This window comes from Corythoichthys intestinalis, chromosome 7, assembly GCF_030265065.1.
Source record: "Corythoichthys intestinalis isolate RoL2023-P3 chromosome 7, ASM3026506v1, whole genome shotgun sequence".
Lineage (NCBI taxonomy): Eukaryota > Metazoa > Chordata > Actinopteri > Syngnathiformes > Syngnathidae > Corythoichthys > Corythoichthys intestinalis.
The window spans coordinates 8,973,801-9,117,979 of record NC_080401.1 but is presented as its reverse complement, the minus strand read 5'-3'; the positions used below and the strand labels follow the sequence as shown (position 1 = coordinate 9,117,979).

Here is a 144,179-nt window from a genome sequence, read left to right as displayed (position 1 = left end):
TTATACCTCCCCACCTGAATGAAACATTGTACAATTACAAACTACCTTCAAAAAAATTCTGATAGAAAGGGCTTGTAGCACTTATAGTCTGTATTTTTACTTTTAAGATTCTAAAAAAAAAAAAAAAAGACTCCTATGATGCATGGACGTCACCAGATATATTTCATTGGGGCACATGCCCCAGTATTGATCTGCAGTGCCCCAGTTAAATTTAACCAGTCAGAAAAGCAAACAAACAAATAAACAAACAGAAAAACTTCAGCGTTTTAAATCTTCATAGCGTAATCAGAAAGTGCCTATTTAATATGGTCATATTACTCTTAATACTGTAGTTCACTCCACATACACAATCTGCCAATGGCTCCTTAATATGGTAATTTATGCGCATAACTTTCGCTGTGGTAGGCATATGAGTTGTTACTTCCGCAAAGCAAAATGGGGAGATATGCTGCGTTCATGTGTGTCGGGAGATCTGATTTCCCACGTTGGAAAATTTTTCTGATGTGTTGTAAAGTCGTAATGTGGGATTAAAAACATGGTTGCGCCAAAGAGAGTACCCTTTTTGGCGCTCCAATGATACAACTTTACTCTTTACGTATCAGGCAGTTAACTGCGGTAAGTTACTCTGGTCACATGTATAATTTCCCCAGTATTGGATTAGGTCTAGTGACGCCCCTGCTATGACGAGATGGCAAATGGAAAAGAAATTGCTACCGTAATTTTCGGTCTATAAAGCGCACTTGACTATAAGCCGTCACCCACCAAATTTGACACAGATGTCCTCACTGTATTAAAGGATATTAACACCAAAAGATATTAACAGGTAACTGTTGACAGCGGCATCATAAGACTGTCATAAGACAAAATGAACCACCATAAAGCTTTGAACCAATTGGTTGCAAAACTTCGTTGCTTCAAGAAGCCTTATTTGGCCATCACTGCTCCTTTGGGGGAGACAGTCAATCTTTGCTGCCACCTGCTGTCAACACTGTTTTTTGTCCAACATGCCTCCTAGAATGCATTGCAACGCTACAGATGTAAATAACAATCAAAATTCATGTTCTGTGCTCATTATTTCTTTTCTCAGGTACTGTTCCAGTTGTTTCATTAATTGCCAGTTATGGTATTTTGGTAACACATTTAACAGCAGCACCATAAGACTGTCACAAGATGACCATAATTATAGCATGACACTGCCATGAGCATTAATGAATGCATATGACAGACGTAATTTTGTGTCATCCGGCAAATTATCTCACTTTTGAATGGATATAAGCGATCTAAGATGGACATAAATGGAGTTAGTGACATAATTTGCCGGATGACACTTAATGACATCTGTTATAAGCATTCATTAATGCCCATGATAGTATAATTATTACGGTCTTATGGCAGTCTTGTGATGGCATTGTCATATAAAGTGTTACCTATTAACCCAAATAAATCAACAAATAAACTGCAGTGGACTATAAGCCGCAAGATTCAAAATAAGGGGAAAAAGTAGCGGCTTATAGTCCGAAAATTACGGTATTTAATACCTCTCAAACGCTGCTGTTCTGTCAAAGAAACCTGTTGTAAGAGTGCGTTATCAAATCTGACACTGGTCACATGACAGTTGTTGTGAAAAAGATGCTGATCTGGCCATAGCTGTCTATGACGAGAGTTTGGCGAAATCCCAGGATAGGCGTCATCTTGTTACCCAATTACAGAATGGTGGCAAAAACAGTTTTTTTCTGTTTTTGTGTTTTGCTGATTGTTTGAACTTGAAAGCGTACCACAACAAGAATGCTTGTAAAGTTAATTTCATATGAAGGTAGTAAAATACAATGAACGATCAACAGATTTGTAAAAATTGGAAGAAATAAGATTAAATGAGCTGCTGGATTAAAATCGGGAGATTCATGTCATCCATTCAAACACCACTTCTAGTCAATTCAAGTGAATAATGGTCAGATCTCAGTGAATGACTTGATGAATTCAATTCATAAAAAGACTCAATAATTCCATCACAACGCTTAAACATAGAACATGCAACAATTGCATCATAACACTTCAAGCAGAATGTTTTTGGGGCAATTTTTGGGCTTGTGAGGGAAAACATTTGGTATTGCATTCTTCCTCAGCTGTCGGCTGTTTTTGCCAGCGATGTATTTTCATGTGATTTTTGTTGAAGTGTTTCTTCAAGTTTAGAAAGCAATGGTATAAATAAGCAAAATGCAAAATCTCAAAGCAACAAGACAGTGTGGCGGCTGTCTGGATCCTTTAATATACTACTGCTTACGCAGCAGGGTCCAGAAAATAAAAGGTACTCAGGCTGGCCCACCACAAAATAACTGATAAATCCTTGGAGGTGTGATGAGTGAGTAATCAATTATTTGCATATATCCATTTTCTCACAAGAACATGTCCACTGTGTCAGGAATCCCTCTGTTTGTGTTTTCTTTCTGGGTTTTTAATGCAACATGAATACGCCATTGTGTCTCTGTGGATGCATTTGATTAACCGTTCTGGGGTGGCTGCCTTGGCGCCTCGATGGGTAAAACGCAGAGGTCAGCTATCACTTTGAGGCATGCTGGTCCTTATCTCCGTCACAAAGCCTAATAGAGTAATGAATCAACGGAAACACTGGTTTTCTCCAGAATGGACTGTTGCCTTCCTCACAAACAACGACACATTCCTTCAACTACACTTAATGCCTCCATAAGCATCTTTTGCTGCCCTCTGCCATTTCTTTAAAAGGTGGTTATTAGACACACCTGAGTTGTGACCAGTGTCAGTGGTACATTTTCACTCGAGCAGTGGCGAATATTTAAAAAAACGTTTATAGGTCCCTATAGATACGAGTACACACATATGTATATATATATATATATATATATATATATATATACACAGTGCCTTGCAAAAGTATTCGGCCCCCTTGAACCTTGCAACCTTTTGCCACATTTCAGGCTTCAAACATAAAGATATAAAATTTCAATTTTTTGTCAAGAATCAACAACAAGTGGGACACAATCGTGAAGTGGAATAAAATTTATTGGATAATTTAAACTTTTTTAACAAATAAAAAACTGAAAAGTGGGGCGTGCAATATTATTCGGCCCCCTTGCGTTAATACTTTGTAGCGCCACCTTTTGCTCCAATTACAGCTGCAAGTCGCTTGGGGTATGTTTCTATCAGTTTTGCACATCGAGAGACTGACATTCTTGCCCATTCTTCCTTGCAAAACAGCTCGAGCTCAGTGAGGTTGGATGGAGAGTGTTTGTGAACAGCAGTCTTCAGTTCTTTCCACAGATTCTCGATTGGATTCAGGTCTGAACTTTGACTTGGCCATTCTAACACCTGGATACGTGTATTTTTGAACCATTCCATTGTAGATTTGGCTTTATGTTTTGGATCATTGTCCTGTTGGAAGATAAATCTCTGTCCCAGTCTCAGGTCTTGTGCAGATACCAACAGGTTTTCTTCCAGAATGTTCCTGTATTTGGCTGCATCCATCTTCCCGTCAATTTTAACCATCTTCCCTGTCCCTGCTGAAGAAAAGCAGGCCCAAACCATGATGCTGCCACCACCATGTTTGACAGTGGGGATGGTGTGTTCAGGGTGATGAGCTGTGTTGCTTTTACGCCAAACATATCGTTTTGCATTGTGGCCAAAAAGTTCAATTTTGGTTTCATCTGACCAGAGCACCTTCTTCCACATGTTTGGTGTGTCTCCCAGGTGGCTTGTGGCAAACTTTAAACGAGACTTTTTATGGATATCTTTGAGAAATGGCTTTCTTCTTGCCTCTCTTCCATAAAGGCCAGATTTGTGCAGTGTACGACTGATTGTTGTCCTATGGACAGAATCTCCCACCTCAGCTGTAGATCTCTGCAGTTCATCCAGAGTGATCATGGGCCTCTTGGCTGCATCTCTGATCAGTTTTCTCCTTGTTTGAGAAGAAAGTTTGGAAGGACGGCCGGGTCTTGGTAGATTTGCAGTGGTCTGATGCTCCTTCCATTTCAATATGATGGCTTGCACAGTGCTCCTTGAGATGTTTAAAGCTTGGGAAATCTTTTTGTATCCAAATGCGGCTTTAAACTTCTCCACAACAGTATCTCGGACCTGCCTGGTGTGTTCCTTGGTTTTCATAATGCTCGCTGCACTTTAAACAGAACCCTGAGACTATCACAGAGCAGGTGCATTTATACGGAGACTTGATTACACACAGGTGGATTTTATTTATCATCATCGGTCATTTAGGACAACATTGGATCATTCAGAGATCCTCACTGAACTTCTGGAGTGAGTTTGCTGCACTGAAAGTAAAGGGGCCGAATAATATTGCACGCCCCACTTTTCAGTTTTTTATTTTTTAAAAAAGTTTAAATTATCCAATAAATGTCGTTCCACTTCACGATTGTGTCCCACTTGTTGTTGATTCTTGACAAAAAAATTAAATTTAATATCTTTATGTTTGAAGCCTGAAATGTGGCGAAAGGTTGCAAGATTCAAGGAGGCCGAATACTTTTGCAAGGCACTGTATATACATACATACATACATACATACATACATATACATATATATATACAGGGTGACCCAAAAAAACGTTTACACTGCCATAATCAACTTAAATGCCATGTTTATTCAGCTTAGAATTAAAATTTAATCACAAATTATATATTATTGTAAAGAACATGTACAGTTCACTCTATTTTTCAATGTGTCCTCCCTTAAGTGTCACAACAGCCTTCAGGCGCCTGCGGAACGCTTGACAGGTCTTCTTTATGTAGGATGCTGTCATCTTTTCCCAAGATCTAACAACGGACCTCTCCAAGGCTGCCACAGAAGTTTGTGGCTTCTTACAGGCACTGTCCTCCACAGTTGCCCATATGCTATAATCCAGGGGATTGAGATCTGGACTCTGGGGTAGCCACATATCACCTTGTCAATCAACTTTTTGGTCCGCACAGATCGGCACTTCAAGACCCAGGTTTTCGTGAGGCTGTTCCAGTATCTTTCAGCTTCTTTTTAACTTTGTAGACTGCACATCTGGATATTCTCAGATTTGCTGCAATCTCAGTAGGTGTGTCAGACCGGCACGCAGCAATTCAGGTACAGCTAAAGTTTTCTTCATTTTCAGCAGAAGCACAGGAATTGTAGAAACGAGAGATTACCAGCTGCATTGAGTGACCTTAATGAATCACTTAAGCATGACAACCTATTTAGATATGTTTCAATGGCTTTTAAACAAGCAGTCAACTGAGTGTAAACTTTTTTTGGGTCACCCTGTACACACACACACACACACACACACACACACACACACACACACACACATATATATATATATATATATATATATATATATATATATATACCGTATTGGCCCGAATATAAGACGGTGTTTTTTGCATTGAAATCAGATTGAAAAAGCACTGTCGTCTTTTATTCGCGGTCTAGACGTTATACCCATTCACGACGCTAGATGGCGCCAGATATCAATAAAGCGATGTTCTGTCATGATCTCAGCGGTCTAGACATTATACCCATTCACGACACTAGATGACGCCAGATATCATTGAAGCGATTTTCTGTCATGACATCTCAAATATCTCAAGTTTAACCAGTTGGCATTACTTCATTGCAATGTTTTTCCTTATTCAGATTTGTTTCAAGACTACAATTACAGTTAGACTTCACTTTGATGGTAAATGCAGTTATTGCAATTTTGTTGTTTTATCACAATAGATTTGTTTATTTACATTTCAAAAACCAGAAGTCATTCATTTACAAATGTGATTCCACACAAGTTTACATATTTAAATGTTCAGATATAAAGTTTTGAATGAGGCAAAATAACATGCTTTTTCTCTCAAATATATTGTTATAATCATTTGTTTCGGATGTACTGTAATTATTTTCTGTATAAAAAATAATTTGGTGTTCAAAAAGTCTTTTTTCAAACTTGAGTCTTGAAAAAGAGGGGGTCGTCTTATAATCAGGGTCGTCTTATATTCGGGCCAATACGGTATATATATATATATATATATATATATATATATACACACACACATATACACACATATATATATATATATATATATATATATATATACATACATACATACATACATACATACATACATACATACATACATACATACATACATACATACATACACACACACACACATATATATATTAGGGCTGTCAAAATTAACGCGTTAACGGGCGTTAATTAATTTTTTTAATTAATCACGTTAAAATATTTGACGCAATTAATGCAGATGTCCCGCTCAGACAGATTTAAATGACAGTACAGTGAAACGCTCCCTTGTTGTTATGGAGTTTTGCCGCTCTCTGCTGGCGCTTGGGTAAATGACCATCTCCCATATTGCCTCAAAAAGATTACAATGAGGCCGTTATGGACATTAAGAGTGAAGAGAATGCCACCGGCCGCTTGGGGGCAGCGCCGTTCCATACTCATGTTATTTCTTCTCAACGTGGGAGAATTAGTAGTTGTGAGACGTTTATGCTGTATTCACAATGCAATACAAATTGCTATTTGTGCTCCACACATATTTCGGTAAGTTTTCTTTCTTTTAGCGACAATTATGTGTCTCTTGTTGTATTTTGGGTAAGATATGTACAGATATATGTTATACAGTAAAGGCGAGTGGACACAGGCGTTTTTTGGACCGTGCAGTTTATTGGCAACTCCTTCACAACAAACATACAGTGGGGAGAAGAAGTATTTGATACACTGCCAATGGGAAAACCCATTGGCAGTGTATCAAATACTTGTTCTCCTCACTGTAAGTATCGTTTAGTGAAAGCACAACAAAAATAATATGCCTATTTCTCCAAAAAAAAAATAATGTTCACAAAAAGAGAAGCACTTCAGTCTATAGTAATGAGGCCCTATTCTGACATAGTTTAACAACAACGCAAAATGAACTGGCATTCCATATCAAAATAGCTATGCAAAATACACGTAAAACTTAGACTTTGGTCACTCTATTTTTATTATTGTTATTTTTATTCTTCTTATTATTATATTAACTCTACTTTTGATTGAAAATTTTACAAATTTTATTAAAACGAAAACATGAAGAGGGGTTTTAATATAAAATTACTATAACTTGTAACTATAACATTTATCGTTTAAGAACTACAAGTCTTTCTATCCGTGGATCACTTTAACAGAAAGAATGTTAATGCCATTTGTGGATTTATTGTTACAATAAACAAATACAGTACTTATGTACAGTATGTTGTATGTATATATCCGTCGTGTGTCTTTCCATTCCAACAATAATTTACAGAAAAATATGGCATATTTTAGAGATGGTTTGAATTGCGATTAATTGCGATTAATTACGATTAATTAATTTTTAAGCTGTAATTAACTCGATTAAAAATTTTAATCGTTTGACAGCCCTAATATATATATATATATATATACACACATATATACATACATATATACACATATATACATAGTGTATATGTACATAAGTATAGTCGGACTCTCCTCCAAACACAGCTTGGGTTCTGGTACCAATCCTCTCGAGACGGTTTGGACTCTCTTACACTCTGGAGTTGCCCACTGTGAGAGGCGCCGAGCAGGTGTGGGCATTCTTATTGCCCCCCAGCTTGGCGCCTGTACGTTGGGGTTCACCCCGGTAGACGAGAAGGTAGCTTCCCTTCGCCTTCGGGTGGGGGGACGGGTTCTGACTGTTGTTTGTGCTTATGCACCGAACAGCAGTTCAGAGTTCCCACCCAAGGACCTACCCAGTCCTTGGAGGGTGTGCTGGAGGGCGCCCCCACTGGGGACTCCCTCGTTCTCCTGGGGGACGTCAACGCTCACGTGCGCAATGACAGTAAGACCTGGAGGGGCGTGATTGGGAGGAAAGCCCCCACCCCCCTCCCCCCCTCCCGTTGTTGGTGCCTGTCGTGGCGGCAATCCCCGAACACCAGTGGTAAGGGATGCCGTCAAGCTGAAGAAGGAGGCCTATCGGGCCTTTCTGGCCTGTGGGACTCCGGAGGCAGCTGACAGGTACTGGCTGGCCAAGCGGACTGCAGCTACGACGGTCGGCAAGGCAAAAACTTGGACATGTGAGGGATTTCGGCGAGGCCATGGAAAACGACTTCCGGCCGGCTTCGAAGAAATTCTGGTCAACCATCCGGCGTCTGAGGAGAGGAAAGCAATGCACCATTAACACTGTGTATAGTGAAGATGGGGTACTGCTGACCTCAACTCGGGACGTCGTGAGTCGGTGGGGAGAATACTTTGAAGCCCTCCTCAATTCCACCGACACGCCTTCCTTTGAGGAAGCAAAGTCTGGGGACTCCTAGGTGGGCTTTCCGATTTCTGGGGTTGAAGTCACTGAGGTGGTTGGAAAGCTCCTCGGTGGCAAGGCCCCGGGGGTCAATGAGATCCGCCCGGAGTTCCTAAAGGCTCTGGATGTTGTGGGGCTGTCATGGCTGACACGCCTCTACAACATCGCGTGGACATCGGGGACAGTGCCTCTGGATTGGCAGACCGGGGTGGTGGTTCCCCTTTCTAAGAAGGGGGACCGGAGGGTGTGTTCCAATTATAGGGTGATCACACTCTTCAGCCTCCCTGGTAAAGTCTATTCAGGGGTGCTGGAGAGGAGGGTCCGTCGGGAAGTCGAATCTCGGATTCAGGAGGAGCAGTGTGGTTTTCATCCCAGCCGTGGAATAGCGGGCCAGCTCTTGACCCTCTGCAGGGTCCTCGAGAGTGCATGTGAGTTCGCCTAACCAGTCTACATTTGTTTTGTGGATATGGAGAAGGCATTCGACCGTGTGCCTCGTGAGTCCTGTGGGGGGTGCCCCAGGAGTACGGGGTACCGAGCCCCTTGGTACGGGCTGTTTAGTCCTTGTACGACTGGTGTCAGAGTTTGGTCCGCATTGCCGGCAGTAAGTCAAATTCGTTCCTAGTTAGGGTTGGACTCAGCCAAGGCTGCCCTTTGTCACCGATTCTGTTCATAACGTTTATGGACAGAATTTCTAGCCGCAGCCGAAGCGTTGAGGGTGTCTGGTTTGATGACCTCAGCATTGAATCTCTGCTCTTTGCAGATGATGTGGTGCTGTTGGCTTCATCAAGCCGTGACCTCCAACCCTCACTAGAACGGTTTGCAGCTGAGTGTGAAGCGGTCGGGATGAAGATTAGCACCTCCAAATCCGAGACCATGGTCCTCAGTCGGAAAAGGGTGGAGTGCCCTCTCCAGGTCGGGGATGAGATCCTGCCCCAAGTGGAGGAGTTGAAGTATCTTTGGGTCTTGTTCACGAGTGAGGGTAGGAGGGAGCGAGAGATCGACAGGCGGAAAGGTGCAGCGTCTGCAGTGATGCGGACGCTGCAACGGTCCGTAGTGGTGAAGAAGGAGCTGAGCCGAAAGGCAAAGCTCTCGATTTACCAGTCAATCTACGTTCCTACTCTCACCTATGGTCACGAGCTGTGGGTCGTGACCAAAAGAACAAGATCCCGGACACAAGCGGCCGAGATGAGTTTCCTTCGCAGGGTGTCCGGGTTCTCTCTTAGAGATAGGGTGAGAAGCTCGGTCATTCGGGAGGGACTCGGCGTTGAGCCGCTACTCCTCCGCATTTCCTCTTCCGTGTACCTCCTCAATTTGTCGGTGGTACACACCATGCAGGGGCTTGTCCTTCCATGATATCTCCACTGGGTCCTCCTCCTTACAGAGCTTCTGTTGCCTGAGGCATTCACCGAGCAGTAGTGATGTGCCCTACTGTGCCGAGGCGCCGAGGCGTGTGCCGAGTAAACCGGAAAAAAATCTGCAAAGCGCGCATCGAGGCATGTGTTGATTACGCTTGTGGCTACGCCCGAAGCCTCGGAAGGCACGTTGCTACGTACGAAGCCTCACGAGAGGGGCTTCCTATACGTCATCGCCAACACATAGTTTCGCCGGTGATTCGAAATGAAATGGCACACCGAGACGACAATGAGCTGACTGGTGACACTGACACACCCAACTCACATCTTCAAACCTAAATTCAATCGGATTCGTTTCGCAATGGACACACTGTCCAACATCGAAAAAGAAGAGAACATCCCCTGTCTGGGATCATTTTGAGCAGTTCTCTCCTAAAAAGGTACAAATGAATAACCGGTGTGAATATATAATTGTAAATTATTGTGACAACACAGTGTATCCCTCGTTTTAATGTCTTTCTACTTGCTGATTTTTCAAAAGGTGACGTGCAAACTTTGTTCTAAAGAACTTGGGTACCAAGAGAACACTTCATCTATGTTGAGGCATTGTACCCCGGCCTCATCCGTCCCTTGCGAAAGACTATTTTCAAAAGCAGGAGAAATTCTATCTAAAAAAAAAAAAAAAAGAAAAAAAAAAAAAAGAAACCGTTTCAAGCCATAAACTTTGGAAATTAGGAAAGTTTTCCTCAATAAAAATGAATGAAAGGTGTGCCTTGTTCCTTGTTTATGTGTCAGTGTCTAATATAAAGCAATCATTCTTTCAAATAGAGCCTAGATCTTGAGCTCAAGTCGGGCCCAAAATGTCCATTTACGTTCGGGTCTGGTCGGGTCAGGCCGGACTTCTTCTCTCGCTAACTTTTTTCTTTTTAGAATAAATGTATATTTGTATATGGATGTTAAACTAAGGAATACTTGTTATAAAATAAATAAATTGGATAAAACAGAGAAAGGGCGCTGTGGTAATCCAAAACATGAGCCGCATGCAGAGCCAGTCTATTGTTTGCGCACATGAAGGCTCTGCATGGGGCTCTCCGCGAGTCTGCAACTCTGCATTCTGATATTTCCTTTTCGAATTTCGAATTTCGATATGGATATGATATTAGTTAAACATCTTTATTATCATTTGTTTCGAGAAGCAGGACTTCGTGGTGTTCTTTAAAATGTTCTTATTTTGTTTCAGTGCTCCTTAAGGCAGGTTGTTCTTTTGTTTGTTCTGATGCGAGTCATTAAAATGAAGAATGTTATTTAAAAGTATTTTAGTTTATTTTTGTATATGCTGCTGTTCCTCTCCTTGTCAGAGTGGTGCGTCCATGAGAGCACAATATCCCACACAGAAATATATTTAACAAACCTATCCAGCGTTATTTCGTTGTGTACATGCATTTATTATTATCATAAAAATATGTAGACTATTTAAACATTAAGAAAAATTGCGTTCTTTTCTGCCAACTTGAAGAAATTAAAATAAATGTCTGTTGCTGCATTTTACCAAGGAAATGACGCATGAACTATCCACCTGATAGAGCAGACACACAAATATGAAAGATATAAATGTTTATTGAATATGGATTTTACAGTCTTGCTCAACTGGGAGAATTTGTTATAAAAGACAGGCTTTAATTTGTTATCATTATGCACATAGATGTTGTCACAAATGTGATCACACAAAATGCAACCATTTTCCAAGCAGTGCTCCGCCCTTTTGACCCCATCAAATCCATAGTATCATTGTAATCACTCTGTCTGTCATGACATTTATTTTCCACATGAAGGCGCAATAGAACAAATGAAGCCTCATGATGCTTTGGCCCAGGAGCGAACCAGTTTGATGGAAAGCCTCATTGCTTCATGATGCTTCAGTTTGCCATCACTACCGAGCAGGTCATCACTGGGGGCCATTTTCATGATGTACTCTTGGTGGGATGTAGTTTCCTTCTGGATAGTGGCTCTGATGCTCACTAGTCCTCGGCCTCCCTCTCTCAGTTTTGTGTAGAGCCTCAGGATGCTGGACTTAGGGTGAAATCCTCCGTGCATTGTAAGGAGCTTCCTTGTCTTGATGTCGGTAGCCTGCATCTCTTCCAGCGGCCAGGATACAATGCCGGTAGGGTATCTGACTAATGGTAGGGCATAGCTGTTAATGGCCTGGATCTTATTCTTGCCAATTCATCTGACTCTTGAGGACCTGCCTCACCCTCTGTAAGTATTTGGTTGTGGCAGATCTCCTAGTTGCTTCCTCATGGTTCCCATTTGCCTGTGGGATCCCCAGGTATTTGTAGCTGTCCTGCACATCTGTTATGTTGCCTTCAGGTAGTTCAGCCCCTTCAGTTGTGATCATCTTCCCTTCTGGATACCATTCGCCCACACTTATCTAGTCTGAATGACATCCCGATGTCATTGCTATATATTCTCGTGAGGTGAATCAGGGAGTCGATGTCACGCTCGTTCTTGGCATACAGCTTGATATCATCCGTGTAGAGGAGGTGACTGATGGTTGTTCCACTTCGAAACTGGTACCCGAAACCACTCTTGGTGATGATCTGGCTGAGGGGGTTTAGGCCTATGCAGAACAGCAGGGGTGACAGAGCATCTCCTTGGTAGATACCGCATTTGATGCTCACATGTGCAACTGGCTTTGAGTTGGCTTCTAGAGTTGTCTTCCACAGCCCCATTGAGTTCTGGAGGAAGGTCCTTAATGTCCTGTTGATGTTATACAGCTTCAAGCATTCCAGTTCCGTGTGTGGCATTGAGTCATAGGCTTTCTTGTAGTCGATCCAGGCAGTGCACAGGTTGGTGCTTCTGGCCTTGCAGTCTCTGGCGACTTCCCTGTCCACCAGTAGCTGGTGCTTGGCTCCCCTGGTGTTATTGCCAATCCCTTTCTGTGCCCTGTACATGTATTGCTCCATGTGCCTGCTCATTTTAGCCACGATGATGCCTGATAGGAGCTTCCATGTGGTGATGAGGCAGGTGATAGGCCGGTAGTTGGATGGTACTGTTCCCTTCTGGGGGTCCTTCATGATGCGGACTGTCCGACCGTGGGTTAGCCACTCTGGGTGGGTCCCCAACTTCAGCAGGCGGTTCATTTGTCTTGCTGGGCATTCATGGAGTGCAGTTAGCTTCTTAAGCCAGTAAGCTTGAGAATGATAAACCGATAAGACTGGATATCCGGTTTTACAGGTGAGAGATACAGCTGTATCGGTAGTAAAGTTACCATTCGACAGTAATTACACATGAAATATTCAATGAACCGATAGTAGAGATAGAATTCGACTATCGCGAGCACAAGAATCGGCGTCTAATGCCTAGTTCAATGCATTGCTTAATGGGATAATAATTTAGCTTTTACTTCACATGCTACGCTTGTGTCATTCACCACACAGCGCACTTAGATTGAGCCCGCACACATGATGTAATATGGACAAGCACAACTCACGGTCGTGGTTGCCTCAGAAGAACCGCTACTAGTCGCGGTCATTTTCTGATCGTCACGGGCGTGTCATAACAACGTGAGAGCAAACAAAACCACTGTAACGCACGCTCCGTAGCGTTTTCTTCAAAGCCCAAAACAAAACTATTAGTGGCAACGAAGCAACATGCTAAAACAATGGACAGTTTAAGCACCGACGCCAGCAACGTGCAGCGATTGATTTTCAACGCACCCAGGAAAACAAAAGTCAGACTTTGAAGTGAGGAAGGCAGCCAGATCTGTTCGCGTGGGACAGAGGTAGTGTGAAGTGTGGATCAGTACAGAGATCGTGAGTTTTTAAACCTGAAAAATAACCCACTACAATGATGGAAAGGTCAGCACGACCCTCTGGAGATTTTTTTCCCCCACGAAACGCAGTCTTCTTAAACATGAACATGTGGATTAGTTGATTTTCCTCAAGAAAAAATCTTCCCTTCAAAAAAGATGGACAGTGATGAGAAGTAAAAAATATGGAAACACAGGCATAAGTGAAAGACTTTGCTGTGTATAAGGTTAAAGTAATGATTATCTACCTGTCTGTCTAAAATGCCATATTTTTATTCCCCCAATTATACCAGTGGTAAAGGATAATTTATTATTTATTTATGATAACATTGCAGGTTTAATTCTTTTTTTCTAGAGCTGCTGCATATAATTAATATTTTTTGTTTGTAAGATGTTTACGTTCAAAGTTTGCACTTAAATTACTGACCTCTTGTATTCAGAACAGGAGGAAATACAGTTATTGAATTACAGCACTTTATTGTTGTCTGTCACTGGAGTTTTATTATCAATCCCATCCGACAAAATTATGGTCATATAGTAAGCTTTATTTATTTTTTTTTCATAAAAAAATAAAGCATAACATTGGTATGAAATTTTGTTGTTTAATTTTGCTATTAGAAATGTGGTCTTTTTTATAGGTTTAAAATACTGTACCAACACGCACAACACATGTTTACTATAGTATCGTCTTCACTCTGTATCGAACCGTATCGTTCTTAAACTGTATCGAATCGCTCGGCCATAAAAATGTATCGTTTTTTAATCGAATCGTAACCTGTGTATCTAGATACATATCGAATCGGCTTCATGCCAGAGATTCCCAACCCTATAAGCCAGTAGGCATGAATCTTGTCGGGCCCTGGAGCTGTCCAGGTCTTCATTTTGGACAGTCTCGTCTGGATGTCTGCTGTTGTGATGACTAAAGGGTCTTGTTCTGGGATGTTGCAGTGTTCTGACTGCAGGTCTGCCAGCCATTGGGCGTTAGTGGTGCGAGAAGCCTCGTTTTTCCAGATACTCTTCCAGTATCGTTCAGTATCAGCCCTGGGTGGATCTGCTGTGGTCTTGCTACCCTGCCACTGAGAGTAGACCTTAGCTGGATTATTGGAGAACATAGTGTTTATTCTCCTGGCCTCTACTTCTCCTGTGTACCTCTTTAGGCGGCTAGCTAGGACTGTGAGCCTTTGCGTAGCAGTCTCCAGTGCCTCAGCTGTGGACAGCTTGCTATATTTCTTGGGCAGTTCCTTCTTGGGTTTCACACCTTTGCTCAGCTCTGTTAGAAGGCTAACTTCTCTCTGTGTTGCCGTGATTTTTGCCTCTAGCCTTCGTTTCCATGGAGGCTCCTTCCGGCTACTGGCGCTGTTTATCTTGTAGCCAAGTGACTCTCGGATGACTGATGCTGCAGCATATATCAGCTGATTGGTCTCAGTGATGTTTAAGGTGGGATGTTCAGCAGTGCAGTATTTACATCCTCCACTATAGATTCTGATGGTACTTTGTTCGTTAGCCTTGGCAGGCAGGAGGTAGTTGAGTTCCCCCAGGACTTCATGATCTTCTCTCTCAGGTCCGCTGCTCTCTCATTCTATTATATCTGAGTCATATAAATAAATATATATATATATATATATATATATATATATATATATATATATATATATATATATATATATATATATATATACATATATATATATATATACATATATATATATATATATACTCACCGGCCACTTTATTAGGTACACCATGCTAGTAACTGGTTGGACCCCCTTTTTGCCTTCAGAACTGCCTCAATTCTTCATGGCATAGATTCAACAAGGTGCTGGAAGCATTCCTCAGTGTTTGGTCCATATTGACATGATGGCATCACACAGTTGGTGCAGATTTGTCGGCTGCACATCCATGATGTGAATCTCCCATTCCACCACATCCCAAAGATGCTCTATTGGATTGAGATCTGGTGACTGTGGAGGCCATTTGAGTACAGTGAACTCATTGTCATGTTCAAGAAACCAGTCTGAGATGATTCCAGCTTTATGACATGGCACATTATCCCGCTGAAAGTAGCCATCAGAAGTTGGGTACATTGTGGTCATAAAGGGATGGACATGGTCAGCAACAATACTCTGGTAGGCTGTGGCGTTCCAACGATGCTCAACTGGTACCAAGAGGCCCAAAGAGTGCCAAGAAAATATTCCCCACACCATTACACCACCACCACCAGCCTGAACCGTTGATACAAGGCAGGATGGATCCATGCTTTCATGTTGTTGACGCCAAATTCTGACCCTACCATCCGAATGTCGCAGCAGAAATCGAGACTCATCAGACCAGGCAACGTTTTTCCAATCTTCTATTGTCCAATTTCGATGAGCTTGTGCAAATTGTAGCCTCAGTTTCCTGTTCTTAGGAACAAGAAGAAGTCCATCTTGCCAGATGAGACGGGGGTGGCAACGAGGACGTCCCTCCAGCCAGGGGTCCGGATAGTCAGGAGGCTGCAGCTGAAAAATAGCCCCTCCCCAGAGGGGAGGGGGCGAAAGGGGACACCGGGTGATTTTTGATGAAGAGACTAATTAACTAGATATTAACATTGGAAAATAGAAATAAAGTAAGACAAGTGGTAGGTAGAGTGAGAAAAAGGAGATAGAACTCAGTGGCTGTTCTTCCCACAGCATGATAGCTTCTAGTGCAGCTTAGACTGAACTGTGAGTCTAATCCGACTTCAACTAGCCTGACCATAAGCTTTGTCGAATAGGAACGTTTTGAATCTAATCTTAAATGTGCAGACTGTCTCGCTTCTTTAATATTAGCTGGAAGCTGATTCCATAAAACGGGCTTGGTGGCTAAAGGCTCTAGCTCCGACAGTACTTTTAGAAACCCTGAGAACTACCAGTAGATCTGCATTCTGAGAGCGGAGTGTTCTGTTGGGGCGGTATAGAACCAGAGCATCGGTGAGATAAGATGGCCCCAACCCATTAATGGTCTTAAATGTAAGAAGGAGGATTTTAAATTTAATTCTAAACTCGACTGGAAGCCAGTAAAGGGCCTGGAGCACAGAAGCGATGTGTTCTCTTCTATTAGTTCCTGTTAAAAGTCTTGCTGCTGCGTTTTGGACTAGCTGAAGACCTTTTAGAGAACTTTTAGGACAAGCTGCAAGTAGAGAGTTACAGTAATCCAATCTAGATGTAGTAAAGGTGTGAATTAATTTTTCTGCAACGTTTTTAGATAAAATATTTCTAATTTTGGCTATGTTGCGCCGGTGAAAAAAGGCCGTTCTGCAGGTTTGTTTAATATGAGCTTTAAACGATAAGTCTGGGTCAAATAGAACTCCTAGGTTTTTAACTGTGGTGCTGGAGGCTACACTTACATTGTCCAGAGTAACTATCTGGGCAGTTAAAGAGTCTCTCACACTTTTCTGTCTTTTCAGGGTTAAGTAGAAGATAGTTCGTGCTCATCCAGGTATTTATATCTCGAACGCAGGTGCTTAGTTTATCCACTTGCCTGATCTGCTCAGGTTTAATTGATAAATACAGTTGTGTGTCGTTAGCGTAACAATGAAAGTTAATGCTATGTTTTCTGATGATATTACCTAGAGGAAGCATATACAGCGTAAACAAGATGGGCCCGAGGACCGATCCTTGCGGCACACCATAACTGACTCTAGAGTGTGGTGATGATTGCTGGTTTACGTTGACAAACTCGTATCTATTAGATAAATATGATTTAAACCAGCAGAGGGCTGCTCCTCTAATGGCTATGTCACATTCTAGTTTCTGCAATAAGATATTATGGTGGATTGTGTCAAAGGCTGCACTCAGGTCCAACAGAACCAGGATCGAGACTAATCCAACGTCAGCGGCTAGTAACAAGTCGTTAGTTACTTTGGCTAATGCAGTTTCAGTGCTATGATGAGCTCGAAAGCCAGACTTGAAATGTTCAAATAAACTATTGTCCTGTAGGTGCTGACAGAGTTGTTTAATCCAAATAAATCTGTATTGAGTTATACTTTCATGTGTATCGGTTCAGGTAATACACCATTCGATTCAAAACCTTTGTTTCAAAAAGAGTACTAAAGAAACATTTTGAAAACTTCCAGAATGAATGTCTGGATTTTATTAGCAAATTAAAATTGCAATATTTGAATATAACCTTAATTATATTAATATACAATCCGGGATTGCAAAAAAAAAAAAAAAAAAAAAGGCAATCTTGTCAAGAGTCAAGAATCTGCATCGGAAAAGGTGTCAAGAGCCAAGAATGTGCATTGGACAAGGTGATGATGCTGGAACTTTGGTTTGGTTCTGTTCTGTTCCAGTGAGATTTACAAAGATGACTGCCTGAAGAAAACATCAAAATTCCCTCGGTCCTTGCTGCATGTCAGGCAAAGGCACTGGGGAGATGGCTGTGGTTAAATCTTCAATAAATGCACAAGTTTACATTACATTTTAGACCGCTTTCTTATCACTTCAATTGAAAATATGTTTGTCATTTTCCAAGATGACAATGCTTCATGCCACAGAGCTAAAACTGTTAAAGCATTCCTTGGAGAAAGACTCATCCAGTCAATGCCATGGCCTGCAAATAGCACAAATCCCAACCCTACTGAAAACCTGTGGTGGAAATTGAAAAAAAATGGTCCACAGCAAGGCTCCGACTTACAAGAATGATCTTGGCATCAAATTGATGAAGAATACTGTTTGTCACCCATCAAGTCCATGCCTCAGAGACTGCAAGCTGTCATAAAAGCCAGAGGTGGTGCTACTAAATACAAGAGATGTTTTTTTTCCTCAAAATGAAGTGATTCCATATATATTTCCCTGCACTTGCTCTATAAAATAACATTTACTGACCACCACAATGTTTTATTCATTTCTTTTAGTGCTTCTCAATGCTAAATAGTTGCACTTTTGAACTAATTCATTATTTTTTCAAGCTTTTCACCTGAGTTTGTTCTACATGATAAAATGCCTGAGTGAGTCCGAGACTGGTGATTCCATACTTTTTGCTAGGGGTTGTATAAATGTTTGGGTGGTTTTAGTGGAAGCAGACACGAGTTTTTCATCTGTGTGATTTTGATAAAGATCAGGTCACATTTGATGGTGATTTTATGCAGATACGTGCGAAATTCCAAAAGGTTCAGATACTTTTTCCTCACGCGGGCCTGTTCAATCACGTGGGGTCTTTAAATCACCGTAAATTAAGTATTTGGCATAGAACGCCGGCATGAATATGGTTCTAAAGCGTGGATTTTAACCTCTCGCCCAGTTTTTAACTGGCTCCAAATGACCTCGGAAAACTGGAGATACGATCCTTTTAATTTCATCATAGGAACTATGAAGGAACTATTTACTATTCAAACTAGAAACTATTTTCTCCACTAGAGGCACTCATGCTCGTTGGACGAATGATGCTAGAGTTCTGGAATTTTTTTCTCAATTGGTGTAATTCAATGTTTTTTTGTTGTTGTTGTTGTTGTTGTTTTTTTTTTCATTTATTTGGCTTGATCTGGTTATGTAATGGGTTATTGTACAGTATATTAATAACAGTTCATATAGAAAACCTACTGTTGAAATATGAGAAAAATACCATTGTTTTTAAAATAAACATAAACAGTTACTCACAATATTATTCATTATTGGAGTATTGTTTTCACCAAATACTTTTTTACTTGTACTTGAGTACATTTTTTGGATGACTACTTTTGCTTTTACTTGAGTAATATTATTATGAAGTAACGTTACTCTTACATGAGTAAAAATTTGCCTATTTTGCCTACTCTACCCACCACTGATGAGAGGTAACCTGATTAGGCCTACTGGAGAAAACCAGGTAGCGGAACAAAAGGTAATTTCTACACAGGAAAGCAGGAGCCCAGATTTATACCTCCGACCTCCGAGGGGGGATGTGCTCACTAGTTGCTTACCATGCTGTCCTATAAAATATATATGTTCTACTCCTTTTCCATTTGGCCACTGTCTTACTCAAAAGAAGCAGTGTGGCATTTACATGTGCTGCTCACGCTGCGTGCAGCAGACAGGGATAAATCCTTTTTTATATGCAATCCTGCCAAACTACCCTGTAGGCAGGCTTTGCGTTTGAAATGTACAATTAGTCATCCCTGTTTACTTTGAATGCAACATTTTTGAAACATCAGGCCTGAAGCCTTAAAGACAAAATGACAGCACAGGGCATATCCATATATCGTATCTGTTTTTTTCTTTCCTCTCTTCTACCAATTTCTATTATTATGTTATTGCTTTAAAAGGGTCACCTGGGTAAGGGATGAATTCTGCCTGGAGGCTTTATTTATGGGTGCAAGTGTTTTGACATGAGTATAAACATGCTCCTTTGCAACCTGGCTTAACTTGTGGAAATACATGGGCTAAACAGAGCTATTTCATTTGATAGGGTTTAGCAGCATACTGCAGCCAGCTGTCAACCAGCAGCCCAAGATAGTGATAATTTGTGTGTACTACCTGCTTTCAGCACTGACCCTTCATTTGCCTGCTTGCTACCTACTACTGCGCTTAATCTACAAAGACTCAGGCAGAAGCACAGAGCTGCTTCGCATACAGCCTGTTAGGGGAGCCTTTCTAATCTTACTAAGTGCTCTCCTGGCAAACAAAAAGCTTTTTGTGAACCTCTACTGATAGATAAATAACTCGTTCAACTTGCTGAAGTTATTTTCAAAGGACTATCATACTCTACATTTTAGCCTTGTTGTCTACAGTTTTTGATGACTTTCCATTTTTGCCCCACTCTACAGGACACAAGGGATTATGAGATTGTTTAATATTATAGCATAATAATTTTACTCTACAAGCACCCGTAATGCAAAAATGCACGCCTGCTCACCTATAAAATCACATCTGATGTTTCCCTTTGGGTATGAAATTCACCTTTAATTCACTCGTAAAACCAATGGCGCTATTGTTACTTGGCTCTTTTTTAATGCCCAATGCACACAAAAAAGGCAATGAAACCGCACATGCATTAAGTAATTGCTCTGGATTTCTGCTTTCTGCATGCATTTCCTCAGAGATACTTCATGTGTTCATGGCCTTTAATCCTGATGGAAAACAGGAGGAAGGAAATAATGCTGACTGTGGAAAAAGTTGGCTTTCTTCTTATCACTAAGCGACAATGTGCAGAATCGACGAGTGAATCCACAACAATTTCCCTAATAAAAGCAATAGGGCTTTTCAGCTCAAATTCAAGCGCGTATTACTGACTATGCAAAAGATATTTAATAAAAGGCAACCGTTCCATCTTTCCTAGGACTGCTGGGTCTTGAAAATTGATACAGCTGAGGAAAAATTGGAAGGGTAGGCTTTCCAATGTTCAGTCTAGTGTAAAGTGTTATCAAAGTTTATCATTTCACTGAAGAATTCCAATGGCAAGCAGAAAGAAAAGGCTTAAAATAAATCCAAGCATCACTGAACTCTACGATTGACAGAATCCATGAAGACTATAAATAACTATAGGCCTATATATTGCTATTCATGTATCTCTTCAGTGAAATAGAGTTTAACAGTCTTTTTTAAAGTACGTTTCCTACTTTATACTTTCTGATAAAAATGTTAGAAATACAAACTATGTAAGTAGTAGTTGTCTAATTCTAAGCAGTTCGCCGGCTACCAATCGTCTATGGAAAGGAAGTGACATCATAAACGTCCTAAATGCACAGCCTGACAATTTAAAGAAAAATCGAGCCTTACTGCTCTGTCTTTTATGCAAGAAGGTGCTTGTAAAGGTTGACACAAATGTACGAATACACCCAGGAGCGGACCGGGGGGGGTCATTGAAAGACGGGCCTACTTCATGGAAGGTGTTGGAAGCCATCCCGCCGGTAACAAAAGTACCTGTACCAGTACCTTGATGAAAAAAACAGCATTTGGTGTTGTTTTGGAAAAAAAGCATAGCGTAAACAATAACCCGAGCCCTTAATTAGCCCAGGGCGGGAGTCGGCAACCCGTGTTTTAAGAGCTGCATGTGGCTCTTTAGCGCTACCTTAGTGGCTCCCTGGAGGATTTTCAAAAATGTTTGAAAGTGGAAAATGATGGGGGAGGAAAATATATTTTTTGTTTTGATATGGTTTCTGTAGGAGTACGAGAATAACACAAACATTAGTAACGTTTTTACAATGCTTTAAAAATGTGTAGAATATAAATGTTAAATTTCAACATTTTTGTAAACGAAGATATTCGTCATAGCCAGCGACACACATTGCTGATAGTGCTTCTATCAGCAGGTGGATATGCCAGGCAGGTGGCTATTGTAAACAAACCGGCGGCTGTTTGAACGCCCTTGAATCCGAAAGGGAAAAAGAAAAATAATTAAGCAGAACAGAGGATTCAACGTTTCTTGAACCAAATCATTTGCATTCATTGCAAATGCGGAAAGTATGCCTGAATGTTCACTCTGTGGCGAGAGGTTTTCAAATAACAAAAAGAGTAACTGGAAGGTATGCGGCATTTGCAGCCGAGTACCCAGTTGGGAGTGAGAAGAACAAAAATAGATTTAAGATGTGGATTGCATCGCCAAAATCCACTACTGCTGCAAGTTTTGTTGCTCCCCAGGAGATAATAAAGCGTGGAAAACTGTTCACAAATGGTGAGTACATGAAGGAGACATTCATCAATATATCAAAACACCTATTTGAAGATAATACAGGAAATCAAAGACATGCCCAGATGAGGGCCATGTTACGCAAGTTCCATTTTGTTGTTTTCAAAACCTCAAAATAAAACTGACATCAAAAATTGTATTTCTTTATTGCATTTCTTTAATTTCATAAAGGCAATGAAGCAATTCATTAATATTGTAATGAAGTTAAACTTGAGGTGGCATCATACAACAGGGTAGTCACGTGGTGCGTTGGATGCACTGCAGGGAAAATAAACATTCAATTATGTAGGCTCATCATGTATTTTTTTGTTAGGGCCTGTGCTCCTCCCTCCTGAGTTCTCAACTGCCTCCGGTAGGTGTGCATGTTTTATCCGAATTACAGGTTGGAGGTCAGATGGGTGGAGCGGCCACAGGTGCAGGCTATCACCATCAGCAGCCTTTAAAAGCCAGTGGACGCCTCACCTTGTCGCCAGATCAACTCATCTATTTCCGCTGTCAGTTGTATCATGCCTTGCTTATATTTTGTCTTTTATCTCACGATTTTCTGCTTTTTGCCCCAGGACCAGCTTCTGCACGCCACTTGTTGGATCCCCACGCCTGGGTCTTCTCTGAGCACTGCCTGTCTCTCGTCAGTCCGAATTCCACCAGCTTTGTTCGCAAATAAACAAAACATTTGTGGATCACAGTCAGTTCTACAATTGTCTGCTCCGGGATCCCCTCTTGCTCACGCACTCCTACATTTTTAGCTAAAGTTTGCAAGTATTTTCCATAATAGAGTATTTGGAACAGCTAAGTTTCGCTGGTGATTGCTCAATTTAAATAGGTTTGCTTTTACATTTTCTTAATGAGGATAATTTATGCCAGTGTTTTTCAACTTTTTCTGAGTCCCGACACATGTTTACATTAGAAAAAAATCTCACGGCACACCACAAACCAAAAATGTTCCAAAATTACTTTCTGTACAGTATATAATTTTAAAATAATGTATACTTACTCAGTGTGAAACTTGAGCCTGTTTAGATGAACACAAGGCCGATATCCTAGCAGGAATCATCGTCAACAGCTCTCAGTCTCTCTCTGTTATTATTTTTTTTATTGCAGTTAGGCTTGAAAAGCTCAAAATTATCAGACAGGGGGACTTTACTCATTTGGCTTACAATAGCTTTGCAGACAGGTAGTATTAAGCTCTCTGCCACAGTGTGGGACTTTTTTTATTTAACAACACAGGCTAACTGGCTTTGAGGGCTTTCTCATTTACCTGTGTAGTTTTTCTCAAAAACGTTGCCTGTTTCTCTGTGTTTTCACAAAGGCAAACAAATTGTCCATCGACTAGTTTTGAAGTGACGGGTGTATCGTTTGGAGATGACGTTTAGGATAGCTGCTCGTGTCTCGTTCAAGAACTGCTCGGATTTCTAGCCGTCAGCCATTTTGCTGTCCTCGACAATGTGTTGGAATAAAACACGGGGAGGATTGACAGTCGTCCATGTGGATAAAGTGGAAAGGACACTTTCATGTATATTGACTCTTGATGAGTCTGATGTACAGTAGACGTGCTGTGGTCCACATTGTTGCGGACAGCAAGGTTGCTGAATGCTGAAGGCTACAAATCCGAGCAGTTATTGAACGCGACACGAGCAATACTGCGCTCATCTGGGCACGGTCACTCGACTGCAACTTTCTATCTAATCCTTCCTTCCTACTGCAACTCGGCCCGTCGAATTAAAAAAAAAAAACAAAAAAAAAAACGATACAGAATAATTTTTCACGGCACACCTGACGATCCCTCACAGCACACTAGTGTGCCGCGGCACACTGGGTGAAAAACACTGGTTTAAGCAACATCATTGTCATCTGTTGTTCTGATCAATACAAATTTACTAAGTACTGTAACTTATATATCTCATTTCACTGCTGTATACTTTACATACAGGTTTCAGACAAAGGGGATACACATTTTTTAAGATTTATCTTTTTCATATGAAGAGGTTTGGTTAGATAACGTTCAATTGTCCTAGTCAGCCCTTCTTCAACTTGCCCTAAAATTTGACAAATAAGAATACGAGCTCCCGTTGATGTGCTCATAAAGATCGTGTGTACCAATCTAATTTTTGACTCGGAGGTTGATTGTGTTTATTAGTGTCATACTGTAACCCATTCCAAAACCACACCTAACGTGACGTGCCGCACCCCCACACCCCCACACACAAGCTTTTCCTCACTGGTGTCTTGTCCAGGCTCCAGACTTGCCTTTTGTGAAACACATGTCAGGTGTTGCTTGGAAAGTTTTGTCTTCCTATTATGGCTAGATATGCCATGCTTTGCTGCTTTAGCTTTTAAAGGTCTGTGCTGAATGATCATCACTCACTAAATGTAACTTTTAGCGTTAGCATAGCGGTCGCATTAGCATTTAGCATGGTGAGTGCCGTCTTAAACTCTTGGAAAACTTTTTACATACATTTCATGTCATCCAGATGAGTTTAATTAATTGAAAATTATTATCATCACAAAGATGGTGATGTCCTTGTAGACTCTACAATTATGTGCTAATCTGTCAGTGTTGATTCAAAATTTTTGGAAACCTTTTATCCATTTATTTATTCATGGACTAAAATGCTTAAAGTTTACAGACGAAAACATTTTTAAATGACATAAATAGTGTATGACTAAGACTTATAGGTATTTTCGTCCATAAGACTAAGATAACATTAAAAGGGCTGCTAAAAACAACACTGCTATCTGGGGTGTCTTACAGGTTGCATAATTGTCTGTGTGGCCAGGTATGATGTTAGATCTCAAGTACACTATACTATTACAGTGGTAACTCTACTTACGAACGTCACTACATACAGAATTTTCAGGTTATGACACGCCTCACCTGGAAAATATCGCCTCTTTTTACGAAAGAAATTTAAGAATACGATAGGCAAAAATACAGTATGGGCTGCTACTGGCAGCTTCCAGAGTTTACTGAATGTAACATAATTATAGCTGCTCGGCCATTGGCTCTTGCCTAGCATCTTCCTGGTATCCAATTGGCTAAAAGAGACCTCTACTTCTATTTGTACAGTATGCGTGTAGCCCAGCGTCTTCTTCATTTGCCCATCGTTTACGAAACTACTTTCAGAACAAATAAATTTCGTGAATAGAGGTATCACTGTATCTGTTCCCGAGGTCGACGTTGCATTCACAAGCCAAGTCACAACGTGGCTAAAGACCACATACAACCCCTAGCAAAAAGTGTGGAATCACGAGTCTCGGACAAGCACTCATTCAGACATTTTATCATGTAGAACAAACTCGGATAAAAAGCCTGAAAAAATAATGAATTAGTTCAAAAGTGCAACTCCTTGGCATTCAGAAACACTAAAAGAAATGAATTAAAAACGTGACTAAATGTTATTTTTATAGAGCAAGCGCAGGGAAATAAATATAGAATTACTCCATTATGAAGAAAAAAATATGGAATCACTCCATTTTGAGTAGAAAATACAGACACACCCAGTCAATTTCCTTTCCTTAATTGGGCCCCTGCCTCAGATTAGATCTGCCAGTTAGTCAGCAGTTAGAAAGAGTGCAGTTATCACACCTTGGAGGGCTGCTGGACCAAGTGGATTCACAAGAATCATGGCTCTAACAAGAGATATGTCTCTTGAGACCAAGGAAAGGATTATCAACCTTCTTGAAGAAGGTAACACTACACGTATGGTTACCAAAGATGTGGGCTGTTCACTGTCAGCTGGACCAAGTACAAACAGCATGACAAGGTTGTTAAAGTTAAGCGTACTGGTAGACCGAGGATGACATCCAAACGTCATGACAAACAACTAAAGGCCATATGTCTTGAAAACAGAAGATGTACAACAAGACAAATGAAGAAGAAATGAGAGAAAGCTGGAGTCAAGGTATGTGACAGAACTGTGCAAAATTGCCTAAAGGAAATGGGATTTTCATGTAGGAACGCTAAAAGGAAACCATCATTGACACTTAAACAGAAAGGAACAAGGCTGCAATGGGCTAAGGAGAGGCAATCATGGACTGTGAATGACTGGATGGAGGTTATTTTGAGTGAAGACTCAAGAATCTTCATTGGACAAGGTGCTGGACCTTTTGTTAGGTGCCGTTCCAGTGAGATTTACAAAGATGACTGCCTGAAGAAAACATCAAAATTCCCTCAGTCCTTGATGATATGGGGCTGCATGTCAGGCAAAGGCACTGGGGAGATGGCTGTGATTAAATTTTCAATAAATGCACAAATTTACATTGAAACTTTAGACAGCGTTTTTATCCCTTCAATTGAAAATATGTTTGGGGAAAATGAAATCATTTTCCAAGATGACAATGCATCATGCCACAGAGCTAAAACTGTTAAAGCATTCCTTGGCGAAAGACTCATTCAGTCAATGTCATGGCCCGCAAATAGCCCAGATCTAAACCTTACTGAAAACCTGTGGTGGAAATTGAAAAAAATTGTCCACAGCTAGGCTCCGACCTGCATCGATGATTTTATAACTACAATCAAAGAGAGTTGGCACCAAATTGATGAAGAATACTGTTTGTCACTCATCAAGTGACATGCCTCAGAGACTGCAAGCTGTCATAAAAGCCAGAGGTGGTGCAACTAAATACTACAGATGTGTTATTGTTATTACTCTTTTTTTTTTTTTTAAATGATTTTTCCTCAGAATGGAGTGATTCTATATTTATTTCCCTGCACTTGCTCTATAAAAGTAACATTTACTGACCACCACAATGTTTTTATTCATTTCTTTTAGTGTTTCTGAATGCTAAAGAGTTGCACTTTTGAACTAATTGATTGTTTTTCAACCTATTTATCTGAGTTTGTTCTACATAATAAAATTTCTGAGTGAGTGCTTGTCCAAGACTGGTGATTCCATACTTTTTCCTAGGGGTTGTATTTGTGCAAAATGCTGCACCATGTGCCATACTCAAACGCATTTATCTACAAAGTAGGACTGCAATTTATATAAGTACTCTACATTCACCATTTTCCAATATTTTGCTTAGGTTACACTGTGTTTGTCCAATTTTGCAGAGATTGACCTCGTAAACAGCAATTTTTACAATGATTTAAAGCGCATTTCTGGCTTTGGTTGTAATTGGCTACAGCTAAGCCATATAAATTCAGCCTACATTAGCAGTGGTTTAAAACAATACTTAATACTGTGCGTAAGAGTGGATTAAATGGCAACATTTGTGGTCACTAAACCAGGATGCGTGCAAGAGATGAATGGAGAGCGCCAGTAAAGTCCAAACGGTTGAGTCCTTAGTGCTTAAATTCTCCCCTTTCACGTTGTCTCATCTCCATGCTTGTGTGTTGTGGGTGAACCCTTGATTAATTCTACTTCCCTTTGGTAGTCACATTTTTAACACACCACATCATATGATTAAAATGTGAGGTTGTGAAATGGAAACGCCGGTCTGCCAAGATCCCTCCAAGGGCCAGTCAGAGTTGTTTACCTATACTAAATTTAGTACAATTAGAGCCAAGAACATTTACCACCAGAATAGCTTGAAAAAGGACGAATTGGGCGTATACGATGCAAAATATCTTGCAAACCAGATAAAGACTGATGACAATTTCTTATTCAAAAATGATGGATGAGGGATCCTTGAGTGTCCTATTACCACTACACTGCAAATTTATAATGTCTTAATCAGATTATTTTTCCTAATCTAATATTTTTTTTCCATCTTGTTTTGAGTGTAAAAGACTAGTTAACAGATTAATGCGTCAGAATATTCCACTTACTTTAAGTAATTATTGCTAGATGTTTTTATTAAGTCCATAAATCTAAACGTTGGTAATTCTTGAAGGAGAAACGATATCGTCATCGCACACACCATGTAATTGTCTGCATTAGTCTAACACATATATAGTCTAACACATACATATGGTACAGGTTGGCACCGTCTAACTGTTTGCATTACTCTAACACACGTAATATAATTAATCAGGAAATAGTATCATTTTCATATTTACGGTAGGACTACACTAATATAAAATAAACAGCACACCATAGTTTAATGAGAAGAAATAGAAGAGATACACAATGCCGTCTTATCACAAGATTGACGCACCAACTCGTGTAATCAGCTCTCCCAGCAAACTCCAAGGACAAAGCGCTTTGTCCTAAAACAAGTACAACCAGCCTGGACAGCAAAGTTGATAGCGGGCGTCCCAATCCGCGCACGAACCTAAGTCGCCCAAAACCGGCCACAGCGGGGATGGTCCAAAAGCAACGCCCAGAAATGCCTTCGACAAGACCCGCGTCAGCAAAGACTTCAAAAAGACTGGACACTGAGATAAGACAGATTTCTTCTGCTCGGAAACATGTAGCCTTGTTTTGGATCCAGAATTGTCCCTCCGTCGTCTGTTTTTGCCTTGTTTTTTACCATTGTCAACTTGTTTTCGGCGAATGTTCTTCAAGCTTTTGAAACATGGAGTCAGTGTGCAAAGGGTTAACACAGGAACGCGCGGAGTTTAGCTTCCTCCTGGCCTGGCTCTTCGGGGGCGTCGAGCGGCGGAGCACATTTCCGTTCTGTTGCTGGCCTCCCCGTGCGGTTTGGGCTGGGAGGACTAAATTCCTTCATTCTCCACCTAACTCAAGAAAAGATTGCTTTCAAAAATGTTTTGAACTATATCTATTCTTGAATAAAGAACATGTCTGACAAACAAGCTTCTTTTAAAGATTACATTTCCTAATTTATTGCTTAAGTCTGTTAAGCTTATTTTCAACTTCCTATTTTAATTTCAGCAAATCGATTAAAATTTACTTTGAGCACTGGCAGATAACTTCTCTTATTTCTAGTAGATTTATACTGAAAACAAGGGATTTAACTAGTTTTAAGGAAGTGTGTTTTTGCAACGTACAATTTTCTTTTTGATGTCCACACTACCTGATGTGTCTGAATACAGTATGTGTGGTACATTGTCACTCTGTTCATTTTCACATAAAAAATCATTGAAATCAATTTATGTCTCAGTGACCTAACATGGCACGCCAGATTGATTGTTTCATATATCTACTACTCCACATATCAATCTGGGAAAGATCCAATCGAAACTTCAAAAAATATACAGCTGCTGAACGAACGATGGCTCTTCTCACGAAAACATCGTTACCCATCAAAGGAAAGCGGGTGAAAGCTGGGCCAATGTTTTTTCTGTATATCGTGGTAGCGTCCCTTTTTTTTTTACTTCTCAGACAAAACTTTTTGTATCTTTTGTTGCTCTGCCGTCTTTGCAGATTTCACGCGAAAGCATTCGCATCGACTTCTGACTTTATAATGAATGGAGATAGGGGGAAGTGACATATGCCGTACAGCAGTCAGCACATTTGTTGTTTTTTTTTTTTTTTTTGTGTGTGGCAGGATTCCTGCCACCCTCCTCACAGTTAATTAGTGCTGGTGAAAGCGATACAGACCCCCTCAAAATATAAAAGAGCTGTCATTCAACTAGTTGTCAGTCGACATATCATCTCAAATGTTATGAAAATATATTATAAAGGTTGAAAAGTTACCTAGTTTTAAAGCTTTAAAGGGTTTATTCTGACTTTTGCTGAAATTCTGGTTACGTCGCCAGCGTAAGAACGGAACGGAAAAAAGTTTTTAGGGAAGATTTGTTTTGTGTTGCTTAACTGCAAGATTCGACTGTGCAGCAAAGAAGGAACAAGCAACCAGCACTTTTGCTGCTCATGCCTCTAGACAGAGGAAGTATAATCTTTTTTCTTTGCTTTAAAGGTCATGACAATTTGGTTCTTTCAGTAGCTTGGTTTATTATATTACTTGCTGGAACTGATATTATTTATTTCAACCTCTTAAAAGATGGTAATGGTTTAAGGAAATACTGTATCTGTGATTTTATACAGATGGGGTAATAAGTATTTGATACACTGCCGATTTTGCTGGTTTTCCCACTTGCAAAGCATGTAGAGGTTTGTAATTTGTATCATAAGTTCTCTTCAACTGTGAGGGACGGAATCTAAAACAAAAAACCAGAAAATCACGTTGTATGATTTTTACATAATAAATTTGCATTTAATTGCATGAAATAAGTATTTGATACATCACAAAAATCGAACTTAATATTTGGTACAGAAACCTTTGTTAGCTATTACAGATACCAAACGTTTCCTGTAGTCCTTGACAAGGTTTGCACACACTGCAGCAGGGATTTTGGCCCACTCCTCCATGCAGATCTTCTCCAGAGCCTTCATGTTTCGGGCATGCTGCCGGGCAACACGGACTTTAAGCTCCCTCCATAGATTTTCTATCGGGTTCAGATCTGGTGACTGGCTAGGCTACTCCAGGACCTTAAGATGCTTCTTACGCGTTGTCATGCTGGAAGACCCAGCCACGACCCATCTTCAGGGCTCTAACTGAAGGAAGGAGGTTGTCAGCCAAGATCTGGCTATACATAGCCCCATCCATCCTCCCCTCAATACAGTGAAGTCGTCCTTTACCCTTGGCAGAGAAGCACCCCCAAATAAATGATGTTTCCTCCTCCATGTTTCACGGTTGGGATGGTGTTCTTGGGGTTGTACTCATCCTTCTTTTTCCTCAAAACACGACGAGCCGAGTTTAGACCAAAAAGTTCAATTTTGGTCTTATCCGACCACATGACCTTCCCCCATTGCTCCTCTGGATCATCCAGATGGTCAGTGGCAAACTTCAGACGTGTCTGGACATGCACTGGCTTCAGCAGCGGGACCTTGTGTGCGCTGTAGGATTTTAATCCATGACGGCGTGATGTGTTTCCGATGGTTTTCTTCGAGACTGTGGTTCCAGCTCTCTTCAGGTCCTGCCGTGTAGTTTTGGGCTGATCCCTCCCTCACCTTCCTCATGATCAGTGATGCCCCACGAGGTGAGATCTTGCATGGAGCCCCAGAACGAGGCAGATTGACCGTCAACTTGAACTTATTCCATTTTTTAATAATCGCTCCAACAGTTGTTACCTTCTCACCAAGCTGCTTGCTTATTTTCCTGTAGCCCATCCCAGCCTTGTGCAGGTCTATTATTTTATCCCTGATGTCCTTACACAGCTCTTTGGTCTTGGCCATTGTGGAGAGGTTGGAGTTTGTTTGTTTGAACATGTGAACAGGTGTCTTTTATACAGGTAACAAGTTCAAACAGGTGCAGTTACTTCCAGTAATGAGTGGAGAACAGAAGGGGTTCTTAAAAAATAATTAAGAGCCGAAATATTTACTAGTTGGTAATGTATCAAATACTTATTTCAAAATTATACAATGTGAATTTCTGGATTTTTGTATTAGATTCCGTCCCTCACAGTTGAAGAGAACTTATGATACAAATTAAAGACCTCTACATGGCTTGCAAGTGGGAAAACCAGCAAAATCGGCAGTGTATCAAATACTTGTTCTCCCCACAGTAAATATATCGTAAATAAATGTTACGTACTAGGAGGAGAGGTTTACCTTTCAAAGTAGTATAAAATAAAGTCAAATGTTGTCAAGCTGTAACTATTTCAAGAGTGAAACGGTATTTGTATTCAATCTGTGGCGTCATGGTACGGGTATCACGGTTCAGTGCACGCAGTCAGATGGTGAATATGTTAAGAGTAAAAAATAAACAAATAAACATGTCGTAGTTAGTCTTCCTCCAGTGCAGGGGGTGGTTGAGGTAATGCACTTAAACCAACATTACAGGAAAAGAAGACAAACCAAAACAGATGAAGAAGAAGTTACCATACTAGGAATTTAAGTTATGGTGAATGTACAGAGTGGGAACTATTAAATGCAGTATTATGTAGTATGCAGTATTACTAAAAGTTCAGGAAATGTTTATTTTTGCTCTAGCACTAAGCTGAAGACTGAGTATTTATTTTTGCACATAGAAAAAACATTTCCAGGGGAATTTTAGGGACTAAATTCCAATACTGTACCATAATATTTTTATTTTTGCAGTGGGTTTTTAAAATATTTTTTCAATTACAATTAAAGAATGTGAATGCATAACTGCTTTGACTAAGAATAAAAAGCTCCATATACACGAAGGGAACATATAGATGTGAGAACATAACACTATCTATTTATTGTATTTAGCCTTGAAGCCAACGGCCTAGGCTTTATGATTTAAGCATCTAATGCAGTGGTTGTTAACGATGCTAAAGGTACCGAACCCCTCAAGTTTCACATGTTGAGTCATTAAACCTTTCAGAATTGATAATCACAACTAAGATAGCAAGCTAATAATTTAGCAAATTCCTGTTCAAAATTCTTCTCATTTTGACAGCATGTTTTATAAATAGGTGAAAATGTGTGACCACGCTGCCCATTGTTCTGTTGTATTCCCTCATACCAAGTGCAAGTCAACCTTCCACTGAGCAAACCAGTTCCTATGAGAACCACTCCTTGACGTCTGCGATTTCTGCATCGCAACCCATGTTATATTACTGTGTTTCACCCAAAAAATCCACCAAAAATCCGACTGAGGCCATTCACATCTGTGTTTTGACACTCGATGATACATGCTACATGGAGTTTTTGGATCGAAACAAGGTAAGTACGCACCAATATCTCGTTAAAATCATGGCGTCTTTAATTATGCTCTCGTGTGCTCTCACCTCCAGTTAGGGTTTTGCTGTTTACTTTTTTTTTTTTTAAATGCCCTCCCGTTCAAAATTTTTCTTCCCCCCCAAAATTGAGATTTTAGGCTTTCCAATGATGTATCACACATGCATATGTGGCAATTTTGGAATTTGGCCAAATTGTGAGTCTCAGAGCGGAACTTCAAGTCACCTGAGTGTTTTCTGCCATTTATATATGTATCTAAATTCCTGAAAAAATATAAACGTGAATTCATGTAAGATGTCTGCTGCAGTCCAATAAAGACTTGACCCTGACTTTGTTTAGCAAGGGGCCTGAGAGTATGAGTGAAGGCAAAGATATTCACAGTGACATGTCTTTGTGTTCTTTTAGCTACGCCACATCATATTGTGGTCTGCCTTTTTAAGTGTTGCAATAACAGCTCATATTTCAGAACTGAAAAAAGCTGTAGGTAAAAGATAACAAATGTACTCCCGCCCTTCTTCCTCTATACTGGCAAAGAAGTGCATTAGCGTAAATAAATAAATAAAGCCTTAACGAATTAGTTGAAATACAATGGAAATGTATTGCCATGTCAATTTTTCTTTGTTAAAAAAGTGTTGGAAACTACTCATTGTGATTAAAAGCATACGAAAAATAATTCATTCAAATGGTAATAAATCTATGGTTGCCGAAACACACATTCATGTTGACATGACTTGTAACAAATAAAATAAACAAAAAAAAAATCATTGACTTTTGGTGGTCAGCTGAAAAAAATTACTATTTGGATTCCAGAGCAATATGTAACAGTTACAAATATCTGGTGTTCATAATTGTGTCTTGTCTGATATTAGCCAAAACTATCCCCCTGGTTAATTTTCATGGGAGCTGCTATATTAAAAACAGTCAACGTCACGCCACGTCAAGTCTTTGACTGGGTTTCCAACCAACTAAAGAGTGATATGCCAGATGGTTGTCACCAGGGGTGAAAGTTGGCGGGAACAGTCAGGAACGCAGTTCCAGTATAAGATTTAGCGCTGGAACGCAGTTCCGGTATAAGAATCAGAGCAAGAATGCAGTTCCGGTATAAGATTCAGGGCCAGAACGTTCCGGTATACGGTGCTTTGATTCTGAAAATATGACGGCAACTGTCAAAACGCTATGTAAAAAAATATATATAATAATACAAAGCTGCTACACATGCATTTCATCTCCAAGAAGAAAACAATCTACAACAATCAGATATACATACACAAGTGTTAACAACAAGCATAATAAATTGCTTGTGTAGCGTAATCCGTTTCCACCGATATTTATTATTTATTTTATTCCACGGACGGCATGGAGGTTTCCCCAGCTGCTGTAGTTATCTGAGTTTGACAATGACGAGTCACGTTAATGTGCGAATGCACGCAGCAAAGCAAAACACCTGGACTCATTTATCCGTCCATTTGGCTGACATACTGACATGTGATCACCAGAGATAGTTAGCGCTGATTGGTTCAAATGTGCATGTTTTCTGTAAAGGCTTAAAAATTAAAAAAAATAATAATAATACATTAAAAAGGGCAATGCAACAGAAAATGGATCAAATTTTAAGAGCAAGGAAAGAGTTAAGGTGGCTTATTTATCATATTTAATTTGATTTGCTCTGATGGGGAGCTTCAGAACATCTTAGCTGTCAATGTGCAGTTTGGACTTATATTTGTTCATTTATGTTAGGCTACGTATTCATTTCCTTTTAATTTAAAAAAGTCAATGTTTGCGCAATCTTCAAAATATATTCCATTTCACTCTGCATAATATAAGTCATTTGTACTTATTGTTTTAAATGTTTTTAATGTATGTTACTTACTTTTTTTTTTTTAATAATAAAGATATAAGTAATATTAAATTTTTATATTAACTTCAATTTTAATATACATCCTATATTGAGATTTGGCATTTAGTATGTGAGGAAATGAGGGAAAATAAAAATTAGGAGATGGAGGTTGGAGCTGTTTTTGTTAACTTTTATTTTGCAAACCATTGAAAAAATACAATTTAGAATGAAAATCAGTTTTTGTATGTGTTATAGAAATAACTGACCGAAAAGAGTTTTCTTTGCATTTCAGTAGTTTCTTTGACACCCCCCAAAATCAATCAATAAATAAATGAATAAAATTTCTGGCTCCGTGGCGACCTTCACATTGGGGAGTTCCGGCAAGAAATTCTAACCACTTTCACCCCTGGTTGTCACTGTCATATTTTCAACATGTTTGCATTTGACCTCTTAGCCAAACGCCGTGCTTTCATGTTGTTGTAACCACTATCTGACTGCAAGTACACTAACTTTGAAAACCCGAAGAACAGCTCTTAACGACGACTTTCCAAAAAGTAGACCGTTTAATCCTAGTCAAGAATAGTAAAAAATAACGAGAGCAACAATCAAAACTGTCAGGCAAACAGAGGGAGAAAATTAAGCCCAGTGTCCCAATCTAGCAGCACGCCTCTCGGCATCCTGAGAAGTGACGACTTCTGACGGAAATGTTCAGTCTTTTTGAAGGTGAGGAGGCAGATCGGAGGGGCTGTCGGGGCAGTGCCCAGAGGTGTCGCCAGTCATGGATTGGGAAAAAGAGTTTATGGCTACTGTTGCTGCCCGAGCACACTGTGGACCATGGTGAGCAACATCAGATGTGTACCCTTGGGCCACACATCAGTATCACGCCTGTTCAACCCTGGATCATAGCAAGCTACATGACTTATTAAAAGAATGAAACCAGAGCAGCAATTTTCATTAGTTTACTTTTAATATAATTGATTGGCCTATATAAAAAGAAAAAGACAAACATCTCGTTGTTCATGAGATGTGTACCATAATTTCCGGACTATTGAGCGCCCCTGATTACAAGCCTCACCCAGTACATTTTTAAAGGAAAAAGCATTTTGTACACACATAAGACCCTCCTGCCTATAGGCCGCGTCTGCCCACATAGTAAACTGAAATATTTATAAAGAAATACACAGTTTTCTAAGTTTTAATACCATACTTTAACGAATCGGGTTATGATATAGTGCGTGACTTAGAGGTAAGGGAGGTGTGGAAGAGCAAGAGACATGCTGTTGTTGCGGGTGTGTCTGTGTGTGTGCTTCGGCTGCTAGAGGCAGCAGTCGTGTGCTGTTCGACGAATTTCCAAAATAAAGAATTGCAACCTAACTTAGCGGGTTACTCTTTGTCATCGTTACAATACCTTAACTTTTCTTTCCAAACAGCGCCAGCAACAAGGCACTTAGCTGACTCCTCAAGCTAACTCCTGAGCGTGTGTCGTCGTCTTCATCACGTAGCAGACCGGCTTTTGGAAACCCGTTGGTGATGGTGGATTTTTTTCACGCTGCTCCACGCTGTCAGACTTTTGCAAAAGTTGCTCTTCGCATACGGCCACTTTTGTAAACGATCTGATGCCGCTGGCCATCCAAGCCTTCAATTCAACTCGGCACGTCATATCCATTTCTTCTAGCATTTTCCATGATGCGGGTATGCTAATTTTACTAATGCACAACGATGAGGGTCTGCTACTTTTATTCGTGCACAAAGCACAAAGTTAAAATACGGGTAAGAGTGCAAACTAGCGTCTTTCTCGACACATATATTCCACGTGTCTTACGCTTAAATTTTATGCTCGAGCGCTCCTGGCGGTCTTTTGAAAAATTGATAAATTGGCCGCATCATTGCATATGCCGCAGGATTCAAAATGAGGGAAAAAGTAGCGGCTTGTAACCCAGAAATTATGGTAATATGTTATATGTGAGAGTCCTGCTTTAACCATTGGAAGAATCCTGCTTTGGCCTGGATGAGGTCTAGTTGTGGCATAGATGAGTTAATAAATCAAACATAATAAAAAACAACAATGGGAGTACAGTATAACAAACTCACACATTAAAACTGTTCAGACAATAAGGACAATCAAGATTCCTATTTTCAGTGTTTGAGCAGCTACGGTGCAAAAACACACCTCCTTAAAACTAGTTAAATTCCCTTGTTTTCAGTGTAAATCTACTAGAAATACATGGTTACCAACCAATTTTTACTGACTTAGATATCCTGAAATAAACTTATTTTCACTTAGCTATTTTTCCTAACACATATTTTGACCAAAAATTTAGTATATATAATCTTAAAATAAGCTTGTTTTTCAAAAATTCAAGAGTAGATATTTTTCAAAACATTATTTGAAAGCAAACTTGGAACAAGGATGGACTTGAATGGAAAGTGAAAATGTCCTTTGGTGATAAAAGACTGAATTACAAAGGGCAACGCACTAGTAAGCCTTCGGTTGTAGAGCGTCCTGTACAAAAACTAATTCTTGTGTTGGAATGTTCAAAAGCTTACTGAATTGTGGTTATTTCATTGTTGAAAATTATTCATTTGTATGTTGTTACTAGTATGCATAATTCTGGTGGGAGTGTAAATAACCAAAGCCTAATTTCTGTCTCCCGAACGTATTTTATTTTATTTTGTAATACACCATAACTTCTTGTTATGCCTTTATTTGGGGGTATTTCCTGTTCCGTGTGTTTTGCAATGTTTGAACCTGAAGGCGGGCCAAAAGGAGTGACAGCGAACTGTGAGAGTTCTGATCTAGTCCAGCGGCCCCTCTGGAAGACGCAATACTCTTACTGTGATCCTGGTGATCCTTTTATTTCTTAAGGTGGTCAGTTGGTCTAATTACAGTAAAACCTCCGCTGACGAACGCTTAAGCTCACGAACTTTTCGCCTCAAGAACATTAAATTCGCGAGCATATAGTCTCTGCTGACGAACTAGTTTTCGGCGGACGAACCAAACCGTGCGGTCGAACAGCGCCACGAGAAGCTGACGCACGCTCAAGGCGTCCCAGTTCGTCCCCTCCCTTTCGTTGAGTGCGGACGTGGTTTGTGTTTGATAGACATTTTGGACCATATTGAGTGTACTTTTGGTATTATGGGACTGAAAAAGAGTTACCTACAGTCCTTATGGAAGGTGACTCTCCTTCCAAACAGTAACTCCCTCCCTACCTCCTCCTCCCACTCCATTCCATCAAGCCATCAACTACTATCACAAAGGTAAATAAAACGACTTTATTATACAGTACAGTTTATTTCTTTAATTACAATACAATAGCATATTTATTATACATAAAATAAGGTGTATTTTTGTGTAGTTTTAAGGCTTATTTAGTAGAAAATTATGTTTTATGGGGACCTGGGAACGGATTATTCTCATTTTAATGGTTTCTTATGGGAAATACTTTTCGCCTTACACACACTTTCTGGGAACCAATTATGTTCGTGAGCTGAGGTATCACTAACTAGATTATATCAGTTCCATAAATTAGATATTAATCAATACTGTAGCGCTTGCAAAGATTGGCAGCGGAATGTTTCTTCGGTAAATTAGCAAAGGAGTTTAGCTCTCTTTTCACCACCAATAAGAGTGTCGCGCTGACACATTACAGTGCCGCCGACAGTTGTCCGAGTCGCGTTGCCGTATCGAACGCACCAATAGGAGCGTCGGAGCGCTGACAGTAGCAGTAGTGACTCTACAATCCGTTTATATTGAATTTTATTTTGTGTGCTACATAGATTTTCTGGTGCGAAGAGCAGATTCAAGCAGTGCGCGATTGCGCACATGCGCATCATAGAGTGAACATTGTTTTCCCTCCAGACAGTAAAAAGAACATTCTCGATCAACAGGATTAGGCACGCAAGAGTGGTTCTTTTCCTTATTTTTTTGCGTGATATTGAGACGTCCATAAACTTTATGGAGGACCAAAGCTGCCAAAATTCAAAATAAAAATAAAAATAAATCAATCAATAAAAAGCAAAATAAAAACAAAAATAAATACAAAAATAAGAAATATGATACAAAAATTAAATATAAATACAAAAATAAATTTGGAAATAAGTAACTCATTAAATAAAAGTAGAAATAAAAATGAATATATATATACAAAAATAAGAAATTACATTAACAATGTAAGAATAAATACAAAAATAAATGTGGAAATAAATACAAAAATAAATATATTGATTGAAATAAATGTCAATCAATAAATAAAAACGCATTGCCATATAGTTACTTATTTCATTGTCAGTGCCAACGTTCAAGTGGAAATGTTATTCAAATGAGGGGGCGGTACTACATGTGTTGAACTATTCACCCATTGGTCGATCGACATGCTAGTTCAGTGATCCTCTCGATCGACGAAGTAATGTCTGCCTTCCTGCTGCTTGCTTGCTTCGTAAAATAATGGGACGAGACGAGAAGGTCGGAATCCAAGCGGCTACGGGATGCTGGCAGTCGGTTGGATGAGGACAAGGTACGTATTAAATTGGTAATTTGGTGTGTGTTTTTTGAAAAACTTTTTACTTAAGTCCAGTTGAGGTATGTTGAATCTATATAATCTTCCATAAGCTAATACCTTGCATTGGGTCTCAGGAAGGGGAAGCAAGGCGGGACATGGATAAAGCTGCTAACAACATTAAACTCACAAGGAATAGTTTAGCGTTAGCGCAATTTAGTGAAGCAAAATTCACACATTCAAGTTCGTGTGGTGCTCCGGAAGACTGTTTGCACCGGCTGGTGTCTCCTTTAATGCTTTCGTAGCTAATCTATTATACCATTTTGCCGTTATCATCTATTTTCTTCTAGATACTTCTGAGGAAGGTTGGGGTGTCATTCCTCAACAATAAGACATCTCTTGTCCTCACTTATCTACGTGCTTTTTTTTTTTTTACCCTAAAGCTCCCCCAAGACGCAATAAATTTACATTTCAGGGAATGCTGATGGTGAGCAGTTGGCCAGTATTAGGGGAAAAAGTTACTGACCTTAAGTGGCTCATGTTGGTGTCCAGTGGAGAATTTTTTTGATGAACGAGTTAGTTGTGCTGGAAGTCCTTTTTTGTACATCAATTGCCTGTTTATCATTTGTATTGTATTACACTGGTCATCAATATAATATTACTTTGCAGAAAAACAATCATTGCCTTTATTATTTCTTCACATTATTGAGGTAATGTCACATCAACGACAACCAACATTCTATGCTGTCATTTAAAACAAGTCCAAATATTTGACGCAGGATGGATAGTCTCGTTGTAGACATTCAATACATTAGAAAATTCTGACATCTGCTGAATTTCTTCAGGAGTCGAGGCCTGTCGCAGCTGCACTTCTGGGACTGACATCGACATGGGGGGGATGACCATGTGGACCATCACATAAAACTGCAAATGTGTAAATTAAAGTTGAACCAAATAGTCTTAAAATATAGCTAAACATGCACACATCGTATATGGCAAATTTAGTTATTGATTAGCCTCATCTGTATGTGCCTAGCCCTAGACTGTGAAAGTGTTCGCATTTATATAATTTTATTTAACTTTTTTTGGGGATATTTCATGCTTTTATTGTTTTTTTTTTAATGTTATGTTTTTGATTAGAAATGTGCACTTTACATTATCCCTTTTGAAGTTGAACTTGTTAAGCCATTTTCAAAGAGCCAACAAGCAAAAAGGGCGTGCCACACCTCATAATTTGATTTTGATGGGTAAAATTTCATCCAATCATCTCCCAGAAGTGGCAACTAAAACTATACCAACATTTATGCAATAACAGACAATGTGTTGCAGGGCCCAGAATTTTTTTTTTTTTTCGTAATTCTGAGACATAAAATTTTAGGGTTTCTTATTTTTGCAAGCCATAAACATCAACATTTAACTCATTGGCTGCCATTGACAGCGCTTGACATCCAATCAATTTTTGACTGGGAGAGGCTGGCAGCGAAAGCACTCCAAATCTAAATGAATTAGATTCCTAGCGCGTAATAAATAATAAAAGCATGAAATATTTAAACTTAATTTAAAATGGTCTATATTATACTGTATATGGGTTTATCGTTCCAAAATGGGTGAAAAAAATATGGTCTTAATTTATTTTTGTACTTCCTTCCGAGTCCCCCAATATAGAGCTTTAATTTATGACTTTATGGTTGCCATAGCTACGCCTTTGACTGTTGGGGGCTGGCACAGAATATCATCTACGCCGAACAGTTTGTAGTTGTAGTGTGCGGACAATTCCCGGTGGATCCAGACGTGGCATGGATTCTTGCACACGAAATCCTCCATGAAAAAACAGGAAAACAAGTTGCAATTTAAAAAGTTGCAATGCATAAAAGCTGAAGAAGTAATTTCTAGTGTTTAAACAGGACTTGAAATAACAAAATGGCTTAACCCTGATGGCAAAGTCATGATTCGGCTTGTTATTTTTTTTTTTTTTAACACAACTATTTCCTCTTGACACTTCATTTGAATGAATGAAACTATAGTCCAAGTCAAATTATTAATGACATTCACTTACTCTGAACCTTTGTACGTCGGAACCTGAGACGTCCTTGCATCATTCTGAACCCAGAATTTGGATGAGATCCTGGGATCCCTGTAATCACCGAGCATCCAACGTTGCGATGTCAGTGGAATTATTCAAGTCAGAGACTCTAAAAACAATGTTATGGTGAGCAGGAATATCGTTTTCTTTCATGAGAACTTAGTTGTAACTTCTGCTAAGCTACACTGGAGCAGTTACAAGTAGCTTTGATACCAGTAGCAGTCAGATTAATATAGAGAGTGCAGCATGCCATACGAAAAACCAAGTTTTCATTTTAAAATATGCCACTGTCATACAAGCTCACCTTATACCATGCTTTGACATTCGACGGTGAATAATGCATATTCTCTCACTTCTCACCAAGTAGGACTACTAAACTAGGTCGGCTGTTTCCCTGACTTTCAGACCCACGTTCCGTCATCTGTGGCAGGCATGGCTATTAGATTTCAGAAATCGAATGTCGATCAACCAATAAGCGAATACTTCAACCCATGGCACCCTTAGGAACGCCCCCTCATTTGAATTACATTTCCACTTGCAAGTTGACGCTGACAATGAAATAAGTAAATATAAGGCAAAGCGCTTTTATTTATTGATTGACATTTATTTCAATCAATATATTTATTTTTGTATTTATTTCCACATATATTTTTGTATTTATTCTTACATTTTTAATGTAATTTCTTATTTTTGTATATATATTCATTTTTATTTTTACTTTTATTTAATTAGCTATTTATTTCCATATTTATTTTTGGATTTATTTTTAGTTTTTGTATCTTAATTCTTATTTTGTATTTATAGTCGTTTATATTTTGCCTTTTATTGATTTATTTTTAATTTTGGCAGCTTTGGTCCTCCATAAAACTTTGCATTCCACCATGATAGCTTAGAATTCAGGTCCTGTCAGGCAAGTGGTAGATTCGCCTCATAACGATGAAGCGTCACAAATACGCCCCTAGTGACCAAGAAGGAATAAATATGGCCGTGAGCATGAGTTGTCATGGTTTCTTAATTTTGATCCTACATGTGTAACATGAATGAATGAATGAATGAATGGGGAACATTGTTTTTTATTCTTCAACTGTTGCTAGGGAAAAATGTGTATTTTGCATTGACAATAAAAGTTTACATTAGGGTGTAAGCACCTGACACATGATGTCTTACACTTCAGAAAAAGAAAATAAAAATTAGCTACTTGAAATCATTTGAACCAAAAGTACAAGTTTTTCAAGCATTTAAAATCGCACACAGCATATTTGATCAAGATGTTTTAGGCCAGCCAGATTCACAGCATATAGGCCGGTTTAATTGGTTGTGTCTTTCATCTTCTTCTCCCTTATTTTCATCTTTAAAGTGCATCAGTGGTTGGAGCAGTTATGAAAAAAAAAATCTAAATCGGGATTAATTGAACTTTTTACCTTGATTATGATTCATGTATGATTATCTGGGGGGAAAAAGTGTGCATAGGCTGCAAATAAAAATATTTTCAAATAAATAATGTATAAAAATACATTTTGATTAAAAAATAAATACCCCGACGGTATTTGATTCCAAAACTGTAACTTGACAGCATGCTCTATCCTTTTTTCCTTTTAAACTCGGCCGTTTACAAGACAAAAAGCAGCAGCATGTCTGTGTGTGTGTTTTTTTTTTTTTTACTGTCAACACTTTCCTGTGAAACACAAAATGGGACCTCTCTCTCTAAGCAGCTCCTTGCTCATGTTTTGCTGGTTCTATATTTTCTATCAGAGTTCACTACATTTGTCACAGTTTAGTTAGCGTTAACAGTAGATAACACATACAGGAGGACACCTCTCTGAGCAGCTTCCTACACGACTTATGCAGGTTAGCAAGTTTGCACAGTTTGTTATGCTAGCTCTGATGCAGGCCGGATTTTCAGCAGCAAAATTAGTGGCGTGTTCCCCGAACCTTTGGAATTTCTCACATTTTTGTATAAAATCACCATCAAATGTGATCTTTGTCAAAATCACACAGATGAAATAACAGTGCCTGCTTTAATTAAAACCACCCAATCATTTATAGGTTTTCATATTTCAATTAGGAGAGTATGCAAACAGTGACAAAAGGAGGGGAAAAAATAAGCGAACTATCACATTTAATGTTCTGTGGCCCCACTTTGGCAGCGATAACTTCAACCAAACGCTTCCTGTAGCTGCAGATCAGTTTGGCACATGGATCAGGACTAATCTTGGCCCATCCCGCTCTACAAAATTCCTGTAGTTCAGTCAGATTCGGGGATATCTGGCATGAATTGCTGTCTTTAGGTCATGCCACAGCATCTCAATGGGGTTCAAGTCTGGACTTTGACTTGGCCACACCAGAACATGTATTTTGTTCTTCTGAAATCATTCTGAAGCTGATTTACTTCTGTTTTGGATCATTGTCTTGTTGCAGCATTCATCTTCTTCTCAGCTTCAACTGTCAGACAAACGGCCTCAGGTTTTCCTGCAAAACATCCTGATAAACTTTTGAATTCATTCTTCCATAAATGATTGCAAGTTGTCCAGGCCCTGAGGCAGCAAACAGCCACAAATCATTATGCTCCCCCCACCATGCTTTAGGGTGGGGATAAGGTGTTGTTGTTGGTGAGCTGTTTCATTTTCCTCCACCCATGACTTTGTATTTTACACCCAAACAGTTCAACTTTGGTTTCATCAGTCCACAAAATATTTTGCCAAAACTTCTATGGAGTGTCCAAATGCCTTTTTGCGAATATTAAACGAGTAACGATGTTTTTTTAGACAGCAGTGGCTTCCTCCATTGAGGTCCCATGAACACCATTCTTGGCCATAGTTTTACATACAGTATAGTTGATGTGTGCACAGAGATATTGGACTGTGCTAGTGATTTCTTTGAAGTCTTTAGCTGACAGTCTAGGGTTCTTTTGTACCTCTCTGAGTATTATGAGTACTCTTGGCGTCATCTTTAGTGGACGGCTACTCCTTGGGAGAAAAGCAACGGTGTCAAACTCTCTCCATTTGTAGACAACTTCTCTGGCTTTTTATTGATGAACATCTAGACTTTTAGAGATGGTTTTGTATCCTTTCTCAGCTTTATACAAATAAACAATCCTTGATCGCAGGTCTTCAGACAGCTCTTTTGAACGAGCCATGATGCACATCAGGCAATGCTTTTCATCAAGACAATTCTTACCAGGTGTGTGTTTTATAGTGGGCAGAGGAGCTTTAAACCACTCATAAGTGACTCGGCACATACCTGACTTAAAATGTTTGGTAAAGATTGGTTTCAGTTGCTCTTTAAGTCTCATTGAGCCGAGGGTTCACATACTTATTTTTCCCCCTTCCGTCATTGTTTGCATGCTATCCTCATTAAAATGTGAAAACCTATAAATGTTTGTGGGGTTTTAGTTAAAGCAGACACTGTTTTTACATCGGTGTGATTTTGACAAAGATCAGATCACATTTGATGATTATTTTATGCAAAAATGTGAGAAATTCCGAAAGGATCAGATACTTTTTCATACCACTGTACATTACTTACAGTGGCTGCTGTTGCGGGCGGAAAAACCTAATATCCCTCCTCTTCGAAGGGGGCGGAGGAGGCGGCATGTTGACATGTGTTTCTGTCGTGGTTGTGTGAGTGTGAGTGTGTAGGGGGTCTAGTCATCAGTCAATCAAACGTGCTTTAGGGTTGGAAAAAAGTGAAAAGGGGTTGGCTAAATGTATGCCTCAACATAATGAAACAAATTCACTTAAATGGTAAATGGTGTTATACGTGTATAGCGCTTTTCCACCTTTCAAGGCGCTCAAAGCGCTTTAATGATATGGTTCAATTCTGTCCTAACAGCATATGTGATGACCCAGGAACTTATTATATAAGCATTAGCAACCTTATTTGCAATAAGGTTGCTTAAAAGTTGGTGGGGACGATTTGATTATCTTGAAATATTGGTAGTGTTATGTCCCTACTGAAGGAATTCGTCCCCCCCAGCCAAGCCGCGGAAAGAGCGACAGCTGAACGAAATGGTGTTCCGCTGGCACTGCATGTTGGCCGGGAGGGGCCAATCCTGCGCGTTCACTCCGGTGATAACCCTTTATGCTAACTCCATTTTGAACGGTTCAAAGGAAGCTCACCGAAAACAGGTTGACAATTTATTTGTCGACAATGGTCAAAAACAAGGCAAAAACAGACGACGGAGACACAATGCTGGATCCAGGGTCGACAAAACAACGGCTACATAGGAATGTTCCCGAGAAGCGACAGTTGTTATCTAAATGTTCAGTCTTTTGAAAGCTGCGGTGGAGTGGGCCGGAGGCATGCCTGGGTGTTGTCTTGGGATCATCCCTCTGTGGCAGGTTTGGGCGGTCAAGTTTGTGTGTCATCCTTCGTGGCTGGGAGGTGGTTGCCACGGCGACCGACGCAGGTCTTGACGTCCAAGGCGCCCGTTTTTTCTTCGCCTATCAGGTGAGGGCTGATAAGCTAGTCCACTTTACTGTGTCAAAGGGCATGGAGCTTGTTTCTTTAAACCATGGTTAAATGCCTTACTAAAATGAATGTGTTAGACTAATGCAAATAGTTATATGGGGTCTGCGAGAAAAGTAACTGTTCCCTTCAATACCGTACCTGTGCAAACATACGCCCTTGTATAAGGGCATCATTCCCAGGCATCATGCCACATGATATCAATGTACAGGGCACTCTACCTCTCACCTGGCAGCCACTGGAAATCAATCACAACACTGACATTACTTTTCTTCTGACAAATATACTCTCTCAGGCCAGGTAGCTGAGCTAATGGCATCCAAAGTATACCTGACAAAGATACAGTTCTTATGAATTATTTAGTCATGTGTACTCCTATGATACCCAGCAATATCCTCAGTGGCATAACAGCCCCAAATAGCCCCTGACCGCTTACATGAGCCACAAGAGGTTACCAGTGAATTATTTCTTGAGACAGACAGGAATCTCAAGGGATGCACTAATATAAATATAACCAAACTATGGCAACGCTTACATTTAGCAACTATTGAGGTATGGTTTCATCATTGTGTAGAGTTCCTTGTTGCATACAAATTGTACCAAAGAATGATTTTTCATTGTTTATTTATCCATTTTTTAATTGTCTGGTTGTCTCAGCAGTGTGGAACAAAGAGCACAGTGGCTGTTAATCCGACTGTTACCAGACTACCACAGCCACCATGCTTTCCCTGAGTTAAATCCCCTTTTTCAAATCCACAGAGAGGGGAGCCAAGTGACCGGTTTGGGAGGAAATTGGGAGGAGGGAAATTGATGCAAGTATGTTGCATTCACTTGAACGTGGTAAATTGAGATGTATGATCGCTTGCTGAAAACATATAACTTGAAATGAAAAATATTAGCTTTCATTTTCAGACCAGAAAGATTTATCAGCAATAGTTTGGTAAAATATAATTATTTTTAGAAATTTTAATGGTGGTTGATACAAGGTGGCAAACATTTCTGATATGAATACATTATTCACATAATCATCAGTGCAACCGTGAAAAGTCACAATAAATTAATTGGAAAAAAAATAATAATAGGAATAATGAACACAATTACAACATAATTCAGAATAATCTGTCTATTTTTATTCGGAGACTTTGTCTCGCACAGTCATGAACCTTGTTTGGAGGGTGGTTATTGGCCAGAAGAAGTTTTTTTTTTCAGTGATTGGCCGAAATATGGCCTCAAAACAGGTTAAAATGTATAATTCGTGTGGGTATTCAAATGATTCTGAATGGATAAAAAAGATTCAAAGATTTCTATTGTTGATATTGAATATTGTCGCCACCAACTTTTAAGCAACCTTATTTGCATCATATAATATATAATATATAATGAGTTCAGTTGTATAGGTAATTTAGATAGTCTTTTCATCTGTTATAAGGATAGAATTGACCCTACTATTATTCGATTATTGAACGTGCTGGTCCATTTTTCCCCCTCAAACGCACATTGGTTGGCTGATGACTTGCATCTATTTAAAATGTATCTAGTAATTTGTCCGTTATTTGTTTTAAAAATATTTTTATTTGCAGCCTATACAGACTTTTTTTTTCAGATAATCATACATTAATCATAATCAAGGTAAAAAGTTTTCAAATTTTGTTGAGTTTGGCTGTGCTTGTGAACAAAAGCAGTAGTGTTTAACCCAAAGGAAGGCTCCATTTGTATTTATTTTGTTATACCCTGAATAAGAAATTTCCTGAGCGAAACATGGGTGGCACCATCTTGGAAAATTTCTGCTCCCAACTTTCGGTTTAGACAGAACAACATGAATTGCGGTTGAAGTAAGCAGTGTGTTGACAAAGTTAAAACTGCAAAATCAAACCAGAGGAACCCACGGAATCTCCCAAAATGGATTCAACACGACGTAGATGAGACTCCAAGTCTTTCTGTGCTGTGCGTGAACTCCTGGAAGCACCTATATACTTCCAGAAAATCTTGGAAAATTTCTGCTCCCAACTTTCGGTTTAGACAGAACAACATGAATTGCGGTTGAAGTAAGCAGTGTGTTGACAAAGTTAAAACTGCGAAATCAAACCAGAGGAACCCAAGGAATCTCCAAAAATGGATTCAACACGACGTAGATGAGACTCCGAGTCTTTCTGTGCTGTGCGTGAACTCCTGGAAGCACCTATATACTAGTAAATGGTTTGAAGGGGAACGTTTTGAACAGCGTCCAGCTTCAAGGCGCCAGTGTGGATCTACCTCGCCATACGCCTTAAATCAAAACCAGCTGCGAACGAGAAGTTAAGGATGTGATTAAAACCAAAGGATATACCTAAAAGATTGTATGGTTGTTTTTATCACTTGATCACTCGTGGACAAAATTATAACAACCTGTCAGCCTGTGTTGACGTGAGGTGTAGAGTGATACGCCAGCCACTTGAGTGACCAAAATGAGGTGAAATTACAAATAATATTACATTTGCCGAATGCGGAAGGGCTGACACAGATTTTGTTTTTACCAGGAATTACACAAGGTATGTACATATAAACAAAAACAGTATGTTGTTCTTTTTTATTGCAGATATTAATCACAATAAAACATTTGGACAACATAATTCCATTTCTTGTTTTATTTAAAACGATTGGTGCATGCGCAAAACAGGTCAATAAATCAAAATGTATAAAAATTAGAAAAATATTAACAAAGGTGGAGTGTACTAGAATGAGAGCCTCGCCAAACTTTCCCCCAACATTACGGAGACCCTCGGGGGCCTTCAGATTGGCTTTCTCCCGCTGTCCTCGGTAGTTCCAGCTCCAATAGCGTATCTTAAAGTTGCTGCAGTTTAAAAGCTTGTAGTTGCATCTCGGGATCGAGCTGACGGTCCGCCGCGAGGCGAGCCACTGTCTCCCAGGCCCAACCTCTCGGCCGCCCCCGGGTAGAATGCACGTAGTCTCGATATGTGTCCATCAACATAGAGTAAGTGTTGTTGTGAGGCACATTAACTTGTCTTCCCTTGCCTGACAGCGTTTCCCACTTGTAAGCAAACGAACAAAAAAATTGTAACACTTGCATTTAAGCATTGACATTATTGTGCCATCCTTCACGTACTGATTAGCAACGGGCTAGCAGCATATAGCATGTGTTGCAGCCACAGTATTTGTCATAATTAATATTAAGTATCATCATAATTACAATCATCATCGTAATACCAATATCAAAGGCAACAAGTCGTTTCATGCCCAAGATTTTAGCTTTAGTATTTTTGTTGAGCACTGGACACATGAAAATGCAGGGATAGGAAGAACGTACCTTCCATAACACAGTGGCAACATGGCTACAAAAACACCAGGTCTTTGTGGTGGCACGAGCTTGGTTCCACATCTGCCTTCATGAACATGTTGTCCTCCCCTGCCTTGATAATAGCAGATGGATGTGGTACTTCCAAATTGTCTTTTTTAAGGGATTTTGATGAGTAATGTTACTCCAGCTCCACTGATGTTTTGGATGGAGGAATTGTAAAACGGAAGTTGCGAGCAGAAATGCGGAAGTAAAGCGGAAGTACCTTGGAAACTTTTCTATACTGTATTTATTTATTTAGACGGACAATGTTGAGTGGTCTTGAGACAAATGTTTATTTTTTCCATTACTGGATAGTTAAGAAGTTATTAACAAGTTTGTATTGATTGTGTACGTTAATATGATTTAAGTTATCTTCAAATATTGCAATTTAAATTAGCTAATAAATCTAGACATTTTGTCTGGAAGTTTTTTAAATGTTCCCTTAGCAGGTTTCGAAAACAAAGGTTCGATTCGAACAGTGTGTCACCTGAACCGATACACGTGAAAGTTAGTATAAATCAATAGATTTATTTTGCGTTAATCATTTAGCCTATCAATTAAGTTCATATTCGTGAGGAATGTAGCCCTGACCCCCATTCACCCAATCTGTTTGGTCTTATTAATGTCCGCCCCCTGCAAAAAGTCTGCATGCAGGTTATACAGTTATATCGTCCCTACCAATGTTGAGACCAAACCTACACCCTTGGATTCAAAAGGTTTTTTATTGTCACTGTAGGCATACACGTGCAACTGGTATTGTTGGTCTCCGCGTTGTGTATTTAATATGACGGCAGCAGTCAAGACTGCTGTGTGATGAGCTTGTAATTGTTCTGACAAAGTCACAAAAACACACAATTCTCCTGTCAAAGTTGGAGTTAATAATGTGCTGCTCCCCATCGACATCCACACAGAAAAAGGACGGGCATACCTGACAAAGTCACAAAAACACAAAATCCTCCTGTCAGACTTTGAGTTAATAACGTGCCCTGATTTAAATTAAATATAAAAAGAAAGATAATGCAATAGTTATACATGAATACAAGCCCGGAAATTAAATTTTTTAGAACAAAAAGTCTCTTCAGGCACATGGCGCTTACCTCCCCATCGACATTTTAAATACACAACGCAGAGATGAACACCACCTGTTTCACATGATCAAATTGTTTTCTAGTTTATGGTAAAGGTATTTTCAATCTTTTTTTTTTCATGTCTCAGAACAAGTAGTTTTACACATAAACTGTTCATGTTTTCCTATTTTGCATGTGGTTTGATGGGTGGGATGAAGAATGTCCTAGAACTGTGTATGTATAATATTTAACCACATATTCTAGTTATTAAAGTGCACATATTGTATCATTATGGAACGATTTTGGGAGTCTTTACCCAAGTTATGACACTGCATTCATAAGAAATGCGAGCTTGGTAACTATAAAAAACACCACTATGAAAAACAATGTTAAATGGAAAATGGCACCAGCGTCACAAATTCAAATAGAATGCCGTGCATTTTTACCATTTAAAACGTTTCAAGCTGGAATGTAATGAAGTAAAAGTACTTCATTACTGTACCTAAGTACATTTTTGTGTATCTGTACTTTACTCGATTGCAGATATGAAGTGGTACTTTTAACTTTCACTTCACTACTTTTTCCAGCATGTACCGTATTTTTGGACTATAAGTCGCCCCTGAGTATAAGTCGCACCAGCCATAAAATGTCTAATGAAGAGGAAACAAACATATATAAGTCACACCGTAGTATATATCCCATTTTGGGGGGAAATTTACTTGATAAAATCCAACACATAGAACAGATATATCATCTTGAAAGGCAATTTAAAGTAAAAATACAATACAGAACAACATGCTGAGTAAGTCTACAGTATGATAATGTTACATGAGGCATGAACAACGAAATGTGAACCTGGCCGGTATGTTAACATAACAGCTATTAAGAGTTATCCAGATAACTATAGCATAAGGAACATGCTAACAAGTTTACCAAACCATCAGTGTCACTCCAAAACACTAAAATAACATGTGAAATGTTATAATAATGTGTTAATAATTTCACACATATGTTGCTCCAGAGTATAAATCGCACCACCAAAGTATAAAAAAAAACGACTTATAGTCCAAAAAATACGGTACCTGTACTTTTTACCCAACTACTTTTGAACTTGTCCCCTGCGTTAAATGTTTTTTTTTTGTTTTTTTTTGTTTTTGTTTTCTGTTTTTCTCATTGTGAATTGATAGTTTCGTTTTCATGCCTCCGGTGCAATCGATACCCCCAATGCAACCATACCGTAATTGATCACTTAGAGGCAGCAACACGAATACAAGCAAGATTAGGCAGGTGAACTAAATATTGACCAATAAAAAACAAAGGTGTAGCAACGCACCATCAGATGGGTGCGGCACACTCCTTCACAGTAGGTGGCGGTATGAACCTGATACTTGCCTGTAATCCGCTATTAAGCTAAATTTTTGAGTTTTTGAGCTTTTTAATCTTCTGTTTACAGTGCAATCAATTATATTGCTTGTTTTTTCCATTCTGCACAGTTTTAAATAAAGCTGAGCAGTCAATAAATTTTCTCATTCTTTCTTTCAATATTGACTCAGATCTCTGCATGTATGTAAATTACAGGCCCAAAATTTGGACACAACTCATCCAATGCAATAGCAATGAGGGTCCCAACGCCATTTAAAAAACTAAAAATTCCACTTATTAACCCTGATAAAGCATACCAGTGAAGTGAGAACCTTTTCAGGTGACTGCATCTTGAAGCTTATTGAGAGAGTGCCAAAAGTGTGCAATAAATAAATAAATAAATAAAGTCATCAGAGCAAAGGGTGGGTACTTTACAGAAAGTTGAATCTAAAACATGTTTTCAGTTATTTCACTTTTTTTTTTTTTTTACATAATGTCACATGTTCATTCATACACTCAAAAAAATGAAACATGGTATTTATGCAAGAACCTTATTTCAAGTGACTCCACATAACTGCTTTAAGAAACTATTACGTTTTGTCATTGAATGAAAAATGCCTAAATGATTTAAGACAAGTTAAGAAATTCCTATTCAAACCTGTTGAGGTAATTATTGGGGTTTGATTGATTAAATGTTTGCTTGGTTGGTTGATTGAATATTTGCTTGTGCTCATATATACCATAAATAATACATATTGCCATATTTTTCTTACTTATATATTTGCTTGTGCTCATATATACCATAAATAATACATATTGCCATATTTTTCTTACTTATATAACCAGTAAATGATTATTGCTTGCTATACCAGGTTGTAGTATAATGCTTAAGTGTTACAAAGGGTAAAAGAGGGTCGGGATGACAACTATTTTGCCTCATGGCCGCACCATTGCTAACTAGACCTTCCGAGGCATCTTCAGCACCTGGCGTCTGGACTTTCTTCTAGACCTCCGAGGACAATTTTCCATCCGAGGACATCTTCCATGGCCGCAGCGTTGCATAGCTGAAGTGTCTGGATTATTTTGACTGTTTATATGATTGTAATGACTGTTTACATGATTGTTTACATAAGCTCTTGCCTCCACATGTGTATTCACTTAGTTCCACCTACATGCACACACATATCCAATCGCAAACCACATGGGTGTCTCCAGCTAGCTCTCCCCTCCCTTAGGGCGACATCCATCTTTGTTCAGGACAAACCCCTAAATAAAATACCAAGGAGGATTTTTTTCCTTTAGATCAATTTTGGTGACTCACGAGTCACATTTTGTTCTCCTTGGCCAAGAAAACTGAGTGTCTTCTCTCCTTATTTTTGGGTAATTTTACAATGTCTACCTAAGGATCTATTTTTGAACTTGACAAAACCTTTTACATGGAAAATGCGTAACTATATTTTTAAAAAATGAAACATAGTATTGATGCAAGAACCTTATTTCAAGTGGTTACACACAACAGTTTTAAGTAACTATTAGGTTATGTTATTAAATGAAAAATGCCTAAATTATTTAAGTAAGACTTAATAATCCACTTGAACATGTTAAGCAACTCCTATTCAAACCTTTTACATGCAAGATGCGTAACCTATTGTTTTCTTACAATAGAAGTGTTAATTTTAAATATTCAAATATTGTGAGTTTGTTAGTAGTTTGTGTTATTTGGTAGTCTGTGTTATTTGACTTAGTTTCCTGTTTCCTGTTAGTGTAGTTATGTAGTCATGTTGTGTTTTATGTTTCTGTGTGAATATACAGTGCTGCTCGAAAGTTTGTGAACCCCACAGCGATGGTCAGATTTTTTGTAAAAAAAACTAAAATAACCTTATTAAATGTTAAGTTATACCCAAATCCACAATACTGACATTCCAAATAATGGACTGAAACAAAAGAAATAGTTATATTGTCATTCTTTATTTAACAAAAGTGGTTGATTTAAGAAAAACTCAGATATCATGTGTGCAAAAGTATGTGGACCCCTTCAGTTAATAGGATATTGCGCCTCCTTTTGCAGAGATTACCTCAACCAAACGGTTTCTGTGGTGACTAATCAGCCTCTCACATCTACTTTGGGGGATTTTTGCCCATTCTTCCTTGCAGAACGCAGTCAGTTGAGAGAGGTTTGATGGGCGTCTGGCATGAACTGCTCGCTTCAGGTCCCGCCACAGCATTTCAATGGGATTTAGGTCAGGACTTTGACTGGGCCAGTCCAGAACACGAATCTTCTTCTTTTTCAGCCATTCCTTGGTTGTATTGCTGGAATGCTTTGGATCATTATCATGTTGCATGATCCACCTTCTGCCAAGCTTTAACTTCAAAACAGATGGCATCAGGTTATGTTCTAGGATTTGACAATATTCCTCAGAATTCATGATTCCCTGGACTATGTGGAGTTGTCCAGGTCCTGAGGATGAAAAGCAAGCCCAGATCTTGACATTCCCACCTCCATGCTTCACTGTTGGGAGAAGGTTCTTTTGGTGGTATGCAGTGTTGACTTTTCGCCAGACATGGCGGTTTTGGTTGTGACCAAACAGTTCAATTTTGCACCTACATCAGTTGATGAAAACTCTTTTTAATTTAGTCTCGACAACACAACTGTTAAAAAAACAAAAAAAAAACTACTGAATTGATTGATTAGGAAATCAGGTTGAAATAATAGAAAATTCCAAAATGTTGAGGGGGTTCACAAACTTTTGAGCAGCACTGTAATTTGACTTCATCTACATATTTATCTGTGTTGTGTGAAAATGGTCTGACTTCATGTATATATTTACAGTATCTGGTTTGACTTCATGTATATGTATCTTTATCTGTGTTGTTCAGTTGTCACGTCAAATCAAGGCAAATCAAGTCAATCAAGTTCTGTGATCAAAGCCCGTAAAAGAGAAACAACTTGGTCTGTGATTTCGACTCAAGAGGGAATTATAGTCGTGAGAATTTACAATGTAAATAGTAATGAACTGAAAATATAGAAAATTCACAAATGATGAGGTGTGTCCAAACCGTTGGCCTGTAGTATATGTTTGTATATATTGTATATAAAAAAAAAAGGGGGAAGAAAAAATTTTGAACAGGAGGGCATTTAGAAAAAAAAAGAAAAATTTTAAACAGCAAAACCCTAACTGGAGGTGAGAGCAAGAAAGAGCATAATTAAAGACGCCATGATTTTAACGAGATATTATCACGTACTTACCTTGTTTAATCCAAAAACTCCATGTACTGTAGCATGTATCACCGAGCGTTAAGACACAGTTGTGAATGGCCACAGCCGGATTATTGGGGGGATTTTATGGGTGAAACATGGTAATATAACAAGGGTCGCGATGCAGAAATCACAGACTTTAAGGAGTGGTCGAGATTTTCTTTTTCATACCTTTTTAAACATTTGTTTTTTCAGTTTTTCTTTGTTTGGATCGATTATTTATCATCTAACATATCGGAGAAACGCGACAGAAACAAACAAACAAAAAAAAAAAAACACAAATAAGCAATAACTATGAAGTAGATATCCGTGACCTTTTAACTGACACCATTTTTTTTTATGTGACGTAATTTGTCTAAAATATGTGAGTGAATAATATTTTAAAGTGTTTTTTTTTTAATTACGTATTAGACATCAATTAATGAGATTAAGCTAAAAATGACAGACATTTTGAATAATAAAGATAATTAATGAGCTTCTTTTTATGGCCGTTTGAAACTAAAGCGGTTGCGCTACGTCTGTAAACGGGGGTTTCCAGGGTAAAACACACAAATTATAAATAGTTTGGGGGCTTCATGCACTATGAATCTGCTATGACAGCATATAGACATATTGTTCTATCAAACACAACAGTTCTTTTGGCTTGAAGTACAGCAGTTTCTTTTACAGAGGAGTGCAAGAGCAGAAACTGCTTTTTCAGTCTTGTCTGTGTTTTCCGCCATATACTGTACAGTATATGCATACGTATACATTTTTGGATAAGATATTTATTCAAATTTACATGCATATAAACATCTGCTTCACAAAACAGTTGACAAAAAATTGACACATAAGATGCAGTCAACACAGCTACATTATCAAAAGACAGTAATAAAAAAATAAAAACATCTTCATCCACCACTGGTCAAACTTGACTTGAACATGTCAACATGGGGACGGACGGAGTGATGACATTTATATTTTCCTATTTCCTCTGAACACATCATGAACATCTAACTAGGTCACGTGAGATGCTCGGCTAAAAATGCAGTGACGTGCGAGAGTTCCGTCAGTATAGCGGTGTCTGACATCCAGCCGTACCGGGCCATTAAATGCGGTACCCGCTTGGAAGTGGTCGGTTCAAGGCAGGAAAGATAGGATGCGAACAAACAAAGAAGCAGACAGCACAGACAATGGGGTGAACATTATGTTTTTCCACAGATATAGAGGACCGTGATAAGACTGGTTGGATTCTATTGTTAGATGAAATTGTCTCCATCGCTCTATCTGCGTGCAGCAGTCAAGCAGAATCGCCCACCACCCGCGCGCTATTCCTCCCTTCTTAAGGCTGGTGTGCAAGCTGCTGCGCCTGACTCTTATTTTATTTTTAATAACCTGAAGCCCTTGGAGAAACAACTTGGATAAGAGCATTGGGAAAACAGCGGGGAGAGGCGCTCATTCATCAAGAAGCGGCGGAGGGACGCTGTGGTGTATGCCGGAGAGGAGGAGGTGCGGCAGGGGAATCTTAAATAATCCGCAGGGTTGAAAACTGGGGATGGCCGCGAGTGAGCAACGTGTGATTAGAAGAGGGAACGGCTCTTCAGTTTTTCGGAGGATTTGGTGATGTGGACTAAAGGCGTCAGGGTTCACAGCCAGTCGATTGCAGTCTTGACAGAAGCAGTATCAACATGAGGAAGAGGAGGTACGCTGCACTGCACATCTCGTGAGTCTTCCACATCCTCATTATTTATTTACCCGTCCCCACCCACTTCTCTCCCCTCTGACTGACACACTCAAGGTATCATACTTCCACTGGCGGCTTGGCTGACAGTCCATTCGCCAATTTCATTTGCATCCCTTAAATTTACTGCCTCCCAAATGTACCCCAGGCAGTAGTTTAAACACCAAGTTGGAGTTTTGCTTTTAGTATCATAATCCTCGTCTAGGATGTAGCTCATACAACATTGGCACTTAGCTAGAGAGCAGAATTGTTTTAGTTCAAATAGAGTTTGAAGTCCGTCCATGGCAGTTCCATCAACATCACCTAATGTATTCTGTATTAATTTGCAAATGATCAAGTTCAGGGGGGAAAAAAAAAAACACTATTGGGCCTGCCAAGAGGAAAGGCCAGGGAGTTTCCGAGAGTCCCTGTGGTATTTGGCAGCGAATCAGGCATAGGAATTGCTGCCAACAAATGAGGTAGACCATAAAGATGAATTAAAGGGGACAAATTATGAAAAACTGACTTCAATTGATTCTATACACAATACGCCTTTCGAATGCCTATCTGCCTGTCAGGAAAATTATGACAAAACTGTATTTGTGATGTGTGAAAAAAATCTGAATTAATTTGTTTAAATCTTGGCTTGATTTTGATGTCACAATCTGACTCATTTACATAGAGGGGTTCCTTGTTGAACGTGTAGAATCTGCAGAGAACAATCCTTGAATTCTCTGCAGAGCAAGTCTGGATTCTCCAGCTTGAAAGTTGTTTTCCACGGGCATTAAAAAACAACCTATAATAGCATACCATATATACAGAAATCCCTCGCTACTTCACACTTCAAACTTCGCACTCTCAGTCCATCACAGATTTGTTTTTGTTTTTTTTTTAATAAAAACGTTAAAAAAATACAGTATTTTATCTAAGAATGTTAAGATACATGCAGGTATACATGTACATATTATTATTTTCTTTTGTGTATCGCATTAATATCATAATTATTACATTTGCAATGCTTAGAAACCATTTATGAAAAATATACAAATGAGGGCTGCAACCAAGCCCGTCGACAGGGCGGCAACTGGGTATGTTGTCCTGGGCCTCAGGACCATAGGGGTCCCTGAATGACCCTTCAAATATATGTTGTTATATATTGTTTATATTATATATATATATATATATATATATATATATATATATATATATATATATATATATATATATATATATATATATATATATATATATATATATATATATATTAGGGCTGTCAAACGATTAAAAATTTTAATCGAGTTAATTACAGCTTAAAAATTAATTAATCGTAATTAATCGCAATTAATCGCAATTCAAACCATCTATAAAATATGCCATATTTTTCGGTAAATTATTGTTGGAATGGAAAGATAAGATGGATATATACATTCAACATACGGTACATAAGGACTGTATTTGTTTATTATAACAATAAATCAACAAGATGGCATTAACATTATTAACATTCTGTTAAAGCGATCCATGGATAGGAAGACTTGTAGTTCTTAAAAGATGAATATTAGTACAAGTTATAGAAATGTTATATTAAAACGCCTCTTAATGTTTTTGTTTTAATAAAATTTGCAAAATTTTCAATCAAAAAATAAACTAGTAGCCCTGTCCTCAATGTGTGTGAGTACACAAATTGACGGATAGCGAACATAAGTTCCAAAAAGAAATCAGACGGTGTGGCAAAGTTGCATGGGCTTTACTGAAGTCATCTCTTTTTGACAGGAGCACGTTTCTTGTATTTTTGTAAAACTGAAAATAACTGAAGTCATCTCTTTTTGACAGGAGCACGTTTCTTGTATTTTTGTAAAACTGAAAATAACAAGGCAATGTGTCAATAACTTGCATAAATCACAAAATAACATAAACTGTACACACACGTGTCCATTTGAGCAGTAGCACTAGCCAATTAGCTCACAAGCATCTAACAATGTAACTGCATTTCACCATATATGTGAACAAATTCAAATACCCATCATCAATAACTATCTAATGCTCATGAATATAAACAAAGGAGGAATATAACTCACAAGCGATGCATGTATTAGACACAAACAGTGTGATGGGGCTATGAGAACTGCCACTGAATACTGGATGCGGACATTAGCTGGTCTGAATAGCACTGTCTATTAGCGTGAGTTCGCGTCGACATATAATCACGTCAGAAAAGCGCGCCGAAACCCAAATAATCAGCTGCACTGAATCGCCAGCAGAGGGCGACATTACGCCACATAACATATGCAAGTCACACCCAAGCGCCAGCAGAGGGCGGAAAAACTCCATAAAACACAATTAACAAGTTGGCCTTTCACTGTACTGACATTTAAATCTGTCTGAGCGGGCCTAGTGCGTTAATTGCGTCAAATATTTTAACGTGATTAATTTAAAAAATTAATTAACACCCGTTAACGCGATAATTTTGACAGCCCTAATATATATATATATATATATATATATATATATATATATATATATATATATATATATATATATATATATATATATATATATATATATATATATATATATTAGTGCAGCAACGATTAATCGATCAACTCAAGTATTCGATTAGAAAAAAATATTCGAATTAAATTTTGCTGCTTCGAGTATTCATTTAATTGAAGTCGCGTTGTAATGTTTGTAAACTGTTTGCATTTAGTTTTATTGATTTGGGTGGATACACTGCCTTCTAGTCTGCCTCATTTTACATGGCCAAATCCAGCTGCTCCCTGTTAAAACCAACGTAAGTTGTTTTTTGTTTGAGCTCATGTTTTTTTTTTAATGCATTCGTAATTTAGTTTAATGGTATATTTAGCACATTTTTGTGGGAATATGTGTCTGAACCAATTGTTAGAAGATTGTTAAAAAAAAAAAAAGTATTTTATGGCATTTAAGCAAGCGGACTTTGCTTTGTAAGTTAGCCAATTGTTCTTTTTGTGTACATAGATCCTTATTTATTTTTTAAATTTTTTTTACTGTTTGAGGCTCAGCTCAGGTATTTTAATTTTTTTATGTTTATCCAATTACTCGATTATTCGAACTAAATAGTTCATCGATTAATGGACTACTAAAATAATCGGTAGCTGCAGCCCTAATACATATATATATATATATATATATATATATATATATATACAGTGCCTTGCAAAAGTATTCGGCCCCCTTGAATCTTGCAACCTTTTGCCACATTTCAGGTTTCAAACATAAAGATATGAAATTTAATTTTTTTGTCAAGAATCAACAACAAGTGGGACACAATCGTGAAGTGGAACAACATTTATTGGATAATTTAAACTTTTTTAACAAATAAAAAACTGAAAAGTGGGGCGTGCAATATGATTCGGCCCCTTTACTTTCAGTGCAGCAAACTCACTCCAGAAGTTCAGTGAGGATCTCTGAATGATCCAATGTTGTCCTAAATGACCGATGATGATAAATAGAATCCACCTGTGTGTAATCAAGTCTCCGTATAAATGCACCTGCTCTGTGATAGTCTCAGGGTTCTGTTTAAAGTGCAGAGAGCATTATGAAAACCAAGGAACACACCAGGCAGGTCCAAGATACTGTTGTGGAGAAGTTTAAAGCCGGATTTGGATACAAAAAGATTTCCCAAGCTTTAAACATCTCAAGGAGCACTGTGCAAGCCATCATATTTAAATGGAAGGAGCATCAGTCCACTGCAAATCTACCAAGACCCGGCCGTCCTTCCAAACTTTCTTCTCAAACAAGGAGAAAACTGATCAGAGATGCAGCCAAGAGGCCCATGATCACGCTGGATGAACTGCAGAGATCTACAGCTGAGGTGGGAGAGTCTGTCCATAGGACAACAATCAGTCGTACACTGCACAAATCTGGCTTTTATGGAAGAGTGGCAAGAAGAAAGCCATTTCTCAAAGATATCCATAAAAAGTCTCGTTTAAAGTTTGCCACAAGCCACCTGGGAGACACACCAAACATGTGGAAGAAGGTGCTCTGGTCAGATGAAACCAAAATTGAACTTTTTGGCCACAATGCAAAACGATAGGTTTGGCGTAAAAGCAACACAGCTCATCACCCTGAATACACCATCCCCACTGTCAAACATGGTGGTGGCAGCATCATGGTTTGGGCCTGCTTTTCTTCAGCAGGGACAGGGAAGATGGTTAAAATTGACGGGAAGATGGATGCAGCCAAATACAGGAACATTCTGGAAGGAAACCTGTTGGTATCTGCACAAGACCTGAGACTGGGACGGAGATTTATCTTCCAACAGGACAATGATCCAAAACATAAAGCCAAATCTACAATGGAATGGTTCAAAAATAAACGTATCCAGGTGTTAGAATGGCCAAGTCAAAGTCCAGACCTGAATCCAATCGAGAATCTGTGGAAAGAGCTGAAGACTGCTGTTCACAAACACTCTCCATCCAACCTCACTGAGCTCGAGCTGTTTTGCAAGGAAGAATGGGCAAAACTGATAGAAACATACCCCAAGCGACTTGCAGCTGTAATTGGAGCAAAAGGTGGCGCTACAAAGTATTAACGCAAGGGGGCCGAATAATATTGCACGCCCCACTTTTCAGTTTTTTATTTGTTAAAAAAGTTTAAATTATCCAATAAATTTTGTTCCACTTCACGAAATTTTATATCTTTATGTTTGAAGCCTGAAATGTGGTGAAAGGTTGCAAGGTTCAAGGGGGCCGAATACTTTTGCAAGGCACTGTATATGGTATAGGCGTGTAATAAGTAACAATGAAGACGAAATGGAAGACTAGTCAGTTCAAAAATAATATTGAATTAGAACTTCCTGACTTAACTGAAGTCTACAACCTTACTGTTTTAAATACATAAAACTTGTTAAAGTTCATAATATTGTTCATTCAAATAGAAAAAAAGTGCTGTTGATTGACTTTTTTTTCTTATGGGCAAAGCACTGATATACATTATGTCAATGATTCATTTATTTTCTTTAAACAAACGAAACAACAAAATTGAACAAAATTGAATAAGGAGGAGGGAGACTGTGATGGGTTTTCTCTGGGTTCCTGTCACAAAAAAACGTGCATGATTGCCCGCCCGTCTCATCAAACCATATGACACGGTTCCATTAATCCATGTGCTTTGCTGACATGTCTTCAGTAAACTGTTTGCGAGCTTTCTTGTGTACGTCTTCAGAAGAGGCTTTCTCCTGGGGTGACAGCCATGCACACCTATTTGATGTAGAGTGCGGCGTATGGTCTGAGCGCTAACAGGCAGACCCCCCACATCTTCAATCTCTGCAGCAATGCTGACAGCACTCCTGTAACAAGTCACATGACATTTTGGGAGGGTAAGAGGCTGTATGAGCATGAAGCAGAAAACAAATATATCTTTTTAAATTAAAAACCCAATCCTTCTCACCCAATTCTAATCCTCTGAAAAATGGTGCAATCGGCCTGATTTCCCATCATGTGATCGGATCGGGACATCTCTAATGAATACAATGTGGTCATAGTAAGTCAACCAAAGTCTTCCTAAACAGCTATTTAAGTCTGGTGAATCTGGTCAAAATTCTTCTAGTTTTAATATCGCAATAAATCGCAAACGCCCCAAAAATTGCATTGATAGTTTTTTTCCAATATCGGTCCGGTCTACTGGATGATAACATTAGCTACTAACGTCATAAAACATCTCTACTGGATCACTATTTCTGAGCATAGATGGTCACACAGAGAGAACTCCCAAAATGTATCCACCATTGCCAGTCTGTTTCTGTTTTATGTCCACCTCTGTTATAAGGGCGCTTTCACACTAGAACTGTTTGGTCTGTTTTAAATGGACCAGAGTTCTATTTCCCAGATAATCTGCTTCGTTATGTGAGTGTGAACAAGCATCTGAACTCTAGTTCGGACCAAACAAACGAACTCTGGTCCGCTCAAAAATTGTGGGTCCCTGTCTGCTTCACTTGTCGGGTTTCCAACAGTCCCGGATTGCGCGGAACAACCCGGAATTTAGGAAGTTCTGATTGGCACTGCCGCCAGCGGTACCAATCAGCGGTACCAATCCGAACTTCCTAAATTCCAGGATGCCCTGCATAATCTGAGACTGTTGGCAACCCTTGTCACTTGTGAATTGAAGCAGACCAGGGTGCGTTTATGCTACTTTACGTGCAGCGTCACAGCATAGAACTGTGATGCTCCAAGCTGTGACGCTACACGCAGTGCATCCTTGGAAGCGGAAGTACAGCACACACGCTATTCAAAATCAACAATGGCAAAAGGAAAGACGACTAACCATGGCCAAATGTTGTTGTGTTGCGCTAAGCAGTTACATTTGATACACAGAATCGGGTTCCAATGTTGGTGTTGTGTTTTGCATGCTGTTGCTGAACGCACCGTGTGAGAAGCGGAAGAGTGGAGTGGGATACTTTCTATGTTCTGATGTTGAGGGCGTTGCCTATGGCGGACAGTAGCCTTGTTGTGTTGCACAAGTACTAAAATAAAGGATTAAACATTAGGATTAAACATCGTTGTTAGAGTAATAAGGAAACAAATAGCTTCACCAGAGGTTTTATTTGTTATTGTAGTTGTTTTTTTCCCCTTTTTCTGGCAGGGATTGGGGGTGGGGTAGTTCGGTTGGCACAGTGTGTCATAGATAAGCCGCTGCTATTCTCACTGAATTATGGGATGTTTGCACCAAAAGATATTAACCGGTAACACTGTATTTGACAGCTGCTTCACAGGACTGTCATAAGATAAAATGAACCACCATGAAGCTTTATACCAATTGGCTGCAAAGCTTCATTGCTCCAAGAAGCTTCGTTTGGGCATCTCTGCTCCCTTGGGGGAGACAGTCAAACTTTGCTGCCACCTGCTGTCAACACTGTTGTCGCCCAACATGCCTCCTAGCATGCATTGCAGCGCTACAAATGTAAACAACATGTTCTGTGCTAATTATTTCTTCAGTTACTGTTCCACTTGTTTCATCAATGGCTATTTATGGTATTTGGTAACACTTTTTTTGAAAATCATAAATATGACATGACACTGTCATGAGCATTAATGAATGCTTATAGCAAATTATTAACGTCATTATTTAATGTCATCTGGCAAATTATCTCACTTTTGAATGAATGTAAAAGATCCTAGCTGGACATAAATGGAGTTGGTGACATAATTTGCCGGATGACACTTAATGACATCTGCTATAAGCATTCATTAATGCTCATGACAGTGTCATTGTTATAACGGTCTTATGACGCCACTGTCAAATAAAAAGTTACCTATTAGCCCAAATAAATCAACAAATAGGCCGCACTGGACAATAAGCCGCAGGATTCAAAATGAGGGAAAAAAGTAGTGGCTTATAGTCCGAAAATGACGGTATATAAAAGGAAAAGATATTAAATAAAACTAATATAACAAAATACAACATCATAATTATGATATTAATAATAAAAACAAATAATACAAAACAAAATTATAGATTTAAATATATAAGTTGAAATATAGTAGCTACTGCATAACTCATTTCGTCTGTGTTTACTCCTAATTATTTTTACACTGGTTTCATTGGGCTTGCAGAGGGTTCCCCTGTTTGTGAGTATGTTAATGTAACTAATTGGACAGTGCAATGCCTTTGGCTTCCCTACTTTAACGTTAAAAAAATATATACGACAAAAGGAGATAAAAATTCAAATTATAGGGTCACTGTCATTTGCTCTGTGATTGGAGTCCTGCTGCAAAGGGGTGCAGTGCTCTCTTTCTCACCCTCTCCCCATGAGCTGTTTTCTCCCTTTATTTGGTTAACACTAACAATTTTTGCAAATTCACAGGTCATTATCGACATCTCTGCCCATCTTGTTGCGAGTTACCAGTGGATCTAAATATTTGGTTTTTATTCGGCCTCAACCTGCATTACGATACTCTCGCCTTACACCACAAGACAGGATTGTGACTCTTGTGTTTCGCTATTTCGTTACGCGTGTCATCAGCTTATTAGTCAAAGTGTAGGGTGTTTCCATTGAGAAAGCGAATGACATACCTAACCATAATCCTAGCCAAAAGACATCTGATGCAATGTCAACTTTGCATGAAAAGTGACATAATTTACTGATTGTTAACCTATTAAAGCTGTGATAAGCCTGTCTTTGTTAGGTTTTGTGTTGGTTTTTTGCTAGTGTGACTTGTCCCTGTGATTGCCCATTGATTTCACCTGTTGTACCTGCTCCTAGTGTATCCTCCAACTGCATCCTCCTGTGCTCACCTGTTCCGCGTTGTGTCGTTACCCCTTGTCTGTGTGTGTATATCTGCTCCTAGTTTCTTTTCACTCTTTGTTGCGTCATTGTCAATGTTGAAGTCAAGTCCTGTCCAAGCCCTCGTGTTCCCGTCCCTCCGATTAAGTAAGTTTTGTTTGAACATTACCTTTTTGATCCCTAGTCCTTTTGGTTGTACTTTGTGATTTTGTTAGTTATTATTAAAACGTTTTTTGAGTTCACTGCCACCTGCCTTGCTGCGTTTTTTGTTTCCTTGCATTTGGGTCCACACAACCTGCCCGCCCGCGTCCCTGACAGTCTTTCATTTTCATGACATGTGCCATGTCATAATTATGACAGTGTTATCAGCCATCAAATAAAGTGTAACCAAAAATTGGTTGTATACAAATAGTTAAGTACAATAATTGCCTTCTAACCCATCAGAAGTAGAAAATAAAATAAATTTAACTTAAATTTGAAATAAAACTGTTGTCCACTTATTTCTGAAAATGTGTCTTAAAGTGAACATATCTTTACTTCCGCCCCATTCTTATGTAACTGGGGATCTAATTAACACAATAAAACTGTGAGTTTCTTTACCCAAGAGGGCAAAGAGCCATATTTTTTGTGTAGACTGACACGAGAGGTGACACGAAATAAGTGTTATAAGACTGCACAATTAATACATTATGGGAACAAAAGGTGTGAACGCATTATATTATGCCAACAACAAGTACAGCCTCTTCATGCAATGTGATAACAGTACAGTTGGTCATTGCTTCTTCTGGATGATTGGATTAGTAGTGAAGAATGTGATCTTTGCTTTCTTTTACTTCTTAAAAATCATTTCCATTCCTTCTAAAAGTTGGCCTAACTGGCTCTTCAATTTGTCCTGACTTTTGTCTGCTGATCACACAAGATAGAAGGCCTTCAAAGTCCGATTTCTACCCTGTGCGAAAGTTGGAGCTGGAAAGTTTTTTAGTGCAGTACTACTTGCAACAACTACCGGTACAGGGTTTCCCCTACATACAATAGACTGGGGTGCAGTGCCACACCAAAATAAAAAATGACACGCCTTGCAAATGAGTTGGTTATTATTTAGATGTTAAAATGCATATACATTTTAATTTAGAATTTTTTAAATTTAATGTGATGTCTTAATCAATGGATGTATCTCATTATTTAAGCAATATTGGCCATAAATCCTCTGAAATACAGGTAGTCCCCAGGTTACGACGTACCCAATTTACATGATTTCGACTTCACGACGCCTGAGCTTTTATCTTGGTGCCGGAAGCATAAAGCAGGTAGTACTAATGACAAGCGAGTAATAACGCATCTACACATGAAGAAAAAGATATTTCTGCACTGGGAGGAGACAAACGTGAAACTTTCTCTCCACAACATGGGAAAGTTCCCTTATGCGTAACAGTTTACGTGGTTTTCAGTTGTCCCCTTACCACTCCAAATCCAAAACTAGCATTTACAAATATATTATAATTAGGGTTGGGAATCTCTGGCATGAAGCCGATTCAATATGTATCTAGATACGCAGGTTACGATTCAAATAAAAAAACGATACATTTTTAAGGCCGAGTGATTCGATACGATTCGATAAAGTTTAAGAACGATACGGTTCGATACAGAGTGAAAACGATACGATGGTAAACATTTGTTGTGTTTGTTCATACAGTATTTTAAACCTAGAAAAAAAGAGTAAAGATTAAAATAAATAACAAAATGTCATACCAATGTTGTTTTATTTTTTTATTTAAAAAAAAAAAAAAGCTTACTATAAGACCACCATTTTGTTGGATGGGATTGATAATAGAATAAAACTCCAGTGAGACAACAATAAAGTGCAGTAATTTAATTACTGTATTTCCTGGTGTTTTGAACACAATAGGTAAGTAATTTAAGTGCAAACTTTCAACGTAAACATCTTATAAGCAAAAAATTTTAATTATATGCAGCAGCTCTAGAAAAAAATAATTAAACCTGTTATCATAAATAAATAATAGATTATGCTTTACCACTGGTATAACTGGGGGAATAAAAACGTGGCATTTTAGACAGGTCTATATTCATTACTTTAACCTAATACACAGCAAAGTCATTCACTTACGCCTGTGCTTCCACATTTTTTTATTCCTCATCACTGTCTATATCTTTTTTGAAGGGCAGATTTTTCTTGAGGAAGATCAACTGATCCACATGTTCATGTTTAAGTAGACTGCGTTTCGTGGAAACAAAATCTCCAGAGGTTCACGCTGCCCTTTCCACCATTGTAGTGGGTTATTTTTCAGGGTTAAAAACTCACGATCTCTGTACCGCTTCACACTTCACACTCTGTCCCATGCGAACACATCTGGCTGCCTTCGTCACTTCAAAATCCAACTTTTGTTTTCCTGGGTGAGTTGAAAATCAATCGCTGCACGTCGCTAGCGTGATGCGCAAACTGTCCATTGTTTTAGCATGTTGCTTTGTTGCCACTACTAGTTTCGGTCTGGGCTGTGAAGAAAACGCTACGGAACGTGCGTTACAGTGGTTTTGTTGGCTCACGCGTTGTTATGACATGCCCGTGACGACCGGGTAATGACGGCGACTTCTAGCGGTTCCGCCGAAATGAATGGGAAGTTGAGGCAACCACGACGGCGGTCACAATCTAAGTGCGCTGTGTGGTGAATGACACAAGCGCAGCATGTGATGTAAAAGCTAAATTATTATCATTTTAAGCAATGCATTGAACTAGGCATTAGAAGCCGATTCTTGTGGTCGCGATAGCCGAATTCTATCTCTACTATCGGTTCATTGAATATTTAATGGCTAATTACTGTCGAATGGTAACTCTACTATCGATACAGCTGTATCTCTCACCTGTAAAATCGGATATCCGGTCGTATCGGTTTATCGTTCTCAAGCTTAGTTATAATGCAATGACATAACCTAACAAGGCAAGGCAAATTTATTTATATAGCACAATTCAACACAAGGCAATTCAAAGTGCTTTACATCACATGAAGACCATAAAAATCACATTTAAATCAAAACAACGTAAAAACGAAGACAAAAGATCGCATTTAATCACAGAATAAAAATAAATAAATACAAATAAAACAAAAATAAAAATAAAGCAGAAACTACTACTACTAATAATCATTGAAATCAGCAATGGAGATAAGCACAAGAGGAATAGAAGGCAGGTAGATTGAAATATATAGACAGTTATGGATATGCAGTGCTAAACAAAAGCGTTTTTAGCCCTGATTTAAAGGAGCTAACAGTTTGAGCATACTTCAGACGTTCGGGTAACTTGTTCCAGAGGTGAGGAGCATAATAACTAAATGCTGCCTCACCCTGCTTGGTTCTTGTTCTTGGAACATGCAGAAGACCCGTTCCAGACGACCTTAGGGGTCTAGATGTCTCATAGGAATCTAACAAGTCAAGCATGTATTTTGGTCCAAGGCCATAAAGTGTTTTGTAGACGAGCAGTAGTATTTTATAGTCTATCCTTTGACTCACTGGAAGCCAGTGTAGCGATTTCAAAACCAGTGTAATGTGGTGCAGCTTCCTTGTATTTGTGAGGACTCTGGCTGCAGCATTCTGTACTAGCTGCAGCTTCCTGACTGATTTTTTATCAAGACCTGTAAATATACCGTTGCAGTAGTCCAATCTGCTGAAAATGAATGCATGCATAAGTTTTTCCATGTCTTGTTGAGTCAGAAGCCCTTTAATTCTGGTTTTATTTTTTAGGTGGTAATAAGCGGATTTAGTGACGGACTTTAGATGGCTATCAAATTTTAGGTCTGAGTCAATAATTACGCCAAGGTTTCTGACTTGATTTGTAGCTGTAAGTGACATTGTGCTAAGTTGGCTGCTTATCTTTGACCTTTCCTTTTTTGGCCCAAAAATGATCACCTCTGTCTTCTCCACATTTAACTGGAGAAAATTCTGGCACATCCATTCATTGATTTGATGAATGCATTTACTCAGGGAGACTAAGGGACTATAATCATGTGGGGACACAGAAATGTACAGTTGTGTGTCATCTGCATAGGCGTGGTAGGAGATGTCATACTGTTCCATTATCTGAGCTAACGGAAGCATATAGATGTTAAATAAGAGTGGTCCAAGAATTGACCCTTGAGGGACTCCACACGTGAATTTGGTTCGTTCTGACTGATAGTTTCCAATTGACACAAAGAAATCCCTATCATGTAAATAGGATGTGAACCACTGAAGAATAGTGTCAGTAAGCCCTACCCACTGTTCCAATCTGCTGAGTAGTATGTTGTGATCAACCGTGTCAAATGCGGCGCTGAGATCCAATAGTAGCAGAACAGATGATTTGCCTGCATCGGTATTCCGACGAATATCATTTAGGACTTTGATAAGCACGGTCTCGGTGCTGTGTTGTGGCCGAAATCCAGACTGAAATGAGTTAAAAAGATTGTTTTGGATCATAAAAGTCTGGATCTGTTCAAACACAACCCTTTCGATAATTTTCCCCAGGAATGTCAGATTTGATATTGGCCTGTAATTACTAATGGTTGAGGCATCCAGATTAGTTTTTTTTTAGGAGAGGTTTTATTACTGCAGTTTTTAAAGTCTGAGGAAACTCTCATGTTTGGAGGGAAGTATTTATAATCTGAAGTATGTCTGGGGCTATGCAATGGAAAACAGTTTTGAAAAAGTTTGAAGGAAGGATGTCAAGGCAGCATGTTGTGGGCTTTAATTTCGACACAATTTCTGTTAAAGTGGCATAGTCCAAGAGGCTAAACTGTCTAAGATTGACGTGGGGGACATTTTGGGAGGCATTTAGTGTAACATTTGTTAATCCGGAGTTGCACACAGTCTGTCTAATCTTTAGTACTTTGTGTGTAAAGAATGCTGCGAAATTATTACAGGATACCTCAGATGCCAATTCCTGAGGTATTGATGCTTGTGGGTTTGTCAGTTTGTCAACAACAGAAAATAGTGTGCGAGTATTGTTGGTGTTTCTACTAATGATCTCTGAAAAATATGATTGTCTAGCATTTTTCAGCTCCTGGTTGTATTTGCGAAGACTCTCTTTGTAGATATCATAAAAAACTAGGAGTTTGTTTTTTCGCCATCGGCGTTCTGCTCGTCTACAAACTTGCTTTTGTTTTATAGCTAGTATGGCATTTCTCCAGGGTGACCTCTTCTTTCTTGACAAAGTTTTTGTCTTAATCAGGGCAATAGTGTCCATTACAGTCATCACACTGGAACTGAAACTATTTACAAGTTCTTTCACTGGAGCTATTGTAGGGGTTAATGATGAGGCATAGGCCTATGTGAATAACGCACATGTGTTATCACTTATGTAACGCTTCCTAATCACCTCTGTTTCCCTTTTCAGAGGATGGACAGGGGTGGTCATTTTAAACATAATGCAGTAGTGATCAGACAGAGCAACATCATTCACTGTGACCTCAGAGATGTTAAGACCTTTGGATATTATTAAGTCCAGTATGTGCCCTCTGTTATGTGTTGGAACTGTGACATGCTGAGATAAACCAAATGTATCCAAAATATTTAAAAGCTCTCTAGCACATCCTTCTTCAGGATTATCAACATGAATGTTAAAGTCACCCACTAAAACAACACAATCAAAGTCCATGCAGACGGAAGACAGTATTTTGGTAAACTCATCAAAAAACATTGTGTTATACTTCGGTGGTCTGTAAATTGTTACCAAGGCAGCTCTGCAAGGGCTTTTTAGCTGAATGACAATATACTCAAACGAATCAAACTGACCACATGAAATATTCGTGCATTGAAAACTGTCCCTGATCAGACTGGCAACCCCACCTCCTTTCTTATGGGTTCTTGGCGCACTAAAGAAATTGAAGTTTGTGGGGGTTGCCTCAATCAGAACTGTCGAACTCTGATCTTGATCTAACCAAGTTTCTGTTAGGAACAACATGTCAAGGTTATGTTTGCTGATAAAATCATTAATTAAGAAAGATTTGCCAGCTAAAGATCTAATATTTAGCAGAGCCAATTGGAGATGCCTGACTGGATTTACTGGTGAGTTTTGGGAATGACATACTATGCTCAACAGGTTGGCAGAGTTGATTGAACGTTTTTTATTTCTCACCAGTCTAGCCCTTTTTTTGTTGTTTATCACCACCAGTCTAGCCCTTTTTATGTTGTTTATCACCACTGGGATTGTTGAGCATACATACTGTACTCCATAAGGCCCCGGCTTTTGCTGGGACAGAACAGTCTTTGTAATGTTGTCACAGCCTGGACCCGGTGCACATCATATTGGTGTCGCAAACATGGCTTCCTCCATAGAAAGATAATACCGTGTGGTTCCAGAGTTGTAGTGCTTTGGCTTTGCCCCGAGAGAATTCCAGGGGAGGCTGGTTGGTTTGTTGCCATCTTCCCCTGGCACCTGTCTGGTGTGACAGGTACAGGGTGGAAGCGAAGACATGAACTTGAGGAGATCAAGAGACTGGTTAACCTTGCTATCTAGACCCATGGAGTCCCAATCAGGTTGACTCATTATTCCATCCAAACTAAGTCGTCGGCGGGGTGGCTTCCGGGACTGTGGGGATTTAGGCCTTGATGAGGCCTTTGCCTGACTGAGTCGGCGGAGTGGTGGCGTCTTGGAGTGTGAGGATTTGGTGCTGGATGGGGCCTTATCCTGGAGTCGGCGGCGTGGTGGCGACTTGGAGTGTGAGGATTTGGGGCTGGATGGGGCCTTATCCTGGAGTCGGCGGCGTGGTGGCGTCTTGGAGTGTGAGGATTTGGGGCCGGATGGGGCCTTAGCCTGGAGTCGGCGGCGTGGTGGCGTCTTGGAGTGCGAGGATTTGGGGCTGGATGGGGCCTCGACAGCAGAGGATTGCACGGTCGGGTCGTTCTCCTCCTGTTGAGCTGATGGAGCCACTTCTTGAGTCTCGTCTGAAGGGGGTCGTCCCCGAACAAGTCCTTGGATATGTTATTTTACTTATTTTCCCATAAATGTTGCAATCACCGCTTTCAGTTCCATAGAAAACCATTACAGCGCTGTTTGTTCTTGGAACTATTCACGCCTACATGAACCACGTGACCACCCACAGTGGGATCAGAGAGTAGCGATAGACCGATTATCGGCTGGGCCGATTATTGGCGATATTTGTAAATGTGTATCGGCCTTTTTGTAATCTGACCGGCCAATATGAAAAAAATCTATTTATAACTGGGTTAATTCGGCTCAGATGTGCCTCTCTCTCCCACCTGCTGTCTCCCGCACTAGGAGGCAGTCCTCTGATTGGTTAAATGGTAATGGTAAATGGAGTTACACTTGTATTGCACCTTCCCATTTCAAAGCGCTTCACACTATAGCCGCATCTACCTACTGTGACGCAGCACCAGGAGGAATGTGGGGTTTAGTATCTTGGTCAGGGATATTAGATGAGGTCATCAGGAAAAAGAATCAAACCCACAATCTTTGGGTTGAGGAACGACTACTATACCACTAAACCATGCCAAGCCCCAAGCGGCAGAAACAGCCTCCGAAGAAGAAGCTGTCCTTACTCAAACTGGAGAGTGAGAGGAAAAGTTTTCTTGTGTAAGAAGCTCTGGACAGAAAACATCAGTGTTTGCATCATTTTTTTTTTTTTTATGCCAATTTTTACACTTTTACTGCAAATGGTGAATATCGACTTCAAAAATTGGCTATCGACCCCTCTAACTACTAATAATCAGTATCGGTCCAGAAAAACCCATATCGGTCAATCTGTATCAGAGAGTGTCGCAACTCTATTTCTACATCCCTCTGGCTCAGTGTAAAGCATGGAGAAACAGTGCAGTCGCAGAGGATATTGGAAGAAATCTACAAATGAGTTTTTCCTTGGCATGTGGATGTTTGATAGAAAAAGACTGGCAATTATTTTTGAAAATAACTATTTTTCAGCCTTCAGCATCCTTTATTATTACACCACTAAACTGTGTGTACCGCGCCAATCTTTATTGCTAAATGGAAAAGAGTCCCTGTTCAATCTAAAAGACATAAACGCGTATTGAAGAATGTTATCATCTCCATGTCAGCATCCTAGTCTGACGATGTTAGTACTGTGCTAATCCTTGGAAATACACTCAAGATCCCTCACTTCCAAATTATTGCTCTGAAGACAGTTCTAATGGCATCAGTCCAATAATACCACCTCAATTGTCTTCATGCAGTCTGGCGTCTTTATCCAACATGAGTCTAACAATTGCAAAGTTAGCACACTGCCCACTTTATTGAGCATACTTTATCTCATACACGTGCTATGATAATGGAGAAATCAAGAGAAAACTTCCCATTCCCATTCTTTTAAAATGGCAGGGTCAATAAAAATGATTAATTTCTTTCTTTCCTTCATTATTTTTTAAATAATATGAACTTTCAACTAACTATGTATTTCTCACAGGGCTATTTTTAATTTGTATATAAATATCAGGCTTTGAAGTTGAATATGATGAAGTTTCTTTCCACAGGAGTGCACTTTCACAAAGATGTTTTTTTTTTCAAAAGGTCGCGGAAAAAACATTTCCACATATCCTTTTGCCTATGTTTTAGAGTGTCTTATGCTGCAAACATTTTTACATGTTATTTAGCTCCAACTAATTGGCTAACCTGGTGCAGAATACAAAACAAACAATGGGGTGGGGTGACGTGGCTCAGTGGTAGAGTAACAGTCCCTCAAACCAGACGTTGTGGGTTCAATTTCCCCCCGTGTTGAAATCATTTAGGTATCCTTGAGCAAGATACCAAACCCCGGATTGCTCCTGGTGCTGCGTCATCAGTAGGTGGATGGCGATATACAGTGGGGTATATAAGTATTTAGTCAACCACCAATTGTGCAAGTTCTCCTACTTGAAAAGAGAGACCTGTAATTGTCAACATGGATAAACCTCAACCATGAGAGACAGAATGTGGAAAAAAAGATCACATTGCTTGATTTTTAAAGAATTTATTTCCAAATTAGAGTGGAAAATAAGTATTTGGTCACCTACAAACAAGCAGGATTTCTGGCTGTCAAAGAGGTCTTTCTTCGAACGAGGTCTAAAAGGTCTCCACTCGTTACCTGTGTTAATGGCACATGTTTTAACTCGTTATCGGTATAAAAGACACCTTTTCACAACCTCAGTCAGTCACACTCCAAACTCCACTATGGCCAAGACCAAAGGGCTGTAGAAGAACACCAGAAACAAAATTGTAGACCTGCACCAGGCTGGGAAGACTGAATCTGCAATAGGTAAAACACTTGGTGTAAAGAAATCAACTGTTGGAGCAATTATTAGAAAATGGAAGACATACAAGACCACTGATATTCTCCCTCGATCTGGGGCTCCATGCAAGATCTCACCCCGTGGCGTCAAAATGATAACAAGAACGGTAAGCCTGTCGCAATATGCAATAATTCCATTTATCGCGCGATTTATAAAAATGAAGGCGGTAATTTTTCCGCTGCGATTTATCGTGCGGCAGACGTGCTGTTAAAAGTTCGTTACCAACTGCGCAAAATGCATCTTCGTTCCAGGTCCGGCAAAAACTAGCGCCCGAGCCAATCGTTCCCATTATATCCTATTGTTCAACGTATACCGGCCGCGTCAGTGCTCCGGAGTGACTGTGGACCATCTATGGCGCGCCGGTGTTGTTGACGTGTGGGCGCTCCCGTCAGGAGTGACATTTCACGCGGGGCGGCTATTTTTCGGCACAACGCTGGATATTTACAGCGAAGTCCTCCAAAACATTGTTACCGACTTGGCTGCTACGAATAACCTCACTTTGACAACGAACAGCTGAATGAAATTAAAAGCGCTGTGCTTCAAACTCGTCCTGTTTATGAAAGCCGTCATATGCTGGTGTAGTAATGAGCAGCCGTGACTACAGCGGCGCTTGCTAACTTTTTTAATGCGCGCACACACTAGATATCATGAAATGGCAAACTAGATGTGCTACGTCCCATGCCATTGGCTACGTGAGCCCAGAGTGATTATGGGACATGTAGTCCATATACTACATCGATGAATTCTAAACTGTCATTTGTCACATGAGGTTAAGAAGGCCAAATCAACCCATACCAGTGACTATAGATAATGTTGCAAATATTGTTCATTCAATACGTGACACAGATGGATTCGGACCATAAATAGGATGTCTTGCTCATGTAGTAAACCTGGCTGCTAAGAGAGCTGTAGCAATCAACGGTGTGCCCTGCTTCACTTTACAAACAGTAAAGATTGTTCTCAGCACTTTTATACAAATTTTTTTCATATCAGTAAGAAGCAAGCACGTAAATATTATGCACTAAAATGCATGTTTATATGATGGCAATTTAATTTTTGCTCGATAGCAAAAAAAAATTAAAAAAAAGAAACAAAAAATACAATTGTTATTTTTTTTTACAGAGCATTAAATGTATTGAATTGGATCGAAAATCGTGTCCCCGTATCAAAATTCGTACCGAACCATGACTTAACTGTATCGTTGCATCCCTATGGAACACCATTGCAGAAGCTATGACGGGAAATGTTTTCATTTTCCTAAATGCTTAAGTTATTAAGTGCAATTTATTTATTTTTTTTAAACACATTTTATTTATTCTGTGTTTCTGTGCGGTATCAATATTGTTGTTTTTTTTTACTTAAGAGGCAGGATCTATTTTAGTTGTGATTTCTTAAAAAGTATATTTGAATTTAAGAGTAAATATTTATCGTGTTTAAATGGGTGTACTTGATCTATTAGTATATACTGTATTTGCACTGTGTTATTGTAAATTGGTTAAAAAAAATTGGGGGGGGCGCAATAATATCGCATATCGCAATAATTGTGTAAAGGAAAGAATGAATGGTGCCATGTATCGAGAGATTTTGAGAGAAAATCTCCTTCCATCAGTAAGGGCATTGAAGATGAGACGTGGTTGGGTCTTTCACCATGACAATGATCCCAAACACACAGCCAGGGCAACAAAGAAGTGGCTTTGTAAGAAGCATTTCAAGGTCCTTGAGTGGCCTAGCCAGTCTCCAGATCACAACCCCATAGAAAATCTGTGGAGGGAGTTGAAAGTCCGTGTTGCCCAATGACAGCCCCAAAACATCACTGCTCTAGAGGACATATGCATGGAGGAATGGGCCGAAATACCAGCAACAGTGTGTGAAAAGCTTATGAAGAGTTACAGAAAACTTTTGGCCTCCGTTATTGCCAACAAAAGGTACTTAACAAAGTATTGAGATGAACTTTTGGCATTTACCAAATACTTATTTTCCACCATAATAAATTCTTTAAATATCAAACAATGTGATTTTCAGTTTTTTTCCACATTCTGTCTCTCATGGTTGAGGTTTACTCATGTTGACAATTACAGGCCTCTCTAATCTTTTCAAGTGGGAGAATTTTTGGGAGAATGGGACATTGGGAGAAACCAATTAGTGGTTGACTAAATACTTATTTGCCCCACTGTAGTGTAAAGCGCTTTGAGGTCCTTGAAAGGTGGAAAAGCATTATACAAGTATAACACCATTTACCAAACAAAAGAACAACTTGTAAATCCCAGTCCAGATTAGCAGTGGGTACAGTATAAAATCAGAAACAGTTTTTGTTGAGGAAAATGATCATATCTGCCTTCTCAGGCAGTGAGCGTGAGCGTTCTAGACAAATACTGTCTGCTGCAGTGGAGAACACGCGTTCACTGGGTGGAGATGAAGCTTGAAGGCATAAATGTGAGAAAGCGAGAAAAAGTCGCAAATATTACGTAGGGGTAAGATAGCTGTGAGTCGCTATGCACTTTACATACATGTACCGTAGCCTGGAGCTACGATGAAGCATTAGTATAAATTCTTCTGTTGATTAGGGCTGGGCGATATGACCTTAAACATGTATCACGATAAATTGAGCAGATTTATCTCGATAACGATAAATGACGATAAATTCGCCCAAGCGGACTGTTATATAATTTGAAAATCTGAATCAATGCATGAAATACAGATTAACTATTTCTTGTTGATTTATTTACCAGCATTCAATTTGATATACTGTATTTAACAATTGTACATGCAGTCTAAACATTAAGTTTATAAAAATGTATTGTAAGCAATAAGAATTCAAGTATGAACATTTATAACAGCGTGTATGACTTGAACAATGTACATTGTCAAAATCAATATGCCTGTGCAAACGTAATTGTAACACAAATGACTTGCAGCTTGAACAGTACACTTCAAAAAGACAACTTATTGTTAATGGCTGCTGTGACATAATTATTAAATACAAGTGTTTACTTTATGGTTTAAGGGTTTTTTTCCCCCAAGTGCATTTTTTAATAAATGCACACACAATAAAAATAGCTGGGGCCATTTCTCGGTCATTATAAGTTTTGCCGTTGGATTGTACTTTATGCTGAATGCTTTACCATCACAAAAGCTATCAGAGGAATCACACACAGACAGATACAAAATAACGCCACATAGTAATTGCTAGATGCAGTCCGTGCCCAATCCACTCATTAAGTTCAGCCGTTTCGACAAGGTTAGAGCCGCTATCCGACTCCATAACGTTCATTTGTAGCGTTAGCCGCTAGCTAGCGTTAGCCTGGCTACCAGTAAAAAGCACTGAAAGCACCATCTCCGGAAATCGTGAGAACAAAGGAGGACAGCGGGTGAAAGCCCGTCTGGATGCCACCAAGAGTCTACTAAATGTCGGTTGAATGTTTGGTGAACCTCCCTTAAGCCACACTCCATCACGTTTTGCTTGTAGCGTTAGCTGCTAGCGTTAGCTTACCGGGCTTTTGTTTGATTGGCTTCATGATGATCACGTGACTCCCTACGTAAGCACATTCACTGCTTTCTTAAAGGGAAATGAACATAGACGAACAACACAGAATCAATGCGGGATGAAAAGACTATATTTTCTTGTTTTATTAGTTTACCGAATTTACCGACATGGTCAAAATTACGTCGGTCATCGTTAAGAATTTCGGTGACGGTAAATTTTCGGTTTACCGCCCTGCTCTACTGTTGATTATAATTTGATGTATATGAGGCAAAATATTAAGGATTTCCTTATTTGTAAAACCAATTCTTAAACAAAAGATGCTTTTAATACTGCTGATTTTAACGGAGACTGCAACGTGCTATGTAAAGTACCTAACAGATTATATAGCAACATTAGCCCGATATAATAACACGACTTACTCTCGTACTATTCCATCCATCCATTCATCGTCTACTGTTTAATCAGGGGTCGGGTCGCGGGGGCAGCAGAAGACAGACATAATTTATTGTTTTACTTACCTGGTTCTGACTGGTTAGAGGACCGGCGCAGCGTGTCAAATACACGGCACTCAGCTATGCACTACTCGGCACTTGTATTCCATGAAGCCGGAGGTGTTTAATCATATTGGTCCTGCAGCCACCTTTGCATGATATAGCTGTGTTTAAAATGTTGCACTGAGCTGACTGGTCATTTTTCTTTGTGAAGTTGAGCCAAACTTTTGAGCGCTGCCACTCCGTGGCAATGGTTGAAATCGAGTTGCAATGCACAAACACACCCTTCATGTGGCGTCTTCTTCTTGGTGTTCGGCAGCTATTTTTTTCCGATTGGCAGTCAGGACAGCGAAACATGAATCGAAATTTAAAAATCCGAACTGTTCCGGGAGCATTGGAGTGTTAGTCCCTGATCCCATCAATGGTCGATGCCACACCCTCCTTAAGCAATGTTCCCTCTAAGTTGCGCGCGTGTGTAATTACGCACTGCTTGAACATACCCAGCGCACAAGAAAATCTATCGAATGCACAAAATAAATTTCAACAGGAATGTATTAATATCTAATTTTAGAATTGATATAATCTAATTAATTTGACCAGTAAAATTGTTTTCCAACCTAACTCAATGAGTGACAGGTGTCTTGCCAATAATAAGATACAGTTCACACACACTACGCAACCAATCATAGCATTGACATTGTTGCGTATATGTGCCGTGCCCATATGCACCGTACAGGTTAGCTAGCTAACAACAGGGCACTGGATTTGAACAGGCGTGATACTGTAGTGTGGCCTGAGTGTACACATCTGATGTTGCTCACAGTGGTCCTTAGTATCCTCAGTGAACTTGTGTGTCTGCTCAGACTCACGAAAAATCATAGGGAACATTGCTCGTAAGTATCTTAAATTACATGGAAGTGACAAAAATTGACTCACTGCCTGCCATTTACAACGATTTCCAATTCACAAGGACTGGCAGTGAATGCTCATCTTCCAGTGCCACTGACAGCGTTAGATGTCCAATCCATGTAGACTTACGGGGCGAATGAACTCAAAGGACTTAAACTTATTTGGCCAAACATAAACTACTTTGGCCCACGTGACATCGAATTGTCATGAGCTATTGAAATAAATTTGAATTTGAATTGAATTGGAATAAATGTGGCCCGCAAACCAAAATGAGTTTATCACTCTTGGTTGAAGGTTTAATACCTGTCTATGCTGTTTTAGTCTGTGAAAGTGGCATGTAAAACATGCACCTACCTTTGACATTTTAGTTTTTTTTTTTTTTTTGTAACTCAAATATTATAAATTCTCGTACTTAATTACTTCTTTAATTGAGTAATTTTAAAGTTACTAACTTAATTTTGAAGAATTAATTTGTAATTAATTACTTTTTAAAGTAATGAGCCCAACACTGGTTATGACACTTTGATGAAGGCACTTTTTTGTTGAAAAGAGCACAATAGGTATCTCAGTTTTTTGTGTGGCTAATGTATGTCATGACTCATGAGACACATGAGGAGAGACACCTTCAAATGTGTCATATGTTTGCCTCGCCTGGTCCCTTCCATCTACCGTATTTTCTGCACTATAAAGCGCATCGGACAAAGGTGCACCTTCAATGAATGGCCTATTTTCAAACTGTTTTCATATATAGGGCGCACTGCATTATAAAGACTGAGGTATGCTTCTGCGTTGCGTTGACGGCGTAGCGACTACGGCGTCAATGAGCATTCGAAGGTTCTGTAGCAAGGGAACACGTTGCTCTGTAAATCACCGCCAAGCCACTAGAGGGGTGTTGCGTTTTGTTTGTGCGATTTTGGGGGACTCTTGTTGAATTGCTTGAGTTTTCTTCCGGTTAGACAACAATGGCAACGGAGATGGAACGCTTGAATGTGGATCTTCAGCTCATCAACACTGAACAACAAATGTTGCTCATACAAATGTTGAGGCGCAGGCGACTCAGAAGACATTTGCGGAGGTGGTCTGTCCGGCTGTTGATGCCACACAGAGACTGGCAGTCAAATCACGAATTCTAGCATCAGGTGGAAGCCAGCAAGCTGCATTGTCCAGCGTTTTATCCGATTTCTTTCCTGTCTCCTACAACTGATTTCTGGCTGCTATGGAACTTCCCAAACTGCATTGGAAGCCTTGATGGTAAACACATTATCATAAAAGCACTGAGGCACTCTCAATCAGTGATGATGTATCAAGTTTGTGAACTGTCTGTTGTTGAGAATTAAACATCAATAGACCAAACCTTTGCTTTATTCTTCATATACTTGAAGTGTGACACGTAAATAAGTCACAGACTCACAGCAAACATATGTGCAGTACACACTAAATGATAAAGTGCACCAACGAAAAATACCACATAAAGTTATAAAAAGCCGGCAGTTTTTGGCCGACTGTGTCACCGCTTCGCGTGGCCATTCGTTTCCGGACACACACATACTTCTTCCATTTTTTTAATGCAATCGCTGACCGCCAGGCCCGTATTTTCAGCAATCTCCTTCCACGAATTGCTTGCCATTTGCCAAATGGCATTTGACAATCTTTATAATGTCTTGATGAGACAATGTACAGGTTGTTGTACTTGCGCACCTCTTCGATGATACTCTCGTCGGCTTGGTCCAATTTTGCGTGTAGCACAACAATGTTTGAAAATGGCGGTGATTTCGCGCTGAACCAGAATTAACAGTCCGAGTGGACCAATCACAGTCCATTTGCGTCACGTCGTGAGTTCACCAGGCGTTGACATGACGCCCAGTCAGGATTCTGATGAGGTGCACGTCAGGCTACGGCGGAGGGTCATAAATCGGATCTGCCTTGACGGCGTAAGTCTGCCGCTGAAGCATAACTCGGCCTTAAGGCGCAGTAGTAGTTGTTGGGGCTGCAATATGCATCCACTAAAATGAAGCTGCGTTTAAGGGAATGTCATACCATGATTAACTAATATTGATTCAACTCTGCTTACAAATTATCGATACTAATCAAAAATCAGGACAAACATTTGGTGATGTCACCCATAGGGTTAACTGTTATCTATTTGCTCCTCATTTCCTACTCTGCCATAACAACCACAAAATAATTAACCACATTGTGTCCAGTCACCACTGGGGAAGCCCATATATGGTTTATCGTGTTCATCACTTCCTCATATCTTCTCACTGTGTTCAACTGTATTTTTACTAAACAAGTGACATGGCTTAAACGACTCGTTTGCCACTTCTGATAAGCTCCAACAAATTGTACAAATTGTTAAAAAGAAAAAAAAAATCATCATTATGAGTAGACAGGGACTTGTGCGGTGGCAGGGAGTGTGGCCCAGAAATCATACATTCACGTTTTTTAAAGAGAGATTACAATTTAACGATTGTGTGGTACAACAGAATTCAACTCTAGAGCCTACAATTGTCGTCAAGCGATAGTGTCGCTATGCAGTTCAAATTAAAGTTGTCTGTCTTGTCCAGGGAAAACAAGACAACGAGAGGTTTGTTGTTATTGGTTGAACAAATATGGTATTGCTTAGGTCAAATGTGATCTTTCACATGCGTCATTTACACCTGTCAGTTGCTTCCTGTTCATCTTTCTAAGAGACAGGAAATTCACAGGTTTAATGGTAACATTAGCAATTGCGTTCAAACAATCGAGTCTCAAAATTTACATCAAATGTCCCAGGCTCTAAACTGGTTTATTTTGATGGTGAACTCTGGCATGTTAGAATGGCACCCAATTGGAGATGTCCTATTTTGATGCCAGCCTCCAGTGGTTTAAAATAAACCTCTGCAGGTCATTTCCAAGCTACAACTATTTGGATAACTTTAGTCCATTCAGGCTTTGTGCCAAGCCCGCTCAGTGTACAGTCGAACTAATCCATTCCTGTCAGGTGGCTACTGGGAGTGGCGAGTCCACACACAAATCAGCGGGCATAACAAAAGTGTATGTTTACTTAGATAGAACAGAAACGTCCTTCCCTCAGGCCAAATTCAAAACAACAGTAATGACCAACCTTTGTGGTGAGTCTTCATATATTTCTTTCTGTCACTAATATGTTATGAAATAGACAATTGTTGCATGTTCCGTTATGGTCATGTCTTTTTGGAGGGTAAGAAAAATCACAAAGCATCTGTATTGGTATTGAAATATATTGCAAAAAAAGTCATCAATATTGAATTAAGTAAAAATGATCTGATATCACTCATCAATGATGAAAGTCAATGAGTCAGTTTAGTTGGTTTTGGTCAACAAAAACGCAAAAAAGTTTTTGTTTAAGATGAATACTCGATCAAACAAATAGTGGAGCACTTCCTCATTATCTCCTATGCCTAGTTGTGTCAATAAATAGCACAATATAAACAACCATAAACGTTGTTTCCAGCCTGTGGCACATAAAAACAGCTTTAGCGTTTTAAGGCATCCAGATTCACCACTCAAGCAAGCACTCATCACTAAATTGCAGAGTCATCAACCTGCAAGGAGCCTGCATGCAACAAGCAATTTTTTACTCTTTAAGATATTGCTCAACAAAGGGACTTAACATTGATTAAAGTATGATATGAGGGTTTTTTTTACTGTCATGATAAAGTGCACAGTGAATTTGTTTTAACAGCCTCGGGAGTAAAGCTGTTCGATTAATTGATTTTGAGCCGAAACCAACTTGTCTGGTTAAAGCGATGTTAAAAACGTTCCAATAAGTACGTTCGATTTTCAAAACTACACCATTTTGTTTTTATCAAAGCCGTCGTAGTTTCCTCTGCATTTCCGCTTCTTCCCACGAGAGCGCGCTGCCTTAAACAACAAGAACAACTTTTGCCCAGCCAACTTTGGGCACAAATTGCATAAAACCATAAGTAAATGTATTATCTCATGAAGTACTTAAAGTATTGTTGTATTTGGAAGGATTGCAAAGGATTGACAAATAAAACATGCAGCCTTGAAACGTTCAACGCTTCATTTACTTTGTCTGCACATCATCTACAGCAGATGACAGACAATAATATAGTGCCACGTCTGGCTGAGTGTATATTGCACTACACCACATGTATAATGGTATATAAAGTGGTATGAAAAAGTATCTGAACCTTTTGGAATTTCTCACATTTCTACATGAAATCACCATCAAAGGTGATCTGATCTGATCTTTGTCAAAATCCCAGAGGTGAAAAAACAGTGCTGGTATGAGATTCTGACAGTATGATAACTAAAGATGTCCCGATCGATTGGGATGCCGATCGATCGGGTCCGATCACATCATTTTCAAAGTATCGGAATCGGCAAAAAAATATCGGACATGCCTTTTTTTAATATATATATACAGTATATTTTTTATGTAAATCGTTTTCTAACTGTATTTAATGTTACAGACAAAATGTCTTACACTCATCCATAGTAGTTTTGGCTTAAAGTAGGGCTATCAAATTTATTGCGTTAACGGAGGTAATTTTTTTTTTTTTAATTAATCACATTAAATAATTAACACATGCGCTGCACGACCCACTCACGCATTGCTGCGTTCAATCTATAAAGATGCCGTTTTACCTATAGATAGCTCTAAAATTCAGCGTATAATGAGTAGAGAGAATTTTGACAGCCTTTGGAGCCATTTTTTAAGTGGCTAAAGCCTTACAATACCTCTCTCAGCAATTAATAATAACGTGGGAGGCAATGTGAGGAAGAAAGGTAGTAGTTGATCATTTTCTTAACTCCCTATGTTCTTTCCCAACGCAGAGAAGATATATTAATTGATGCCCCTACGCACAGTCATGGTTGCACTTCCATCATGCATTTGGGCAGAAGTTAAATGGCTGCAGTATCATTTACTGAAAGCTCAACAAATACACTAGATGGCAATATTTAGTCACAATATACAAAATCACATTTATCCTTTAAGAATTACAAGTCTTTCTATCCGTGGATCCCTCTCACAGAAAGAATGTTAATAATGTAAATGCCATCTTGAGGATTTATTGTCATAATAAACAAATACAGTACTTATGTACTGTATGTTGAATGTATATATTCGTCCGAGTTTTATTCATTTTTTTCTTAATGCATTGTCAAAATGTATATGATCGGGAAAAATTATCGGGAATGATTGGAATTGAATCGGGAGCAAAAAAAAAAAAAAAAGCAATCGGATCGGGAAATATCGGGATCGGCAGATACTCAAACTAAATTGATCGGGATCGGATTGGGAGCAAAAAAAACATGATCGGAACAACCCTAATGATAACCTTAGCCAAAATCTCACAGTATTGCAATTACAGCTCTAAAATGTGTTTACTTTGAGACATCTGGGTTATAAAAAAAAACAAAAAACTTTTTTTCCGTTGAACAGGATTTTTATTTTTCAAAATATATTAGCAAATTGGAACATAAGTAATAATATTAAGTTGATATGAATAAAAAAAAAAAAAAGACTGAAATATTCTAAATAAAATTCAAATCAATGCAGTCCTTCAGGTGAGCCTAAACCCGCAGCCACAGCTCACCATTATTACCATCAGAACAAAACTAATTAAATTATTTTCTTTAAAAAAACGTGTGTATGATTCGTATCATGTTTACATTATACGCACACTCTCTCTCTCTCTCAGCACAGACACTTGCCAAAGAGAAAAAAACATGTTTATAGCCGCTAGACACATTAAACATGCTAGAGTTAACTCTCATAGCTGGTGAGAAACATTCATGACAGTGTTGACTAACCTTTAATTTTGTATAAATGCAAAATCATATTTGAGGTGTTGCCTCCTCGGCAGCCACCCTCCGCAAACACTTTACTTGTCGGTTGGACTAGCTACTAATATGTGCTATCTTCAGCTAGATGTATTTCCAGTTAACACCATGTGGGGGCCTGTTGACCAGTGAAAGAGGGGGAGGGGCGTGGGGGTGTCTATAAGCTAAGTGATTGAAAGGGGTAGAGCGTACAAAAATCAACTCTGTGATCTAGAACCCAGTAATCGTGTGAATCCTTTGTGAGTGTAAGTCCGTTGGCGACCGACCCCAGTTGGGGCGCAGGCGGTGTTTCGCGCATCCCATCCCCCCTCCCACAGCCCAGCAAAGGATCCATTACCACCCCCCCACCCCCCCGGGATCCAGGGTGGTCCCCCGGGCCACCCGCGCACCCATCAACCGGCCCTCAGGGATGGCAAGATTTACAATGCTCTTAACAAATGGTTCAGACACATATTCCCACAAAAGCGGCTAAATATACCTATAAGCTAAATTATGAATGCGTTAAAAATAATTAGCTCAAACAAAAACTTAGCTTGCATTAACAGCAGTTGGATTATGCCATGTGAAAAGAGGCAGACCAGAGGGCAGTGTATCCACCCTAATCAATAAAACTAAATGCAAACACTTTCAAAATAAACCATTACAACGCCACCTTAATTAAACGAATACTCGAAGCAACACAATTTTATTCGAATATGTTTTTCTAATCGAATACTGGAGTTAATCGATTAATCGTTGCAGCACTAAATTCATCACTGCAATCAATTTCTAAAGCGACGTCTGCATTTCCGACAGGTTTTTTTGATACGCTCCTAATGGCTAAACTGCTTGTGTTGGCACAGAGTGCCCTTTCCAAGTTGCATATTTCAGCTCCTTCCACATATTACACACTTTTAGTTTCTCTTTATAGAAGGATAGCAACAATTCCAACCATGTCAGCACGTTTCCCATTATGTTTCTCTTGTTAGAAAACATTTATCTTTACTCTCACTTGATAGTAATAGTGGATCTATACTGTATACCGCAATTATGTTTATAATATATTGCTTGCGATTGTAGTCTGGGCAGCCTGGGTGGTCTTATTTAGACAGGTAGGCAATGTTGATAACCTTAAATTGACTGGCAGAGAGAGATTGTAATCGCTAGCAGCTGGCACTGGCTTTAGCGCCATTGCCTGCCAGACCCTGAAAACTCATTCTGACAGGTGCATTTCTTCCCTTGCTACTCGGCAGGGAGCTGATGACACTCACTCAAACAAGCGCCTCATTGTAACATTAGACCTGCGCAAACCTGTAATTTATATTTACACCCAAGGCATTAAGATTACCGTAATAATGACATGATTGAATGAACATGTAATCATGTGCAATAAAAACCCATTGAGGTTGTTTTTAGACCGTAACGACATTTTCTCTGATCTAGCTATCATTTTATGATGATAAAGATATTTTATAGATGGATTTTCTTATTTAGTGTTACTCTGTAATTTGATCCAAAAGTACTGTTTGTGCCTCTGTATGACCACTGGTAGGCAGAAATATGGCTGTAGCCTTTTTCAAAACCATACGCACTTCTCAAAATGTCTCAAAAATATTTAGCAATCTTACTTTTCTTTATTACCAATAAGCCACATCCAATTAGTCTTGTGTTCTCTTCACTAGTCAGATCAAAGCTGTTGAATCGCCACTTCTCTCCTTTTAAAGTTAAATGTTATCCTATTTAAATTTGCAAGCTATAAGGAGACCTATAATTTGGTCTGAATTAAATTAAAATAAACCGCAAATCACAAATAGAATGGTATGTGGGACGTAAGAATAATCCACTCCACAAGAAAAATTAACACTTTAAGATATGACTTGACGGCAGCGACAGGTTTACGCATACCTTGACGTGTCCTGCGCGCATATCCTCTTTGAACCTTCGTCACGCTGTAATTACGAAAGTGAAGCAAAAGTTAAGGTCCATTCCCATTTTCACTTGAGGTCAATCGACCAAGTAAAACAGGAAATAATATCATTTGAGATTTATAGTTTTATTGCCTTCATAAAAAAAAAAAAAAAAAAAAAAAATTTAAACGCTGCATGGACCATGTGTTTATGTCTATATTTCCATCATTTTTTGTTCTTTTTCAAAACGGATCGCACAACGAAAAAATACTTCTTGTGAGGGCACAAAGGAAGGACGTCATCTGAAAACTTTTAATATATTGCCGAGCGAAGCGCCATCTAACGAGAGGGATGCGAGGTAGCGAACGACAGCTGGTTGGATTGAGCGAGCGACTTTGTGAAACGTGCGGAATGATTTGAAAATTAAATTAGCACAAACAATTGTGTCGAGTGACGAGTGACAGCGGTGCGCAAAAGGTGGAAGGGGACACCACCCGGAAGTGTAGGCTGTGTGACATAGCCCTGTCTCTTGTTCCAGGACAAAACTGAGTGGCATGCCTGAAGAAATTGCACTGAACTGGTTTATTGTAAAAAAAAAAAAAAATAATAATAATAATAATAAATACTTTTTTTCAATGTAATGTTTTTTTCAAAATTAATCTTGGTGCAAACTTTACTTGTCATGTGTGGAGAAAAAAGAAGGATGAGTATAATCTCAAGAACACCATTCCCACTGTGAAGTATGGGGGTGGAAACCTCATGCTTTGGAGCTGCTTTTCGGCAAAGGGGACAGGATGACTGTACTGTATAAAGAAGAGGATGAATGGTGAAATGGATCATCAGATTTTGAGCCACAACCTCCTTCCCTTAGTCAGAAACTTAAAGATGATTCGTGGCTGGATCTTCCAACATGGCAAAGATCCGAAGTACACAGCCAAGCTGACCAAGGGGTGGCTGCTTAAAAATCATATCAAGGTTCTGGAGTGGTCTAGCAAGTCTCCAGAACTCAATCCAATAGAAAATCTTTTGATGGAGCTGAAACTTCGTGTCTCAACGACAGCCCTGAAACCTGACAGATCTAGAGAAGATTTGTGTAAAGCAATAGCCCAAAATCCTTGCTTCCATATCTGAAAACCTGGTGAAGAACTACAGAAAGTGTCTGACCTCTGTAGTTGCAAACAAAGGCTTCTGCACTTAATATTAGCACCATTTTCTCAGGGGTAGAAATACTTATGAACCCCAGTAAATTACAAAAAAAAAAAATTGAAAAATCATACAATGTATGTTCTGGATTTTTTTTTAGATTATGTCTCTATGAGTGAAAATGCATGAAATTTCAGACCTCTACCTATTTTCTAAGTGGGTGAACTTTCAAACTCACAAGGGGTGCAAATACTTCTGCCCTTGTAGATGTGTGTGTTCGAGAAACCTTTATGTATAATGCTTTGATAAGGTTGTGGGTGCAATACCAAACCCCACAAAAAGATATCCTCCAAACCCTTTTTGTGTTAGAGGGTATATATATTTATATATAATTTATATATATTCACTATTTTGCACTGTGGGTCTAATGTACTGTATTGGCCCGAATATAAGACGGCCCTGATTATAAGACGACCCCCTCTTTTTCAAGACTCAAGTTTGAAAAAAGACTTTTTGAACACCAAATTAATTTTTATACAGAAAATAATTACAGTGCATCTGAAACATAATTATAACAATATATTTGAGAGAAAAAGCATGTTATTTTGCCTCATTCAAATCTTAATACCTGAACATTTAAATATGTAAACTAAAGTGCAATCACATTCGTAAATGAATGGCTTCTGATTTTTGAAATGTAAATAAACCAATCTATTGTGATAAAACAACAAAATTGCAATAACTGCATTAACCATCAAAAAGAAGTCTAACTGTAGCTTTTGGGGCAGTTTACATGGCGACTCTGCGACACAAAGACACAATGACTGAGTAGCGGACTCGCCTCGCATGCATATGGTGTCGGCGAAGATGGAAGGCGAGGACAAAAAAAACACGCCGTTAACGTCAGCACTCGTACACGTCACATTGGGCGTGCGCAGTGGTGCTACTAAACATTAAAAACAGCAAATATGACGGCATGTCGGCTTTAATTTACTGTTTTAATAATATTTTTAAATTAAATATGTTGAACGTTTCAATTTTTGTGCCTTTTTGAACAAAAGAAAAATGACATTGCTTCGAGTGGGCGGGCATATTTTTTCCGGGCTGAGGGAGCTTGGTGGGGTCAAAGTACATCATTCTCTCTCGCCCTGAGAATCTGCACTGCCCCCTAGGGCCTGGCATGAATACTACATCGTTTTCATGCGGAATTGCGACATGGTTCAAATGCAAATGCAAATTTGAAATTTTTCGTATTCGCGGAGAGTCACCATGTAAACAGCCCCGTAGTCTTGAAACAAATCTGAATTAGGAAAAACATTGCAATAAAATAATGCAAACTGGTTAAACTTGAGAGTAGCTGAGATCTGTCATGACAGAACATCGCTTCGATGATATCTGGCGCCATCTAGCATCGTGAATGGGTATAATGTCTAGACCGCAAATATAAGACAACCCCCTCTTTTTCAGTCTTATTTCAATGCAAAAAACACTGTTTTATATTCAGGCCAATACGGTATATAACCTGTTTTGAATAGGCTTGTTCCGATCATGTTTTTTTTTGCTCCCGATCCGATCCCGATCGTTTTAGTCTGAGTATCTGCCGATCCCGATATTTCCCGATCCGATTGCTTTTTTTTTTGCTCCCGTTCAATTCCAATCATTCCCAATAATTTAATAATTTTTCCCGATCATATACATTTTGGCAATGCATTAAGAAAAAAATGAATAAAACTCGGACGAATATATACATTCAACATACAGTACATAAGTACTGTATTTGTTTATTATGACAATAAATCCTCAAGATGGCATTTACATTATTAACATTCTTTCTGTGAGAGGGATCCACGGATAGAAAGACTTGTAATTCTTAAAGGATAAATTTGACTTTGTATATTGTGATTAAATATTGCCATCTAGTGTATTTGTTGAGCTTTCAGTAAATGATACTGCAGCCATATAACTTCTGCTCAAATGCATGATGGGAAGTGCAACCATGACTGTGCGTAGGGGCACCAATTGATATATCTTCTCTGCGTTGGGAAAGAACATAGGGTGTTAATAAAATGATCAACTACTACCTTTCTTCCCCACATTGCCTCCCACGTTATTTTTATTGCTGAGAGAGGTATTGTAAGGCTTTAGCCACATAAAAAATGGCTCCAAAGGCTGTCAAAATTCTCTCTACTCATTATACGCTGCCTTTTAGCGCTATCTATAGGTAAAACGGCGTCTTTATAGATTGAACGCGATAATGCGTGAGTGGGTCGTGCAGCGCATGCGTTAATTATTTAACGTGATTAATTTAAAAAATAATTAATTGCCGCCGTTAACGCAATAAATTTGATAGCCCTACTTTAAGCCAAAACTCCTCTGGATGAGTGTAAGACATTTTGTCTGTAACGTTAAATACAATTAGAAAACGATTTAAATAAAAAATATATATATATATTAAAAAAAGGCATGTCCGATATTTTTTTGCCGATTCCGATACTTTGAAAATGATGTGATCGGACCCGATCGATCGGCATTAGGAACGACAAAAGGCCTTCGACTGTACCTGCTGTTTCTGTTGAATTATCAAATACAAAACTATTCAGTCTCATTTTTTTTTCTCTTGAATTTTTATCCTAACAAGTTGAATAAATATTATCAAGCTTCAAAATTGTTCGTTGAGCATGTTTGGTTGTCAATGGGATAGGGGTGCACAACATCTATTTTTTGGAACCGATGCCGATAGCTTCCGGCTCCTCAAGGCCGATACCAATACGATAATCGATAATATAAATATAATTTTTAAATGTATATTCATCTATTTAGTGCAGTAACCCCTGCAGGTCAAAATACTAGTGGTGGATTCAGCATAGACTTGCCTTTAACCTAACCAGAATTTTCATGAGGACATGAACATTATTATAATGGCCAAAACAAAGACAACAACAGCTTTGACTTCCAATAAAGTGCCCATATTTATATTTTTAAATAAATATAATTTGAGTCAATCGCAATCAATCAGTCAATGTCATTGACGATGTGTTCCCCTGAACAATGAGCACTGAACGAAAAGAAACATAACCCCAACAGGTTTGTCAGCAGATATAACATTAGGTGCAACGGGAGAGGAGACTTTTGTGGTCTTGGTCCATGAAACTTTCTTAACCTGGCAATTATTGGACTGCAAGCCTATCAATAACCAAAAGGCCTCTCAAGAACTTGTAAACATAACACTGTAAAATTCAAACATTTGCTAATTGTCATAGTAAGGTTTATCACTCAGTGATGGAAAAATACGGCCTCTAGAACAGTAACAAAACACCGTGCCAAAAATATTATAAATTATGGGCCTATTAAGGATGTTATCAGATTTATTTGGATGAATCCATAATTCCTATTATCAGACCGATAATTATCGTTCACCTCTACAATAGGACATCAATGATACACATTTTTACAAAAACATTTTGAGATTTTTTTTTGTTTTTTGGGTGGGTCCAAAATGTTGATTATAATTGATCAGTGAAGAAAATAACAGTTTGGACATGAAGGTTATGGTGTCCTGAAAAACCTGGATTTTAAAGGGTTAAGGCCTTTTCACATGAGTGGAGACACCGTGCAGCTTGCGACATGCAAACCCATTCAGTGTGTATGTAGTAGGGGGTGTTGCCCACGCCAGGGAGCATTGGTGGATATTTTGATTAATGCACAAGGCAAGTGAATTTTCCGCTAAGGAGTGAATCCGTAAACAAAAATATTTAAGCACGGCAAGCTCTCAAATCAATCAATCAAAAGGCGTGTACAGTCGCAAAGTGGCTGACAGAGGGACATTACGCTGTTTTGGTGAGCTTGTATTTAGAAGGAGGAAGCCTTGATAAAATTTTCTGAGCTTTGGAACACTCGAAACTAGTTCATGAACGAAATTAAAATTCACGTTCTCGCCAAAACTAAAAGACCCCTTTCACGACTGATGTAATCATCCCCTCGGTATAAAAATGATATTAGTCATGTGCAACAATGAAAAATACAATTATTTGTGCGCGGAACTAGCTAGCTGTTTTACATCCTGTAATTTGGCTATGTCTGGAGGGGAACTCCAATTTGCTGTCATCAGGGGCGTCACTAGACCTTATACATACATTTTCTTTTTTTCTTTTTTTTTCCAGCCATCAGTACTAAATTTAAAATCAATATTGGGACACCCCCTTGTTGATAGTCAATTCACCTCTACTCATGCTCATCAACTTCCATCTCTTCTTCATTTCTTCCTACATTCTGCTGCTCTACATTGTCTGGTCAGAAATGGGGATATATCACTGTAACTGTAATGCAATTATTCAATGTTTCTCAACTGCTAGGTTGTGTTCTAAAATGGTTTATGTTGCCCAAGTGGGTTACATAGCGTACCTCTCTCATTCAGGTGTGCTGATTCATCCTTAATGTGAGCAAATAACTTTGTTAAATCCATTTGCAAGAGTAATGCTGGTTGAGTTAAATAGAAATAATAATAATATGTCTTGTTACAGATAACAGTGACTGGAGTAACAAATCCGGTAATATACTTAGAAAACAGCTGGAAATTATGATGAGCACACATACAGTTGTGAAGAGGCTAAATCCCAAAGATAGGCAATTAACTCATACAGACTCTATTCTTCTATTCATTATGGATATACTGTATAAACAAATAGCAATATATAGCATCAGTATTAAGACAGTTCAAATACCTAATATTATATTAACACAATATTAGACAAAGCTCTTGAGTGAGAACCTGTCACTCCAATCTCATTTGATTGTCATTGTATTCGTAGCCAGTTAGCTAAAAGATGGCAGCTAGTCTGCTACTTCAATTTACGACCAGAGTGGTTTAGCCCAGTTAATTGCCAGATACGTAAAGAGTAAAGTTGAACCATTTATAATTGACAATTCATGGAAATAGGCGACCAAACAAACATCAATGCAGAGGTAAAAAGGAACAACAAGGATGGGCAGTTTATCTGGCACTAACCTGGCTGTATGATTGGCACACGCGCCGTAATATTGATGCTGCGTTCACGTCTTGTTGGAGAAATCGAAAAAAAAGAATTCTCTATTACATGGTTTCTATAAAAAGCGTGGAACAGTCACTTAAGTTGTGATGTATCGTTGGAGCATTGAAATAGGCTACACTTCTTTGTAGCAACCATGTTTTTATCATACATTACAACTTTATAACACCTCAGAAGGATTTTTCAACTCAGGAACTCAGATGTCCCAACAAACAAGGTGCTTCGAAGAAGTGTCAACCATAGACTTCATAATGTATTGACGGGACACGGGGCACGGGGCCGAGAAATAGGGGGCCTGCATTGTTGGCGAGGCCGTCAAAGCTGACAGAATGGAATCGTAGACAAAGAGCTTTTTTCCTTAAAAAATTCTTGTGAATAAATGCTTAAATCCCTAAATTAAATTATTTGTAGATATGGACGGAAAACAGTCTCGCTTCATGGTTAAAAGCAAAAAAAAAAAAAACAGCGGTTAGCATTTAGTTCACGTAAATACAGTATGTCCAAGTACAATGCTAGTCTGTTAGTAAATGTAGCTAGCGGCCGCCTTATTTAAACAGAGCTTTTCCGGTGAAAATCCTTGTGAATAAATGCTTAAATCCCCACATTCTTTACAGATATGGACGTAAAACAGTCTCGATTCATGGTTAAAAGCAAAAAAATAAAACGTGCAATTAGCATTTATTTTATGTAAATGTGTCGACGTACAGTGCTCGTCTGTTAGCAAATGTAGCTAGGGATAGCCTTATGTAAACAGAGCTTTTCCAGTGAAAATTCTTGTGAATAAATGCTTAAATCCCCGAATTCTTTACAGATATGTACGTAAAACAGTCTTGATTCTTGGTTAAAAGCAATTTTAAAAAAAAACGTGCAGTTAGCATTAATTTTACGTAAATATGTCGAAGTACAATGCTAGTCTGTTAGTAAATGTAGCTAGCGGCCGCTTTGTGTAAACAGAGCTTTTCCGGTGAAAATCCTTGTGAATAAATGCTTAAATCTCGGAATTCTTTATAGATATGTAAGTAAAAGTCTTGATTCTTGGTTAAAAGCACAAAAAAAAAAATCCTGCAGTTAGCATTTGTTTTACGTAAATATTCCGAACTATGATGCCAAAGCAGTAGCGGATGATTCCTCCCATTGATTTTTTTTCACAACGTTTCAAAATGTAAGCATTGTACGAAAAATATAGTAATTACCTTGAATCCTCGAACAAATCACTCCTGAGACAATCCTTCTTGTTTGTATGTACAGCTTTCGTACTTTTTCAACAGAAATCCGGCGTTAGATTGCTGCGTGTGTGTTTGTGAATAGCTACCCATAAGTGGGCAGCCCCATACTTGAATGCGAGGCGCAGTGCAGACCGATCTGACTCGTCAAAACCATTATGAAGTCCATGTGTCAACTCATGTTCACACAGCCAAAGTTATGTGACTAAATTACCAAATTAAGGAGCCATGTGCAGATTGTGTATATGGATTGAAGAGAGTAATATAACAATATTATATAAGCATATTATGTAGATTGTGCGATGTAGAGTTTAAAACTTCAAAGTATTTTTTTTTTTTTTTTTTTTACCGGTAAAATTTATACTGTGGCACTGCAGATCAATACAGGGGCACATGCCCAAGTGAAATATGTTTGGCGACGCCCATGGTTGTCGTATTGCGTGCCAAATTATTTCAAACTATGACATCCATGCTATGATTCAAAGGTAGCTGAATATTCAGGAAAAATGTGCCTCTAAACTAATGCTATACTGTTTTACTGTTGTGTTTACAGGTTAGAGGAGTTGACCCATATCTTGTCCTGAAAGAGGAACGACATCATACCGATGACCAGTTTATCCAAAATCCCAAATCTTTTAAAATTTCCAGTAGACATAATTGCCTTCTCAGTGCTACCAGGAGCACTTTTGACCTGCACCACATGAAGTCCCAAAGACTTCCACCAGACATTGCACCCCATCTGCTAGCTCAAATTATTAGTTTTTGGCAAACACATGTTTAAGGTGATTCTGTGTGACTACCACAGCCGCCCCCGCCCATTCTCGAGCAGCAGCCCACAGCAATCACAACCTGCACCATGCAGTGGAGACGGAGATATTGCTGTCCCGTCAAGATGACGTGGACCGCCAAGCGCTCGCTGTTTCGGACCCAAGTGGCGGGCCTTGTCTCAATGGCGCTGCTCTTCACCCTCTTCTCATTTTTCAGTCGGCAGGACTGGCTGCCTGGTCGTACTGGGCCACGGGAAAATCCGCTGGCCTACACTGTCAAGGGTTTCCGCAATCCCAAGGGGGAAGCCAACCAGAGTAGCTCCCTTAGAAGCCTTTGGCAGGAGACAGGTATTGTAGCACCAAAGCCTCTGCTCAATGTCAGTTCGCAGCAAGTGGAAGGAGCAGCCGGGGAGGCAGCAGGTGGACCTGGCGGAGCATCGGGTGTCCGACCGGCTGTAATGGGACTTGGTGACTCCATGAGCACTAACAACAGTTTACAGAAGGAAATGGGCGTTGGTGGAAAGCTCAGTGCTCAGCCCTACCGTTACATCCTGAACCAGCCTTTCAAGTGCAGCGACAGCACACCATTTCTTGTCCTACTCATTGCTGCTGAACCTAGCCAGGTTGATGCTCGTAATGCCATCCGTCACACGTGGGGCAATGACAGTGTAGCAACGGGCCTTGGCTTTGTACGTCTCTTCTTGCTCGGCATGGGAAAAAGCTCTGACACCTTTCTCCAGAGCAGTATTGAGGAGGAGAGCCATGTTTACCATGACATAATCCAGCAGGACTTTCAGGACACATATTACAACCTAACTATCAAAACGTTAATGGCCATGAACTGGGTGGCGACATATTGCCCACACGCCTCTTATGTGATGAAGACAGACAGCGACATGTTTGTCAATACAGAGTATCTCATTCAAAAGCTGCTTAAGCCTGAGCTACCTCCCAAGCAGAGGTATTTTACAGGCTATCTGATGAGAGGTTACTCACCAAACCGAAATAAGGAGAGCAAGTGGTACATGCCACCCGAGCTGTACCCAAGTGAGCGTTACCCAACCTTCTGCTCTGGCACAGGGTATGTGTTCTCAGGGGACATGGCAGAACTGATTTACCAGGCCTCTCTTAGCATACGCAGGCTTCACCTTGAGGATGTTTATGTGGGAATATGCCTTGCAAAGTTGCGCATCGACCCAACTCCGCCTCCCAATGAATTTCTCTTCAACCATTGGAGAGTGTCTTATTCCAGTTGTAAGTACAGCCACCTAATCACCTCGCATCAGTTCCACCCAAATGAACTTATCAAGTACTGGAACCACTTGCAGAGCAACAAGCACAATGCCTGTACCAACATGGCAAAGGAAAAGAATGGCAGGTACAGGCATCGAAGGTTCCATGGAGAGCGACTTCCTTGATATCTTGTGGTGTAAGAGGTGTGCATTCTAACAACTGGAGGACTTTTTGGCCTCTGCACAACTCACTATATAGAAAAAGCACATTGTTTTGGGTATTATGTACAGTTGATGTTTCAAAGTATTTTTTGGGTGGGGCAGGGGAGCTCAAGTACTGTATAATGTGCTTCAACATGGTGCAATGACAGACACATTTTGAGATACGGAGCATGGGGCCTGATGCTTACGCTAAAAGTGTGCTTTGACAACGTCAAACGTTAATAGTGTATGCCACACATTTGAATCTAATAAAAAGCTTCTGATGAAACAAATGTGTTTACACAAAGGGAACTGTACATGTATTTTGTTGAAAGTTAAACTACCTAAATATGAATGAAAATATCTTTGGCATTGACCACTTCTTCTGACTGCCTTCTGTGTTTCTGTTCATATTTACTTTCCAGATTTATCAAATACCACAAATTACATTTGTTTATCTGCTGTATCCTGTATTTTATCTAAAAAATAAACATGAACGCACATAAAAACGACTGAGATTCTTTCTGTTCAAGCTTTACACTGAGTCAGAGGCAAACATACAGGATTCCAGCAGGGCCGAAAACCAAAAGTGTTTTTTTCCATGTGGCAATTTTTTTTTGCCATGTGGCAAAAATGTTTTTGCCATGTGGCAAAATGTTTTTGCCATGTGGTAATTTTTTTTTGCCATGTGGCAAAATGTTTTTGCCATGTGGCAAAATGTTTTTGCCATGTGGCAATTTTTTTTGGCATGTGGCAAAATGGATTTTGCCATGTGGCATTTATTTGGGGTATGTGGCAAAATGCATTTTGGTTTGTGGGGGGGTATATGGCATTTTTAGGGGGTATATGGCTGTTTTGCAGGCCATACAAATCCATGCCATTGACGGCTATGCACGTCCAAATTGTATTTTCATTTTAAATGGCAGAAAAACATGTGTGGCTGTGTTTTTTGACCCTACAATTTACATTAGAGCTTATCGACATTCAACTGGCACCCCAAGTAAGTCCATGCCATTGACGGCTATGCACGTCCAAATTGTATTTTCATTTTAAATGGCAGAAAAACATGTGTGGCTGTGTTTTTTGACCCTACACTTTACATTAGAGCTTATCGACATTCAACTGGCACCCCAAGTAAGTCCATGCCATTGACGGCTATGCACGTCCAAATTGTATTTTCATTTTAAATGGCAGAAAAACGTGTGGCTGTGTTTTTTGACCCTACACTTGACATTACAGCTTATCGACATTCAACTGACACCCAAGTAAGGTTCTGCCATTGACGGCTATGCACGTCCAGATTTCGGTGTCAGCTGTCTTTCTGCACTGATGAATCTTGGGTATGCGGTCACCACGCTCGCGGTTTGACCAGAGGCGTAGCAAGGGTCCCCGGGGGCCCCAGGCAACAAGCAACATGGGGCCCTTTTGAGTCACGTGACACAAATACATACTCGCGCAGTATAATGAACACAAAGGTGAGGGGGTGCGGGTGCGCGCTGCATGCACGTGCGGTCCATCTTGGCCATAAAAGTGGCGAAAACTAGCACTTTACATTGACTCATATGGATGTACTTACATTCGTTCATGGACGCACACATTTTAACAGGTGGCCGTCCTCTGCTGCACACCTCACGCCTATTCTCGCTCCCAGAATACACAGCGCTTGTGACGTAGGACAATGAAAGGACTGGTTGTTATGGGAATGTACGCATACTCAAGGAACCTTGCTAAAGGGAGTATTGAAATTGCTAATAAAATGGTTTAGGATTATTTTAGATGCATATATGTTGTATTTTTCTTATAGAGTATTCAACGAGGAATACAATAGACCCATTAATAGACTTTTTTGGAAAATCATCATTTCTTTTAGTAGTTACGAGTAATGAGTTGGCCTGTGAAAATCAACGTAAAACAACTCGGAAAGGACTTTCCAGAGAGTGGCGAGTCACTCTTTAAACAATCATGTGGTATTAATAGCTGATTGGACTTTCTTAAATCATTTGGCAGATTATCTAACAATTCTGTTATCAATCCCAATCAGCACTAACTATGTCACGTAGATTATACATGTTTAAGAAAGTCCAATCAGCTATTAATACCACATGATTGTTTAAAGAGTGACTCACCAAACTCTCTGGAAAGTCATTGCCGAGTTGTTTTACGTTGCCTTTCACAGGCCAACTCATTACTCGTAACTACTAAAAGAAATGGTGATTTTCAAAAAAAGTCTACTAATGGGTCTATTGTATTCCTCGTTGAATATTCTATACAAAAAATACAACATATATGCAACTAAAATAATCCTAAACTATTTTATTAGCAATTTCAATACTCCTTTTAGCAAGGTTCCTTGGGTATGCGTACGTTCCCATAGCAACCAGTCCTGTTATTGTCCTACGTCACAAGCGCTGTGTATTCTGGGAGCGAGAATAGGCGTAAGGTGCGCATTTCGAGCAGAGGACGGCCACCTGTTAAAATGTGTGCGCCCATGAACGAATGTAAGTACATCCATACGAGTCAATGTAAAGTGCTAGTTTTCGCCACTTTTATGGCCTGGTCTTTGGCCTGTTGGTCTTTGTTCCAACAGATCCAGCACAAACAGTTCAACCAATGAGGTTCCTGCTAAAATAAGCAGCACCTGAATGCAATCAAGTGATTACACTTGTAAGACACCAGATTAGTAAAAAGGTATTCATCTTGTTTGGTTGGAATGAAATCCAATACCCACTCCGGCCCTTTGAGGACCGGTGTGACACCTGTGCGCTAGAGTTAACTCTCATAGCTGGTGGGAAACATTCATGACAGTGTTGACTAACATTTAATTTTGTATAAATGCAAAATCATATTGGGGGTGTTGCCTCCTCGGCAGCCACCCTCCGCAAACATGTTTTACTTGTTGGTTGGCCCTCTTCCTCTAAGCCGCAGCGGTAACTTTTCTGAAGCTGAAGTATTCCCATACCAGTGATTTCTTTTTCTTCGTTGGGGGAAAATGTTCAGGAGATTCACCTCCTCCAGCCATCATGTAGCACAGCTGACTCACTGACACTGAGCAACAACCGGTGGGGAAGAATTGAGCCTTGCAGTTGCAAGCGAGGGATTTCTCCATGCATTTTTAGCACATAAAAAATAGCTAATACCGTTTGGACGGTATGTCGGAATATTTTTGTGGTTTTGAAACCGTGATGTTCTCATATCAAGGTATACCTTGAAACCGGTAATCGGCACATGTCTAGTCTTAGTCATTTTTTAGGCATTTCAAAATGTTTTACTTAAGGAAAACTCAAATTTTTTTCTTCTGTAAACTTCAAAAGTTTTAGTCCATGAATGAATGAATAAATAAAAGGTTTCCAACAATTTCAAATGAACATTGACAGACAAGCACATAATTGTAGAGCAGGGGTCAGCAACCCTGGTCCTCGAGTGCCACTATCCAGCTTGTTTTCCATGCCTCCCTCCTTTAACACATCTGGATCAAATAATCATGATCGTTATCAGGCTCCTGCAGAGCTTGCTGATGAGCTGATCATTTGATTCAGGTGTGTCAAAGGAGGGAGAGATGGAAAACAAGCTGGATAGTGGCACTCGAGGACCAGGGTTGCTGACCCCTGTTGTAGAGTGTACAAGGACATCACTATCTTTGTGATGATTATAGACAATCAGCAGGAAAACAGTACATTATTTCCATTAATTAATCTCACCTGGATGCCAAGAACTGTATTTAAAAGGTTTTCCGAGAGTTTAAGATGACACTCGCGAACACGCTAAATGCTAATGCTAACGCGAACGCTATGCTAATGCTACAAGTTACATTTAGGGTATGATGATCAGATCACTCAGCACAGACCTTTAAAGGCTAAAGCAACGAAACAAAGCATGACATATCTATCCAAGATAAGAAAGCAAAACTTACCAAGCAGCACCTGACATGTGTTTCACAAAAGGAGCTTGGACTGTGTGTGTGTGGGGCAGGGGACCCGCCTTGCAGGTTAGCTAGCTAACAACAGTGCAGCGGAGATACAAATCCTAATTTGGACAGGCAGCGATCATACACTCGTCAAGCTAAAGTAATGTAAGTAAGTCAAGTAAAGTTTGATATACTCCCGTTGTGGTTGTTCGTTATGTTTTATTTATTTACTCACCCATGCCACAACTGGACCTTACCCAGGCCAAAGCAGGACTTTTGCTATGGTTAAAGCAGGACTCTCACAAATAACATAGTACACATCTCGTGAACAACGAGATTTTTGTCTTTTTCATTTTAAATTGGCCAAGTTATATTAAAACTAATAAACAAATGAAAAATACTTCTGTAATTTAATTCTTTTGATAAGCCATGTAACTTGCTATGGTCCAAGATTTTGAACACGCATGATGCTGGTGTGTGGCCACAGCCTACACATCTGATGTTGCTCACAGTGGTCCTCAGTGTGGTTAGGGAGCTTGTATGTCTGCTCAGACACATGGAAAATTAGAGGGGACATTGTCTTCCACTATCATCATCTTCCTCTTTTTCTTTGGTTCAACTGAATATTTAGAAGGAGGAAGTCGTTTAGGAGCCGTTTTCAAGGGCGTCGAAGACACTGAACGCGCACCAATAAATGGCACTGTTAAAAACAACACAGAGACTGACGTGGTATGTCCTTACACTAGCTGCGCTCCATAAAATGGATGCTGATAAAATTAATCCCGATCAACTTCAAGAGCCAAGCTAACCTGAGTACCAAATCCAAGTTGGTTGTGACCTCGCAAGATTTTCCTGAACTTTTTCCCTATTTTTTATTTATTTCCTGATGGTTTTGATTTATAACGAATATTTTTGAAAGATACCCAATGAACTGAAGCCAAGAACTGCAAAGTAGAGAGTGATCATTGTATTGTATATACTACCTCATTTATGCAAACTAATCATAATTATTTGTTATATTAGCACCTGTTTGATATTGTCAATCATAACCAACGTATTAAAGCATTTGGGACATCCAAACTTAATGCAACCTTGTGAATTCATCTAGGGCTGTAGTTATAGAATATTTTAGTAGGTGATTAATCGATGGACTAGTTAGTTCGAATAATCGAGTAATCAGATAAGAATCATGAAAAATTAAAATACCTAAGCTGAGCCTCAAACGGTATATATATACTGGACTGTCTCAGAAAATTAGAATACACAATATTCTAATTTTTTGAGACAGTCCTGTGTATATATACAGGACTGTCTCAGGAAATTAGAATACACAATATTCTAATTTCCTGACTGTCTCAGGAATTAGAATACACAATATTCTAATTTCCTGACTGTCTCAGGAAATTAGAATATTGTGTATTCTAATTTCCTGAGACAGTCCTGTATATATACACAGGACTGTCTCAAAAAATTAGAATATTGTGTATTCTAATTTCCTGAGACAGTCCAGTATATATATATATATATATATATATTTTTTTTTTTTTTTTTTTTTTTTTTAATGAGGATCAATGTACAACAAAAGAACAATTGGCTAACTTACATAGAAAAAGTCCGCTAGCTTAAATGCTATAAAATGCTAAAGTTTTTTTTGCTCTTAACAAATGGTTCAGACCCATATTCCCACAAAAACGGCTATATATACATATAAACTAAATTATGAATGCGTTATAAATAATTAGCTCAAACAAAAACTTAGCTTGCGTTAACAGCAGTTGGATTCAGCCATGTGAAAAGAGGCAGACCAGAGGGCAGTGTATCCACCCGAAACATTAAAACTAAATGCATACACTTTCAAAATAAACCATTACAACGCCACTTTAATTAAACGAATACTCGAAGCAACAAAATTTTATTCAAATATTTTTTTCTAATCAAATACTTGAGTTAATGGATTAATCGTTGCAGTACTAAATTCATCACTGCAATCAATTTCTAATGAGACGTCTGCATTTCCGACAGGTTTTTTTGATACGCTCCTAATGGCTAAACTGTTTGTGTTGGCACAGAGTGCCTTTTCCAAGTTACATATTTCAGGTCCTTCCACATAGTTTCTCTTTATAGAAGGATAGCAACAATTCCAACCGTGTCAGCACGTTTCCCATTAAGTTTCTCTTGTTAGAAAAGATTCATCTTTAGTCTCACTTGATAGTAATAGTGGATATTAGAGATACACGATAATATCGGCTGCCGATAATTATCGGCCGATAATGGCAATTATGACGTCACACAGATAATACAGATAATAACAAAATCAACCGATAATGCAATCCGATAATTATATACTTGATTTAGCCTCCAAATGTGCGCAACCAAGCAGTTTTCTCCACTTCTTCACTGCCGCCTGCTCAACCCCTCCCCTCTCTGAAGCCCCTGTGGGAGGAGGGGTTTAGGAGTATGGCGTCATAGAGGAGGCGGTGTTACACATCAGTGTTGAGGCGCTCTCACTAGCGTGCGTTGCTTTTCCCGTGTGTGAAATGAAATAAACGACACTCTCGCCATCTACAAAACAGTTCCTCAAGGCCTAAAGAAAGCGTCCTCATTGAACACCACTAGCACTAACCCAGCAGCCATTTAAAACTGCATCACAATTATTTTTGGAACGAATATGCTGCTGCTAGCACGAATGCTAAAGCTATTGTTAACAAATAAACTATAAAGGAAGCTACGGGGCTTGTGAGGATACAGAGACGCTGCGGTCCTCCCGGAGTCGGGGTGTTTGGGAATGCAGCCCAAAGCGAGTGGTAAACTCCCATCTATGGCTAAACACCTCACGAGATCGATAGTTGACAAGTAGCTGTCTTCCGACGGAGCCCGCCGGTCCGGCAGGCCGCCGCCTCGCCCTAGGCGGGTAGAGCATGAGAGCAGAGCCATGCACCGAATGCGCCGCAGCGAGCCGGCCGGGGCGGGCGGATATACGGTACGAACTTTGCTGCCGCCGCCACTCCGGTTCAAGACAGAGGCCTGGCGCGGGTGCTAATTTGGCAGCCGGGCGGACTGAAGGGCACAGGCGGGAGGAAATTCCCGAAATGACCCGATAGCCAAACCCCTGGATGAAAAAATAATGCAGTTTATATGACCACAATTCTTCGTGAAAGACATGTCGATCACATCAGTTTTACCACGGACATTTACACAGGTGATGTCAACAAACCATGTTTATCATGACGGCACAGTGGTTAGTTGATAATTGTAACATGCACCAAACGACACAAAGAAGTCATCCAGTCAGTAATGCATTCAGTACGCTTTAAATTTATGACGTCTTAATCAGATCATTCTTCTTAAATCTAGTCAAATAATTTTCCCCATCTTGTTTGAGTGTTGAAGACTAGTTGAATGCGCCAGATTATTCCACTTACTTGAACTAAATATTGCAATTTGTTCTTATTAAGCCCAAAAATCTAAAAAAATAAGGTCATTTTTCACCTAAATAGAGAAAAAATTGCTTTCAAATAATGTTTTGAACCATACATATTCTTGAATAAAGAACATTTCTGACAAGTTTTTTTTTTTTTTTTTTTTTTGGATTATGTATAATAATTTATTGCTTAAAATAAGGCTGTTAATCTTATTTTCAGCTGGCCATTTTTCTTCAAGAAATCTGAGTGAAATATACTTGAAGTGCTGGCAGTTAATTTAACTTATTTCCAATAGATTTACACTGAAAACAAGGGACTTTAATTAGTCTTTAGGAGCTGTGTTTTTGCTGTGTAGTAATGTTATACTTTAGGAATGGCATACTTTTAAAGCCATTTTTGTGCAACTTATGTATTTACTCTGTAAGTAATTGTTGCCAAAAGTTTACCATTACACAATGTCAGACAATCTGTCTTTATTTAGATGTTGGATTTTACTACTACTACTACTTGTTCACATTTGATGTTGAAAAAAAAAAAGAGCAATATTATTTTTGCACAGCAATATTTTCTCTTGTGTATACTTTAAAATTTTACATAAATCTTTAATAAAATTATCGGCTTGACATTATCGGTTATCGGTTGGAATGAGGAGGAAATTATCGGTTATCAGTATCGGCTGAAAAATGCATTATCGTGCATCACTAGTGGATATATACTGTATACTGCAATTATGACTATAATATACTGTATTCTTGCTTGAGATTGTAGTCTGGGCAGCCTAGGTGGTCTTATTTAGACAGGTAGGCAGTGTTGATAACCTTAAATTGACTGGCGGAGAGAGATTGTAAACGCTAGCAGCTGGCACTGGCTTTAGCGCCATTGCCTGCCAGACCCTGAAAACTCATTCTGACAGGTGCATTTCTTCCCTTGCTACTCGGCTGGGAGCTGATGACACATACTCAAACAAGCGCCTCATTGTAACATTAGACCTGTGCAAACCTGTAATTTATACTTACACCCAGGGCATTAAGATTAATAATGACATGATTGAATGAACATGTAATCATGTGCAATAAACCCATTGAGGTTGTTTTTAGACTGTAACGACATTTTCTCTGATCTAGCTATCACTTTACGATGATAAAGATATTTTAAGATTAATAATGACATAATTGAATGAACATGTAATCATGTTCAATAAACCCATTGAGGTTGTTTTTAGACTGTCACGTCATTTTTTCTGATCTAGCTATCATTTTATGATGATAAAGATATTTTATAGATGGATTTTCTTATTTAGTGTTACCCTCGAATTTGATCCAAAAGTGCTGTTTGTGCCTCTGTATGACCACTGCTCGGCAGAAATATGGCTGTAGGCTTTTTCAAAACCATACACACTTCTCAAAATGTCTCAAAAAAATTTAGCAATCTTAACTTTTCCCTATTACCAATAAGCCACATCCAACTAGTCTTGTGTTCTCTTCACTAGTCAGATCAAAGCTGTTGAATCACTGTCATATTGAAGCCGCTTCTCTCCTTTAAAGTTAAATATTATCCTAATTAAATTTGCAGGCTATAAGGGGACTAATAATTTGGTCTGAATTAAATTAAAATAAACCGCAAATCACAGATAGAATGATATGTGGGAAGTAAGAATAATCCACTCCACAAGGAAAATTAACACTTTAAAATCTGACTTGTTGGCAGCGACACGTTTACGCATGCGTTGACGTGTCCTGCGCGCATATCCTCTTTGAACCCACGTCACGCTGTAATTACGAAAGTGAAGCGAAAGTTGAGCATTTTGAGTTGAGTTCATTTTTACTTGAGGTCAATCGACCAAGTAAAATGGGAAATAATATCATTTGAGATTTATAGTTTTATTGCCTTCATTAAAAAATAAATAAATAAATAAATAAATAAATAAATAAAACATTAAACGCTGTATGGACCATGTGTTTATGTCCATATTTCCATCATTTTTTGTTGTTGTTGTTGTTGTTCTTTTTCAAAACGGATAGCACAACGAAAAAAAGGAAGGACGTCATCTGAAAAATGTTTAATATATTGCCAAGGGAAGCTTAAAATGATATTAGTCATGTGCAACAATGAAAAATAAATTTATTCGTGCTCGGAACGAGCTAGCTGTTTTACATCCTGTAATTTGGCCATGTTTGGACGGAGACTCCAACTTGCTGTTGTCACGGGACACTGATACATACTTTTTTTTTTTTTCAGGCATCAGTACTGTATTTAAAATCAATATTGGGACACCCCCTTGTTGATAGTCAATTCACCTCTACTCATGCTCATCAACTTCCATCTCTGCTTCATTTCTTCCTACATTCTTCTGCTCTACATTGTCTGGTCAGAAATGGGGATATATCACTGGAACTGTTATGCAATTAATCAGTGTTTCTCAACTGCTAGGTTGTGATCTAAAATGGTTTATGTTGCCCAAGTGGGTTACATAGCGTATCTCTCTCATTCCGCATTGCTCATTCATCCTTATGCGAGCAAATAACTTTGTTAAATCCATTCGCAAGAGTAATGCTGTTTGAGTTAAATAGAAATAATAAATAATACTGTATTGGCCTGAATATAAGACGTTGTTTTTTACAGGGTACCCGCGGGTTATTAAAAGTATTTTAAAAAGCATTGATTTTTGTTTTCCATTATTAATGGTATTAAAAGTATTAAATTAGCTGTCGTAAGTCTGGAATTTTTTCACCGTGGTTTTAATTTTGAAGAACATCTCAGTGCAACCTAAATTATATCCGTGACGAAGTTTTTTTCTTTTTTTTTTTTTAATCCATGACGAAGATGACGCGTAGAATTTTTATGATGCACTGCACTACAAATCATAAAGCACCTCGTGCGTGCGCGCTGTTAGCATCATTAGCATGGACATCACAGCAGGCAATCGCACACTACTTTGTGCTAACGTAAGGAACAGCTAAGATGTCTTAGTTATGTTTGACGAAAGCCTCAACAAGAGAACCAAGCCCAACCAGTTGGACCAGCATGTGAGGTATTGGATCGGCGACCATGTCGCATCCAGATACTTTGGGTCGCAGTTTAAGGGTCATGCGAAGGCAGTGGACCTGCTTAACATTTTAAAGTAAGTTGCCAATTTCTCCAATTAAAATGTGTTAGATGCAATAATGTATTTCTGCACGGTTTGCCTTTCGAATGAATGTGAAACTACTGCCGTAGTTTTAACTCAAGAGTTAGCCATGTTCAATAGGGTATTGGCAGGTGCGCTAGCCTTAGCATGGATAAACCGGAGTCGTAGTTCCACCTTCACCCTCAGATACACAACACGGTTAACACTATTATTGGAACGAGTGCGGGGTAACGTTGATCTGAATAACATGGCATGGTGATAGGCAAATTATAATGTAGGTCATAGTAAAACACCTCCTGGTATATTTAAATGTTTTCCTTGATTGAATAAGAGTATGGATTTTCTCTATCTGATTAAAAGAAATGTCTTCAATAGCTAACAAAGGATTAACATATGTTTTGTATACTACTTGTAATGTGATTAGGAAAAAACAATTACCAAGGGAAATGCTCATGTGTAGCTTTTTTATTTTGTGGTAATTAATAGTAAACTACTGCCATTTAGTGGCTATTTTTTAAACTTTCACTGCCAATTGCAAGATTTTCCCAAGCACTTTACAGTTAAGGAGACCAACTTGACAATCACCAGTTAAGGTGACCAACTTGACAATCACCAACCTACCACCTTGACTAGGTCCCCTCAAAAGGGAAACCTGTTGTATTGCAAATGTAATTTCTGAAGTTGCGTTACAAAAATAGTGTAAAATCCATTTTATCCTGGGAAAAAAATTCTGAAAGACCTTACATTTGTATCTTCAGTAAATGTGCATTCTTTTGTCAAACACACTTAGTAATTGAGGTTAAATTTGATGTTCAGTGCTTTATTTTTTAAATATGATTCAATATTATCTAAATAATGGGTGCGAGAAAAGTTTTAATTTTCAGTTGAAATGGCATTAAAAAAGGTCTTAAAAGTCTTGAATTTAGCTTTATCAATCCTGGGGGAACCCTGTTTTTGCATTGATATAAGACTGAAAAAGTGGGGGTCGTCTTATATTTGCGGTCTAGAAATTATACCCATTCACGACGCTAGATGGCGCCAGATATCATTGAAGCGATGTTCTGTCATGAGAGATCTCAGCTACTCTCAAGTTTAACCAGTTTGCATTATTTTATCGCGATGTTTTTCCTTTTTCAGAGTTGTTTCAAGACTGCAGTTACAGTTAGACTTCACTTTGATGATTAATGCAGTTATTGCAATTTTGTTGTTTTATTACAATAGATTGGTTTATTTACATTTCAAAAACCAGAAGCCATTCATTTACGAATGTGATTGCCCTTTAGTTTACATATTTAAAAGTGCAGATATTAAGATTCAAATGAGGCAAAATAACATGCTTTTTCTCTCAAATATATTGTTATAATCATTTGTTTCGGATGTACTTTAATTGTTTTCTGTATAAAAATTAATTTAGTGTTCAAAAAGTCTTTTTTCAAACTTGAATCATGAAAAAGAGGGGGTCGTCTTATAATCAGGGCCGTCTTATATTCGGGCCAATACGGTACATCTTGTTACAGATGACAGGGACTGCAGTAACAAATATGGTAATATGCTTAGAAAGAAAACAGCTGGAAATTATGATGAGCACACATACAGTTGTGAAGAGGCTATATCCCAAAGATAGGCAATTAATCCATACAGACTATTTTTCTATTCATTTTGGATATATAAACAAATAGCAATATATAGCATCAGTATTGAGACAGTTCAAATACCCCATATTATATAAACACAATATTAGACAAAGCTCTTGAGTGAGAGCCTATCACTCCAATCTCATTTGATTGTCATTGTATTCGTAGCCAGTTAGCTAAAAGATGGCAGCTAGTCTGCTACTTCAATTTACGACCAGAGTAGTTTAGCCCAGATAACTGCCAGATATGTAAAGCGTAAAGTTGAACCGTTTATAACTGACAATTCATGAAAATAGGCGACCAAACAAACATCAATGCAGAGGTAAAAAGGAACAACAAGGATGGGCAGTTTATCTGAAACTAACCTGGCTGTATGATTGGCACACGCGCCGTAATATTGATGCTGCATTCACGTCCTGTTGGAGAAAGCGAAAAAAAGAATTCTCTATTACATGGTTTCTATAAAAAGCGCCGAAGAGTCGCTTAAGTTGTGATGTATCGTTGGAGCATTGAAAGAGGCTACACTTCTTTGTAGCAACCAAGAGTTTATCACACATTACAACTTTATAACACCTCAGAAGGATTTTTCAACTCGGGAACTCAGATCTCCCAACATACAAGGTGCTTCGAAGAAGTGTCAACCATAGACTTCATAATGTATTGACGGGACACGGGGCCGAGAAATAGGGGGCCTGCATTGTTGGCGAGGCCGTCAAAGCTGACAGAATGGAATCATAGACAAAGACCTTTATTCTTTGAAATTTCTTGTGAATAAATGCTTAAATCCCTGAATTATTTATAGATATGGACGTAAAACAGTCCCAATTCTTGGTTAAAAGCAACAACAAAAAAAACCTGCAGTTAGCATTTATTTTACGTAAATACAGTATGTCCAAGTACAATGCTTGTCTGTTAGCAAATGTAGCTAGCGGCCGCCTTATTTAAACAGAGCTTTTCCGGTGAAAATCCTTGTGATTAAATGCTTAAATCCCCAAATTCTTTAAAGATATGGACGTAAAACAGTCTCGATTCTTGATTAAAAGCATAAAAACCGTGCAATTAGCATTTGGTTTACGTAAATATGTCGAAGTACAATGCTCGTCTGCTAGTAAATGTAGATAGCGGCAGCCTTATGTAAACAGCTTTTTCCAGTGAAAATTCTTGTGAATAAATATTTAAATACCCGAATTCTTTAGAGATATGTAGGTAAAACAGTCTTGATTCTTGGTTAAAAGCAAAAAAAACGTGCAGTTAGCATTTATTTTACGTAAATATGTCAAAGTACAATGCTAGTCTGTTAGTAAATGTAGTTAGCGGCCGCTTTGTGGAAACAGAGCTTTTCCAGTGAAAATTCTTGTGAATAAATGCTTCAATCTCTGAATTCTTTATAAATATGATATCGATAAGTTTTGATTCTTGGTTAAAAGCAAAAAAAACAACCTACATTTAGCGTTTATTTTACGTACAGTGCCTTGCAAAAGTATTCGGCCCCCTTGAACCTTGCAACCTTTCGCCACATTTCAGGCTTCAAACATAAAGATACAAAATTTTAATTTTTTTGTCAAGAATCAACAACAAGTGGGACACAATCGTGAAGTGGAACAACATTTATTGGATAATTTAAACTTTTTTAACAAATAAAAAACTGAAAAGTGGGGCGTGCAATATTATTCGGCCCCCTTGCGTTAATACTTTGTAGCGCCACCTTTTGCTCCAATTACAGCTGCAAGTTGCTTGGGGTATGTTTCTATCAGTTTTGCACATCGAGAGACTGACATTCTTGCCCATTCTTCCTTGCAAAACAGCTCAAGCTCAGTGAGGTTGGATGGAGAGTGTTTGTGAACAGCAGTCTTCAGCTCTTTCCACAGATTCTCGATTGGATTCAGGTCAGGACTTTGACTTGGCCATTCTAACACCTGGATACGTTTAATTTTGAACCATTCCATTGTAGATTTGGCTTTATGTTTTGGATCATTGTCCTGTTGGAAGATAAATCTCCGTCCCAGTCTCAGGGCTTGTGCAGATACCAACAGGTTTTCTTCCAGAATGTTCCTGTATTTGGCTGCATCCATCTTCCCGTCAATTTTAACCATCTTCCCTGTCCCTGCTGAAGAAAAGCAGGCCCAAACCATGATGCTGCCACCACCATGTTTGACAGTGGGGATGGTGTGTTCAGGGTGATGAGCTGTGTTGCTTTTACGCCAAACCTATCGTTTTGCATTGTGGCCAAAAAGTTCAATTTTGGTTTCATCTGACTAGAGCACCTTCTTCCACATGTTTGGTGTGTCTCCCAGGTGGCTTGTGGCACACTTTAAACAAGACTTTTTATGGATATCTTTGAGAAATGGCTTTCTTCTTGCCACTCTTCCATAAAGGCCAGATTTGTGCAGTGTACGACTGATTGTTGTCCTATGGACAGACTCTCCCACCTCAGCTGTAGATCTCTGCAGTTCATCCAGAGTGATCATGGGCCTCTTGGCTGCATCTCTTATCAGTTTTCTCCTTGTTTGAGAAGAAAGTTTGGAAGGACGGCCGGGTCTTGGTAGATTTGCAGTGGTCTGATGCTCCTTCCATTTCAATATGATGGCTTGCACAGTGCTCCTTGAGATGTTTAAAGCTTGGGAAATCTTTTTGTATCCAAATCCGGCTTTAAACTTCTCCACAACAGTATCTCAGACCTGCCTGGTGTGTTCCTTGGTTTTCATAATGCTCTCTGCACTTTAAACAGAACCCTGAGACTATCACAGAGCAGGTGCATTTATACGGAGACTTGATTACACACAGGTGGATTCTATTTATCATCATCGGTCATTTAGGACAACATTGGATCATTCAGAGATCCTCACTGAACTGAAGGGGGCGAATAATATTGCACGCCCCACTTTTCAGTTTTTTATTTGTTAAAAAAGTTTAAATTATCCAATAAATGTTGTTCCACTTCACGATTGTGTCCCACTTGTTGTTGATTCTTGACAAAAAAATTACTTTTCATATCTTTACGTTTGAAGCCTGAAATGTGGCGAAAGGTTGCAAGATTCAAGGGGGCCGAATACTTTTGCAAGGCACTGTAAATATTGCGAACTTTGATGCCAATGCAGTAGCGGCTTATTCCTCCCATTTATTTTATTTTTTTACGTTTTAAAATGTATGCATGGTACGAAAAATATAGTACCGTATTAAGATGGCGTTTTTTGCATTGAAATAACACTGAAAAAGAGGGGGTCATCTTATATTCGTGGTCTAGACATTATACCTATTCACGACGCTAGATGGCGCCAGATATCATTGAAGCGATGTTCTGTCATGACAGATCTCAGCTACTATCCCCATTCACGACACTAGATGGCACCAGATATCATTGAAACGATGTTCTGTCATGACAGATCTCAGCTACTATCCCCATTCACGACACTAGATGGCACCAGATATCATTGAAGCGATGTTCTGTCATGACAGATCTCAGCTACTAGTTTAACCATTTTGCATTATTTTATTGCAATGTTTTTCCATATTCAGATTTGTTTCAAGACTAGTTACAGTTAGACTTCACTTTGATGGTTAATGCAGTTATTGCAATTTTGTTGTTTTATCACAGTAGATTAGTTTATTTACATGTCAAAAACCAGAAGCCATTCATTTACGAATGAGATTGCACTTTAGTTTACATATTTAAATGTTCAGATATTAAGATTTGAATGAGGCAAAATAACATGCATTTTCTCTCAAATATATGGTTATAATCATTTGTTTCGGATGTACTGTAATTATTTTCTGTATAAAAATTAGGTGTTCAAAAAGTATTTTTTCAAAATTGAGTCTTGAAAAAGAGGGGGTCGTCTAATAATCAGGGCCGTCTTCTATTCGGGCCAATACGGTAATTACCTTGAATCCTCGAACAAATCAATCCCGAGACAATCCTTCCAGTTTGTATGTACAGCTTTCGTACTTTTTCAACAGAAATCCGGCGTTAGATTGCTGCGTGTGTGTTTGTGAATAGCTCCTCTTGAAGTGGGCAGCCCCGTCTGACCCGTCAAAACCATTATGAAGTCTATGTGTCAACTCATGGCTATCACAGCCAAAGTTCATTCATTCATTCATTTTCCATGCCGCTTATCCTCACGAGGGTCGCGGAAATGCTGGAGCCTATCCCAGCTAACTACGGGCAGACAACCATTCACGCACACACTCATACTTACGGACAATTTAGAGTGTTCAATCAGTTATGTGAATAAATTACCATATTAAGGAGCCATGTGCAGATTGTGTATAAGAATTGAAGAGAGTAAAATAACCATATTAAATATGTATATTCTTAAGATTGTGCTATCTAGACTTTAAAACTTCAAAGTATTTTTTTTTTTTTACCTGTGAAATTTATACTGTGGCACTGCAGTTCAATACAGGGGCACATGCCCCAGTGAAATATGTCTGGCGACGCCTATGGTTGTCGTATTTTGTGCCAAATTATTTCAAACTATGACATCCATGCTATGATTCATGTGAAAAGGTAGCTGAATATTCAGGAAAATTGTGCCTCTAAACTAATGCTATACTGTTTTACTGTTGTCTTTACAGATTAGAGGAGGTGACCCATATCTTGACCTGAAAGAGGAAAGACATCATACAGATGACCAGTTTATTCAAAATCCCAAATCTTATAAAATTTCCAGAAGAAATAATTGCCTTCTCAGTGCTACCTGGAGCATTTTTGACCTGCACCACATGAAGTTCCAAAGACTTCCACCAGACATTGTACCCCATCTGCTAGCTCAATTTGTTAGTTTTTGGCAAACACATGTTTAAGGTGATTCTGTGTGACTACCGCAGCCGCCCCCGCCCATTCTCGAGCAGCAGCCCACAGCAATCACAACCTGCACCATGCAGTGGAGACGGAGATATTGCTGTCCCGTCAAGATGATGTGGACCGCCAAGCGCTCGCTGTTTCGGACCCAAGTGGCGGGCCTTGTCTCAATGGCGCTGCTCTTCACCCTCTTCTCATTTTTCAGTCGGCAGGACTGGCTGCCTGGTCGTACTGGGCCACGGGAAAATCGTTTCCGCAATCCCAAGGGGGAAGCCAACCAGAGTAGCTCCCTTAGAAGCCTTTGGCGGGAGACAGGTATTGTAGCACCAAAGCCTCTGCTCAATGTGAGTTCGCAGCAGGTGGAAGGAGCAGCCGGGGAGGCAGCAGGTGGACCTGGCGGAGCATCGGGTGTCCGACCGGCTGTAATGGGACTTGGTGACTCCATGAGCACTAACAAAAGTTTACAGAAGGAAATGGGCATTGGTGGAAAGCTCAGTGCTCAGCCCTACCGTTACATCCTGAACCAGCCTTTCAAGTGCAGCGACAGCACACCATTCCTTGTCCTACTCATTGCTGCTGAACCTAGCCAGGTTGATGCTCGTAATGCCATCCGTCACACGTGGGGCAATGACAGTGTAGCAACGGGCCTTGGCTTTGTACGTCTCTTCTTGCTCGGCATGGGAAAAAGCTCTGACACCTTTCTCCAGAGCAGTATTGAGGAGGAGAGCCATGTTTACCATGACATAATCCAGCAGGACTTTCAGGACACATATTACAACCTAACTATCAAAACTTTAATGGCCATGAACTGGGTGGCGACATATTGCCCACACGCCTCTTATGTGATGAAGACAGACAGCGACATGTTTGTCAATACAGAGTATCTCATTCAAAAGCTGCTTAAGCCTGAGCTACCTCCCAAGCAGAGGTATTTTACAGGCTATCTTATGAGAGGCTACTCACCAAACCGAAATAAGCAGAGCAAGTGGTACATGCCACCCGAGCTGTACCCAAGTGAGCGTTACCCAACCTTCTGCTCTGGCACAGGGTATGTGTTCTCAGGGGACATGGCAGAACTGATTTACCAGGTCTCTCTTGGCATACGCAGGCTTCACCTTGAGGATGTTTATGTGGGAATATGCCTTGCAAAGTTGCGCATCGACCCAACTCCGCCTCCCAATGAATTTCTCTTCAACCATTGGAGAGTGTCTTATTCCAGTTGTAAGTACAGCCACCTAATCACCTCGCATCAGTTCCACCCAAATGAACTTATCAAGTACTGGAACCACTTGCAGAGCAACAAGCACAATGCCTGTACCAACATGGCAAAGGAAAAGAATGGCAGGTACAGGCATCGAAGGTTCCATGGAGAGCGGCTTCCTTGATATCTTGTGGTGTAAGAGGTGTGCATTCTAACAACTGGAGGACTTTTTGGCCTCTGCACAACTCACTATATAGAAAAAGCACATTGTTTTGGGTATTATGTACAGTTGATGTTTCAAAGTATTTTTTGGTGGGGCAGAGGAGCTCAAGTATTGTATAATGTGCTTCAACATGGTGCAATGACAGACACATTTTGAGATAGGGAGCATGGGGCCTGATGCTTACGCTAAAAGTGAGTTTTGACAACATCAAACGTTAATAGTGTATGCCCCACATTTAAATCTAATAAAAAGCTTCAGATGAAACAAATATGTTTACACAAAGGGAACTGTCAATGTATTTTGTTGAAAGTTAAACTACCTAAATATGAATGAAAATATCTTTGGCATTGACCACTTCTTCTGACTGCCTTCTGTGTTTCTGTTCATATTTACTTTCCAGATTTATCAAATACCACAAATTAAATGTGTTTATCTAATGTATCCTGTATTTTATCTAAAAAATAAACATGAACGCACATAAAAACGACTGAGATTGTCTTTCTGTTCAAGCTTTACACTGAGTCAGAGGCAAACATACAGAATTCTACCATTATCCATACTTTTTATCCTGTTAGACTCCAGCTCTTTACACTGCAAATTTATAACATCTTAATCTGATGTCTTTTTTTTTTTTTTTTAATCCAATAATTTTCTCCATCTTGTTTTTTGAGTGTTAAAGACTAGTTATCAGATTAATGCGTCAGATTATTCCATTTAACGTTAAGTAAATATTACTATTTGATCTTATTAGGACCATCTAAAAGTTGCTAATTTTTTCACCTAAATTAAGAACAATTTGCTTTCAAATAATGTTTTGAACAATATGCATTCTTGAATTAAGAACATTTCTGACAAGCAAGCGTTTTTTAAAGATTAAATTAAATTACTGTGATATGGGATATTTGGGCTATTTATCTTTTTCCGGGTTTGATTTATGGACTAGGCTTTTGTGACATTGGTGTGTAGGTAACGTGGGGTTATATGGTCAGATTGTATGTGTCAAATAAGAATATGTATATATGTAAATGTATGGAGGTAAACCAATATGTGACCTAAGGTGACCATATTTTTACTTCCAAAAAAGGACACTCGGCCTGGCCTCGAGATACTTCAGTTTTACTCGAAGTTCACTCAAAGATGCCTATATCACTTTAATATATTTAAAGTGTGCCTCCTCTGGCTAGATAGAAACATTATGTTTTATTTTAAAAAAAAATTTTTTTTTAAAACGAATTGAATTGAATAATGATAAAATAGGGCTGTCAAACGATTAAAACTTTTAATCAAGTTAATCACAGCTTAAAATTAAATTAATCGTAATTAATCGCAATTCAAACCATCGCTAAAATATGCCATATTTTTCTGTAAATTAATGTTGGAATGGAAAGATAAGACAAAAGACGGATATATACATTCAACATACTGTAAATAAGTACTGTATTTGTTTATTATAACAATAAATCAAGATGGCATTAACATTAACATTCTGTTAAAGCGATCCATGGAAAGACTTGTAGTTCTTTTAAAAGATAAATGTTAGTACAAGTTATTGAAATTTTATATTAAAACCCCTCTTAATGTTTTCGTTTTAATACATTTTGTAAAATTTTCAATCAAAAAATACACTAGTAGCTCGCTATTGTTGATGTCAATAATAATTATGGTGGTGAACCCAATAAAATCAGTCGCACCCAAGCGCCAGCAGAGAGCGGCAAAACACCAAAAAACAAGTAACAAGTGGAAATGACACTTTGCTGTCATTTTAATCTGTTTGAGCGGGGCATGTGAGTTAAATGTGTCGAATATTTTTAAATGATTAATTTTAATTAATTTTTTTTAAAAAGTTAACGCCCGTTAACGCGATAATTTTGACAGCCCTAATAAAAAATAAATAATATAATGCAGACCGATGGAAATGTAGTTCAGTGAATACTCACAGTAGGCTATGTGGCAGCTAATTTTTTTTTTATAAATTACTATCACGACAATTGTAGACAAATTCTCATTACCACTCAATTGCTATTCTCATTCAATGTTCTTGACTGCACGCAAACAATAACCGAAATAAACTGACAAACTATTCAACTAGTATGTTTCCAAACGCAGCAGTTCAAAACTACATTTTCCATAATGCCTAGCGCGGTTTAGCTCACTGATAGCTACCCAATTAGCGAGCACCGGGAGCAGAGGCAAAATCAAACTTGCTATGAAAGTTTAAAATCATCGGCAAGCGCAGCGATACGACACCAAACGGGATCTTACAGATCACGCCAGTACAAAGCTTCGACAGAAGTCAACAGTTGCCATTACATGCGTACTTATCGTAAAAAACTTAACAACTGGGCAGGCACTCTGGGAAGATGTCACAGGCAGCAGTACCGTAGTATTCTGTGCAAAGTGTCAATTTCAACACACGCCGATTGTAAAGAAATACTCCTCCGTGTCAATTTTGAATTTCCTTTTATTACCATAGATGACGGAACCCTGAGGCATAAGAAACACAGCTACTTAGAATATAATACTAACATTCAACCAAATACACGAACACAGAACAATTACTACAAGACTTTCTGACTGAACCAATCCACATTGTTAGGTTTTGTGTTGGTTCCCTCCTAGTGTGCTCCCGTGATTGCCCATTGATTTCACCTGTTTTGCCTGCTCCTAGTGTATCACCAACCTGCATCCTTCTGTGTCGCCCATCTGTTCCTCATTGTCTCATTACCCCTCGTCTCTGTGTGTATATAAGCTTACATTTTCTTTTCACTCCTTGTTGCTTCATTGTTGTGACGGAGTAGCCCCGTCAGATCCCGGGGGAAACTCGGCGTCCGCAATATAACGCATGAGACACGGCAGACTCGGCGTTTTCAATATTATTCATTTGACACACACATACACGTGCGCGCGTACACTCACACCATACCTGTTAACTTATTAGGCATCGCGGGGGTCTGGGGTGCTCACTAGACGGCTGCCACAACATCGTTATGCCGTACTCACTCTTAACAAACATTTCCACATGTAGTCATCCTCCATTCACATGCCGAACTGTCAAAACCGAGCGCACATTCACTTCCTGGTTTTATGACGTAGCGAGTGGGACGTCAGCGTGTGACGTCACCGTACGGGTTGAGTTTTTGACCAACGTAAATGTATTTTTCTTTCCAAATGTTTTTTCGGTATGGTAGTACCAGTATTTTGTTTATTGTATTTTTCTTTCATTTGTAGTGAAGCTAATATTGCATAAACTGGAGTTATTGAGCAGATAACCGAATTTTTGAGGTAATATATTTGAGGGGAGGGGCCAGGAGAAATATAAGGACAGACCTACCTTTCCTACCTGTCATTTGGAGTCACGCAGTGGTGCAGAGCAGGTAACAGACCTTTTTATTTTATTTGTTATACTATAAATGTTTTTGTAAATATGGTGAATGTAACTTTTGTAAATAATCACTTTTGCACGTTGTCACAGAACACTGCTGTTTAGTTGTTGGGAACGTCATTAATAAAAACACTTAAAAACCATCATACTGCTTCGGTTGCCATTTTTGGGAGCAAGAGCCCCGCCACAATTGTCAATGTCATTGTTGAAGTCGTGTCCAAGTCCTCGTGTAGTAGTCCCTCCGATAAAGTAAGTTTTGTTTGAACCTTGCCTTTTTGATCCCCAGTACTTTTGGTTGTACTTTGTGTTTTTGTTAGTTAATATTAAAACATTTTATAAGATCACCGCCACCTGCCTGGCTGCTTTTGTTTCCCTGCATTTGGGTCCACACAACCTGCCTGCCCGTGTTTTCCGTGACACACATGAAATTTAATAAAAGTCAATACAGATTTATTTTGCCGTGATCATTTAGCCTATCAGTGAATTAAGTTCATATTCGTGAGGAATGTAGCCCTGACCCCCGTTCACCCTGTTTTGTCTTATTAATGTCCTGGCCCCAACAAAAAGTGTACATGCAGGTTATGCTGCTATATAGTTTCCTACCAATGTTGAGACCAAGCCTAAGCCCTTGAACATAGCACAAATACACTTGAATACCTGCACAAAGTAAAGGGCGCTAAACGAAGGCGGCAGACAAACAAACCAAGGCAAGGCGAAACTAGCCAACTGCGAATAACCGGCTCAAGGACGTCGGATGGCTACCAGCAAGGTAGTCTCTGCGCCCTTCTCCCGGATGTCCTGTGTTTATATGCTACCGTTGATGAGCTGGGATTAGCTGCAAGTACGACGACGGCACGCACCCACAGCTGGCTCGGCAACAAAAAATCTGACCAGCAGCAGAACGCGACACTTTCAAGACTGGTTATCAACCAATATTGTTCATTCTGCTCTCCTTACACATAATTTTTGGTCTCGTTTTGAAAGACTGTGTAAAGGAACTCATGTGAAACAACCTGTACTGTACTGTATTACTGTTGGCGAATTATCTCATCCACTGTTCCAAATGGAGAAAGACCAAACCCATTTTTGCACTCTGTAAAAAACCTTGGAAAAAATCATCTCTAATCCTTAATTATTGGCTATGGAAAAAGCCAGGGTTCTGCTCAGTGCATATACTGATTATGGCGTCTTTAATGACTGCTAGACAGCTATTATAAACTAAAAAAAAAAAATTTTTGTTTTACTTTAATTTTTAATCTTTTTTTTTTCATTATTCCTTTTATATTTAGTATGTATAACTTTTTCTGTGGTTTTGTTTTATTGTGCCTTATGCCTTACATATGTATGTTTGAATGTTATACCAAATTGCCTTTGAATTGTAAAATGTATCATTGTTGTTAATAAAACAAAATAAAAATGAAAAAACACATCTTTTTTTTTCTATTTTATCGAGAAAACATGACATTTATCAAAAAATACTCCATAAGTAAACCGCTTTGCTGTCAAACCCGCAGGTTTCACATGGAGAGGAAAAAAGTAGCTGTTTATAGTCCGAGTATTAGAGTACATTAATTTGTTCAACTACCTAACAATTTAGTCACAGTAACAAATGTACTTTTTGTGTGTGTGTGTGTGTGTGTGTGTGTGTGTGTGTGTGTGTGTGTGTGTGTGTGTGTGTGTGTGTGTGTGTGTGTGTGTGTGTGTGTGTGTGTGTGTGTGTACACCTGTTTTGCTCATAAGCAGTGTCATTATTCGTGTTTAAACTAGTGCTGTCAAATTTGTCACGTTAACGGGCGGTAAGTAATTTTTTAAAATTAATCACGTTAACATATTTGACGCATTTAACGTATGCATGGAATAACCCGTTCATGCGTTGCCTCAAACAGTATACAATGATGCCGTTTTAGTACATTGAAAGCGAAATGGCAGAGAAATGCTAGTGGACATAAGTGTTCATTGGACCATACCTTTTATTGGCTTAAGCTTTGGCAACTCTTTCCCAACAATTATAAGTAGAGTGGCGAATGACATGGGGAAGAATCACAGGAGACGATCTTTTCCTGAACACACTTAATTGATCGCAGAACATACTGTATACCATTTGCAGCCACCACTGACAGTCATGGTTAACCAGCTTCCCATCATGCATTTGGGCGGAACAGTTAAGTCGCTACAGTATCATTTAGTGAAAGCACAACAAAAGTAATATTCTCTCAAAAAATAATGTTCACAAAAAGAAAAGTGCTCAATGCAAAGAGAACTGGCATTCCCAATCAAAATAGCTATGCAAAATACCCATAAAACTTACTCAGACTTTGCCTTTGCTAGATCTCAATTTAAAACTCGCCATTGACACCTTGTGGTGTATTTCAATCACTACCTTACGTAGTTAAAGACACTGTGGAAGAACGGCTGTGACATCCCGCTCGGCGAAGTCAACAATGGCGAGCTATGAGTTTATTTTTTGATTGAATATTTTACAGATTTTATTAAAACGAAAACATTAAGAGGGGTATTCAATATAAAATTACTATAACTTGTACTCAAATTTATTTTTTAAGAACTACAAGTCTTTCTATCCGTGGATCCCTTTAACAGAAAGAATGTTAAGAATGTTAATGCAATCTTGTGGATTTATTGTTATAATAAACAAATACAGTACTTATGTACAGTATATTGAATGTTTATGTCCGCCTTGTGTCTCATCTTTCCATTCCAACAATAATTTACAGAAAAATATGGCATATTTTAGAGATGGTTTGAATTGCAATTAATTATGATTAATTAATTCTTAAGCTGTGATTAACTCAATTTAAAAATTTTAATTGTTTGACAGCCCTAGTTTAAACATGATTATTTTTTCCATTATTAGGTGTATAAGGAATGCATAATTTGCATGAAGGTTACTTATACTAGGTGTTTTTCATTTTCCCTTTAATAACTCACCATAATTGAAAGACGTGACATCAAGCATTCCAGTAGAGTGGGCCATGTTCTACATTATACTGTGTAGTAACAATCGCTGAATAATGTATTTTGGGATCTGACAATCCCTGGACAGGACCTTTACTTTGATCAAATGTATTTTTCTGCCCATCATTTTATCTACACAACAAATTGTTATAGATGTGAAACATTTGGCATATAAAGTGAGTTTTGAACATCTAAAGCTTGTCTGGTAATGCAATTATTTCAAATAATAAATACTAGGCCAGTGAAAGTACTGTATATAGTTGAAAGAGGGCCAATAGGCATCTTCACAAAAGGTAAAGGAAACACAGATGATTGATGATATAAAAATATCACTTGAAGAAATACATGAATCGCACAGCCACGGGTTAAGAGATAAGAGTCATCATATTGGTAAAGTATATATTGTACCTTCATATCAGATTCTTGCCTTCACATCATCAGATTTTATCAGAAGCACAAAAAAATACCGATTGAGGATCTATTTTTAAATAGAATGTGAGAGATTTATGACAGTAGGGGTGCATTTACCTTTCAATATTTAAGTCAGTCATTCTATATAATGAAACAATTTCAAACATCTTGTAGTAATAATAATAGTCGTATGAAAAAGTATCTGAACCTTTTGGAATTTCTCACTTTTCTGCATAAGATCACCATCAAATTTGATCTGATCTTTGTCCAAATCACACAGATGAAAAAACAGTGTCTGCTTTAACTAAAACCACCCAAACATTTACATGTTTTCATATTTTAATAAGGATAGTATGCAAACAATGACAGAAGGTGGAAAATTAAGTAAGTGAACCATCACATTTAATATTTTGTGGCCCCCGAACGCTTACTGTAGCTGCAAATCAGTCTGGCAAATTGATCAGGACTAATCTCTGCACATTCTTCCTGATAAAACTGCTGCAGTTCAGTCAGGATCCTGGGATGTCTTGCATGAATCGCTATTTTAGGCCATGCCACAAACTCTCAATGGGGTTCAAGTCTGGACTTTGACTTGGCCTCTCCAAAACATGTATTTTGTTCTTCCGAAACCTTTATGAAATTCATTTACTTCTGTGTTTTGGGTCATTGTCTTGTTGCAGCATCATCCTCTTTTTTCTTTTTAAATTAATTCTTCCATTAATGATTGCAAGTTGTCTAGGCCCTAAGGCAGCAAAAACAGCCCCAAATCATGATGCTCCCTCCACCATGCTTCACGATGGGGATGAGGTGTTGATGTTGGTGAGCTGTTTCATTTTTCCTCCACACATGACATTGTGTGTTACTCCTCCACACATGACGTTGTGTGTTACTCCCAAACAATTCAACTTTGGTTTCATCAGTCCACAAAATATTTTGGCAAAACTTCTGTGGAGTGTCCAAGTGCCTTTTTGCGAACATTAAACGAGCAACAATGTTTTCTTAGACAGCAGTGGCTTCCTTTGTGGAGTCCTCCCATGAACACCATTCTTGGCCACAGTTTTACATATAGTTGATGTGTGCACAAAGATATTGGATTGTGCCAGTGATTTCTGTAAGTCTTGAGCAGACACTCTAGCGTTCTTTTTTTACCTCTCTGAGTATTCTGCGCTGAACTCTTGGCGTCCTTGGACAGTGCCAAACTCTCACCATTTGAAGACAACTTCTATGACTGTCGATATATGAACATCCAGACTTTTAGAGATGGTTTTGTATCCTTTCTCAGCTTTATACAAATCAACAATCCTTGATTGCAGGTCTTCAGACAGCTCTTTTGACCGAGCCATGATGCACATCAGACAATGCTTCTCATCAAGATGATTTTTACCAGGTGTTTTTTTTTTTTTTTTATTGTGGGCAGGGCAGCTTTAAACCACTCACCAGTGATTGAGCACACACCTGACTTAAATTGTTTGGTAACAACTGGTTTCAATTGCTCATGAGTCTCCTTAGGCAGAGGGTTCACGTACTTATTTTTCCCCTTTGTGTCATTGTTTGCATGCCACCCTCATTAAAATATAAAAAAACTATAAATGTTCTGGTGGTTTTAGATAAAGCCGACCATGTTTTTACATCTGTGTGATTTTGACAAAGATCAGATCACATTTGATGGTGATTTTATGCAGGAATTTGAGAAATTCCAAAAGGTTCAGATACTTTTTCATACCACTGTACATTTCATTTGTAGAACGCTTTTACATTTGCTCAAAGACACTTTACAGTTAAAGAAAAGCAGCAAACAACGTGAGCAAAACAAAACAATAGACAAAAAAGATTAAATTAAAAGCCAGTTTAAATAGGTCAGTTTTTAGCATATTTTTGAATGAAGGAAGGTCTGAGCAAGTGCTGAGTTCCAAAGTGAGGGGACAGCAACGGAGGAGGCTTTGTCCCTCCATGTTCGGTGTGTTATATGTGGGGACAGTGCAAGCATGTGTCCATTTGATGAACGGAGCTAACGGGAGGGGGTGTGGGGATAGAGAAGTTCTATGGGGTAAGGAGGGGCCAAGTTATTGAGTGCTGTGTATGAAAGAAGGATGATTTTAAACTGTATCCTGTGCGTAATGGGAAGCCAGGGCAGTTTGCGGAGAACGGGGGTTATGTTATTCCTATAGGAGTTAGGAGTGAGAAGGCGTGCAGCGGAGTTTTAGATATATTGTCGTTTTTTGAGGAGTTTGGATGAACAACCGAAAAGAATGCTGTTACAGTAATTAAGTCTGGAGGTGATGATCGCATGGATGAGGGTTTCTGCAGCGAGATGGTGAGGGAGGGGCAAAGACAGGCTATGTTCTTGAGGTGGAAGAAGGCAGTTCTGGTGATGTGGTGGTTGAATCTTAGTCAATTGTTGAAAATTATTCCTAGGTTGCGGGAATGTGTTGAGAAATGCAGGTTACCGTTGTTGATTTTTCGGGGAAAATTGACTGTCTTTGATGTGAGCTGCCGGGGATGATGATGTCCAATTTGTCACTCTTTAATTGATGATAGTTTGCCTGCATCCGGGATTTAATTTCAGTGGGACTGTTGTGAAGTTTAGATTGGGTACTGTGCGAGATGTTTTTTAGTGAAGATGTAAATTTGGATGTCGTCTGCGTAGCAGTGAATTTGCAGTCCACATTTACGGATGATCTGACCAAGGGGGAGGATGTAAAGAATGAAGTGGAGGGGGCTTAGTACTGCTCCTTGAAGGACACCTTGTGGTCGGGGAACAGCAGGGGATGTGCAGTTGTTAATGCTGATGAATTGTTGTCAGTTGATAAAGTAGGAGCGGAACCAGGAAAGCGCAGTGCCAGTGATGTGTAGAGATTCAAGTCGGAAGAGCAGGATGGTGTGGTTGATTGTATCTAAAGGAGCAGTGAGGTCCAGGAGGATGAGGATGGTGAGTTGTTCAGAGTCATAGGAGAGGAGAATATCATTGGTCACTTTGAGAAGTGAGGTTTCGGAGCTATGTTGTGAGCGGAAGCCAGATTGGAAAAGGTTATTGTGGGTGAGGTTGGTTGAGTTGTGAGGCGATGGTACTTTCCAGAATCTTTGACAAAAAAGTAGTAATAATGAAAAAAAAAAATTAATAAATAAAAAACATTTATGGAATAGATATGGTACAACTCCCCTGTTTTAAAGGTAAATCTAACATGGAAGTAAATGGCATGCAGATGTAGTAAACTGCACGACCAGCCAAATGGACCAGGTGGTAAATAAAACAAAAATGTAAAAGTAACAAATGAAGATGTCAATATTTGCTAAAGTCATATGATACTACTAGGGGTGACAGTAGGCTGGAATGGCCCGGAACACCGTTCCGGTAAAAGATTCAGGGCCGGAAAAGGGCGGAATGGTGCTTTGATCCCGAAAATAGGACGGCAACGCTCAAAACCCCATGTTAAAAAAAAAATGCCTGGCTGCTACTCATGCCTCTAATCTCCAAAAGGAAAACAATCTATCAAAGTCAGATTTAAATACACAAATGTTAAGAACAAGCATAATGAAGTGCCTGTGTAGCGTAATCCATTTCCATCAATATGTATTATTTATTTATTCTGGAACAAACTGTTACAAACCAAAGTTTTGCACACCCCTTGAGACACAGCAAATGGAGATTGGAAGGGGTTTCCTTTTCATTCACACAACTTGGTTTACTCAAAAAAACAAAACAAACTGGCTAAAAAGTAAGTCGCTTCTGGACTGGTCTGGACTGTGTAGTGTATGGGTTCCCTTGGAGGACAGCACTGCTCTGGGCACGACACACAACGGTGGGCACTGCAAAAAAACACTGCAACAAAATAAAGAAATAAACAAAACACTGCAAACAGTCGATCACCCCTTTTACATATTCCACGGAGCTCCCTAAGCTTCAGCAGTTTATTTGAGTCTGACGACTCAGTTACGAGTTGAGTCGGTGTGAGCATGCGCGCAGCAAACCACCCTGGACTCAGTTGTCGTTTCAATTGGCTGACGGACTGACATGTGATTAGCATGGATAGATAGCTCTGATTGGTTCAAATGCAAAACGTTTTCTGAAACAGCAAAACAATAATAAAAAAAAACAAGCTTGTTGAATTAATGCGATGCAAAAAAATGACTTTATTTTATTTGCTCTGATGGGGACCCAGAGGAAAAGAAAATCTGAAAAGAGATCTCCAAAATATCTCATTTATTTCTCCTAGACAACTGTGAGATTTGTGTGACGCCAAACTGAGACTAAGGTTTATTTCTCCTGTGTCTCAGTTTTTTCTCTGGAGCAATAAAATGCACTAAATCTCAATTTAGTCTCCTTTTAAGTTTCAGAAGAGATCTCAACGAGCTCTCATATAATTCTCAGAGTTTCTCAACTTTTGTGTCTATTTGTGATCTCAGGCAGAGAAATCAGAGAGATCTCTCGATGAACTCAGTCTACTCTTATCACAGCTTCCGTTCATGCATCTCATACTGAACTCAGACAGAGCAAATGAAGAGCTCTCCACAAGCACTCGTTGAATTCTCAGGCAATGCAAATTTATTTGTATAGCATAATTCAACACAAAGCAATTCAAAGTGCTTTACATCACATGAATAACCACGATCAGAGATAAAATGATTTTTTTTTAATTAAAAACATTAGTTCAAAAGAAAGTTATAAAAAAACAATGAAAAGTCAATGATAAAAAAAAACTCTTGAATATTCTATTAGCAGCCTCTAAGAAATCTATTTCTAGGAAATGGCTTAAAAAAAATCAACTGTTGAGGAATGGATAGATATTGTACATGAAATTTATATCATGGAGAAGCTGTCATTTTAACTTAAATTAGAGATTGATACATTTTATTTGATATGATCCAAATGGACAAAAGTGAAACCAATTAGAATGGATTTCAATTGATGCTCAACAGAGAAAGTACCTCCTTACTTTTTGGGGGGTAAGAAAACAATATCAGATGTGCTCAAATGTTTTAAGTTGCTGTATGTTGTTTATTTATGTACTTTTTTATTTATTCATTATTTATTTAATTTCTTTTTTGTTGTTGTTTCTCTTAAAAAAAAGTAATATATCGAGAAATGGACTATCGTCATTCACTGTTGTAAGTACAATGTACAGTATATTACTGGTGAGAATCTAAATGAAATTAAAAAAGAAAAAAAAGAATTGAAACAGGCAATCAAATTATACTTAAAATGAATAAAAAGCAAATTGCTTGAAGGTTAAAATATATAGACCGTTATGGATATGCTGTGATAAACAAAAGCGTTTTTAGTCCTGATTTAAAAGGAGCTAACAGTTTGAGCACACTTCAGACCTTCAGGTAACTTGTTTCAGAGGTGAGGAGCATAATACTAAATGCTGCCTCACCCTGCTTGGTTCTTGTTCTTGGAACATACAACAGATCGGTTCCAGATGACCTTAGGGGTCTCTATGATTCTTTTGGTCCAAGGCCATGAAAGTGTTTTATAGACGAGCAGTATCAATTTCTAGACTATCCTTTGACTCACTGGAAGCCAGTGTAATGATTTCCAAAACTGGTGTAATGATGTCCAGTTTCCTTGTACTGTATATGTAAGGACTCTGGCAGCAGCATTCTGTACTAGCTGCAGCGTCCTGACTGATTAAAAAAAAAAAAAATCAAGACCTGTAAATATACTGCTGCAATAGTCCAATCTTCTGAAAATGAACTGTACAACCAAACTTATCTGTATCCTCTATAGAGGAGCAATATTCATGCTTTACGGGTGTTAGAAATGGAGCTGCAGGGTAGATGAAGTTGGGGATGACGGAATATAAAGGCATAGATAGTTCATAAATATGATTTTACATATAGAAGTGCATAAAATATGGTATGCAATTTATTCAGAATGAAAAGGGTTATAGTAATTGAATAATTATAAAGTATATTATATATGAAGAGATACTTATTATATATAAAGAGCAATTGATTAACATATAGTTAGAAAAAAATCAATAATCATAATGAAAACGATCACGGTGGTACATTTACAAACCGGTAAGTACAAAATGCACAAAGGAAAACTCTTACTGACGTGTAATAATGTTACCCTTCTAAAATTGTTATTTTGATCGTATTATAAGGTCATTAAATTTCATAAAAACGAAATATGATATCGAATTAATGAAGATGTAAACATTTCATTTAGCTTAAATTAAAATGAAAACAAGGCTTTAAAAACTCCAAGAACTGAAAATGTATAGTACATTAATAAAGCCAAATAAACTCAACTTATAACGATTTATTAAAAAGATTTTTTTTTTCTTTTTTAAATTTTTATTAGCCTTATGTAGTCATGCGTATATAAAGAACATTTTTGTAAATTCATTCTTACTTAAAATGCAGCTGAAACCACTAAGCGTTGACCGGCGCTGCAGCGCTGTTTCCTTCATGCACTGTCAAGCTGTATGTGGCGCGAAACACTGTGAACTTTCAACCCTGAAGATAATGCAGACCTAACGTCTACATTGGAAGAAAGCGCCATCAGTCACAAATGCTGCTTCGTCATTGGTTAACTCATAAGGGGGAGGCTGACCTAACGACGTCAAGTCGTACTTAATTTATGAAGTTGGTGTCAGGAGGAATGGAAGAAGAAACCGTTTCAGCACAAAAAAGAGGGTAAGTAACATCTTTGTCGAACGGAATTTGGGTATAATTTATATGGCTTGTGTTTATGCTAGTTCTGATAGTTTTTTTTTTGGGGGGGGGGGGGGGGGGACTGGTCGGCAATAAGTGGCAAATAGTGAAGCTAGCTAGCTAGCTTGGGAGGCCATGAATTTACTGAAGTACACATATTCATGTAAAAATATTAACTTTGGAATTATTTCTACAAAGTGGCCCTAGACAGTCTTGGAGTTACATAAATTGTGTACAATTGGAACATCTTCTCATTGCAGTGAGACCCATTTTCTCTAGCTTCATGCAACGAGTTTACATTGGGGTGACCAAAGGTGGGTGGAGTAGGCAAAAACGTCACTAATGTAAGAGTAGCATTACTTCAAAATAATATAACTTTTTTTTTTTTCCCACAATGGTATTTTTTTCCTGAGCGCAACATTATCTGTATGAACTGTTGTTTTAATGATACTGTAAAATAACCCATTGCATAACCACATTAAGCCAAAGGAAAAAAAAAAAAAGAATTCAAATGAGAAAAAAATTCTATAAATGAGGCATTATTCGTCCAAAGAGCATGAGTGCCCTCTGGTGGAGAAAATAGTTCCTAGTTTTAATAGTGAAGAGTTCCTTCATAATTATTCATTTGAAATTAAAAGGATTATATCTCCGGTTTTTCATGGTCAATTATCTGCTCAATGCCCCCCTCCCGCTCTCCCTCAATCGCTCGACCCCTGCGCTCGCTGGTTTGTTTTCTCTGAGCTCTATGTTTGAGACACACGTTACAGTTGTGCCATGAAGCCAGACAGCTGGCGAAAGTACACCGATCGGCTGAATTGGACGGGAGAAGGATGACTTCTTTGGAAACAGCCAAGGGAGATTATTTTTGGCAAAATAAATGTTGCATGTTGAAAAACTTCTGGGAAGCCTATCTGAATTTGTGTCTCTGGATATGGAGATTATTTTGTTGTATAACGGAATATTCTATCCATACAGAGAAGGCATACTTAAAAACTAGTTCTAAGGCATCTTTGAGTAAATTCTGCGTATCATTTAAGTACCCCGAGGCAGAGCAGCATGTCCTATTTTTTGGGAAATCAAAATATGGTCACCCCATTAACAATATAAACTTGAGACATAGGGAATTGAGAAGGTGCATCTTTTCACGATATATTAGCAATAAAAAGGTTTTTTTTTTAGGAGCAGTGTACAGGAAAGAAGAGCCCAAGAACTTGTCCAAGAAAAGTGCAATTCTTAAAGAAATCTTAACATCATGGATTTTTACTTTAATGTCTCTTTGTTTTACGATGATTGGTATGGGGGATTTTAAATAATATTTTTCAGTCCTTCGGTGGTCTAATATGGTTAAATGAACACAATCTGTGTATCTAAAGATATTAAGAAGTTGCTGTACCAAATTATGAGATGTGATGACAGTGTAAAACCAAATAAGACATTGAACCACTTTTTTAAATTATTAAAATGTATTACATTTCACAGATTGAATGGCCCAGCAGGAAATAATAAAAAAGAGATGCCCAAAAGAGCGAGATACCCACCGAAGAAGATGAGCTTTTATGACCCAGACCCTGACTCACTCAGAGATGACCAAGGTGGTAATTGAGTTATTATCTTACTACACGGCTTATCTAATTTTTAAAGTGATTGTTATTTTTAACTTGCATTGGACACTATAATAACCATTTTGTTTATTAGTGTCTGATCACTGGGATTATTATCAATATTGGCAGTTTAGGGCACAAATATTGATTTACAGGATTTTTTTTTAAAGAAATGTCTAGAAAAGGGAGTGTAACATCACTTGAAACTGTATTTTTTGGTGACAGAATTTTGCAACTCCATTCGTACAATTATCTCTACATTGGGGAGTGGTGATTGATTGATTTAAAGACGTTCTTTTAAAATCAAAATTATCTCATTGAGGATTAGCGACTCAGAAAATGAAAGGAAAAAAAAAAATTCCATTATAGGCATCAATTTGCAAAAAGCTTTTTAATTGTTGCGACCTGCAGAAACTCTATTACTACTTGATTGCAATTTTAGACTTTATTCTTTAAAATGTTTTGACAATTTTCTGAACTGTTTTAGCTGCTCATTATTTGAAATGAGAAAAAGTAAAAAATACAATTAAATGCATTTGATAAATATATGTTTGATTTGCAAATGAATTTTTCAACCGGCCTCGAAAAATTTTCCGTTCGCATGTGCACGCTGATTTTTCACAAAAAAAAAAAAAAAAAAAGACATCATTGGGGCATCATAAATTCTGGGATGATGAGTGGCATAAAAGTTGTATACAGAATTTTGGGGGGGGGGAATTATGGTTCCTCGGAAATTTGCCAAAAATTTTCCATTCATTTTTAATGGGATGCCACGTCCTAATTTCTAATTCACTTGTAATGTAATTTACATCGCATTGATGCCCTTGACGGCCATGTATGTCGAATCTATTGATTCCAATGTACCTGGATTCCACTGACGGCCATGGGCGTTCAAATTTCCCATTCATTTCCATTGTCATTCACATTGCATTGACACACAAGTACACAATTGCCGATGAGGGCTATGTACGTCCATGCCATTGACAGCCATGTATGTAGATTCTATTGACGTCAATGTACTTGGACTTCATTGACGCATATGTAAGTCGAAGCCATTGACGGTCATGGACGTCCAAATTTCCCATTCATTTCCAACCCCGAAATGTCCCCAAACCAATCTGGGCAGGGCTAAGATCTGTATCTCCACACAGCAAAGCCCCATAGTGATTTCTCCAGAAATTACAGTTTCTAGTTCAATTTGTAATTTGTGCTTTCTTTTATACTGGCAGCTGACACCATGCGCTGCAGTACGCTGGATGATTGGACACCAGTCGAAAAAAGCCTTGATCAACAAATGTCGCATGAGGGGTACAATATAAATTCTAGATGTACTTAAAGACATTTGTTGCAGTGTTCAAAGCCCTAATACTGCTGGGCTTAGAGACTTAATTTTTGTTTGCTGTCTAAAAACTGTGTTGAACTTTGTTGTTAATATTATGGCTGTTGATGTTATTATAGCTATTTGAAATGTTGTAAATTGTTTGCACTTTGTTTTTTGTTGGTGATAATTAAAAAATGTTTGCCCGCCTGTTTGCCTTGCCTCCATTTGCCTGCGTTTGGGTCCGCACCACTTGCCCGCCCACATTCTTTGACAAAAATTCTCAGCAGTACTCAATTTTCAAGTACAATGACTGTGTTGGATTTCACTAAAGCCATTTGCTCTAGAATGATAGTCTGATGGCTTTGGGTGTATCTTCAGTATCCCTCTGTCCTGCAGTGACGAGAGAGTAGTGTCCACCATTGTTTCTTTGGTCCATCAAGATGTTATGAAGTGGATGATCTGTGTTTAGAATGGTGAATCCAGTCAGGTGGGAGGAGAGAGTCCCATGATTTAAGTGTCCCGTGTGTGCGTGCGTGCAGACGCGCGCGCATGAGAGGGAGAGTGAGCGAGAGACTCGTATATTTCTCCATAGTAGCTCCAATAATGCTCATTTTCTTTTTCAAAGGAGAAAAAGGAGCCATTAAAAACACTGAATTGAGATTAGCAAGGTATCTCCCTTAAGTCTCAAGTATGATTCCCTCTAATTTATTGTCTCACCTATTTCTCCTAGTGAATTTTAGGAGAAACATCTGAGAAACAGTTAAGACAAAATAGAAACTGCAATGAGGCTAAGATGAGAATCTCAAATTTATCTCCCGAGCTATAGAAGAGCAAGCTTTGAGCAATAAAATTTTCCTCTGGGGAGGTTCAGAACATCTTCCATGTTAATATGCACTTTGGACTTAAAGAGCATATGACACCAGAAAAAAAGTCTTAAATGGCATTATTATGTAAATTAGAATCATATTTTGAGACAATTCGACTATATACAACAATTTAGCAAAGCGCAGATGACGAGAAATTAGTCTTTTAATCTGCCGGTTAGCCACGCCTACCATTATAGGGCTTTAGCGTCCCCAACAGGTGGATGACGTCAGCGGTAGACTAGGCTCATCGGTTTTACTATTCAGCCCATTGAGGGGGAATTGTTCAGAACGAGGAAAACGCGACGAAGAGAGCTGCAAAATGTCATTGTTTCAGTCTCTCTACTCCCAATATTTTTACAGGATATTCTTTTTATCCAAGTATTTTTCCCCAATAGCTATATAAATGGCTTGAGAAGGACCAGTCAGCCCGTCGAGGGGGAACTATTCACAATGAGGAAAACGCGACGAAGAGAGCGGCAAAATGTCATTGTTTCTGTCTCTTTACTTCAATATTTTTACAGGATATTCTTTTTACCCAAGTACTTTCCCCAATTGCTAAATAAATGGCATGGCCATGACAAATAACAATCTTGTGCTAAATGGAATATAAAACAATAAAAATCCATTTATTCAAGACGAAATGGCAAAATTACTCCATACTGGTCAAAACAGTCGACTTCACCTTTACTGTCACACCTCCCGAACTATATTTTATGACACCTAAATCGGACATATGTAATTTCCCTTCCCCGGCTTCGGAGAATGTAAACAGACCAGAAGCAGTGACAGCTAGCCGACATGCTAACCCGAACCGAGGGATGTTTCAAAGTCTTCGAAGTGGAAAATCACACATAACTAGCCTGGATTATTTGACATGACGACCCGGTTGTCGAGTTTCTTTGCGGATCGGCAAACCGCCCGGCGGAGAGCAATTTACAGTTCGTTCCCTGGAGGAGGGTGGCTGGAGTTGTTGTGTAGCTAACGCGCTAACAGCTAACTGCTAATGAGCATGAGGATAGCTTTTTACATGCCTATCAATGATCAAACGTAAGTAGTCCTTTATTTAAAGGAATTTTATAGTGTTTACTTTGTAATCACTGTATTCGTATTTGACATAATACAAAACAAGATGTTTACTCACTTCCTTGTAAGTCCAATGGTCCCACAGTAAATATCCACGGTGAATGGGAACCTTTTGAAACTCCAAAAAGGCGCATACGCCTCTCCCGCATACAGAATGATTTTTCTGCAGCCGTCTGGCTGGCGTGATGCAAAAAATAAAAGTATTAATCCGCAAAATCAGCTGAATCCTTCGTCCTCATACACAACAGTACACTGTATAGTGAAGAGAACGTCTTCTACCGTACACGTCACAGCGCCCTCCTCCTCAATGCAAGACCGAAGCCGGAAGTCACTCATTTTCATGGCGCGGGATTCAAAAAACTAAATAAATATAGCAATCGCTTCCACACACATCCAAGCGGTCCATATCATTCAGGGGCATAAAATACCGCGTGTATTATGAAATAAACATGCTTTTTCGTGTCACAGGCACTTTAATTTTGTCAATTTATGTTAGGCTTTCCTTATAATTTAAAAAAGTCAATGCGTGATCTTCAAAATCTATTCCATTTCACTGTGCATAACGTATGTCATTTGTACTTATATTGTTCTTATTTACAGGTTATTTACAGTTTGCAATTAGTTAAAATTGAGTTTTTTCATTTAGATGCAAGGAAATGAAGGAAAATAAACATCAGGAGATGGAGGTTGGTGTAACTGATGTTTTTTGTTAACTGTTATTTTGCAACGCATTGAAAAACAAAAAACAATTTTGGATGAAAATCAGTTTCTCATGTATGCCTTGTGACAGCACAGTGGTACCTTTACATATGAAGTTAATTTGTTCCAGGACCTTGTTTGTAAGTCGAAATGGTCGTACGTCGAGCAGGATTTTCCCATAAAAATACATTATAATTCCATTAATTCGGTCCACAGCCCTAAAACCTACATTCAATCATTAATAAATTCTGCTGATACTATTGCAAATAGCAAGTGCACAGAGCAAAATAAATAAATTATGAATACAAATCGGAATAAGAATAGTAATAATACCAATGATAATGTAACAAATCGGGTTCTAATGTGGCGGATGAGTTGTGCATGGTGTACATGAACACACCGCGTGGCTGACGTACGAGAGTAAGAGAGGACTTTTTACTGTCACTTTTCATGACAGTAGGCAAGTTGTGTTGCAGAAGTTCTGAAATCAATGATTAAAAACCTGACGAAGCTGGCAATTTTTTTGGCGGTTACAATAATAATAATTGTCACCTTAACTTAGTTTTCGCCACTTTTATGGCCAAGATGAGCGCACGTGCACGAAGTGTGCTTCCGGGTTGTGCGCGTGCACTTGCGCCCCCCCACCTTTGTGTTCATTATACTGTGCGCGTCATGTATGTGTGTTGTTGACTGCTTTACATTCAATTTGCATTGTTTATTGCGTCAGCACGAATTTTCTTTCCTTTCAGAACCACACATATACCCACACATTCCAGTCTTCTTTCACACACAAATACATCGACATCTTTCCACGCATGCGCTCATCTGCTCATTGAGTGAATCTCATTTCAAGTGCCATTGCCTGACCAACTCCACTCACTGCTCCTTGTGTTCTAACCAACACCCCAAGGCGAATGAACAGTAAAACATATTGAACCCAGAAACTCATACAGTCCATTAGTCCAAATTAGAATCGATAAGAGAATCGATAAAGAATCGAAATGTTAAGCAATAACGATATTGGAATCGGAATTGTAAAAATTGTATCAATTCCCATCGCTATTTAGAACAGGAGTGGGTAAACCTTTACTCAAGGGCCGCAGTGGTTCCTGGTCTTTAATCAAACCGATCCAGCACAGACAGTGTAACCAATAATATTTCAGCAGAAACAAGAAGCACCTAACTGCAATAAACTGATTGCTTTTGTGAAACACCAGATTGGTGAAGATTTCCTCTTAATGGGTATGAACAAAAACCCGCACCCACTGTGGCCCTTTGTGGAATAGTTTGCCCACCCCTGCTTTAGAATAACAAAGCAACTTTCAAGGACAGTCCTTTTATTCATCTAAAAGCTCATTTCATTCTGCATGGTGCAATTATGTAAAACTCTACCGGTCCCAGGTATTCATCACCCGCCATTAGTAATGATTTAAATCGTGGCTTAAAGTGAGAGGATATTGGGAACAAGACGAGGTATCATTCATGCATGTCCTATGCAATCAGACTGCTAGATTACTTGAATCTGGGTGCACTCAGGCCTTCAACAAATAATGAAAATGGGGGAGGGGACAAAAGTGAATAAGAGAGAAGGCATAAAGAGGTGCGAAGAATACCTGAAGCAGCAACATACAGTAGTTGTATTAAAAAGATTGCACTAAGTAGGCAGGGGGAGAAAAACAGTAAATATATCTGAAAAAAGAGAAGGATGAAGTCAGAGAAAAATAACGAACGGGGGAACGACGAATAAATGGAAAAGAAGCAGTGACCGATTTGTAAACCTTTGCTGCTGTAAACACAGAATAAAGGGCTAAATTGATTGAGATGTCTGTCATGATGATGGAGTGGAGGTTGTGATCAAACTTTTACAGAGCTCACTGTTCTTCAGAAATCAGGAGAGCATGCACTTCAGGAGAAGACAAATTTCCTGACCTTTCTAAAACAGACAAGCTTGTATCCTGACAAATAGCTCTCCTTGGGGATGAATGATGAAGCTTAATGGAAGTTTGAGGTGAAATATAAAAGAATGTGACATCGGAAATGATACATTTCCTTACTTGCCACAGCCATTAGAACATTTGGGCAACAAGGAAATAAATGTTTTAAAGCACAGGTCTTGTGGGTATGATAATGGATGCTCTCTTACAAGTCAAAATGTGTGGAGAGGAGAAACAGGTAAAAAATAACAAGTTTTCTGAAAGAAACACAAATGTTTTCTCATTTAACATTTTCTTGCAACTGCTTTCAAGCGAGGCGCTCTTGAGCATGGCCTGTTGATGGAAAGGTGGTGCTGCTTCCACTTTTAGATAATGGCCCGAACGGTACTAATGGGAATATTCAAGTGCTTTGATATAAGTCTGTAACCAGTTCCATTCTGATGATGAGCAACAGTCAGATTGCAAATGTCTTCAAAGAGCTCTTTACCTTGACCCATCATGAGATATGTCTTGTTTGATCTCTTAGTGACAAAACCACCTGTTTATAGGAACCATCAATTTGCTCTAACCCAGGTAATGTTGGTTTGTCATTATTTATGGACTCAAATGTTGCGATTGGAAATAACTGTAACGAGAAAACAATTGACACATTCAATACTTATTTTCCGCATTGTGTGTATATATTTTGAGTTGCTTATTAAAGTAAACGATGATTGACAGACAGTTAAGCTTTGTTCTTGCCAGAGACTCGACCTTCAAAGGGCCGCATGTGTCAATCTTCCTTTAGCTTGTTAAACAGTTGCTGTGGAAACTCATTGTGTGTAAGTGAGCAGTTGGAGCGGATTTGAGTGGACACTTTATAAAGCATTAAATAAAGACAAGCATTTTTTTTTAACCTTTTTAAAATGGATTGGGCGACTACTTTTTTTCTTGTTTAAAAATAATTCTGTGGGACAGTAATATGTGCAAAACTTGCCATAATTAACACATCAAAAGTGCTTAGAAAACATTTATTAAAATATATATACATAAAAGTTTTTTTTATACTTTGGTGGGAAAGGGTAAAGATGATAGATCTGGATAAATACATTGAATAAATTTTTTTGGGGGGGGGGGCGGTACTTCGTGGTTTTTCACATCGCGGCGGGCTCTGGTCCCCATTAACCACGAAAAATAAGGGATCCCTGTCAATATATACAGCTGTACCTCTACTTACGAACGTCTCTACAAATGTGATTTTCAGGTTACAACACGTAAAACAGGAAATTATTCCCTCTTGTTAAGAAAGAAATTTCAGGTTACGACAGGGAAAAAAAAACTATACAATCATGTAAAAGATACGTATGTACTTCCTACAGGTATTAACGGTTAGGTTAGCTATATGGAATGATTCAAATGTGTTTGGCCGTTTGTTTTATTCCGGTTTCACCCCGATTATAAAATTTAATGTGGCGTGTTAGAAGTGCTCGGAATGGATTAGGGCATATACCAGTACACGTAAAACACATTGCTGTGGAATCTTTGGGTTACAAGTCCACTTCCAGAACCAATTAATGTCATAAGTAGAGGTGCCACTATATACAGTATATATACAGTAGGGCAAATAAGTATTTAGTCAACCACTAATTGTGCAAGTTCTCCCACTTGAAAATATTAGAGAGGCCTGTAATTGTCAACATGGGTAAACCTCAACAAAAAACGCAGAAAATCACATTGTTTGATTTTTAAATAATGTATTTGCAGATCATGGTGGAAAAAAAGTATTTGGTCAATACCAAAGGTTCATCTCAATACTTTATCATGTACCCTTTGTTGGCAATAACGGAGGTCAAAAGTTTTCTGTAAATCTTCACAAGCTTTTCACACACTGTTGCTGGTATTTTGGCCCATTCCTCCATGCAGATCTCCTCTAGAGCAGTGATGTTTTGGGGCTGTCATTGGGCAACACGGACTTTCAACTCCCTCCACAGATTTTCAACGGGGTTGAGATCTGGAGACTGGCTAGGCCACTCCAGGACCTTGAAATGCTTCTTATGAAGCCACTCTTTTGTTGCCCTGGCTGTGTGTTTGGGATAATTGTCATGCTGAAAGACCCAGCCACGTCTCATCTTCAATGCCCTTGCTGATTGAAGGAGATTTTCATTCAAAATCTCTCGATACATGGTCCCATTCATACTTTCCTTTACACAGATCTGTCGTCCTGGTCCCTTTGCCGAAAAATAGCCCCAAAGCATGATGTTTCCACCCCCATGCATTCACAGTGGGTACGGTGTTCTTCGGATGCAATTCAGTATTCTTTCTCCTCCAAACACGAGAACCTGTGTTTCTACTAAAAAGTATTTTGGTTTCATCTGACCATAACACATTCTCCCAGTCCTCTTCTGGATCATCCAAATGCTCTCTAGCGAACCACAGACGGGCCTGGACGTGTACTTTCTTCAGTCCCTGGCGGCGCATTGTGTTACTGATAGTAGCCTTTGTTCCTGTGGTCCCAGCTCTCTGTAGGTAATTCACTAGGTCCCCCCGTGTGGTTCTGTGATTTTTGCTCACTGTTCTTGTTATCATTTTGATGCCACGGGGTGAGATCTTGCATGGAGCCCCAGATCGATTTTCTAATAATTGCTCCCACAGTTGATTTCTTTACACCAAGCGTTTTACCTATTGCAATTTCAGTCTTCCCAGCCTGGTGCAGGTCTACAATTTTGTCTCTGGTGTCCTTCGACAGCTCTTTGGTTTTGGCCATAGTGGAGTTTGGAGTGTGACTGACTGAGCTTGTGGACAGATGTCTTTTATACCGATAATGAGTTAAAACAAGTGCCATTAATACAGGTAACGAGTGGAGCCTCGTTGGACCTCGTTAGACCTCGTTAGAAGAAGTTAGACCTCTTTGACAGCCAGAAATCTTGCTTGTTTGTAGGTGACAAATACTTATTTTCCACTCTAATTTGGAAATTAATTCATTAAAAATCAAACAATGTGATTTTCTGTTTTTTTCCATAGTCTGTCTCTCATGGTTGAGGTTTACCCATGTTGACAATTACAGGCCTCTCTAATCTTTTCAAGTAGGAGAACTTGCACAATTGGTGGTTGACTAAATACTTATTTGCCCCACTGTATACAGCATATACTATATGCCTTTTAATTGTACTTAATTTATTCCACACTCAAAAAAATGCTTTTAAATAGGTGTTTTTCATTGTATATACACATTAGTTTTGTGTTTATACGCATTACTGAATCCATTGTTGTAAATATCACGAAAGAGAGTCAATTAAAATACTTATGAATAAGCATTGTTTAACATATACGTAGTGTGAATTTATGGTTTAAATAGGCGTTTTTCATTTTATATACACATTAGCTTTCTGTTTTTACACATTACTGAATCCTTTGCTGTCTTAATTATGTAAGGGAGTCGATTAAAACACTCATGAAAAAGCATTGCTTAATATATACAGTATGTGTAAGGTTTTGTGCTGGTTCCTTCCAAGTGTGTCCCTGTGATTGCCCATTGATTTCACCTGTTGTGCCTGCTCCTCGTGTATCCTCCAATCTGCAACCTCCTGTGTCATCACCTGTTCCTCGTTGTCTCGTTACCCCTTGTCTGTGTATGTATATAAACTCCAAGTTTCTGTCCACTTCTTGTTGCATCATTGTCCATGTCCACATTCTGTTCAACATTTATTCCCATCCATCCAAGCCCTCGTGTTCGAAGGAAGTTTTCTGAAAAACAGTCTTTTGTTAGTAACAGTTTTGTTTCCCTATGTGCTTTCTTTGGATCACCACAGCCTTTGTTTTGTACTTTGGTTTTTGTTTGCTTTAATTGAACCATTTTTGCATTGTCCATCTGTCTTGCCTCCCTTTCCCTGCATTTTGGTCCATACAACCCGGGAAACTTGACAATATGTAACGTGATTAAATTATTTTAAATAGGTGTTTTTCATTGTGTGTATAGTACATACTAGCTTTGTGTTTTACAAATTACTAAACCCATTGTTGTATTTATCATGTAAGCGAGTCAATTAAAACACTTATGAAAAAGCATTGCTCAATATATGTGACGTGATTGCACAAATTATGACTTTTGTCCCTCTGAGGTTGTCGTACACAGCAAAATCTGTGGAGTTTGGTGTCAGTTATTTTTGAGTTGATTGGTGTTGATTTGTTTTAACACTAGCAGTGTTATGATCGACATTGGCGCGGTGTCATTTAAGTGAGTTGAACACAGACACCCCTGGCAGAGTTAAATGTACTAGCAACTAATTAATCAGCCACACCACGTTTGAGTGCACGTGTCAGAAAACAAAGCAGGCGCAAAGACTTGTGGGTGAATTGACACCAGTGGCCTATACTACGAAGCTGGTTTTCTGGCTTGGCTTAGGGTAACTTTGAGAGTAACTTCATCACGTGCAGCATAATTTATCGGCTAAGCGGGACCACGAAAGGTGGATATGTTGAAACCTGGGAATCTTGCCATGGCAACACACCACATGTCAAACCTGGTCGTCTCAGAGTAAGATGTTGCTTAACCCCAGGATTCCAATTAACCACGCTCTATTTAAACAGCCCTCCTCTGCAGACGTGTCCTCTTGACAATAGCCACGTTTACATGCTGACTTTTATTCATACCGATTCAAATCATTCCGAATGGAAATTTCACATCAGCTGTTTACATGTCACTTCATCTATTCCGATCCAGCGTTTACATGTGACTGCCTTTATTCCGAAAGGACGTTTGACAACTGCCGTCTGACATGCGCAGATTAATCAAAACAAAGCGTCACGTTGCAAAACATGGAGATCGATCGTCAGATCAGCTGCTGTTTTAACTTTTCGAGAGGAAACAAAACTTCAGAATGATACGCCGTTCATTTAATAAGTTGTGTGGGTGCGCTGTGCGTGCGCTTGGAAGCCATGTTGCAAGTGACGTTACTTACGTCACCAAGTGACGTCACCACGTCAGTACGGAGCATGCGCAGAAAGAACGCAACCAGAAACCATTCCGCTTCCCTGTTTACATGATATAATTTTACTTCTAATCGGTTTGGGAAAAGGAATATTCCACCCCTGTGAATCGGAATGAAATTCCATTCGGTTTGGGCCTGTTCATTCCGAATGAGGTGTTTATATGGAACACATTTATTCGGTTTGAACAAATATTCCGATTGTAATTGGAATATTTGGCTCCATGTAAACGTGGCAAATGACAGCGCACCTGGACGACCCGTGCGACATTGGCGCGCGGATTGTGAGAGGCTCTGTTTGGAGGGCATGGGTTTTTGGAGACTGCCAGAATCCGCTGGCTTACCCGGACGATGTTTCCATGAAAGATATAGATTTTCAGCTGAGGGAATTTGTTACCTGTGCCAGCTGTTCGAGGCGGACATCACTAATGTAATCCGCCGAAGTCATGCCCTCATAAGATTGCAGACTATGTGACGGTCCTTGTGCTCTTTCGCCAGCGGTATTCCATCAGTGATGCTGAATATCTGAGTAAGAACACTGTATGCCATGCTATTCGGAAAGTTGTAGGAGTGGGATATGGAAACTTCAAATTGATTGTTGAAAATGCTTTTCAGAAACCTGTGCCGGCTTCGCTGAATGTAAACGAATGTGGAGCTTTGCTCTCATACAAGAAATATATTTAATAAACTTTTCCATTGTTATTTCGTTGTGTAAATGCCTTTATAATAATCATAAAAATATGTAGACTATTTAAACATTGAGAGAACTTGCGTTTTTTCTGCCAACTCGTAGAGATTAAAATAAATGTCAAATCCACCATCTGCCAAATAGAACAGACGCACAAATATAAAAGATATAAATGTTTATTGAATATGCATCTTACAGTCTTGTTTAACTGTGGGAATTTGTTAAATAAGACGGGCTTTAGTTTTTTCATTATGCAACAGGAATCGTCACAAATGTGATCAGTTTAGTTTAGTTTAGTTTAGTTTAGTTTAGTTTAGTTTAGTTTAGTTTATTCACACATCGTATCATGGTACACACATGAACATGGTCATATATACAAGCAATTCATCTGACAAGATGTATGAAAGGGACACTCCGAATAAGCTATTCAAAGCTTTTAGTAGGGGCCCAGTCAAACAACACACACATACACTCATTCATACACATACATGCAATTAACTATGGGAAATTTCAAAATTCTGATTACATCGGATTTGACATGTGATACCTTAGGAATGTTATTCAAAGACAGCATATTAAACATAAATAGCAAGGAGATGTGTTTTCAGTTTTTTCTTAAAAATAGAGATGGAGTGTGACATTTTAAGTATTTCGTCCAGTTCATTCCAGATCTGTGGTCCTCTGCATACAATCCCAAAGCTTGTAGACTTTAGACTTCTGGTTTTTCCTGTGATGTGATATTTTCTTCTAGTAGTATATGTGTGCTGAGGAGTACTGATTGGGATGAGATCACTTAATTTACGGTTTAGTTTATGGATGACCTGATACATTATGCAAGCATTTTGAAAGTAGTTGTGTTCTTTTAGCCTCAGAAGGTGGTGGTGGTGAAATATTAATTTAGTAGGAGCATTGAACCCAGACCATGTTATGGCACGTATGACTTTTTTCTGTAGGATTTCAAGCTTTTTTAGATAGGTTGGAAATGTGTTGCACCATATGATATTACAAAAAAAATATGAAACATGGAATTTATACAAGAACCTTATTTCAAGTTGTTCCACACAACGGCTTTAACTATTAAGTTATGTAGTTAATGAAAAATGCCTAAAGGATTTAAGACTTAATAAATTACTTGAACAAGTTAAGCAATTCCTATTTAAACCTTTTACATGGAAAGTGTAACCACACTCAAAAAATTAAACAGCATTGATGCAAGAACCTTATTTCAAGTGGTTACACACAACTGCTTTAAGTAACTATTAGGTTATGTTGTTAAATGAAAAATGCCTAAATGATTTAAGACTTAATAAACTACTTGAACAAATTAAGCAACCCCTATTCAAACCTTTTACATACAAATGTGTAACCACTTTTTGTTTTTTACAAAAGAAGTGTTAATTTCAAATATTCATTGTGATGTTGTTAGTATTCTGAATGAGTGTGTGACCCTAGTGCAGAACATTGGCCTACCTTACAATTGTACCCTACTGTTGCGCTCACAAGAAGTAACAGAGGGACTTTGCATCCCTTAAGCACAGAGGTTAGGCTCACTATTGTGTCTTTTCAACCGAACACACTCCAGCTACTTACAGACAACACTTCTTACAGTCCTGTGGCCTATACTACGAACGGCGTTCAACCTCCCCAGAAGTAATCCTGCTTACCAGCGGGTAACCGGAGTTGAAAAAACTTGGTTATCTAGTTTGTGGTCAATTGGTGCTACGACGCTGATTATGAGGTCGATTAGTCGAACCTGTGTCAACCCAGTCAGAGTTACTGCGCGTTCACATAAAAGGGGGCGGAGAGCAGAGTCAAACACTACTTGTGATGATGGCACGGGCACCTTACTTCACGGAGGAGGAATGCACGATAATCATGCGGCGTTATGAGTAATTAAAATCCACCCTCACCGCGAAATCCTGCCGGAACTCCCTAACATAAAGTTCGGCAGTTCAGTTTTTTTGTGTGTGTGTGTGTGGGGGGGGCCTTAAACCTCATAAAACCACCAAAATGCAAGAACTTTTGGCACAGTTAAAAATATAACACACAATAAAACACAAAAGGTTTCACAGTGGTTAGCACGTTCCCCGCACAGTTCTGATAACAAGGGTTCAATCCCAGGCTCCGGCCTTCCAGTGTGGAGTTTGCATGTTCTCACCATGCCTACGTTGGTTTTCTCCTGGTGTTTGTGAAAGCAGGGCTATAAACAGGGCAAGCTGGAAATGGCTAAATTAAACTGAAAACATAACGAAACTAAAATGTCAATCATTACGTTCAGGTCGCGCCGGGGTTCTCGCTAAATTTTTTAAATGAATATATATATTTATATACGTATACCAAAACGATGTATGGATGTTAAACAAAGGAATACTTGTTATCAAATAAATAATTTGGTTAAAAAAAAGACAAGGCGCTGTATGGTCACTGCAGAGCCAGAGCGTGCCATGCGCCCTCTTTTTACTCTTTCTCCTCTGCGATGCAAAACCGCATCTGTTTATTTACATTTAACAAACTTTTCCAGCGTTATTTCGTTGTGTAAATGCATTTAAAATGATCATAAAAATATGTAGACTATTTAAACATTAAGAAAAGTTGCGTTTTTTTTTCTGCCAACTGAGAATTCGTTACAAAAGACAGGCTTTAATGCACAGGCATTGTCACCAAATGTGATCACGCAAAACGCAACAAATCCGTTTTTCCAAGCGGCAAGCAGTGATCTGTTCAGGTCTGACTGGAGCATCCCTTCCCTCTCCTCCTCACAAATAATACATAGAATTTTGAGGGGTTTTTTCTCGGGCTTGGGCCTACAAATAAAATATAAAATTTCGTTTTTTTTCCGGGCTCGAGCCTACAATTAAAACATAACTTTTTGGGGGTTTTTCGGACCTGCAAATCAAGTTAATTGATCGGGCTCGGGCGGGTCGGGCTATAATACCAGCGGACCCGGGTCGGGTCGGGCTGGATTTTTTTAGGCCCGATCTTACCTCTTGATGACCTTAAATTGGTTGCAGTTACACGTCCGGGAACGCTCCCTCCGGAACAAAACACGGCAGGATTTGACCAACATTGTGACAATGCTGACCAAAAATGACGTAATGTCCAGTTTATAAAATCACCCAGCAGCCTTCCATGCCCAGAGAGCGCCAGTGGGCAACACAGGACAAGTCTGTGAAAGCATCCAACCAGCTTCATTCTCGGAATCTTTTCATGCATGAAAGAGTAAATCCTGCATCACCTTATACGGGAAATTCCCTGGT

At 39.0% G+C, this 144,179-nt stretch overlaps 2 protein-coding genes across 3 annotated transcripts; both read left to right on the top strand.

The window, feature by feature from the left end:
- Nucleotides 1–55,627: 55,627 nt before the first annotated feature.
- LOC130918995 (beta-1,3-galactosyltransferase 2-like) lies at nucleotides 55,628–97,502 on the top strand. Of its 2 annotated transcripts, none has more exons than XM_057841345.1 (2): nucleotides 55,628–56,246; nucleotides 94,379–97,502. In XM_057841345.1, the coding sequence occupies exon 2, from the start codon at nucleotides 94,682–94,684 to the stop codon at nucleotides 96,008–96,010; it is 1,329 nt and encodes a 442-aa protein (XP_057697328.1). In that variant the 5' UTR covers nucleotides 55,628–56,246; nucleotides 94,379–94,681; the 3' UTR covers nucleotides 96,011–97,502. The 2 variants fall into 2 exon arrangements, with proteins under 2 accessions (XP_057697328.1, XP_057697327.1); XM_057841344.1 differs by having other exon boundaries at nucleotides 55,628–56,267.
- A 15,102-nt stretch (nucleotides 97,503–112,604) lies between these two features.
- LOC130919155 (beta-1,3-galactosyltransferase 2-like) lies at nucleotides 112,605–115,121 on the top strand. Its single transcript, XM_057841635.1, has one exon. It carries the CDS (start codon nucleotides 112,991–112,993, stop codon nucleotides 114,296–114,298), a length of 1,308 nt encoding a protein of 435 aa, XP_057697618.1. The 5' UTR covers nucleotides 112,605–112,990; the 3' UTR covers nucleotides 114,299–115,121.
- Nucleotides 115,122–144,179: the final 29,058 nt, after the last annotated feature.

What these genes read in the sequence shown, in the direction of transcription:
- LOC130919155 (XM_057841635.1), top strand. Translation starts at nt 112,991, where the DNA reads ATGCAGTGGAGACGGAGATATTGCTGTCCCGTCAAGATGATGTGGACC.
- LOC130918995 (XM_057841345.1), top strand. Translation starts at nt 94,682, where the DNA reads ATGCAGTGGAGACGGAGATATTGCTGTCCCGTCAAGATGACGTGGACC.